Raw genomic sequence first — 114,637 nt, 5'->3', positions numbered from 1 at the left:
AAAATTTAACACGTACGAATAGTTCTTAGTTGCGTTTGTTATAAGTTTTCCTGAATTGATACCTAAATAGCGGTTTAGAATATCCAACAAACTATATCTCGTATTAACGTTTCTATAACCGCAAAAACTTCCCGCTTTGAACACTAAAAACTTTATTAGACAATTAGCCCGCGGGTGCCGAATTAAAACTTGATATTACTTTAAATTGAAGTGAAATATATTTAACGTGGTGTCGCGCGCAGGTTTGAAGTTTTAATGCGAAGTCCGGTAGTTGTAATTAGAAGAGGTGTACCGTACGTCGCATGGTGCGGCGGCGCGACGGTCGATAGCTGGAGCGGCAGGCGGTGCCGTTAGTGGCCCGGGTCACAGTTGGGATCGATACCGGCGGCGGCGCGGCGGCATCGCGCGGCAACGGCACGAGTGGAGTATCCAGTCCGCCGCGACTTTGGCGGCGAACGCGCGACACGCACCCGCGCTCCTCCATGCTACCACGGCTCGCGCCATGAGCGCCCGCCCCCGCAGCGCGCCGCTTCTGCTCGCGCTGGCGGCTGCATTTTTACCGCAAGCCAACCATGTCGCGTGAGTACCACTACCACTATCCCACGTTTTTAATGCGACATAAAAGTTTACAGTTCTCCGATAAGATCGTAAATCTCGGAGAGCCAGTAAAATGGAATGTATTAGATTTACGATGTATGACAACATTAGTTTTTCCCCAAATAATATATTATGCGGAATACGTAATTTTATTTTCGGGCGGTAACGTAAAACTATGACAGCGCGTTGTGACGAAGACGAAATAATACGGACAAAACCGTGACCTTAGAATACTTGATGCCGCTGAAAACTCAAATGTAAAATAGCTTGTACTACAATAATTTCAACTAAGTACATAATAAGGATTTTTTTAAGTATTTATACAGAAAAAACATAAGCAGTATTTCAATGTATTGTTTTTTGTTCTTCTGAACTTCAGTGTAAAAAAAGAACTTTTTATAACTTTATACTAATTCATTTTCGTAATTATTTACAGGTGTTTTATTTTAAAATTTCATTTATAAACTCTATTATGACGTAATTACAATTTATAAAAAAAATATTATTACAAATTTTACAATTAAGGACTATCAATAGGTAGTTACTTCAAATAATAACATTATCAGTGAGAAAATAGAACAAAATTGGAGATGATAGCCTGTAAAGTGACAATAGATAGGTTTAGGAGATGATCTGAATGTTAGTCCTGTTTTTATCGATTCAACAAAGATTCGGCGGCGAAAGCTTTCATTTCATTGGAAGAGATTCGTTTATTATTTGCACAGACTTACAGCGTTTGCCAAGTCGTACCTATTTCAGCTACAAATACAGTTACTTATATAGCAAGCTGGTAACTTAGAGATTAAAATCTGTTTAAACATTCTTTGGAGATTCTTTTCAGCTAGATCAATTAAAAAGGACTTATAATTTACTTATTTCGCTTCATTAAGGGAATTAAATTTACAATTTAATTATTTTTTAACTTTAAATAAATAACATAACACTATCGAGTTACGATTGGTGTACTTCAAAATATTATGAATACATAACAATATTCAGACCAATACAAACATACTCATGTCTTTAACTACTACAAGATCTAAAAAGGTCTTTGATTCTTGGAAAGAAAAACATTTCTCTCTACAACATTCAAGTATTTATTTGCAAATAAACAAATACACGGTGAATCTCAATAAAATATTCTTACTTATTTAATCTTGACCTCCTGATCCTGACCTGATTCTGTTAATTAATATATATAGGTATATTTGAGGATCTATTAGAGGGTCACTCTGCACTGCGTTTACCTAATTAGATTCGTCCCTCGAGAATCGTCTCACCAATTATCTGCACTTTTAGTGATATACGATTATATAGTACGAACGAATAGCGAGAAATATAAAACAATACGTTTTCTTTGACAAAGAACCTTCACCTTTAACATTTAAATACTCGTAAGATAAACTGCGACATCATGTTTTCAATTTCACTTATAAGTGATCTCTTTTTTGCTTCCTTCTTCAAGGAAAAAAAAATAAAGGGTTGAAACTTATTTCACAATAAATCCACTATAAGAGCTTCCCATCAAGTACCTCTTCAGTTCATTATTCTACGATTATTATTTTAGGATTCCAACCCCAAAGGCTTCAAAATATGACTTTAAGTGGCTCCGCTTTATCCACCCGTACGGGTAAAAGTGATGCTCTGTTGTTCTATGGTAAACCTTCATTATTGGTTCAACTTCAACGCAGTCAATTTTCTTTACGAAATCTCACCCTTATGTTTTTCCAATTTATTACCTTTTAAAGTTATTATAATAATTTATTGTAGAAACATTGCGGATCACTTTAAAAATCTAATTAATACCCATAATAATAATAACTCCGAATATTAACAGTCTTAAACTAATCATTATAATTTTTACCCGTTATAACAGTTTAGATTTCCAATAATGAATTATAATAAAACTAATGGCCCGCTTCAGCTTCGCACCTGTTCAATTATCTATTTATACAAAATTTTAATCAGAATGTATATATAATATGGGCAAATTTTTCTGCAAAGAAACTATATGACCATCAACTCCTTGTCAATATTCAATGCGTAACTTAAGAGGAGTAAGGAAGAAACAAACAGACTTTAGAGACTTTGTTTTAATCAATTTGAAGTTGATATATTAAAGACTTGAGCATCAAATTGGAAAAATGATCAAGTACGAATCGCGTTGTTAATAGAATAGCAAGTAATACATAATCCTTCTCATTTTAACTCGTAACGTTGAAGCTTCATGGTTATTACGTAGTTGTCTGTGGGTTTCTTATAAGTAGAACGCACACTTATTTCTGGTTTTGTTTGTATTAATATTTCATTGATTGCAAAGTAGATTTGCTTACCCATATGGGTTTCTCCCATATTAATAAAGGACCAGCAGCTATGAATACCAAATATTGTATCTTTTTGCTTCAATTGGAAAATATTTTTTATGTATATATTATATTTACTTAATATATATCAGACATTAACTATCCACTGCTGAATATAAGCCTCCCCTCACTGGAGAGTTTTGTCAATAGTTGCCATACTTGGCAAGTGGATTGGCAATCGCAGTTTTCCTTTAGTGGTGTTTAAAGAGGGACGCTGTTGTCCTCAACTATTAATTCCCTGAGTCGCTTCTTATGTCATCCACGAAAAAGGAAGGGTGGTTCATTCTATGCCGGAACTACACGGCTCTTAACAATATATAAATCTGAGAATATACCCATGCTATTATCATCTAATAAAATATAATATTTACTTATATATGGTGAACTATTTTAGAATTTTTAATACTTTTAATCCTTATAGAATAAATATGCGATGATAAATATATGGAAATCAAAATTTCATTCCAAAATATATTTTGTGCACGCCGTAAATTTTTGCACCTACTTAAGGCTACAAAATACAATCTTCTACAACTTATAATACAGGAGAAAATAAAAAATTTCCAACAACATGAAAAAGACTTTAGACATCATAATTAAAAAATATAACTTAATGAGTGCTTTCTTTTGAGTTCAGGATACTTTTTAGTATATCGATAAGCAAAATGTCAACAGTAGTCGGCGTCCGATTAAAGATGATACTCAGAGAGGAAAATGGTGAACTATTTTAGAATTTTTAATACTTTTAATCCTTATAGAATAAATATGCGATGATAAATATATGGAAATCAAAATTTCATTCCAAAATATATTTTGTGCACGCCGTAAATTTTTGTACCTACTTAAGGCTACAAAATACAATCTTCTACAACTTATAATACAGGAGAAAATAAAAAATTTCCAACAACATGAAAAAGACTTTAGACATCATAATTAAAAAATATAACTTAATGAGTGCTTTCTTTTGAGTTCAGGATACTTTTTAGTATATCGATAAGCAAAATGTCAACAGTAGTCGGCGTCCGATTAAAGATGATACTCAGAGAGGAAAAAGAATCATATTGCAATTTATGACATAAAAATTATTCGAGTACTCGTAGTAAAATTGCGGCAAACCGATAAAAGCTACGACTTACAAATTAAGTGACAAATATCGACTAATTCTTTTAAACTCTATTGCATTGTAATAAAACAAAAAAATTGTAGAATATATTAAATTATTTCTGCTATATGAACCTCCTATGAAATTGCCTAACAGATAAAATTATCTTGTTCTATCATACTAAAGCTCATATATTTCATACATAAGAAATGACTTCTAAGTTGGATTATTTCTTTTTTCATTATTTAATTTATCATAAGTTTTTCATTACACTCTCCATTTTAATTGTCAATAAGTAAATTAGATAGCTTATCGTTTACCTATTAAGTTTTATATATAAATTATTCTGTTTCAGTTTAGTAAAATATTAGTTTGTTTTGTTTCATTATCAATTCGTCTCTATTATTATTCAAAGTAATTAAGAACTAACAGAAAATATTTTACAAACTATTTTTAGTTTACGTGGGACGTTAAATACTTATTGGCTGTAATATGATTAATCAAATTAGAATACTTACTTTAAAATAATATTTATGCATTTAATACACTTACACTCACGAAAGTAAAATAAATATTTTTTTCTCACACGCATGGAAATTTCTTCGTTTTTAAAAAATAATATGTCAATCAAAGCTTTTCGGTACGCAATGAAATAACATGACCGTAATCCTTAAAACAACATTAATTGAAATTGCTAGACAGCTTTTATAAATTCTTGAAATTATAGAAAAATAAATAAGCACTAATACGTATTAGTGTATATGTACTTTATTACTATTATTTACCAAAACTATCGAATTGTTATCAGTATTGTAAAATAAACCTTTGATCATTTACACTTTTATGTTTATCGAATTAATTAATTATTTTCTCGTAAATTAAAAGAACAGGAAAATACAAGTCTCGACTAAAATATCAATTAACGTCTTCATTTAATTTAAAAGGTTTCAGAAGGCGTCTCACTCATTTTTCAATCACTTCGGAAGTATTCTACTTTGTTACATCCTTTTTTTATTACTCGATCACCAACTAGTTTACTCATATTCCTTACCTCGATAAATTTATTGGTTAAATATAATATTATGTATAGCTTTCGTTACCAAATATCTACCGTAATCGTTACTATTATCATCAATGTCATTATTTTTGTTTACTATATAATATTTTAAGATTTTTACACAGATCTTGCTCCTCAAAGTTTTGCCACTTAGCTAAAAAATGTATTTGGCAGGGGAGCACCAATTTTAACTAAGGTAATGCGATGGTATGCCGAATTATAGCATGGACGAGTTTCTTTGAAAGGCAGTGTTAGTGAAGGTCGTCCTTTAACAGTGACTAACTAAGAAAACGTTGCTGTAAAGACGTTGCTTAAACACAACCGCATTCAAAATCAGTTTATGACATTGCCATGATCATGAAAGACCTCGTGTTTTAAAAAAATATCCCTTCAAGTGAAAAAAGTATTCAAAATTAATGATAAGGTTATAAACAAGAGTAAAACATAATAAATATAAGGTTATAATTTTTACTTGTTATATTAACACATGGCCGACTACGGAGGGCTTTGCTTCGGTTCCATACGTTATCATTGGCAACACGCACTGATTAAATACCTTCGTCTTCAAACTCTGGGGTATTTTATTTGATATTGTATTATGATGAGAAGACGTGGCGTAATTTTCCGAACGCTATCTAGTCGAGTTATTTACAAGTTGTCCAAGGTTTACATACATATTGACTTAATTTAGCACTAAGTATCTATTGATAAATTGAACATACATACGTAAATAATCATCTATATCTACACTAATATTTAAAAAGAGGTAAATTTGTGAGTTTGGATGATATTATTGATCCGATTTTGAAAATCTTACTACTTTTTAAAAAGTCCAAGAATTTAACTGTACTTATTTTTTTTTAAAGAATATCAATACTTATAAAAGGGGGGAAAGGGATTGTTAGTAATGGAGTTTGACAGCCTCATTGTTAGCAAAATGCCTTATTAGGTCGACCTCCACGTGGTTCCCCTTGGAAACCATCGTGAACAATTCTTGTTGAATTTGTCACGATGGGCTAACTGACCTACTTCATCCTCACCTATCATCCTTCACTGGTGCCCCGCCGGTGTATACCGATAGCGCGGGTGGGGTTACCATTCCATTATCATCCATTAAAAAAAATACTTATAAAATTGTTTGTCCTGACTGTCTATCAACACAATAAAAACAATAATAACAGCTAAAACTACGAAAGTTAAAAATCTTAAATAAATTCTGGTAACGAAGGGTTTTGATAATTTCAACTTACAAAGAAAATACGATATCACGCGTGCAAAGTTACGTGTAACAGCTAGTTACTTTACATGTTCGTGACTGAAGTCACAAACGGTTTACAGTCAAAAACAATTTACAGTTGACTTACACCTTCAAGTATAATAAAGGTATTAGTCGATTGTAAATTGTTGTCATTTTGGTAAACATTACTCAACTTTGTCGTATTTCAACAATTCAAAGTAGCATAGGGCGAGCTTAAAGCTCATTCTTGGATTAATTTGTTTATGTCAAAAGTTTACCAATATTTTAATTATTGATCGTTGTTGAGTTACATAAAAAACCACAAGTTGAATTTAATTAAAACAACAAAATGCAAACATGTGGAAAAAATTTATGGCATTCCCATTCCAACATGTGGGTTAGCATCGGTTTTTCCCAGTTTTAATTAAATAATAAACCATGTATCGATGGAATTTAATTAAAAGATATGCAGAAATAAGAAAATTAATTATACACTAATACTTCCTGGTGCCTAAGAAACATTACAAATTTTTATCATATTCTTTGTTAACAAGAAAAAATATAGGTAGGTAAAAGACATCGAATTCAAATTAAAATTTTGGGTATCCATGTATTTAACATGTGAGTAAAGCTGATATAAATAATTACAAAAACACAGCAGTTACTGATTATTTAATTAATTAGTAGCAAGCGAATATACAATAAGTTAATTATTATTATTCTTCGCCAATGTTTTCGAACCAAATCAATTTTAATAAACATTTCTATTTAAAATTTTGCAATATGATCCAAATCAATCTTTAACTATTACAAAGAAACTATAAATTATTTGTATTTCAGTATTATTAAACCTTTAAGATTGATGGTTGGTTAGTAATTCAAAATAAACTATAGTTGTACAAATTCAATAATTTGCATTTTGCTCTTATATGTTGGAATTGAATAAAAATATTGTTTTAAAAATCTATTCGCAATTTGGTTTTGCAATATTTTATATTATTTAATATATCATAGTGACCAAGCCGACCTCAGTAATATGATCGCAATGTTAACGCTCTTTAGCAAACTACAGGAATATCATAGCTTATTGATTCGTTCACGGGTTTGGCAAGCCGACGTAATAGGGGAAAATTTCACAAACCATTACTCCCTTTGTTGTCTGATCATTTCGTGAAATTGTTATTGAACAACCTTTTGTACGCTGCTCATTTCGTTCACGCCCGTTTGTTATTTATTATCTATATATTCATATAAACGAACAGCTGATTCAGTAATATAGTAGCCCAATCAATATATTAGTATTATATTTGAGAGCATTGCTTTCTTTTATAGTATAGAATGCCTTCAACAAAACTTGTAGTATTTTTCTATACTACGAAGATGGCAAACAAGCATACAGTACAATGGTAAACGGTTACTTTAGCCTATAAATGCCTGTGACACTAGGAGACACTTTTTGAAGAACCCCATACGAAAATTATAAAATTAGGTAATTAAATACAATGACGTATTAAAATATATTTATTATGTACTAGCTGCCCGCTCTGGTTATGCACGAGTGTACTAATAAGGAAAATGAGAGGGATAATTTTAAACCAAATTTTTCGTTTTTCTGTACAATTTAACCTGTGGGAGTCGTAAAAGGCGACGAAAGGAACTTAATGATAGAGGAATGAGCAGCAGCATCTGTCTTAAAGCATTTTTAAAATCCGTACTGCAGTTGCCTACCCGCCTGCCAAGCGTGACAACTACTGGAAAAACTCCCCTTATAGGGAAGGCTTATGTTCAACAGTGGACAGTTAACGATTTAGATAATTTATAAGTATATTAGTGCATATATTTTTGTTCCTAATTTAGATACAGAAAATAAATCTTTGCTTGATTATCATAATAAGCGATCGATGTCATAGTATACAATATTTTCGCCTGTTTGCTGTTTAATTTGTAATGTATTTAGTAGTTAAATCATTATATACTGTGTTTTTAATTCTTTTTATTTTAAATAAAAGAATTCATATTATCTACAAGAGGAATAATTATCAATAATGCAACATTGAAAACTTTATAATCCACGTCAAAGTTTGCCTCTGCATTTTATCTGCATTGAAATGAAACATAAAAGAAGATAATTCTGAATCACATTATAACTTTTGCTGAGAAGAGAATCCTGTATTTCAATTAGAAATGTTTGTTGTAATGTTTAAAATCCAGCAATGGAGTTGTCAAACCAAGTCAAATGAATCATGTCTAATGAATCTATATATTATATATAAATAAAGAACATACTGACGTATATGTATATTATATGATGTATTTATACATCTGTTCATGTCAGCTGTCGGTGAAGCCAGTTTGAATAATTTTCATGGCTAGTGTAAGTAAAAACACGTCTTTTGGAGTTGCCGGTTTATTGTAAGAGAAAGTTGCCATTTGCAAAATTTAACATCATAGGTAGGTAGATAGATAGATACTCTTTATTGTTTCCTTCAAAAGATTACAACAGTAAACTTATTTTAGATATAAACAAGTATATGACAGTGATACCGTTTTGATATATAAAGAAAAATATTTTAACCTTTCTGTCTTGAATAGTTATTTTTGTTGTTGTCTTTTATACAATAATTATGAATAATATTAAATAATAAATAACTTATAAATAAATAACCTATGTTACGCTTTACATACAAACCCAACAAATATTTATTTTTTAAGGATTGCTTAGAAGAAATCTCTTCAAATGTTGTAAAACCGCCTGTGTACTTTGTATTTTTTTTATAATATGTTATTTGCTTCTTACTATTTGTGAAAACTTGTATTTGGCCTTCGATAACGCAAATGTATTCCTCAAACTAGCTGTAACTGCTTTCCTGTTATTGTAAAATAAAATATAATTTGAATGTACAATACGTCTTATATAAACAAATAAATGCTATAGTCATTTAAATTATCAAAAGCAGTGGAGAATAGAAAAAATACCAAATTAGCAAGTTGCAGTTGTTTAACTTAGGGTTTCATTTGTCGATATTAAAACTTAGAAAAAAAAAGCTTTATAAGATAATAAAAATGAGTATTTAACACGTTTAATCAAGCTATAAATCCGAGTTTTTCCGTATGGACCTTGTTGGACAATGTAGTCGGGCACTAGCGTGTTCCAGTGGGGTTGTGTCGGACAATGCTGTCCAATGGGTAGACCAATATTCAAATATTCAAAGCTCTCGTGTGCGCCACCGGTCATTAGTTTAAGGCAGTTTTGCGTGTAACATGGTCCGTGCGGCACTATAGAATCGAGTTATCGTCTTGATACTTGAAAAATATATTTTGTTTCTAAGATAATTATGTCTTATTTAATGACTTTATGATTCCAAAAATATTAGGTTTTCGACAATTTTATTAATATTTCAGAAGTTTAAAGTATTTAACTTTTCATATGTATTTAAAAAAATAATTAATAGTAAATTTATGAACATGTTTGAGTTTTTACATGGCGTATGGAGAAAGATAATGTTTTTAACATGACGTTTAAGGTGGTAAAAAAGTAAAGGTACAATTATTTATTTTTAGAAAAGCATATAAATTCGCATTTGAGATCTTAACGTCCAATATATCATATCAACGAAAGTGGCTATTACGATGGTAAGTAAAAATCATGCCAAAAGTTTCTATGCTGTTTTTATCTACTTCTTCGTATTTACTAAAAGATCATTTATTTCCAAGAGCACACAAGCAAGTGAAATAGTGTAAAATATGTTAAATTAAACAAAAAAATTACATATCACTCATCATCTATGTCTTGACTTCTTAATGGAAGCGCTATAAATTAATAGTACTTGAGGATACTTTATCATAATCATTTTAATGGATTTATAAATGAATAAATAAAATTTAAATAAAAAAATATCTCTTATGATGTTTCTATTTGTTGTGTGTTACTATACAAATTACGAGTACATAGCTACGATTTATTTAATAATTTCGTTAGTGGTAGTAGATAACTATTATATTCATTAATTATATATTTAAATACTTAAGATTTACTTAAAAACTTTATTTTGTTAACCATTAACGGGTTTATTTATTTTGAAAAAAAAATGCAACGGAGTAGGAGAAGAGAAAAGGATATTAAAAGAGACATAAGTATACATTAAATTCCACTACAATGATAATGTATGTGGACAAAAACATAAAAAGGAGTCGAATAGTTGAATAACTACATATTAGTACTGTTATGCCCGCTAAGTATTAGGTCCAATACTCGTGGTCTGTTATTACGACCTATCTGGTGACTTATAAAACAAGCACTTAAAGAAATTTTCCTTTAAGATTGTTCAATAATGTTTCAGTTACCATTTATAACAGTTTTATGCTATGATTTAGTTTAATTAATTGTTAAATGCTCGATACTTTTTCAAAAATAATGATTTTAGTCACCTGTCTTTCACTAACATTGGAAGATTTGAAGTTTTTATTTCATGCATTTAGGAAAAGGATAATGCCCTCGATTTTATAGTATTTTGTGTCTGTATTTTACGCAATGTCATCGTCAATTCTAAACTAATTTGAATATTTAATTTAGTAATCCATAGTTGGTTTGGTATTAATCGTTAGTATTAAAGTCACCGTCGTATTTGTTTTAAATTTGGTACATAAATGAACCATGTCTAAGATAATATAAAATAAAATAATAACTATTATTATTAATAATAATAGTACTATTACTCGACTTACTCACGAGGTGACCGAAATGCGGGGGATGACATCCACCGAAATCATTCCAATCGTTTTGTCGGTGAACGGTCTTATCCCAACTAGTCTGAAACAACATCTCAGACGGTTGGGATTCCGAGGCGGCTCACTCCCGGGAAGGATGCAGAAAGCGGTGCTCTTAAATACTGCCCGCATTGTACGCCGGTTTCTCTCCCTGGGGCCCTGAGCCCCGGTCGACTGTGCTTCTGCCGAGAGTTAGTTGCCATCTCCTCTCCTTAAGAGGGGAGATGTGAATTTTGTAGAAATCTAAATAAAAGTACTAATACATATAAAATTCTTATCCTAATTTACGAGGTCAGTACCACGGTACAGAGCTATTAATCAATAAAGCAAAATTTATGCGTGTTTTATTATGTGTCTATACCACTAATAGTTATTTTAGCTTATTCTATTTTTTTAATAATGAATAATTCTATCAGATAAGTCCATTAAGTAGATAACATTATTATAATACTTAAATATTGTGGTGACAACTACTAAAAAATATAAAATAATTTCTTGATAAAATATAGCGTCGAAACTAGTTGTTTAAACTGTGGTAATCTTGAACTAAAAAAAACTATAAATAAAAGTAACATCTGAAAATGTTTTTTTTTTAATTATTCCATGAGGGTTCTTTTGTACCTTTTTTGGTATAGAATCCTAATAATAATTTAACATTTTGTTTTAGAAAAAAACTACTTCAAACATGAGAAAATTAACATGAAATAACAAAAGACCTTATCAAATCAATCATCATGAATGATCGGAAATGATCATCAGTCAAAAATATACAGAATCGACGAAGAAAATAACATATTGTTACTTATAAACGTCGAGTTGAAAACTCCTTTTTTAAATTAACATAAATTTTGTTATATTTTGCAGTATTATTTTTTGTAATTGATTCTATAATATATGAAATAAATATTTGAAATAAATAAATAAATCTTGTAAGACGGCTTTAACAAGAGTGACATACAGTACTATAATTATATTATTACGAGTACAAGACTATTTGATGTCATTAAAATTACTCATAAATGTCATATTTCTTATAAGTCCCAACAGTTGACGTTTAAATGGTAGTGCTGAAGAATAAGTCATAAAGAATTTCATATATAAGTACGAATAAAACTTGTATATCATATTTACTATTCACTTAATAATAACATACGTATGTCACCATGGTTTCTTCCACTATAACCATAAGACACTTTTCCTTTGAGTTTATAATTGCCATATAAACGTATCTTAGTACCCACTCACCTAAATATGTTCACTTTTTTACCATGCTTACTTTAAAGTCTATAGAAATGCGCAGAAAGTACGTATTTCCATACGCGACCTAGGTGACGTGCGCACGCGAGACCATGCTATCACGCGATTTGGTGCTTAACTGTCAGCTTCGAACCTAAGGTATTAAACCAATTTTTCAAGCAAAAAGCTCCATGATATGGCATATTAGAACCAAGCAAAACCTTATTACACGATGTTGTATCGAATTGGTTTAAGTGACTTTTACAGGACTGGAGAATGCGAAATAGTGTTTAATAAATAAAGTAGTTTACGCATATCCATACTGACGTTATATTGAGCGATCTTCGCCATCGGTTGTCGGTTTAATGCAGCTGTAAAGTATTTCGGTGATATGACCTCACCCGGTCTAACGCCTTTTTGCACTGGGATAGGTTTCGTAGACATCCTAGCCTTATTGTACATGCACTTCAATACTTCGATATACCTATAGTTAATATGGCACCGCTGGAGGGACTGTAGTCCCTCTTCGGTCTTCTGTATAATCTACCCTAGCGTATGTATATGGTCGTGCTAAAGCCATTTCGGAAGCCAGCTTGTTCGCGTGGCTGGAAGTCGTCGAGTTTATGCGTAAGATGATTGGTCTCTCAGAAACAGTACGGAGATGCGATTCAGAAGGGATATCGATCTATAGATTTTCAATACGGTATTGTCACCCTTCTTGAAGAACAGGATTACTGCGCTTCTGCTTCACGCTTCGGACGTAACACCGTTATGAATAAAAAAGCTATTTAGCTTCTGAAGGACTACAAGTACCAGTTTTCCACTTCCGAATAATACAATACTATAATGGAATATTGCGAGTAGATAGATTGGTTTATAAATTCCAATATTATATATACACATAATAATGCATGTTTCGAATAAAATTGGTAAAATCGATAATGTCATACTTGGTAATATATTACGAGTATTTTATTTAGAACAATATGACATTTGGCACACAATTTTTATAAATGAACCGCTCACTATGTTAAAAAAATTATTTCGTACATTATAGAATCGATATTTTTTAATGGGTGGTAATAAAATGGTGATCTCGCCTGCACTGTCGGTATAATAGTGGCAGGGTATCAGCGAGGGATAACAGTTGAGTATGAAGCTAGTCAGTTGACGTATCGTGACAAATTGAACAATAATTAACCATGACCAGCGTGACCCGCGTGGATGCTGATAGGCCATATTGTTAGCAATGTGTCAATTAGACCCCATTATTAACAAACCTTTTCCTCCCCAATCCAAATGGCTATGCAAGGTACGGGTTCAAAGAATTTCTTTCCGCTCTAAATAGTTACCAATTTCGCTCCGATTTTGAGAATTCTTGCAATTAACAGGGTTTACTCCCATGCTGATTCCATTTAAATTGCATCAGTAACTGTGTTATATGTTGTTTGTTAATATTATCATTTAAAACCTCTTTGATTAAATTTTTAGTCACTCTTTGATAAAACATGTTTATGATTGGAATTATATTTTTGTAGAATAAAATATCTTAAATCGTTTTTAACTAATAAGTACTCGTATACCTCTTGATTATTAATCAATCCTCAAAACTAATTATCATATTAATTATTATATAGTGTAGATACGTTACAAATTTAATAATAAATCTATATTTTATTCGGAAATTATCATATCTTCTCCTTAATTTCATAAATACTATAAATTAGTTGCAAAATTTACAAATAAAAATTATGAATATTTTAGGCATAATTTTAGGTCTCTTTTCTTCAGCGTTTAATTTTGTCGATTTAACTTCGCTTTAGTTAGTATTCCAGTCACTTTCTCGGTTTACGCTTAAGAATATTTATGATTAAGGTTTACTGTAGCATGGACTCGGTGATGCGAAAAGTTTCAAATGAGTGCTAATGAATATTTATCTGCAAATTATTAATAAACTAGCCTTTCCCGTGACATCATCCACATAACCGTGTTATATTTATTAAACGGGATAGTGGCCTTTGTCCTACTCTATCACAAATACCACGTGTAAATCAAATTTGATGAGTATTATGTATGTTATTAAAACACCAATGGATTAGAAATAAATTAATTAACATATTTAAAATATTAAGCTATAGCTTCAGCTGCTCTCTTATAAATTGTTTATGGAATCCTGAATCTTTGTAAAAAAAAAAACCATAACTTACCCCTGCACTCATGTCATGTTGAAAAGTTAGAGTGAGTTTAGTATTGCATGGTCGATTTTTGGAGTGATCGTAGTACAAAGGAAGCTCTTTCCAAGACACAATTGTGTTCCTAACTTTACATACATAGTAGGAATTCGAACATTCAACATTTTGTAACTGAATATTGACATTCACTCTCTGTATATCCGAGCAGAAATTTATTATTTTCCTTTACCTTGCCTTGCGAACGTTAACATTAATTTTCCACCGCTGGGCACCAATTTGTCTCCATAACTGTCTACTATTACTACTGTGACTCTGAGGTGAATTAGTGTAGAATTTTATTTAGAGGTTTCCTTCAATTACATTAGTGTATTGTTCTTTGTATTCTTAGTCGCCTCTTACGATATCATACGGATAAAAAAAAATAGTCATACGTATACATACTTACTCCGTCGTCACACGGAAATTATTTTACCTTAACCTGCAATTATTATAATGGGTTAATAGGGCAACTAGTCAGCTATTCAGCAAGCAAGCCTAGAAGGACTAACAAGAAACTCAACTTTTTTTATATGTATTTTTTTATTTAAATGACTATAATAATAATGATGATAAGTAAATCACGAACACATTACGATACGGTAACCGCTTACCATCAGATGGGCCGTATGCTTGTTTGCCACCTCAGTAATATAAAAAAAGTACTTTCATCATATGTATACGTACACTTAGTAAACGTAATGTAACATTTTTTCATTTAAATAAATTCATTTATTAAAAAAAATCATCAAATGCATATCAAAAAACTAGTAAAGTGTAATATGAACAATCTTTTGCCACATTTTTACAAATCGTTACAACATTAAATGAATAAACAAATCAAAACGTTTTTTTTTTGTAGAAGAAAATTTTGACACCGTTACATATTAGCAAGTTTTTTATTGAACCTTTTTGTAATATACCTATAAATTACACAATCATATCTAGAATGGTATGTATCTTAAATATTTTTCAGTGTTTAAATTTAATTTCTCATGTATCTATTATTAATAAATATTTTTTTTTCTGTGATAACAGAATTTTATATCATGAAATACACCTTTACATGTTGGCTATAAATTCTAACATGTAGTGAACATCTCGATTGACATTTTGATTTGTGTCGGTGTCGCGAGTTAAAACCTTCTATTAATATCAGTAGACAAATCCAGTTATGGAATAGCTACAATCTACAAATATAGATATTTATTTATGAAATTGGTGTTATGTGTAATGTAGATTTATATTTTGGTATTCTTATTATTATAAAGATGTTATAATTATTATCTATTATTATTACTAATATAATATATTATGTATGGTATTGCTAATGTCTGTAACCGACTGTTTATACTTTCCATAAGGTAGGCCGTCAGCTTGTATGACATTCTAGGTTGCAAAAAAAAATTTAGTACTGAGTTTATACATTAGTAACTTATTGACGTCATAATATCTCAATTATTCGTTTTTTACATAATATATAATAAAATATAATATTATAGTATTACACTTAGTCTTTAATTTTTTTACAAAGACATTAGGTCTTAAAATAAAAATAAAAAGATATATTACTGAAATTGTAGGCTTATATTGCATGCATTACAAGCATTATGTTGACAATTTTATTACTTGTAATGCCCGTTTCGATTTTGAACACAGGCCCTTATCCTTTGGGCCCAACATCAATCGGGTGCATGCATAAAACTCATGTCAATATTTGTCACTGCTTTCACGAATGAAACCTTTAAGAAGTCCAAATTGCTGTGATGTGTAGCATACACTTTTTTCTTCAAATATTGCCACATTTTATAGTCCAGTGAGTAAAGATCTGGGCTTGATGAGATCCAATCCTCATGTTGAATAGAATCAATTTTACATGAAATGAAATTCGTGCTCACCCAAATTTTTGTACTTTTGGCTTTATGCTCAGACGCTTAATGTTATTGAACATTTATTTATAACATTATTTCACTAAGAGATCTTTACATAACGGTTTTCCGTAAATGCATATTTTTATAAAATTTTGTATAGGTTATGACTCCTTTTCCATAAAAAAAAAAACAATAAAAAGCAATTAATCCGACAAATATGATAATCTCAACTTGGTTAGTGTGAATGTAAACTTTGTCATTTTGACGATTGTACATTTTCTCAATATTTAAAAATTTCTCATCTGAAAACAAGATCTCATTTTTGCTGATTTTTGCTTGTTTTTAGTGTACCGCTTTAACAAAATGTTTTAAAATTTATCAACACGCACTATAAACATATCTAAAAATATTGGGGTGCTTAGTGTCGACATCTCTGGTTCCCTGGACAGTTCCCTGGTCGCCTCGAAAATAAGGTGAAGCTGGCATTCAAAAAACTCGGTGTGCTTAATAGAGCGAAGCAATACTTCACGAGAGATCAACGATTAATGCTCTATAAATCGCAAATCTAGCCCCACATGGAGTATCGCTGTCAGCCCTGTCATGGGCGAGAGCTAGGTGCTCTATGCGTATCTAGGTGATACCAGCTTAAACACTTCGACTCAATGCAATAGTTCACCTCATGCCCTAAATATGCTTAAATATAAAATGCTTAAATAGTCGCGTGCAATGCGATTTCAGAGATGTTTTTTCCCACGAATGTTCAGGTTATATAGAATAAACTACTTGTCGAGTCTTTTCCAAAGACTACAGCATGAGGTTTTTCAAAAGGGGGTAAAGAGGTTTCTTCAGGGTCTGCAATGTGCACGTAATACACGGGTATTGCAGATGCTCATACTGTATGCTACGGTAACCGCTTATCATTAGGTGCGCCGTATGCTTCTTTGCCACCTCTATAGAGTTCCATTAAACAAGCATTTAGAAAATGTCCCCTTTTTCGGACAGCATATAGCCAAAGATCTTCATTTAGCATCTTCTTTACCATATTTCTATTTAATTCCATTTGCAATGCCATCTACTTCTGTTCTTCCCGTTAAATCTCTATGAAGATATAAGATTTATGCAATAAACAAATATATACATTACATTTATTATAATAATAATTTTTTTTAGAAGTAAGAAAAAATAATAGTAAAATGAGCACCACGGGGTTTGTAACAATAGTCATACGATTATTAGTATGAGTTTTGTTTGTTTGTTGTCGAGTACATTGCATCGTGAACGCCGCAAAAAATAATAGAATATCGATGTTTTCATAAACGACAAACAGTTAATTCTAATGAAAAAAAAAATCTAAATTAATTGACCGTAATTCATAATTTTATCTGTGTAACAGTACCTTTTAAATCAACTAAGTATGTTATGAGAAAGTGAGTTTATTTTTTAACTTTAACAACTTAAAAAATTATTATGAAATTTAGCACATCAAATATTTATAAAGACAGAGTTAGCATGTGCATTCTACGCCAATCAATCAATATATAATTATGACATAAACAACTATCAGGTACAATTTTTCTGCAATAGTAGACGAGAGTAACTATGTAGCTATTGTTCCCTGTCCTACATATATAACAAGTCGACTATAAGCGTTTCCTTTTATAGGATTTACGATGCATCATTATTCATTCTTGAAATAGAGTAAGTACATTCATATCATTTACAAAGACATTATCACTATCAATTTGGTATACGAATTAAAATATCGGTATCATTTTGTCTCTATTTTATCATGACACCAAGATTTGTTATGGTTTAGATAGTTTGTTTATAAGCTTAACATAAAAAACAAGAAATGAAAAGCTATTTAAGGATTTTTACGACTTTTATACACCTTCCTTAATGTGCACTCCGTAGATTTTAAACACCAAATTTCTTGGATATAACTATGGTATTTTTTCAATGGTTTAGTAAATATTTTATTGCCGTGCCATTATCAGATACTCGTAGGTTCTTATGTTACCTAAGAATGACAAAAAAGACGAAAATATTCTAAGATTTTTTTAATTAAAAAATTTTTAAATAATATTGACATTGCATTATTGACGTCAGGCAGGCGGCCAGTCGTAAAACTATAAGCCAAATCTTTTTGTAATATGGATAAAAAACATATTACGCCGACTCCATATAATAATTGGGATAAGGGTAGGAAAATGATGATTAACATTGCTCTGGATAATTATTATAAGGCGGTAAATTAAAGTTTATTAAATTTTATTATTAGATATTAGTATTTAGAGTGCTTTAGTTAGTTATTATTATTATTATTTTATTAAAATTTCAAATAAATATAGATCGTGCATCCCTAATTGACTAAGCTATTGTATGTCTTGATTTATACGAGCAAAGCCTCAAAGCATAGCTAATTATAAAATACAAAATATGGTGAATGAATCTAAATACGCAACTTTCGTCAAACATTAGAAATATTGCATTCAATGAGATAGCTGTCAGACAAAGAATATTATACATGTTATAACGAATCATAGTTGTAGGTGAAGATTTATTCTTACAGTTAATATAACCTTTTGATTTATCAGCACATTTTTCTTTGCTAACGATTGTTCAGACTCCCCTGTCATCACTTTTCTTTCTCTTAGGGTCCGAATCCCTATTGTTCCTTAATTAGTGTTTGGCAATAGAATTGATTAATTCTCATCTCAACAAAAAAAGTTATCTTTGTAATTACTATTATTTCTACGGACAGAAATAGGAGAATTTCGAGACTTTTTCTTGAACAATAATACCAACATATTGTCTTTAAAGTAGTATTGAAAGTAAAATTAATAGTTGTTTACACACTCGCAAATCTTGAGAGTACCTGGCAATTTTTTAAATGTTTACGTTTGAAAGAAGAAACTTTAATCTAAAAACAAAAGAAATAATATTCAAGTCAGGACTCACTCGATAGCAACATATGAAGAAGGCAATAGGTGTTTCTGCAAAATAATTTGTCTGTGTGTAGTTCCCAAAAATTAAAAGTTCATATCGATAGCAACAATTACGACTTTCTTAGTTGAGCCTATGCTACTTCAACTTATATAAATATAACATTATACTAACAAGTAACTAACGTACCTTAAACGTATGTTAAAAATCGGCAACGTACAAGCCGCGTAGGTGTAGGTCCCAGCAGGCTACTCCTTCTTTTCGAAAGTCTGGTCAAAAGATGGGCAGCAGCGTTCCTTTTAAAATATCACCAAAAGCCAAATAGCTTTTGTCAACCCACCTACCAAGTATGACAACTACTGGCAAAACCTCTTTATGGGGATGGCAATATTCAGAATTGAACAGTTAATGGCTGATACAAAAAAAAATACACAAGAAACTCCTCTCGTATTACAGGTGTTCATGGGCGACGGTAGCCACTTTCCATTAGGTGGACCGTCTACTCGTTTGCTTCCTTAACAATAAAAAAAATCCGAAAATAAAGATATTTGAATTAAATTTAGTATGCAGGTATATCATGGATTAATATCTATAAATTTAAAATAACTTTTCGTTAATTTACATAACAAAAAATGCAGTGTAAAGCTTATAATTTATATTTATTTATCTATCTATCTATCCTATTTAAGAGCTGCGCTCTTGTCGGTGGAACTGTTGCCACTCACAATGATTTTCAGCGAGTCTCTTCACCTCTTGATACGGCATGACACCAACTTCTTCCTTGATCTGTCTGATGTAACTATGTCTCGGTCTTTCTCTTCCCCTCCTATTTATTTATATTAATACAAAATTAATATATAAAGCAAATATAATAATTATAATTATATATTTTACGAGAATAAAATTTTATACTCAGTAATGATTAAATATTGATACTAAATATATAAAAGATAATAGTAATAATGTATACATAAAAGATAATAATACTTAACCCGTACCTATAAAGTGTCACTTAATCGTGCAGAATACCTAATGGAGCGATTTATAGACTAGCTGGCATGGATGAAAGTGTTATCGATGGGGATGATAAAAGCAAAGCCAGCGATACGTACAAATGGAATGAACAAAGGAAGATTGAAATAGATAAACAAAGAGAACAAGAAATAACGCTATGTATAACTGATTTGTATTCTGTTTTTGTGCTGATGGTCACTAGATGTTTTGTATTTCTAGCTCGCGGCCTCTTTTACATGCATGTATTGCTGTTGTGATTGCTTACATAAATCCACTTTGTGATAAGTGAAAAAGTTTCTAGCATAGACGGAGTATATTTTCTTATAAGGTTTCCTTTCTTTTAAGATTCATACAAATAGATTGCTAAGAATTAATTCGTGTTAATATGTTTTCTATGTAATGAAATAGAGTAACAATTCTTTCTTTTCTTTTATTCACTATTCCGACGTAAAGTTTCGTAAAATTTTATTTGAATTATGTAATATTTCTTAGCAGGTTATTACTTCCTACTGCTCTACTTGAGCATTACAAGCTAATAAGGGGAGACTGATACGGAGACGTGAGTGACACAAACTCGATTTTCAATCATATCATATAGGAAATCTAAAGACATGATTGTAATATAAATGAATAACAAAACCGAAAATGTTTCGGTATGTTACTTTTCAGAAATTTGTTCACCCGTGAAGTAGTAATGGTTCATTCTCATATGAATTGCTATGTACAGATTGATTCTGTTTTAATTCATAACGGAATATCACATATATGTGATTGAAATAACTTCATGTAGGTTTTGCTATTTAATTCTATCTCTGTGTAGTAGTAAATAACATAATTATTCTATTTATATCTTTATTACTTTAAAGTTCTTGAATTAAAGTGATAAAACCACTGAGTTTAACACTGATTAATAGAAACTACTATCGAATGTATTTATAGATTTAAGCAGATAACAGAGAGAACCTTAGTCTATGTACACAATGAACTGTGCCTTATTTTTTTTTTTTACTACGATCATACGAAAACTATCTAATTGGTATCAAGCTTAGTTTAATGTTAAGCCAATTGCTAAATACATAAAACTCTTTGACATTTTTTATAAAAAACAAATACCGTCAAAATAGGCGCCAATATAAGCATTTATTTTGTTATATTTGAGGAATACAGTTAATTACTAAATACATAAATACCTATATACGACAATAGCAAACCAATTAAAAGCACATGTAGAGTCTAGATAATTAATGAGTGGGCAAACACATTTTAAGAATATTTTACAAGCCAGACATATATAGATTTATTTATAGACTTCTAATATATGTAATATTCTATAATCTAATCAAATACTGTATTGTTAAAGTAACAAAATTTCCTTTTAAAATATTTCTCCGAAAATCTCCCTAGGGTATAAATTGTTCTGAGATTTATTGGAAAAAAGAAATACGTAGAAGTAAAAATCTATTTTTGTATATAATAATCCATAGACGAATTTATTCGTAATCTAAAACTTATTCGCAATAGATAATATATCGTTATTTGCTATATTTACGAAAAAATCTGAATACTCACTTACTTAATAACTTGATTGAAAGTAAAGGTAATTCGCTTTCTTATGTAATTTATATTTATTACATTTCAGAAAGACGTGTTTGCCATCTCTTTGGAACATTTAAAATAAGCCCGATTGTTTTCCAGGATTATAGATTCTACGTCAAAATCATCAGCATAATACCTATTAATTCTATTTATGTGTTATCTGAAATATAAATTTTATTTTAAATAAAAATAAAATTATAATAAATTAATGCTAGAATTAAATGAACACTTGAATTAACAACTATAATGTAGACATCTATCTTACACAAACTGGTGAGGTATACTAAATATTGAAACGCCAGAGAAAATCGTTGGGATATGGTTTAAACAAAATGAAACGTTGTTTCTAAGTAACTAAGAGCAGAAATTGAAAGACAACGCAACGTCAGAAAGTGCCCTGCGCGTTAGGTATCGACGCCCTCTGTGACTCCGGGACTTCGTCTATTTTTAAACAGCTGAAAAAGGCGTCCATGGCGTTTAAAATTGCTTTTCAAAAAATACTTTGTAATTGAAAACTATTAATTATTTTAAAAGAAAAAGTAGTTTAATAAATAAAATGTCCATTACTCAATAGATTTTCTTACATTGCCGATAATATTTTAGTGTAAGATTTAGGGGGGAGTACAAACTCGCGGTGGCTGTTATTTGTAGTATTTATTATTATACAGTATTCTTAACGGCAGATATTGGATACTTTGGTTATTCAGAAAGTATTAACTAAGGTTATAATTTCAATCATAATCAGCAAAAGTCATTAGTTTTACATTATACTTACTTGAGGTTCGTAAATTGATCGATCCCTAATATTCCGATTTACAACGATGCTGTTAAGAAAATACTTAGGGACATTAAAATTAATGTGTTGATAATGATTTTTTAAGGTGCAACCATAATAAATACTATATAACAATACACATACAACAACCATAATAAATATAATGTTTCTTATTATTAGGTTAAATTTCGTACAAAAAGCTCTTCAGTTTTGACAAGAAGATATACTCGTAGATTACAATTTAATACGAGACTTGTAATTTAAAGTTAGCTCATAACTGCATCTATAAAATAAAATCTATGTAATAAAAAATAAATAGTATTAGTAAACTTAAAAATAGTTAGCTTTTTTATATTTCTATTATCTTTACAGATATTACACTGACTCCCTTATTTATAAAAACTTCAACGTCTGATAAACCTACTATTTTAGCTATTGGACTATTTAGTCTCTTTCTTTTACATAAAATTACCAATTTGAAAGAAAGTGACAATACAGTTTAATCGTTAAAGTAGATTTGTAGAAGGTTTTTCTCATTATGATTAAGGGATAAGAATATAGTAATTAGATTACAGTTTTTGGGGAAAGAAAAATAACTTGAAACCTGGACAAAATAACGTCTGCTAATTTATTTATTTAATGAATAAATTTTTATCAACACATTATTTGTAGGAACAGAAATTCTGAGCAAAAGTATTTACTATAAAGTATGTATTTAGATTCAGTGATAAATACAAACTACATATATTTTAGTGGCGTTAGTTAACCCCAAATCGGCCAATTATTATTTAAAAATTACAAAATGACTCTCAATTTCTCAAAACCATTAACAGGCCATGATAAAAGAGACAAAAGTTAATTGAGAATTGTTGAGTACCACTTGTCTTTGAGTGTTTTATCGAAAACAAGTGAAGCATCATTGGCTTTAAAAACTCTTGTGGAATTATGACAGTGTTTAATCACGTACTTCCGAACGATTGGGTGTAATCTGAAGGGCTTATCGACTACACAAGCACATGATCGCTTTTTAATTGATCTATAGTTTTGACCTTAAGTCTTTTACCACAGAAAGGCAGGAAACGGGTGTAATTATTGATTTTCGTTTATTTCCATAGTAACGATAAGTAGTATAGTTTACTGTGAAATTAGAGGTATATTGATAGTAAATTAATCATACAGTCGATAGGATCAACAGCCGATAAATAATTTTTATATAGCGTAAAAGTATAGGAATAATAATTGTATAGTTTTGATTTATGATGTTACAATAAATTCTTACGATAATGATTATAATGTAAAAGTGAGTTAGTTTTCTATTTTTTCGTTCTTAACGAGTCTGCGGCTTGCTTAATCATTTGGCATACTTGTATCTAGTATTTGGGATGAAGAATATAGATATTTTTTTATACCTGTCCTGGCAAAGTCATAGACTTTTCCATACTAACAGGCTTATCCACTAGTGTTAAGAAAAAAAAGTTTATAAAATGAGGGCCACTAAGAAATGATTTATTTAGTTATCAGTATAGATGATCAGACCAAGTGAAGTTACGGAAAATAATAGCTCAAGAATATTCTTGTGAGGTGCCAAGGTGAAACTAAGTTATTAAAAATGTATATAAAAACTAGCTTTTACCTGCAACTTCGTCCACGTGATCGGGGTATGTTCATAGACACGGATAATAGGGTAATCTATGTCCATCTCCAACCCATATCGTACATGTATACCAAATTTCACAGTGATTGGTTATGCCACTAAGGCGCCAAAAAATAAACTCACTTTCATATTTACAATATTATAAGGATAATCGAGCTGTGCTGTAATAGAGGTAAATCTATGTATGTAAAAATGACAAAATGGATATAGATATAGCAAGTCATAAATATTATGTCATCAACATCATCATATCAGCCCTTAATGGTCCAATACTGAACATAAGCCTCTCCCTTGGGGGTTTTTCCTGTAATTGCCTCGCTTGACAGGCGGATTGGTAACCGCAGTTAAGCTTTAGAGATGTTTTAACAGAGACGCTACTGTTCATGCCTCGCCCTGCCTTAGTGACCTCTTACGACACCCACGGGAAAGGAAGGGGTGGCCTATACTATGCCGGGACCACACGTACAGTATCTGGATGTATATGGATGAAATCCCGTTCTAGATTACATAGGTGGACAGAGAAATAAATAAGGGTAAAAGATAAAGAAAGTAAAAAATAAGCTTCAGCTAGAATAACGATAGAAGCAATTGATTGATTTTCTTTGTACCTTAACAGACGAGAATTGTACGTTGATAGTTATATTCAAATGGGTAATTAAAACAATCCACTATACAATAGCTTATCGCATCTACAATAATGAAGTAGTTGGTATGTGACTTGTCGGTCTGAAACTTTTTTTCTGCTATATGACGACACAATACGGCCCGATAAGAAACTTTTGCTATAACTGCATATATCGATGCCGGGTACGTCAAACTTTGCCAGCAAAGTGGAGATAAATATAAAAATACTGCAGACACATTGCGGAGTTTTATTATAAAGGGATGTCTGAATTTGCGACAGTTCAATATTAATATTAACAAGTAAAAGCCACGGCAAGACACGTCAGAGGCCTTCGCGTATAACGAAGGTTACCTAGAACTCTTAGTACTAGAATGCGATTCCTTGTATGAGTAATAATAATAGCAAATGACAATATAACAGAGAAAATATTTCTTACTATAATCTTTGATTATTTCTATTATTGCTCTTGAAATATCGATAATTGTTAGGATTATTAGAAAAATTTAAACGTATTATTTAAGAAATTATATATCTACTATACTTAATTCCTTACTTGTCTACAAAAGTATTGAGATACTCGCTGCTGACATCTTCAGCACTGTACGGTTCCGAGGTCATCTATAAGATAGGAGCGGTATCTGAAAAATTTTCTCCCGCGAATATTCAGGCTGTGAAATTAGCTCCCTGTCGCGGTTTCCCTGGAGACTACAGTATGGGGTTCTTCAAAAAGGGTATATTAAAGTTTCTTCAGGGTCGGTAAAGCGCATGTAACACTCTTGATATTTTAGGCGTCCATAGGCTACAGTGAGCGTTTACCATCAGACGGGCTGTTGTTCGTTATCTGTAGCTTGTTTTTCACCATTATGGTATAAAAAAACTTAAGTTCTTATGTTATCTTGTTAATAATTTTATAATAGTTCAAACATTTTTCCATCTTAATTTAGTGGTAATTTCACCATAGTCAAGGAATACAAAATTTTAATACTTGATTTTTGTATTAAGCATATAATAAAACATACAAAATTCATCATTTATAAAATTTATAAGCAGTAGTTGTTTTTTAAAATGCGTATCTTCACAAGAAAATTTGTTTAAAAACTTATGTTAATAAGTTTCGAATATCTTCCTCCAAATTGATATAATTATCTTCACATTTACCTAATTACTTATTGTTTATTACGTTTTAATATATAACCACACACAACAAAAAAATCGTCCTTCACTCTGTCTTTTTCGCCTCGTATAACTTATATACTACATTAATGTATATATTCTACAAAATTGCATACTGTTTTATTACATTATCTTTAAACCCATTTTATATTTCCCCAAAAATTTGACCAACATTCCGCCAACGTAAAATATTTCATTCAAATTTGCGAAAAAAAATACGAAATCTGATAACGATGTAGTAACCAGATTTAAATATGCGAGTTCACCTATTGCTTTGTAGCAACGTAGCACCATGCTACGAACTTTATGTTCTTCACGTAGTAACCGCCTTGGTTTATCAAAAGAAAACTAAGTATTCTTCGAAGAGGAGGGGGGAGGGTAGGAAAGTAACGAGACAATATATTATATACCCTATCATCTCGACCTCCACGCGATCCTCCCTAAAAACCATCCTGGTTCTAATGGCAAATTCTTTACGATAAGCTAACTGATCTGACTTTTTCTTCATCCTTAATTGCGCTGATACTGCGCAAGCAAATATAGATAGTGTGTATGAGCATACCATACCATTATCTTCTTGTAAATAAAGTAATTTCCGAAGCAAAAATATTATGACTAACAATATTTCTTTTAATAAAACAATATAAATTCTGATTATGTCGCTATTGTTCTACGATTTAGTTCTACTAGTAGAACTAAATTAATTTAAACATCTATTCTTTTCTATTAATAGAGTAAAACGTAAAGTAGAAAGTAGAGTAGAGTAGAGTAAAAAGTTGGTCCGTTAGCTAAATTAGCAAAAGCTAGTTCTTTTAGTAAGAAAGAACGGAGAGGGAAATTATATTAATTAGCATCCGCATTGTTCAACGGTTTAGTTCCACTATTGTTTTATATCAAGGCAAGATACCTCTTTAATATTCTAAAATTATTATAAAGAGCCATCGTCAAGAATTCTATCCGCTAAATTGTCACTTACTAAACAGCTATTATTGAAGTTTTCCTCTTATATATTACAACGCGCGCAGGTAGATATTTACTTCAAATTATACATTCTTTATGTCCGGCTGTTGTATATTATTTTCTTAGATGATTATAGGGTAAAGCGATACGTCGAACGATTTGTTGATTTCTGTCTCAGGTCATATTATGTAAACATATTATTTTAACATAAACTAAATAATTTCATCGCGATACAGAAGACGTAATATTTTATATAGTAATCGTTAGAAGTGAATTACATTTGGTATCTTTTTATTATTGGAAAGTAAGATTTTTTTTATTGGAGACTATAAGATTGAAAAAATTAATAACATGTACATTATATAGAAAAAAAAAATATAAAATTTTAGAATTAATTTATTACTACATTTATTTAAAAAAAATGGTAGTACCATTTTTTCAGTAATAGTACTTTATCGTATACTTGGTACTTAGGTAGTTATGAATAACTTTATATTACTTTCCAATATATTTTTTCCTGTAATATATATACATAGTTTGATGCAGTTTCTACATATAAAAAACGTGAAAAATATCACACACAAAAAAATTGGAGGACGTTAGTAACAGTATATAAAACAAACAGTATATCAGTTATTATATACTAATCAAGCTCAGTTCGAATAGGTTTGTATAAAAATACAGTGTACCGATGAATGTGTACAGTGTACACAGTTGTACGTTTTCTGTTTGCAAGTTGTTTGACAGAAAAGTAACTATTATCGTGTGCCTTTTTCAAATGTAATGGATCCATATCACTTAGTTTCAACTCACACCATGATGTTATCGTTGTCAACATTGACATAATTCATTCCATCGATTACATGTAATTTACTTGTCTATGTCATCTCTATAATTATTTGCATTGTAGCGCAATGGACAGGATTAATAACGATGTAACGCGCATAGCTAGGTAATTAGAATACCACTATCATTGATCTATCTTTATTTATATTTATCGCTTTATGAACCTATAATTTGCAAATGTATAAATCAATGCCATAAAGTTAAAAGAAAGAAAAATATTTTTTAACTTCACATTTAACATTAACAAGAAATATTTTAACAATAAAAATTAACAAAAGTGAAAAGATAAGTAATAAAATGCGTTAATTACCTATACTTCATATTATTTTAGAAATGCTAGGTTTCAATAAAATCATAATAATAATATTAAATTAGCTGACTCCTCCTTTTTTTTTATTAATGTTCTATATACTTACGGACACAATTTATCTTGACGTATCTATTTTATTTATTTAATAAATATAATGAGTTTTTGCGCAGTAAAGAGGTGCTAAATTTATAAGATAAAATAAATATAGAAGTTATTAAAGGAATCACTTATAACTATTTATGACTGAAAATGTATTAAAAAGTTGACTCTCTTTTCTTGAAGCATTTGTATGGGGACACTCTATGTATGTAATGTAAGCTAATAGGTTTTGCGCATGTGATAAGTGATACAGTTGATCAAAATATAAATATTTATATATAAAAAATTATAAAGATGTATTGTAAAGATGAAGATCTTTAGACTTCTCTTCTTTCTACTTATTCCTTAATGGAAATATTGTGACCTATCAATTATAAATTTTGGACAAATTTCGTGTGGATGGATATCTCTTCGTTACTCATCTTTCAACTACCGCCAAGCAGCTTTGCTTGTATGATTGTATAAATTTCTTAAGCAGTAAAATTATAGGATAAAGGTAGGGTAAAGCGGAAAAATTGTCCTTCGTCCTAAGTAACAACTCATGAATTATACCATATCTACATCTATGGCAATGGCGTTGTTCATGTTTTTAGGCGAAGGTTATAATTTTTCACGAAATGAATTGTCAGCTCGTTTGTCATTCAAGAGTTTCAAGTTGGAAAAATAGGACTGTATTATATTATAGAATTATTATTAATATTATTAATTTTAATATCTATATTTGTATTTCTCCTTTTTCTTACAGGGGTGCCGGTGGGGGTGGCATGTTCGGCGACGTCAATATATCTGCCATTTTGGATTCATTTAGTATAAGTTACGACAAAAGAGTAAGGCCCAATTATGGAGGTTAGTAAATCAATTTTGAACTATTTAGTACAAGCACATATATTTAGATTAAAAACAATACAGGTATTATTCTCTTCTCTTCAAGAATTAATATTTTAATTATAACATTATTGCAGTTGGAATATATAAAAATTATATCTACTACATAATTATTATATTGCTCAGTTTAATGTTACCTACAAAATTATTACGAACTTCATTAAAGAATAATCGTTGTTGTTCGTGCTCAAATGAAAATAAAATGAGCAGTGAATATTTTATGTTGGGCAAAAATGAAATAACAGACCGCCCTGCTGTTATATATATATATATATATATTTACTGACAGCATCCGGGAATTGCTGAGGTGCTATTTACTGGCATCCTTAGGTACCTATTAATAGATAGCAAAGCAGTTTTAATTTCGAAATTTTAAAAACTTCTTCAAATTATATAACGTTATTTCAACTAAAAAAAAATAGTCCGTTTGTCACATTAGAGTAACATTATTTACAGCGCTGAAAAAAATATTTACATCCTGCATATCTACTTAATTAAATACGATATATTCGTAAAAATCTTGTTTGTGTATTAAAATATGTATCCGTAGGCAAAGTACTTCCCCTGAAATAATTATTCAAAGCATTTAAAAATTTAGACAAAAGCAAATTAATCTGATATGTTCAAAGAGATTCATGGTTACTACTCTTAAATATGAATATAAAATTTGGGCCAAAATTTTATTAAAAATTTGCTAACGAAAAATATTATATATACAATAAGCAAAGAACTTATTTGTGGAAATCTAAGTTATTTTGTTTATAATTATTTTAATTTAAATCTGATTAAAGGCGAAATATTAGGAATTGTGTTTCTCGTGCATTAAAAATAAAATTAGTTGTGTTAGTTAAAGAATCTGGGGAATGGCTATAATAACATAATTACTTAGAATTATAAAAGGACCGACGTATGGTATTTATACATATAATATTCGTATTCTTAATTATTTTCTTTATGTATCTTTAAAATATATAAAAAAAACTTATGCAGTCATAAAGCTGGATCCTCTCTTTCTTATAAGTTTGTTCATTATTGTCGAATTTAATAGTCAGAAAATTAGTTACGCCATATAGAACTTTACCAACAAAACAATTATATTATGGAGAGTTCATTGACAAAGACAAAAGAATACTATAGAAATAGAAAATTTTATTCCTGTCATGTGTTTATTGCGTCGTTTTCAGGACCACCCGTGGAAGTGGGGGTTACCATGTACGTGCTCTCCATCAGCTCTCTGTCTGAAGTGAAAATGGTATCTTACTTTCAAAACAATATTAAAGACACAGCGCATACATAGCAAGATATTGTCCTTTAGTATGATCACCAGCATTAAACCGTTCATTGTAGCACCCGTGTCCACGGTTCGATTGCATTCGTGTACGAGTATAGTAGGCGCGAAGAGATGTAACTCACGGCGCGGTGCGCGTGCGTTTACATCGCACAAGCGTGGACCGCGTGGACAGAGCGGGCGTGCGCTGCCAGCTCGCTCGCCGCATGCTCCACAGCGTCCCCTCGTACATCAACTGCCCGTCACCCGCACGCACCCCGCGCCTATCGCGTCCCCTCCGCTCAACTCGCTCGTCGGCGATGGGACACGTCACCGTCCTCTGGTTTGGTTTTCACGGCGCGAGGCGCGCGCTAGACTCACGATTGGGCTTGATTGCAGGTCCGCCAGTGGAGGTGGGCGTCACCATGTATGTGCTCTCTATCAGCTCCGTCTCCGAAGTGCTCATGGTACTCGCCACTGTCAGCTCACGCTTGTCTCGGTCGCTCCGGCCGCGCGCTGCGCCGCTGCGACCGAGCAGCCCCAGATACGAGGCTGCGAGCATGTCCGCGATTGGTGGAGCAGATCGCCCTTTTGTCCGCCCACTTGCTTTCTTATTATGTGTTCTACGAGTTGAATGTATTAAAGAATAATTAACACCAACATCATAATAAGAAAAGCAAAAACCTTGAAAGTTATCCAATTGTGTGTTCAGCAGTACTCGTAACTCCAAAGTTGCTGCTACATGGATATTAAGTGATGACGTCTGTTCGTTTCATTAATAACAATAATAATTTGTTATTGTTAAAAATAACATAAATATTTTAAATGCAATTTCTAAGTTGGTAGTACTTTATGTACAATATTAAACATCATCGAGTTATTAATATATTTTTATTACATTTCTATCACAACTTTATTTGTATGGTCGTACTATATATAAATCAATACTTCAATTTATTATAGTATTGTTGTATAATATTGTTCTGCAGTAAATATGATAAAAAAATACATTATAATAACTAACAGATTATCATCACTCATATTTTTTACCATTTCAAGTGGTATTTGTATGATATAATTAATAATCAATTATAAATTATTACTGGCCTGGATAGAAAAATTTTAACGTAGTCAAAGATTAAAAGTAATTTTAATATTCAGTTAATATATTTTATGCTCTATGGACTTGCGACGACTGTACAAACTCTTATCGTGACTCATTCTGTAGTTTGTTGTGTATGTACGTATATGTGTATCTACTAAAATACTGCCAATATAACCGTTAACTCTATTCTCTCCAGTGACTTGGAATACCGATATAATTGGCCTTCGGTTGATCTCATTGCAAATTTAATTATCGAACCAATGTCGTAACTTTCACGCGTGAAGGATAAAATAAATATAAAATATTAACAATAAAAAATAAATAAAAGAAATGTCGAGGTCAACATTCGGTTTTCCAATGGGTCAAACTAAGTGAGCTTGCTAGGCGTATGTTTGGGTTAAGGACCCCAGAGTGGAAACCAAATCAAGGTTGGGAAGGTCACAGTGAGACGTGACGACGACCCATGGCCCAGGGGGGAGATTACCTTATTCACTAACCCGCGAATCGAGCTCATTAATGAACGTTAATTTGTTCCACAACCCTGGTCCAAGTTTATTTGTGGCAACTTGTTAAACGTGCCGGCTTGTTAGCTTCAATTAAGAGAGGACTGCCTTTATCGAGCCGTGGGTGCCTGCCGAGCCTGCGCTGCCACCCTTGCTCTCTCCTACCACTTAGCACCTACCTACTTGTTCATTCTTAGACCTCACCGTGTTCTGTAGGCTTCATGTTATCACAATTACACTCTGCACATTTTGTTTGTTTCCTTTAATAATTGTTTCAGCTTACCGCTCATATTGTCTATTTGATGTAGTACAGTGTCTATATCATATCCTAAAGTGTCATTCCTATCTGAAGTTACGAGAACCAAGCTTCGGACCGTAAGATGTAAGATTGTTTTATCTAGTATCTTGAACACATCTGTCGCAGTGCATACTGACACGTTGTGGGAGAATTATTAAGAAATAGCATGCAGATGTTAGATGTTTATATAATATGTATGTAATAGTACCCATATTTAACCAAATGATTGTTATTGATTTAATGTAACATAGTTCCCACAAAATAAAATTATCTAAAGAAATATTAATAAAATATTATAGTCATTAAAGACTGAATAATTGAAGTAGGAACTATGTTTTATAAAAATACAAATCAATCTGAAAAATTGAAAGCATATACAAATATTAAACTTGATGTTTTAGTGACAAGAAGCATTCCTAATCTAAATATTACATATGACTTTTTACTTCCCAGGATTTCACGCTGGATTTTTACTTCAGACAGTTTTGGACAGACCCCAGATTAGCGTATAAAAAAAGAACAGGAGTGGAGACATTGTCGGTAGGATCTGAGTTCATAAAGAACATATGGGTGCCCGATACATTCTTTGTAAATGAGAAACAATCGTATTTCCACATAGCAACTACTAGCAACGAATTTATACGTATACATTACTCCGGCTCAATCACTAGGAGTATCAGGTAAATAATGAAGAAACCAGCCTTATAATGGACGTTGTATATATTATATTATTGTAAAAACAATAATTATGTAAGTTATTAATTTCCCATTATATTCATCGTTGTTTTACAGATTAACAATCACAGCATCATGTCCAATGAATCTTCAATATTTCCCAATGGATCGGCAATTATGTCATATTGAAATCGAGAGTTGTAAGTATCCTTACTGTGATTTATTATTTTAAAGATATAATATATAATATTAACACAATTGTGTTTATGATTTTTAAGCAATAACACCAATATACATATATATGAATATATATATATATATATATATAAATACCTGTATAAAACAACAACATTATACTTATGTAGAATTGTTTATGTTAACAATTCTTGTTACATAATGATATTCAAAAATGAAAGTAACGCACGCTTTGTATGTATTATTAAAATATTAAGTATATATTTGTAAAATAATAAATTTGTGATAAGTAATTGTATGCAATTCCAATCTCGCTATATAAAACGTGATAATATAATAATATAAATTAATATTATGCGAGGCATTGAAGAATTATCAAACCGATGATAGAAAAATAATATCATTATAGTATTTTAAAATTATACGTGTGTATTGTGCTCACCTAAAGCAACCATTGATTTGACTCTTTACCACAATGCAAATTTATCACTAGGCTTACAGATATTGTGTTGTGACCACTTTCTTGTATCACAGATGCTACTCAGGGATACCCTGTGAGCACAAGCGTACAACTTACTCGTCGACACGTGCTGTGATTCCCCTCGTGTTTTCATAAGTTGGAACGTCTCCTTCTCGCATACAGCACCCGCAGAAGGCAGACTCGTAAAATAGTAAGCCTTTGTTCTCACGAGCATTAAAGCGAAAGAAATGATACTGAGACATCGACGCTGCGATAGCTGAGCGGGCCGAAGGAGGCGGGGGACGGTGGCGCCAGCGGGGTCTGCACAACCACTGAGGGCCGTGCCGCAGACAGGGCGCACTGCACGTGCCCACGGCGCCCTCACACCACACCCTCGCACCGACGCTCTGCTTCCGCTCATCACAGTACACACCGACCGAACGCACTTGCATGATCATTTACATTCGCTAATTTCTTAACTTCACGAGAGATATTTAGCCTCTTTTTATATTTTCTTTACACATTTATATGTCGCACTATTTATATTAACACTGAACCATTAATAATTTATTTTCGCTTCTTATCACCTTAGTGGGTAGATTTGGTAGATTATATTTTTCTATCATCCATGTCGAGCCGATCCGAGAGTTTTCACTCATACAATCACTCGGCTCTGCTCAGTTACTGTTATGTCTCGCCATTTTGTGCCCGCGAGTCCCACCCTGGACACCGCCGTGCCACATGAGGGATACGCGATTCTTCGCAGCGTAAGTGATAGCGTTTTGTGTGTTTGGCATGTCTCCGGAGTCGGGTACACTATGAGAGATATTCGATACCACTGGAAAGACGGATTATCAAGCGTCGGCATGAGCAATGAAGTGCAGCTGCCGCAGTTCAGGGTTCTCGGCCATCGGCAGCGGGCTACCGTTGTTACGCTTACGACAGGTAATCTATCGCAATAGCCGCTGTCCTAGCACTATCCGTCCATCGCTTCGCCACCGACCCCGTCTCCTTCAGCTCGTGTGCAGACGATCGATACCGCGACACTAGCACACACGCTAAACACGACACGACAATCGCACGACGAGACGCGCGAATTTGATCTCGCGGCTCCCCCCGCTCTTACCCCGAACGAATAATGACTTCGATAAAAACCCATTGCGATGGGCCTGGGGTTATTTTATTTATGTGTCCGCTGCGCACAGTCGGCTACACCATGCGAGACATCCGGTACAAATGGAATGAGGGGCCAAACTCTGTGGGTGTGTCAAGCGAGGTGTCCCTGCCGCAGTTCAAAGTTCTCGGACATCGCCAACGAGCTATGGAGATCTCTCTTACAACAGGTACCTACTTGGGTTCGCGGGGGACTTTCTACTGAAAATAATATACACCACAACGTGGAACACTGGACAGAAACAGCCACGATTCTTCTCACTTCCTGCTTTTGTATTATTGCACTAAACACAATGAGTGGTGTGATAAATAACCGTAATATTAATAAAATTAATTTTTATCAATATAGTAATTATCATTAATTATAATTACAATTTCAATTCTTAGTTATTTGTTTTGAATTGCAAAATTTAAAAATTAACTTCGTTATTAATAATTAAATAATAATATTAATCCAGGTTTCCAAAGACCTGCATATAATAGTAACCATATAATCAATAACTTTAATTTTGTATTGAATCTATTTACAGGTAATTACTCAAGGCTGGCATGTGAAATTCAATTTGTCCGTTCTATGGGATATTACCTTATCCAAATATACATTCCTTCCGGTCTAATTGTGATTATATCATGGGTGTCATTTTGGTTAAATCGAAACGCAACACCTGCTCGTGTGGCTTTGGGAGTCACTACTGTATTGACGATGACAACTCTCATGTCGTCTACCAATGCTGCTTTACCCAAGATTTCGTACGTCAAATCTATTGACGTATATTTGGGAACCTGTTTCGTCATGGTCTTCGCCAGTTTATTAGGTAATATATATTTATTTACATATACGTCAGCTCAGCGATTTTGACTTATGCTTTAGCGAAATATTTACCTGTGTGTTTATTATTTGAACCATGCTTATAAGACAAAGCTAGGCGATGGCAATTTATATGATTTTGTAACTGTAAATTAATAACACACAGATTAAAGGTGTTTGTTATGGACAATATTTTTCTTTCTTTACAGAATATGCTACGGTGGGTTATATGGCCAAAAGGATACAAATGAGGAAACAAAGATTTGTGGCTATACAAAAAATAGCGTCCGAAAAGAAACTGCCAGTAGATTGCCCTCCTGTAGGAGACCCACACACACTCTCTAAAATGAGTACTTTGGGACGATGTCCTCCAGGAAGGTCTTCGGTAAGCTGTTCGGTAAATGCTTTTGCTATCTATATACTGCAATGAAATATTTTTATCCCATTTATAAGACTTGAGTTTCCAAACCGATACTTACAGGAGGTCCGCTTCAAAGTTCACGACCCGAAAGCACATTCAAAAGGAGGAACTCTGGAAAATACAATAAATGGTGGACGAGGTGGAGCAGAAGAAGAAAATCCTGGTCCTCCTCCTCATATTCTTCACCCTGGAAAGGTAATTTTAAACACACTGATTGTATATTTGATATTAAAATTAAGTACCTAGCGAATAAATTGCTTGCGATTTATCCTATGCTGAGCGAATAAGAACTGTAGTGAACATAATGTTTATGTAACAGCTCCTGGCGATGTTTCTATTTCTATATGTAAAAATTAAAATTGTTGAATGCTATCAATAAAATTAAACAATGTATTCATTAAACTTTCAGGACATAAGCAAACTTCTGGGTATGACGCCTTCGGACATCGACAAGTATTCGCGCGTCGTGTTCCCCGTTTGCTTCATCTGCTTCAATCTCATGTACTGGATCATCTACCTGCACGTATCCGACGTAGTGGCTGACGATCTGGTTCTTCTGGAAGAAGATAAATAGAGGGCGCTTTATAGAATCCACTTATTTTCTCACCAAAAATATTTAAATAATAATTTGAAACAGATTATGGAATCACTTAAAATATACTCAACAACATGTTGAAATCTATTTAGTCAGCAGTAGCATTACTTTTACTGTGTAGGTGACGTAGTGATACCTACATTATATTTCGGAATGAATTTGTAGATATTAACCGTAATGCCTAGATGTTAACTTTATAAATATGAAATGTAACATAATAGAAATGTAAATATTATAGATTTGAAAGATACGAGTATATTACGGGTGTCTTAATTTAAATTGAGACTAAATATTTTCTTGGAGTCTGAAGTAGAAAACAAAACGACTGATGTTTTTTATCATTTTTAAAATGGAGATAAATATTTGTTTTTATTAAATGGCGAATATAATTAGGTGGTAGTTTCTTCACTTAACTCCCAGTTCTTGATGATCTAACCACTTGTAAATATTAGCTTTCAATATGATAGCTGATAGATAGGTAGCTGTTTCGTAAAATGAAATCGAACTTGAAGTGTCCAATTGCCATTATATTGTTTTGAGTAGGTATGTCTTTACTTAGACTTACGTAAGTTATGTGTTTTGTATTTTAAATTTGATTAAAAATTGCAAGAGAACAAAATAAGTTTCAAATTATTATTTGTGTAGAAAAATGAGTGGATTTATTCTTAATAGATAATCTGATGCTCAACTTACTCTGCTTGAAGTAATAGAATTACTTTTGTAGAATTTTTGTATTTGTTAATAAAATGTGATTTGTTTATTCTTTGCTAATTCTATTGTTGTGATTAAAAGTCTTAGGTATTTTATTTTAACAGTAGTTGCTAACCATTGCAATTAACCCTGGACAATTTTTATTTATATACAGTAGCTTTATGTTTTGTAACTTGTAAAAATAATTGATGAATGTCTTTATGACTAATTTGCTTTTCATCAACAAACGCATGCTGAGTTCTGGACATTGGATTATACTTTATTTCGTACGTTTACAATATTTCAATCAAACAATTATTATTTAAAACAAAATTACGATGTCAGAAATCAACATTTCGTATGCTAATTAAGTTTCCTCGACACAATGTGATTCAGGTAAATATTCACGAATTGCTACAAATCTGTTTTGTAATATTATTTTTATTATAGCATCAAATCCACTAGTGGCATGCATGCGCGAAGTTGAAGTGTCAAAATTCTAAACCTCCAGCATGTATGTTCCTAACTTTATTATAAATATCCAATGTTTACATCAGAAAAAGCTTACAATTCATTCTTCTCATCTCTATTATGCCTTAATTATTAATAATAGAAACACCATGGCAGTAGATAGATTAAGCCTATATTAAGCCTAGTCCACTAAATTAGTAAGGTTACATTCATAATCACTACATTTTCTCTTTCAGTTTACTAACACGAAACAAAGAAATATTTACGTACGTAATATGCTTAAAATAAATTAGTCAAGGTGAAATTTTCTGAAAATTTGTCTAAATATAAACAAATAAACTACTAAAAAAAATCACTATAGTAACAGTAAGTAGCTGTAATGTGGATTTGCGTGTTTATTTGTAATGGTTAAAAAATTTCAAATGCTCAAAAAATAACATAAAAGAAATAAATACGAATGCCAGCAATTTTTGTAATAATGATTTGAGTAATTTGAGTATCTTGGGAAGTTAATTAGCTTGAATATCTAAATAAAATATTTATTTGTTTAAAATTATTCTTATGTAAAAATACACCGATATAGATAGTTAAAAAAAAACTTGATGACTTTGGCTAACTATTATAATAACTCTCGTTATCATTGTGATAATCACGTTTGTTTTAATGGTATAGATCAACCACGATAATTTATTACTGCAAACTGTTTTTATATAAAAATAATACAATATGTTCCTTTATTCTTTTATTATTGGCATTTGGATTTAAATAGATATATTAGTTCATCTAAATAAGCAATAACAAATTATAGAAAACAAAACATTGCCATAAAATGAGACACGTGATAATATAATATTTTTCTAAATGAAAACTTAACACATTTAGTTAATATAATATTGAACATATAGCTCTCTACAGAAATCATTCTAAACTCTGTATATTTGAAATAAAATTTATTCGTTTTTACAACCTTACAGTCGTGTTTGGTGGAATGCGACATAAAATTAACATAATAATGAAATAATTTATTGGATATTCGACATATTATTTTAAATTAGGTATATTAGTTACCTACATTTAGCATATTCCTACATGCAGTCATATGCATTAATTTAAGATAATGTTTTGCGAGTTTAGTTAGACGTCTGCACGTTTATAATATTTAATGTGATTGGGAAAAAACAAAATGCCTATAATCTACTAATTCACTTTCTTTCTTCTTCTCCGCATTAATGATCTGTTATTTGTGGTTGTGCACGTTTTGCTGTTATATTATAGCAGCAATTTAAACAGAAATAATGAATTGGATAATATTATTATTATTATCTACAAGATTACTTATTTTTTAAATTAAAACAAATTACTTTCTTGATAAAAAGTAGTAAGCAAACTACTTCAACATTATCAATGACATGGCATGTCGTTATCTCATAATACATAAAACACTAATCTGTATATATAGTTGACAAATAGAGGAATACTAGTATTTATTATTCAACACTTATGCCGTACGTTCTCAATTTAAGACCTATATGGTTTTAATGACAGTAAAAAAAGAACAGATCAATGGCCTTGCATTTAAAATTATTGTAGATAAATTTATAGAATTCATTGACCATTTCTACATTTGCTATCTTACATAGACTAGCCGCACCGTAGACCATGCAATGCGCTTTCCTAAATTAGTTCGATTTAGAAAAAATAGCTTTTTTAGCTAGCTCGTATTCTCTAAAGAAAGTCTTGTAGTTGAGATGCATAATATTGAGCATTAGAACGATGTTGTTAGAGTGGGAAAGTAATTCTAAAGCTCGCATTAATTGTGATTCGCTCACAAGATTTGTGAGTAAAGGATTAATTTTCCTTCTTTAACAACAAACACTTGCCCTCAGTTATCTGACAAGCAGGATTCCCTGTCTTCAGCTACGACCAACAAAATGTAGTTCGCGAATGGCGGGTTTCTTAAGGTTGGGAAAAAAAATAATAATTAACTTACAATTAACATCGTCAGTGACTCTTGGGTGCAATGAATGCTATACATATATTATATATATATAGCACTGCCGTGAAATCAAACAAAAAAGAATTAATTATACCATTGATATAAATTTAAGAAAACAATTACTATATAATATACGACGACGTTTTAATTTAAAATTCCGAAGAAAAAAAATAGCGTTTAGTGATAGATTTTATAAAAATGTTACAATTTACAAGTACAGCCTTATGGAACCTTTGTTATATAGGTAATTATTTGACTTTAGAATTATCCTTTATTCAAATGTAGCAACTAGAACATAAGTGATTTTGTATGAAGTATAAAAAAAAAACAATAATAAAAAGAACATTAAAATTACCAATGACTTTTATCAATGCTCATTTGTGAATACTTAATAATCATTCAATTATTAATTATTTAATTGAATTAACCGTATCTATGAATGAAGGATTTTCCTTGTTGTCATGTCTTAAATATTTATTTGTTGATTTTGCAAATGTAATTTTATTAGAATGTTACAAATCTCTTGATTCTGTCTTTCGGTATTATCAACTTAAGCTGATTCACGCCTAAAGCTACTATTTATTACAATTAATGTACATTGGAACCGTAATTAATATATTAGAGATAAACGAAATTAGATGTGTAAATTTTAGATGTCTTAAATTATTATAACGAATATTGTAACATATATTAATACTTTAAATTTATGTAATTATAGTAAATTGCACTCAGATATAAAGGCACTCCGTAATCTGTGTATTCACTTTTTATTTAATTGCAATTTATTATTATATTCTAATCTATTAGATAATATCGATAGATTAAGATTTAGGTTTTGCTGGTAGAGCGTTTGAATGTAGTTGTTATACTACGACGCAGCCTCGGCTTCGTCTCTCCGAAACGAAATTCTAAAATATTTGTCTAGTGATTAGTGACTAAGTACGAGACAAATAGCTCTAAGAAATATATCTTAGACAATTAATGGCATTCTAAGTATGCACATCCACTAAAATGTCACCGTTAAGATAGAGGGATAGGGTTGTAATGTATGAATCCGACGTTTACTTTCTAATATTGAATAATATGCTCACCAAATTAAGGCGTCAATAAATACAAAAATATGGCTACGATTTTAAGTCCAATTGTATCCATATGAGTAAATGTTATATAAGTAACTTACTTTGTATCTTTGTGTGATTTGATTTTATACATATATGTATTGTCACAAAGTTTACATTCATTACTTCTTAACAAGACAAGCGTTTTGTATTATGTAATTGTATGCATTTATTGACTATAATTAAAGTCGAAATAATAGAATAATTTATAAGTAGTAAATACATACATACTCATAAACAAATTAAAAGTGCACGACTATAATGATGCCTTAGACAACTTATGACAACAAAACCATCGCACACGTTATATTAATAGTAGTGCATCGTCGTCTGAAACTTAGCTTTAAAAGCCAACAGATTGACAGTATAAAAATAACTGCCGGATATCACCAATATTGCATCAGACTAATTACTAAAAGTTATTATCTCAGACTAATAAAAGTAAAAAATAATAGTTCAGAATAATAACTATAGGTACGAGATTAGTTTGGTAAAAGTAAATAGAGTCAGAAAATAATTTTATTTCTGTACAGTAATGTAACAAAATACTTATCTTCTAAATAAACGCTAGAAACCAGTTTTAACATTGTGAAAAGAATGAATGAAATATATACATTTTAAAACAGCACTTTTCTTAGATGTAACATTATATAAATAAATAACTTCTAGTACCCAAAGATCCTTTAATATAAATGTATAAAATTCTTATATACTATATATATTATACAACTACTGTGTCTAATTTTATCACTGAAATTTTATTTTCTTGCTCAATATTAAATAAAACATATTTTTAAATTTATGTACATCAATAAAAATTCTAATTGTACCTTGTCAAAAATTATTCAATATTATTAAATATATAAGTATTGAAATCGTCAATTTTAATGAGTTCGTCGTAAAATCTAATACGGATCATTACATCAAATTTATTTAAATGTGCTTAAATAAATTTAAAAAATATATATAAAATCATCTATTAATTTAAGATTATAATCCTAATAAATCATACACAGCTTAATTACATAAATTAACATTTATATAAGTTTAACTTATTCGGGTGATTATATTTTAAGCCAAATATGACTACCCTCACGCAATATTCTATACATCTAAAATTTTATGAATGTATTACTAGAAGATATAGAAATGACTGTTAAACATTAAGTTACATCAAATGGAAGAGTGTCTGCGATTTGATTGTTATTCTAAAGATATTTCAAATATAATATTATTACGAGTATTAATTACAATTATTGTCCAAAGTATGATGTCGTCTCCTTTCTAAAATTACCCTTTAATTATGAAAGTTATTAAAACCTATGTATTTATTATTTCGTCCCTGTGTTTCAATCATGGTAGTATGAACGTTGTAATGAAATTAGAATTTATTATGTTTCTATTTATCACTTAATAAACTATCTCACGGCAATATGACGGCATCAATATTTTATATGTAATTAGATTTAGTGTTTCTCTCCCATTTATTCTAACACCAACACACATATATCACTAAAACCTCCTTAAAAAATAAATGTCATGACTTCAAGCGTATTCGTATTCACTCATAAATTCGCAACGGAACATTACCAAGTAATAATTATTAGTAATCATATTGCTCACTTTAAACATTTAGAACAAAAATGGAGTGTCGTCTGAGTAATGATCACAAATTGTTCAATAAATTAGCACGACAACCTTATACTTAGTTTTGTAAGTAATAAAATAATATAATACTTGAAAGAAATGGCTCAAAAATAATATTTGGATTCGTTGTCATTAATAATAAAATTATAAACAATTTCGTAACTTCGTGCGCTTACAACCAATTTGTTACCTCAAAAATAATCACCAATTAAATCCAAATAATAGGATTATTGTAGCGTTATAGATAATTTACACAAATAGAATAATATGGTCGGTGTATTAGTAGATCCGATGTAGAGTAATAACAACTAATCTGATGAAGAAAAAACTTTTATTGAGACCTTAAAAATACTAGAAATTTAACAGTCATGACGTGCTGTGTTAAGAAAAACATACTAATGGATGTTGAAGTAGGTACACTATAAAATATGATAATAAAGTGAATTCTAAATATAAAAAAATTGAAGCAATACAATAGACCATAGCAGGAGACCCGAAGGAGATAGCCTGTGAACATATTATACGCTTTATAATTATGTAGATAAGCATAACCGAGTCAATATGATTTCATTTTTAAGGGAATATGTTATCGATTATATTTAAAAAATAGTGTTGTAAACTTATCGAAAATATATTTCGTGAAATCAGTTTTATATTATATTATTATTAGCTACACTGTAGTTATTTGTGTACTTATGAATGATTACTATTAATAATGTAAAAATGAAAAAGAAAAAATAAAATCATTTTTCAAGTAAACAATATCATTTTTGTATCATTTTTATTCATTAATTTAGGTCACCTAATCCTAATAATTACCCGTAATAACTCCATTGTGTTTATTAAATCTATCAATTTATTGAAGATCTCAAAATTCTATATTGAAATATGATGACCTATATAATAATTAGTCACAATAATTCCTATGCTCGTATTTCAGCTTAGAATGTATAAAGAGTAAAAGTATAAATGATTGTGTATAAGATTTTAATAACAGGATGCACAATTGTAAATTTAATTGTCAATAAAATGATATTTTATTATATTATTACACTATAACATACATTCCACATTCATTTATCGTTTAATTCTAGCAATTTCTCATGGACAGCTTTTGGACGGAGAGCTGTTGATATAATGGATTCGTCAAAGTCTTCAGGAATCTGCAACAAAAATATTATATAAACTGACTACTCTCTATAAAATAAAACAACATATTTTGGCGTTTTATCTACTTTAACTGAAATAATATTTATATGTAACAACAATTAATTTAAAATGATGATAAACGAAAATGTAATAATTAACCCATTTTGATTAAATTTAATATATAACAATAAAACAAAAAAAGTGAGCTTTCTATTTTTTGGCCCTTGGAACGCCCTAAATAATAAAAAGTAATTTTGTTTTATCATAATTGTATTCAATATTTCTATATCCACTTTCTACGATGGCGATAGTATTGTTATACAGATAAAGACATAGAAATAGAAAATATTGTCGCTGTAATTAGAAGAACTATTATTTTTTATTAATTCCGTATATGGCATACAAGCTGACGGTCCACTTGATAGAAAGTGGTAACCGTCGCCTATAAACATGTACATAGCATACTGTTTCGCCCATGATACCCCCTCCCATGAGAGGACTCAAATGTTATTCCTCTGTAACCTGTAAATTGACAGCTATATGCTACCATATGGCACCTTTCAAATAAAAACACAGCCACGCAAACACAACCGTTTCACGGTAGAAACACAAATGGGACAGTGGGGCCCAAGCAAACTACTTTTGTACAAAGTTTCTCTTTGGTAAATAGGAAGATACTTTTACAAATATCGACATAATGGAACATTTCTACAGAATTCTATAACAGTTTGATTCAGAAATTTCACATTGAAATTATCCTACAAATCATCCTTAAATAAAACACATACTCACAATTATTCATTTAGTTCCGACCTCAAGAAACTTTTATATGGTCAGGTTTTTCTCCATTTTTGTATCGACACCACATTTTTTCGTACAATATTTCCAAATTTCGAACGTAATGTTCACAATCAAACAGCGTACTTTCCAAGCGAGCTTTTGAAATTTTGGCCCTAATATATCTTCGACTGTTGATAAAAATATTAAACTGTGAATCTATTAATAATCAGTAGGATCACTTGAAACGGCATTACCATATACCATAATAGCCATTAACTACCCACTACTGAACATAGGCTACCTTATTGAAGGGACGTACCATTAGATGCCACGCTTGGCAGGCAAATTGGAAGCCACAGTTAGGCTTTGGTGGCATTTTAATAGGGATCATACTGTCCATCTCTCGGCCGTTAAATTTCCTTAGTCTCCTCTTACGACACCCACGAGAAAGGAAGGGGTGGTCCAGTCTATGCCGGGAACACACGGCAATTTGTCTTAGTATCCTATAATACAGCTATATCTCATGTTTTAAATTGAAACACAGGGGCAGAGGTTTGGTAACAAAAATTAGTAAAATAAGTTATGTACAAAACTAGCTTTGATTTTTTTTTCCATAATCATCTAGCATGCTTTTGTTTTATTTTTCATTGTTTTTATCAAAGCATGTCTTTGATAAAAACAGTGAAAAATTACAAAAAAAAAAAGAAAAAGGGCACAATGCAGCACTTACTATTCTTATACTACTATTAAATGCAAAACTTACTATTCTGTATTCGTTCCAAGCTTAATAGCTATATTTTCGTAGTCTTGTCTATTTCCTGCTATAAGTTCCGAGCAACCCAGTGTTTTTAATTGAGATGCTGCAACTCTGTAATTAATGAGGACAGTTAAAAAAATGACAAGAGGGATATCCGAAATACCTATTAAAAAAAACTAACCATTGTTAATAAAAGGATAACCTTTATTTTTTTACTTTGGCAACCTATTAATCATTCCATTGTTAGACTTGGGCCTCTTTCCATTAGAGAATGATTTTAGGCTATTATTACTATGCTGAACATACGCAAAACAACATTTCCGCACAATTTTCATGAATATGTCTACTTATATTTGTCTTGGTAGTTTCTTCAATATTACTTACTAGCTTTTACCTGCGACTTCGTCCGTGTTACTGGATGCATACTTACTGGCCAAATAAAAAATAGCATATATCCTTTTATAACCCATATAGTAGCTGTATACTAAATTTCATAATGATTAGTTAAGCCGTTGAGATGCTATAAGATAACAAACAAACAAATTCACTTTCACATTTATAATATTCATTCATACCAGCCGTTAATTATCCAATGAATATAGGTCTTCCCCATAAAAGGAATTATACCAGTAGTTGCCACGCTTGTCAGGCAGGTTGGGAAGCACAATTATGCTTTTGGTGACGTTTTAAGAGAAATACTGCCGCTTACCCTCTATCATTAAATACTTTTAGTTACCTCTTACGACAGCTACGGAAAAGGACGGACTCTTTCCATGCGGGATTACACAGCAAGCAAGAAAGGATTTATACATACATACATACATACATATCTGTCACGCTTGTCTTCTATTAGGGTAGGCAGAGACAATGGAACGCCAAATGCTTCGATTCAAACAAACAAGAAAGGATTAATTACACGAAAAATACTTTCATAGCCCTAAATGGTAGATTTAAACAAATTTATTTCCACTTTTATGATATTTCAAAATGTTCAAATGATTTTACCTAGACGCTAATGTTTCACCAGGTAGAGTAACAACGGGAGTACCAGCCCATAAAACATCCATAGCAGTTGTATGGCCATTACAAAGAGGGGTATCTAAACAGATATCAGCTAATTGGCCCCTACGTACGTGTTCTTCTTTACATGCAATTTTGGAAAACACAATCCTATCTGGCGATAATCCTGTAACGTGAATAGTTAGAAACATCATCAATAATTTTAATTACAAAAAACATAACTTATATAAGGTATAACGATATATACAGTATAGAAACTAAATATTTTTTTCTGAAAAAAAAATTAAGGTTGAAAACAGTCACGTAGCATAACACCATTGATAATGATGATGATAACAGCCATTAACTGTTCATTGCTGAATATAGATGTCCCCCTTTATGGGTTTTACCAGTAGTTACTACGTTTGGTAGGCGGATTGGCGGTCGCAGTTAAGCTTTGGTAATATTTTAAGAGGGATGCTGCTGCCCATTCCTCGACTATTACATGCCCTTAGTCACCTTTTATGAAATTTACAGTAAAGGAAGAGATGACCTACTCTATACCGGGACCATACAGCTAATGATATTATTATTTATTTAATGTTCATTTCTCGTTATGTAGGATTTTTTTTTTGTAAATTTTTACTAAATTTACTAATTTTACACTTATATTTTTTACCTAAGTTCTGAGCATAATTGCGTATATTTGGCTCTCCGGCAGCTGGAAAACTCAACAACCATAAAACACTATTTGGTACTTGATTCAAAATACGGATCCATGTCTCCATTACAAATGGATCTATTTTATATAATTGATTAAAATTACAATAGACAATAGCATCATTTGGAAGACCGTATTGTTTTCTTGAAGTGAAAATAATATCATTGAATGCTTCTTCGCCTGATGCTACCTTTTTGTTTGTATAATTTATTGATATACCATTATTTATAGGTATTCCACTCACTAAGACCTGAAACAAAAAAAAAACAAAAGTATATTATATATATTACAAAAAGTATAGTTAAACAACATATCGCTACAATAACTTCAGATGTAATTTAAGTGGCACGCATAATGATAGTAGAATTAAACAAAATAGTTCTAATCTAACTAACCATTAACATGTATCTTAATGGTTATTTATTTATTTTTTATTAACAGTTACGCTATTTTGTTTAATTCTGCTACCATTAGTATGCCTTCGACTGCCAAAATTCGATGAATGACTATTACTATTGTTAATAGAAGTTCTACAACCTTCCATATTAGTCATCAACCTCCGATTGCTATTCAGTCCATGCACGTAAAGTAACACGTAGTTCAGTAATATATATATATATATATATATATATATTGCTTATTGATGATTTGTATATCAGTAATATCAATTAACAGTGTAATATGTAGATGATACCAATCTTATCTTACTATTATATAAGTATATTACGTTATCTCACTAATATAATTAAATTGTAAATTACTAAACGATATCTGAATATTGGAGATATTTGAAATATATATATATATATTAAAGGGCCTTAAGAAGACAGTAAAATCGAAAATAATAACTTTTAGAATTTTTATCTGTCTGACAAATAAAAATTATATTCTGGCATTACATTTATCACCGGACCAAATTAGAGGTGATTTTACAATTGTCTGGAGGTTAAATTTAAAATCTAGTACATGTTTTAAATTGTATAAAAGTGATCTATTTAATTTATTTGTCTACTTTGAAAACCTAGGCATATTAAGTTGCGGGCGAAAATTTATTGAAAATAAAATTAGTAATACCTGAACTCTCCTGGAATTTGTCGTTATTTCTGTAACGTAGTTCGGAATGTCTATAATTCTTTTTGTTATTTCTATTTTTTCACAGTTTTCAAATTTAATAGTTTCTATATATTTATCTACTTTAAAAGTATTTTCAATATCAACATTTTCCGATGAGTTAATAATAGCATCATTAACCTCATTTTTAGTTTCAATATTAGTTTTAACTTTGTACTGATTCTTCAAATGTGGAAACATTTGTCTATGATCACCAATAAAATAGGTGTGAGGCATAAATGCAAGTTTTTCACTAAAGTCGCACGTTGAAGATAAAGGAGAAGATATTTCATCAGTTATGATATAATCCATATAATCTGCACCACTAGTACCTGGATATCCAAGCCACATGACCTGCACAGGCGCTGGCTTCAAAGCAAAAATTTCATTTCTCGCACCTTTCGTATACCCATTCATATTAACTAAAATATGTATTCCATCATAATATATTTTTCTAGCCGCTTCAATATTACAAGTAATCTTAGATAAATCAATAAAATGTTCAGCTTCTTTTATTATTTTACTACGGAATGTGGTTCCATCGTTTGGATTTAAAGCATAACAATATACTTCTATTTTGGAGTGATCATGCAATCCTGGAATAGATTGCATCAAATGCGATGTAGGGTGATTACCAAAATCACTACTAACGTAACCAATGCGTATTCGATCAATCGATTTGCAGTTGTGATTGAAAACAACTTTTGTCAACATTCTAACCTTCTCAGAATACAAATTAGCATGTCGTATTGCAATTTCCTTTCTCACTTTGTTCGGTAAAGGGTAGAGTATAGAATGATGTGGGTGTACTGAAGTTAATTTTTCACTTTTCAGTTGGTCTGTTACTATCATAACAATGTTACACATTCTTTCATGATAATCATCCCAATCACATATAATTTGTAAACAATGAACTAAATTACAGTATGCGTCAGGAAAGTCTGGTTTATATCGCAATGCATTTTTGTAAAATTCTATAGCTTCAGTAATATTTCCCATATCCTTATAGATACTGGCCAGATTGCAATGGGCATCGGCAAATGATGGGTTTATTTCAATAGCCTTTTTAAAACAAACAAGAGCTCCAGTGATGTCTTGTAATTCTCTAAAAGTGTTTCCCATATTACTGTAAGCGTCTGCGAACTTTGGCTGAATATTTATAGCTTGTCTGTAATGCATCAACGCTTCGTGGAGTTTCCCTGTAATTGTAATGTTATAAAGATTGTAAAACTGAAATTAGCTTATAAATTTTCAAATAGGTTACTCATTGCCCGCAATGTTTGTTTACATTAAACATTTTAGCTACTCGTTAAATAGGAATAAGTAGTACCTGTAATTAGCAATTTCTAGTCGCTAATTGTTATAATTACAAACCAATGTTTATTAGTAGAATTGTAATTGTATGCTAATAATCTTACTTATGAAAAATGTACTTAATGTTTAAAAATAAGGATATACCTAAATTTAAAAACCAACCCTATTATAATTTAAAAACAAAATCAATAACAAATCAAAGATATTTAAATATTTGTCATCTGAAATTGTAATACGTGTAAACAGAATCTGAAATATATTTTACAAACCTTGATGTTGCAAAAGCGATGCTAAATTACTGTGAGTTGCTGCGAAATTGGGGAACACTTCTAAAGCTTTCATATATAATGTTGTAGCCTCTTCGATTTTTCCTTGTTCCCTTTTTACGTTACCGAGATTATTGAGAGTATCAACATGGGACGGACATAAGCGTAGTGCTTTATTATAGCACTCCTCGGCTTCGGATACAAGGCCTTTCTCTTTGAGTGCATTAGCTAGATTGCAGTAGGCATCTGGGAAATTAGGCTGTAGTTCTATAGCATGTTTGTATGTATCTATAGCTAAATCTAATAAGCCTTGTTTGTAGTATAGGCAAGCTAGGTTTCCATGTATAATGCCATTGTTAGATGTAACTTTTAATGATTGAAGGTATACTGCTACCGCACTGTAAAAATAGTTACACGTATTATTACATTGCATATTATAAACAACATAATTATAATATATATATATATATATATATATATATATATATTAAGTTTTTAATATTATGCACGTAGTAATTTGTAGGTGTAAAATATATTGTTATTATACTTTCTTTGTATGTTAATAATATAAAATATACTCTTAATAATAAAAGTTACAAGAAAAAAAAGTGGCAACGAACTGGACATCCAAATTCAAATCGAATAATCATATTTAAATAATGCAAACTTACAAGATATATATAATAGTATCACGTGCAAAATCATTTAGTTCTATTAATAAAGGCCGTAATATCAACTTAGACAAGTGTTAATACACTCAAAACTAATGGGGAAAAGTTCCTAACAGCCAATCAAAAAGAGTGTAATGACCCTAACTAAACAACTTTAAATATACCAGTAGAAGACGATAGATTCAGATGTAATGTTAATAACATTTATTCTGAATAAACTAATTTTTTTACACATTGATAAACATAAATAAATATTTTATCCAAATAGTAATTGCTTATAATTTAATATACTCATATATATGAAAGTTTGTGAACATTGATGAGTTAGTGTGTAATTAATAATGTTAATAAATTGCAGAAATTGATAGTTCTGTTTTACATAACAATCTACAATAGCACAAGTAGATATAGATACATTATTTCTCTATTATTGACATAATAGAGCACTTAGATCACTCTCAACATAATAAGCCAATATTGTAACATAATGGTGTCTTTCACAGAGAATCAAAATCATCACGGTTGAATCTGAGCCAAAGTGATCAATATTTATATGGATATATCCACTGTGAAAGATATCATAGTAAGCACATAATCTAGTTTAACTATAATTTTCTAAATAGATTTAATTAAAATGGCATCGTACCGATAATTTTCCACACAGCTTGCTTTTACATTAATTACATTACGTAAACGAAACATTCAGCAAGCTCTCTAATTAATTATATATTTGTTATAATTAATTATTTATAGCTATGATTTCCGAACATTCACATTAATATTAATATTTCTATTTTTTTCTTATTTGTCCATAATATTATTTAATCACTCGTAGTATAACATTTTTTAATACTATATTTAGATAATATACCAACAAATACAGGTCATCAGGTAGGCCGTATGCTTGTTTGCCACCTCAGTGGTATAAAAAGAATCTTTTAATAGAGTAATTTGTTTATTGTTTTTTTTTTTTTTGTTACTACTTATAAACTAAGAACTTATAAACGTATGTAGAGAAATACAATCGCAATTCTCAATTAATTTTTTGTAATTTTATATTATTACTATATTACTTAAGTATGATATTATTTTATTACTATTCACATAGTGTTCTATTTTATTTCTTGTGCTGATTTACATAACTACTTATCTGAAGAAGTATATTTATACAATTCAGATTATATTGTTTGGAATAATTGCAGCCGCGTTTTTCTAAGTCCTAAATTTTATATTTTTATACTATTTTTTTTTTGTAGCATTTAATGTGAAATAATCAAAATAAATACCTGCAAAAATTGAATTTTTTTACTTAAATTTTGGATTTGTTAGTAATATATAATAAGAGACCTAGATTTTTGCAAAAAATCAAAGTTATTTTGTTAAAGTAAAATCTTTAACATAAATATAGGCTATACATATTCTGAACGCATTCTATTAAATATAGGGGTTATTTTTATTAGGATACGTTTGATGGGAACAGCCAACAAGATGATGGCCTACCTCATAATAAATGATAACCGTGACCTAGGGATATAATCAAAAAAATATCATTGTTTCAATTAAAATATATTTAATAATGTAATAATAATATTTATATAAAAAAAATATACGAATAAATATATAATTAATTAGAATACTCATAAATTCTTTAATAAAATTAATAAATTATGAAGTACTAACCGCTTAATTTTATTTTTGAACCAAGTGATGCATCCATTCGAAAATTCTGTCGCTGTGAGCTTCGGCGGGGCGATGTTGATGACCGTATACACGACGATGCATTGGTAATCCATAATAAGGGCATGTCCTCAGAGAGAGCAAGGTTGTACTACCGGTGCGGACAACAGACGCGTTGTGAGCATCACGGATGACGCGCCCACGCCGCTTGCCAACTTCCCCGCTGCGACGCTGCGTCGACGCAAACTGCGGCCTTCGTGTACCCGCACGCTTATACGATCAGATCGTGGGCATATTTCACACAATCTATTAGCGACGCGAATACCATACGTACACGCCATCTAGCCGCCTTGATGTTATATTTACAGTATCACCAGCATGGTCTCGATCTGGAGGTTCACTCGATTAGACACTAAAATTTAAATGGTGCTACTCTGAAATTGACCGAATACGTATGTAAGTTATTGAGAACAATCAGCTGTTCATACGAATCAGCTGATACTTTCGGTTATCGGTTCTATTGTTTACACCGTCGGCGAACTGTCACGCGGCAGATCTTAAGCATGGACTCTGAGAAATTAAAATGAATTAATTGAATAATGTGATATATTTTAAACGGCCATTTAATATTTATATGTGGCTATAAAAATATGTACATGCGGCGGTACGATAATATCGATTTATGTAGGAGGGCGGCAAGAGACGGCGGCGGCGTGGCGACGCTACGGATGCCCAACGCGACTGCCGCTGCTCTGGGCATACCCACTGGATAACGACATGCCATCTTAGTCATTCCATGCTAAACTGTTACTAAAACAAACTTTGCGCAACGTTACTTTTTTACACATACTTCGTTAAGGGATTATTAGGGAATACGACTTGTTACATCCCTGTTAAGATCCGAGGTGCTCCCAGCCTCTGCAATGTCCTACTGACCTATTTTTGGACAATATTACACAGTTTAATTAGTTACGTACATATATTAGTATGCTACGTGATGAAAATTCTAATAAATGTCGTCCGGGTCCTCTTAACTTATTATATGTTAAATGTTGATAATATATTTAACTTGAACTGTATTTATTTAGTTATAAAGCTGTTAAAATATAGTTAAATATACAAGACAATTGTCGGTACCTAAATGGTACCTTTCTGCGAGTGGGAAAAACAAGACGATCAGATCAATGTTCATTGGATACAATTAAGTGCCTAATACCAGTGAGAGTCTTTGAACAAAAGACGCCTACAAACACTGGTAAATTTGTCCCTTTAGTATTATTATCGTGAAGCAACTGGGCTGGCATGGTTTTGTTTGTGACTGAAGTCGAATTAAGGCAGTAAAGGCAGTGTTACTTTTACAGAGATTTATGTATATTATTTTACTTAACATTTATTTAAAAGATCATAGACGTATCTTTAGACGATAGTTATCACTTTTTATTTATCTATTTGTACTTACAAGTTGCATAGAAAACAAAAAAGTATACAGTACTAATTTATCAATGCAATATACCATAGAAATAGGTCGTAAATGTCTTGCGGCAACACTAATGGCCTATAAATTATAATACTCCCAAATTGTAGCTTTAACTGGGCTAATTCAGAAATACCCAAACATGTGACATCTACATTTTCAATGTTAAAAGCTAATTTTGTCTCTACTCTTGTCGCTCACTTGCCAACTTTCATACGATTTTGACAGATACGTAAGTAGTTATAATTAAATTCAAGAAGCACTGCCAAGGACTCGCGATTCAATATGCGTGCAATGGTACTATCTTCCGTGTTGCACATATACAAGCAGATTCGGTTGGGCAACAACATCGAGCTACTGCCGTATATTTATAAATTTTATCTGCATTTCATCTTAATTTATCCAAACTCTACAAGTGTGGCCCCATTTGAAGTAGATACATTACTTTATTTATAAAAAAAAATATGGTCAATATTGTAATTTGGCATTCTGCCTAAACTAATCTAAAACATCAGCACATTTAAATTAAGTATCGATTGATAATTCTGATCGTTATATAGCAATCGAATTGCTCTGATGGCCTGCTTATTTTTCTCTTGCGTATAATTTACATAATATATTAAAATGCTGGAATCGATCCAGAAATTGTTTATTTAATGTTATAAGACTATCGATTTCTTCTTCTTACTAACAAATTTTCGATTGAGATCTATAAATTGCTATGAATTTAATTTAATTCATATATTACTCCACAACTTTCTTAAAATTTCATACTGTTGGTTTTTCATTAATAAAGTGTTAGTATTTTTAGGGTAATAAAATATATATTATATTCTTTTGGTAAAATCAAAACAAAATTTGCTACATCAATAGACCATGCCCTAAATTAACACAGAATGCTTTCTTAACCCTTTTAACACGAGTAAAGCCAAAGAATTAAATTATTAAATTTTATCTACTTTACCTTTTGAATGAAATTCAAAATGGCTTTTTATAAACACATTTGAGTATAAGCCAACGCCATTTATAATTCTCGTACAGTGAGAAATATAAATTTTAAAATGTTTTATAGGTCATGATCAGTTCCATGATGTACCGTCGAGGATTGCTGAAACGTCTTAAAATATATATATTATTTTGACAACACACAGTTGCTATTTTAATGTTATTTTGACAGCCCAATTCAATAATGACCCAACTCTAACTTTTGTGTGTATATTTATGTCTATGTATTACATAATATTTTTGTTAATTATGAACCTACAAAGTAATATCCGTGATTTTGTCCGCGTGACCGGAATATGTTTACTGACTGGGATAAAAACTATATATCCTATATCCTTCACCAACCCATATAGAATACGTATATCAAATTGCATATTGATTGATTGATCGTTAAGGTGCTATAAGTAACAAATAAACTCAAATCCAGATATATATTAGTACGGATCTTAATGAATTTGTTTAGAGTCTATTTAATTTATTTCTTATTGAACACAATTTAATTTTGTTACGATTGTAATAGATTTTATATTAGATGGATTTTTTTTTAAATATTAATATAATAAATAATAATCAATAACAAAAGAAGAAGTGGTACCAAACATCGTCAAGTCAACCGATCAATGCAGAACTAGTTTGTACGGATAGAAGGATCAGTGACTTGTCCTTACCTTATTGGACAAACTTCAGTGTTTTTTATGAAAGTCGAAATTACAATAAAACCGTCTGTCTGGATATTGAAAGGTGGTGGCCATCGCCTATAAGGGGGAGATATTTATAATGAAATTAATCAGCTTCATTACTAATAATACACCTTTATCTTCTCGCAGTTCTTCCTAATAACCCAACATGGCTCTCCCTAGAAATCCATCATGATATATAAATAATCTTTGTTGAATTCATCAACACGGGCTACTTGACTTGCTTTTATCTTGACCTATCATCTCTCACTCATACCTCACGAACCTATACCCATGATGTAGGCCAACTTACTATTCCATTATCAATCATTAAAAAATATCCATTGTATATTTTTATTTAATGATGCTCTTCCACAGAGAGAGCTTTAGGGAAGAGCAACATTTTCTTTACGAGTTTATATATTAATAATCTTTTACTAATAATCTACATACCAACAATATAATAATGTTGGTAATCTTTTAAAGTATTAAGGGTGTTGTTATACATAGGGAATATATGGTTAGTAAAATAATACACATTGCTTGCTATAATTATGTATTTTTTTTTCTCTTTTTTACTTTATTTCTTAGAGATTTTTATCTTCCAAACATTTACAGTTTGAAACGATCGGATTGTTAAATCTCATATTTTGTAATTAAACTACCAATATACACATAGAACACAGAGAAGAAAGAGAGTTATCCAAGTCAATGATTTACGAGGTGAGAAAAACTACAGAAAAATTGAAGTATGCTAGATAGCCTGAACTCTAAAAATATATCTCTTTCTCGTCTGATAATTCAACAGCGTTAAATTTTAGAGTCGTAATTTATTTATTCGACTATACAGAATTAATATTGAAGAAATCATATTAAATACATAACAACATCCATAGATTATATAGATAAGAATTATGAGTAATATTAATTTCATGCCGATTAATCAGGTTATGATAGGTATTTACTTAGTCATTTCAGGCTTAGGTGAAACGCCTCTTTCCGAATTCGGGGAACTGTTACCCGAAGTACTCTGCGGGCTCCTTTCGTTTACCTTAAACATTAAAAAGAATATTTATATAACAGGAAATTGCTTTTATAAAAACAACGGTATTAAAGAATGAAACGAAAATGTGAAAACAAATGAAATGGTTACGCCTAAAATGTTTTTTCGCTACAGGAAAATAAGGGTAACCTTCCACTTAGTGGGACGTGGTAATCATAGCTTACATGATATGCATGGTAAGCCTCAAATGTGTATATTTCTGAGATTACTCTATTATTACTATATATTTTCTGTTTTAAAAACACAAAAAAAATATATAGCTATTAATTCATGGTGCTGGTAGATTAAGTGGAGGTAAATATAAGTCAGGCAGCGAATTTGTATCAACTATCGTATCAGCACAGTTATAATAATATTACGAATATCATGGTTATACTTGATAATGTAAAAGTTTGCAAAAATGTGTTACTTATTAACACTTACCATTATGAATGTTAAGTATACAGGTAAAAAATTAAAGTATACAGGTTAAATATACAAGAAAAGTCACAAGAAACAGCTAGTATCAGTTATAAGTAAGACTATAATAGATGAATTCTTTCAAGCATGATACGTTCTGGTTAATTTTTAAGTAAACAATGTCTAACTTTGGCAGTTAATTATCAAAACTGATGCCATTTCAGTAAAAAATTTACTAATATAGAGTAAATAATGTCAATGGAGGCAGGAAGGTGCAAATGTTAAAGTGTTTTCAATTAGTTATGAATACAGCATTTTATTTTGTAAATATATGTTCATTTTTTAAAGATGTCTTTATATATATGCATAACGGGAATTTTATGAACTTACGAACTCTGCGAGCTGCAGCCCGAAGTACTAACGAAACATTGTGACGTAAAACACCGTACTCCCCTAAAAAAGATTTTCGAATGAAATCAAAACGATTGTCAAAAACGACAAACATAGTAAGTTCATAAAATTCCCTTTATACATATATATAAAAAATACAGTATTTGGAAACATGCATTCAGTCGAATCGTCCAAAACTACCTCATAGTAATTTAAAACAAACATCGATCAAAAACTATTGTAATTATCGATAGGAAAATTTCATAAATTATTAAAGATAATAAACAAGTCTTTTATTGATAACTGTCTGACGGCAGTTATTAACGAAATTATATCCGAAAAAATCAATACCTATTTTTTATATTATGAATGTAGTTTTTCGAATTTTAGTTTCTAATAGATTTTACAGAATAATATAATGTTTTATCTCTACAATGACTTTGAACTCTATAAATATTGAATATATCGACATGACATTTATAAAGATTATGTAAAGTGGAAATGAGAATCATATCTCAAATGAAACCAAAAATAAATTTAAAGCGAATGATGTTTATGATGTTTCGATCATAACCATTCTTACGGCATAATACTACTAATAAATAACCTTAATATAAGACATATCATATAATGTTAATAGACCTTTTTACACTTTATAGCATGACATAAATTTTAAGAATATATTATCATAGTCAGCGTACAAAGAGTGCAAAACAAAATATAATAAATATTAGACAGTGTACGGATTCCTTTAAAGTACCTAAAATAATGCAAATAATTGTGATCCCAATGGTGCTCTATTTCTGCATCTACGCCGAATTTTATACGGGTTATTGAGGAAAATGTATAGAAATGACTATAGCTACCTATTTATTTTAAGAATATGTAACTCAATTCTCCAAGCCTCTTTGTTATAAGTATACTATACAGGTTCGTGCCGCAAGTGTAAATTATTAAATATTTTTATGACTAATTTATAGGAGTCTGTTTTAAACATACTTTAAATACATCAACGTGCCTTCTATTTTCAGAGCAGGTGTACTATGTCCGACTATGAAACTATATACTGTTGCTGTTTATTTTCTTATTCACGTCACTCTAAACTGATGACAGTTTCTCTAGCGGCTTACGATACGAACAAATCAATTACTTTTGAACGTACAAACGGAAATAATATGAAATTCCGCAATGCGGCTCCCGGACAAGCCTATCGAAAAGCTTTGGAGTTGTAACAAAGGCATTAAGAAGCGATTTTTCTCTATTGCGATATTGTTAGACAAAAGATAAATATTTTGTTTTGCGATGGCATTTTCCTCTTCCGTGACATGTTGGATTTAGTTGTACTTACATATTCTATTTACTACATGTTTATATAAGTATAAATGTATACATATAGTGATTTAGTCATAAAAACAATTTATGACTAAATCACTATATGTATACATTTTAATGCCTAATGTTCATGACATATATAAAGACGCTCAACGCACTAAAAGAACTATGAAGAGGAAGTTTTACTGCATGATAAAATCTAGAGCGTAAATATCTAGAGCAAAGAAAGTAAAGTGGCCGATATAGTCCAAAGAATTTATGAGATGAAATGGAATGCCGCAAATACCGCCGACAACCGATGTGGAAGAAAGTTTCTCGAGTGACTACCCCCCACGAGATGGAGGTCTCTCCATCTGAATCCTCAAAAAGTCATCATATCAAGCACTATCCATTGCTGAATAAAGACTTCTCCCTTATAAGGGGGGTTTTGCCAGTAGTTGCCATGTTTGGCAAGCGAATTGGCAACCGCAGTTAAGCTTTGGTAATGCCTTAAGAGGGACGCTGCTGCCGATCCCTCGTACATTAAGTTCTTCTTATGACAATCATAAGAACTGAAGGGATGCCCCATGTCGGGACCATACGATAGTACACGCATAGTATACTGTAGTGAAAGACAAATAGGTTGTAATATAGATGCAGGCGATTTATTTTAAAATATAATTTATATCATCCAACTATGTTAATTTGTTTATTTAAGATACGTTTTACATATTGTGATTGTAATTAATTATTATTGAGGTATAATTAATCGTTAGCTTTCAGCTACTAGTAAATAGTGACGAAGGGATTAATGACCTACATTTGTGTTTGTCAACAAACATCTTAAGTTCATTTTGTCTTCAACTAAATACAATTAGTAATGAAGAATTGCGGGCCAGACGCCAGCAAAAGCTCATTGAGCAAGAAATTGCTTCGAGGAGATTGTGGTGAATGGGAGACACTTCGTTGAGTTGAAGTAAATGCCGTGTCTATTGTGTGGCATTATGAATGACAGCTGGGAAAAGATTTGATTGTCTTGAGTACATCCACTTGATAATATAATAGCCTCACTAAATAGTTGATCTTTTAAGATTTTTATGCCAGTTTACGTTTGGCCACTCGTCCAAACATACTCGTATTTAGAGAGATTACATGAAAGAAGAATTACGAAAAAAATTTATCGAGTACAAATGAATGGGGTTGTTGGTAGGGATCGCCCTAGGTGGGCATATGTCAACTACATAGGCAATATGCTGAAGGCTAAATTAAAAGTACCCATAATAGACAAGCATAATATTAAATGTATGAATACTTTGATGAATGTGGTGGAAGCGAAAGAAGTCTTTTTAAATTAGAGCACTTAACGTTCCATTGTTTTTGTTTACTCCAATGTGGGATACATGCGGGATAGATATGTTATATGTATGTATAAAGATAACAGACATCCTGTAAAGAAACTAACGTAAAGATACGATATCACTAAAAATAACTATTACAAAACCAAATCGTTTACCGTTTCTGATCCATACCATACCAACCGTTCAATTTGTAAACAGTAGATAGAGATCAGTAAAAATAGTCAAAATATGAAAATACGTATAATCGGAAAAATAATAAGTAGGTAGGCTCTTTTATCTTTGATGTCGAAACTTTTCAGTAAATATTATATGAGCAAACATGAATAAACTCTTTGAAGAATTACTCTGCTTTAACATGCGTAATTATTATGTTTTCACAAAGCTCCGCAAACAAATTTAATAGTACAATGTACATAAATTTTGTATCCTAATTTTTTTAAATGTTATTAAAAATTTTTCTTTTTATTAAAGTACCTATTCTAAAATTCTACATCTTTCTGTAGAATATTATAAGGAATGTGTTGTTTGTGCCAAACAGGTAATACTAAATTATAAAGATTCTGTTTTATTATATATTATAACATTAATATTCCGCTAGATTTCTCTCTATAAGAAAAGGATATAAGCCTAGTACTATCATACAGGCCGAGCGGTTTGGTATAGAGTTATTTCGTGTTTTCATTTTCCTGTACTGCTTTATTTTACTGGAGTTCTTTAATCGAAATTTACTACGACCCAGAGATTAAAATGAGTATTAACACATCGTATTCTTACTCCGTCACCGACAATCTAGTTATTGGATGCTATAAATAGAGTTTTACTGTCAATATATTACCACACATTGTAAACAGATCACCTGTAATCCGGTATGCAGCATGTTGGCAATTGTTTCTACATCGAGCGTGGAATCTTGAGCAGAAATCTTCTTAATAGCAGACGATACGATACAAATATCTCCTCTCAGCTCGCGTACTAATGCTGTTATCTTCTGAGCGTTGCTCAGAACTTCTACGCTTTGAGTATAAGGGTTGTAACGAACACCAAACGGACGCTGTATACTCTCAGCGAATGCCCTGAAATAATAAATACATCTTTTATTCAAAATCTTTACCAGATGATATGTTAGATTCTTATAATATTAGTAATTTTAAAAGCTTAAAAGTGAATTTGTTATTTCTTGGCACTTAAACGGCTTGGCCAATTGTAATGGAATTTGATATATACATATTATAAAGGATGGAAAAGAACATAGACTACTTTTTAAGTAGCGTTCTTTCTTTTTTTTTTTGCATCACGTCCTATCCTGATGATTGCGGTGTAAATACTATTTACTTACAAAAATTATTCATCGCATTAAGTCCCGATAGTATATTTAAAAAACTTTGTAATAATAAAAAAAATCTAATTTGATCACACGAATGAAATCGTGGACAAAAACTATTTAGGCCATAAAAAATTGTACTTACCTCATTTTCTCTTTAGCTTCTTCAAAGGAATCAGTATAATAATAAGCGTTTTGATAAGAAGTGATAATGCATTCTTCATTAACGGTGATATCAGGATCGAAACGTTTAATCTTGTCAGGTGTGCAAAGAGCATGTTGAAGTTCAGCCACTGAAGAAAGCAAGCCAGCTCCATAAACTCTGAACGAACCGTCTACTTGACGACACAAACCAAATTCTACAGTGAAGAAGTACAGCTGTAAAGAATGTTTCTTTTTGTTATCATTTAACAGATATTTTATAACTGTTATTTCATTATTGAGTATTTCTTTCAATTTTACTTATGTTTAGTTAATATGTGTCAATTTTTTTCCAAATACTTTAAAAATAGAAATTCAACTTTACTTAAAACATAACATTAAAATAAGAAACAGATTAAAATACAGAATAAATAACATATAAAATAAATTTAATAAACTATATTTTATCAAGATTAATAATTTATAGTAGATAATCTTTTTTCTTTTTTCTGTAATGTACTCATTTGCTTTTATTTTAAAAACATACCGTAGCCAATTTATCGATATCTTCATCAGTAGCCCCCAATGAAGCTAAGCCGAGTTCTTGAGAAAATTGTGCAAAACTTGGATTAGCCAGCAACGGCATATGACCCAGCAGTTCGTGGCAGCAATCACTGACAAGAAGAAATGAATATATATTATTAAACATAACGTCCAATCAATTGAAAAAAGTAAATATGAGTGAAGAAATCTTTTATTGTAATTTATTATATATCTAAAAAGCACTCGGATACAGTAAAATAAATATAAAAGCACTTTGTGTAAAAATTGAAATATATTTAAATTATTTGTGAGATTTTTAGACATCATCTTTCAAATGGTTACTCACGGTTCAGGAGTGTAAAATGGATCAGAAGAATGTCGAATATATTGAGTACAGTGAAACACCCGGAAAGCCAGTCCTGAGAGAAAATCTCTTGGTGACAAATATCCAGCGACAGGACGAAGTTGAAAACCTGTTTTTCGTTTCAGAAATGCGCTTACATCTTCCAGCTACAATAACAAAATCTTTGTTAATAGGATAATTCCTATTTTAAGGATGAACTGAAAATTCGAAAAATCCCATTAGATAAATAATGTTGTAATTGTAATTCCACATCGTAAAAACCAAGCGTAGGTGTCAATACTGTTTTAATTATTTTTAAGAAACTTAATAAAATATAATATTTATGATTTATTATATTATTATTACACCTACCGAGGTTTTTCCAAGATACTACAGCATGGGGTTCTTCAAAAGGGGAGTAAGGAGGTTTCTTCAGGGTCGGCAACGCGCGCGTAATAGCCCTGGTATTGCAGGCGTTCATAGGCTACGGTAACCGCTTAGCATCAGGTGGGCCCTTTGTTTGTTTGCCACCTCAGTAGTATAAAAAAATATAATTCTGCTTTTAATTGAAAACGGTTTCCTTCAGATTTTTAATTTATTTTTTTAATTATCTGCATTTTAAATATTTTTTTTAATTACGATTAAATATCTTAATATTTTTTTTTTATTTCATGGAATACATTTCAGTTCAATTGCGTTTATCTCTTTTATATCAAGCATCCGTTTCCTTTGTAGAGCAATTTTCCATTAATCTTAGTCTTTGCTGTCTAAACATTCCTTATATAGTATCTCTTGGGCTTAACCTTCTAGAGTTTACTACAATTTATTTTTTATACTGTATTGTATTTATTTATTCTTGTATTTATTCTTCAATTACTTTCTTATATAACTTTTATCACAATCCTGGTTAAAATATTAATTGATAAACTGTTAATTGATATTAATGATATACAAATCTACTACTATATGTATACATATTGAGTTGGTTACGTAAGTATTATTATTACGAGTGATTACATGCACACTAAATTTCATGACGATTGGTTGAGTCAGTCAGGCGCCAAGAGTTAAGAAACAAACAAATGTACTTACTTTCATCACAATATTATTAATAAAAATAAAAAATAAAAGCGAAAGTTTCTAACGATAAATAAATTAATGGATGGATGTTTGTTGTTCTTTCGCGCAAAAACTACTGAACGGATTTGAATGAGCGAATAGATTACATCCTAACTTAGCACATATGATACTTTAAATAACGACTCAGACGGGTGAAGCCGCGTGATACACCTACTATTAAATATAATTATCCTATTACATATTCAATGGAATCTAAATGTAAGTAAATCTATAGGTTAAAGAGAATATTGAATTGAGTATTAATCAACTAATCACTTGTATTTTCCGGCTTGTACGCACTTGATTCCAATAAGCCTTTTACTAAGAGGACGGTACGGTATTTCACAAACCATACCCTTGGGTCTATTTTGACTTGCGGTCAGGTATGGAACAGACAAAAGATCAAATTCCCTTTTATACTATATAGAGTAAATACATTGTGTGAATTAATAGATGAAATAACATACCTATTGGTATTTCAACGACACGCATGTGGAAGAAATTAAAAGCAAATTAAATAGCTACTGTTTTAATAATTAAACAGAATGTCATAACATTAATGTTATATATAAATAAATATGTTAAAACTAATCACGGATATTGATTGACGTGAAATAAAACAAGAACTGGTAATCATGTCAGATTTTTAAATAATATTCTTATAAAAAGTATTATGACGCATGAGATATGAATGTAAATACAAATATAGCATAATATCATTCAAATTTCACATGCTACAGGCGTTATTTTAATAACTGTGATATTTAGATTCGCTAGAGAGAGAATTTGTCTAAAAGTCGTCAGCATGGATAGATATCTCTGTACCATTTATGCTTTTACCCTTAAGAAACTATTCCAGCAGTGTCAATAATAAAACGTCAATAAAATCACACGTTATGGAATTATAAATATTTACCTCTTTAGTCATGAAAACTAAACCCTTCTATAGATTAATTATTACACTATTTTATAGCTTTCTTTCAAATTGGAAATTTAGTTTTTTTTTTTTTTATACAACTTAGAATGGCAAACAAGCTGAGGGCCCACCTAATGTAAAATGGTAACCGTCGCCTATAGACATGAGCAGTATCATGGACATAATAGAGTATACTAAAGTATAAGAAAGAGAAATAACAGTTCAATAATTAAAATATTTTTATGAATAGGTACATTGGGGCGTTATTATGATGTCCATGCTATTATTATTATATATTAGGACCACTTTCCACTTTCCATCAGGTGGACCATCAGCTAGTTTACCATTCTAACTTATATAAAAAATATCACACTACAATCTATTTTGGCAATGGTAAGTACAGGATAAGATAAACATATATTGATCATCTTACATTTACAAAGTTCTGATGTTCCGAACAAGTACTAAACTAAACTGGAATTGTTTAGTGGAAAACGTATTAAAGTGACCCAGATAGTATACTATCTCAAGTGTAATTACCTGAGGCAAGTTGTCCTCTCTATAGCCACAATACTTGACAAGTTGCGGCCAGTTCTCCAAATACTCTTCACATGCGTGCTTCTGGTAAAGTTTATGAAGCTCGCGAAATACAATCCCCCTGTAGATGAAATTACAGATAGTTTGAAACTAATATTTATATTAGCCGTTAACTATTCATTGCCGAACACAGGCTTCCCCTGTTTTGCTAGTAATTGCCACGCTTGGCATATGGGTTGGTAACCATAGAGGCTTTGGTGATGTTTTAAGAGGGACGCTGCTGCCTATCCCTTCATCCACAGGAAAGGAAGGAGAAGCCCATTTTATGTCGGGACCGCACGCCAGTACTATTACATCTAGTATATACGTCCCGTCATTTATACGTCAAATACAGACAGTAACTTATTTTAAATTTTTGATTCAACAGACTTTAATGAAAATGTAAACAAACGAATAATCGATATGATTTTAAAATAGTCTGCTGATGTCCAAAAGCAGTACAATTAAAACATCAATTCATTTATTGAATGTGTTGATTTGTTAAGAAATTTATTTAACCATCTGTACTACCTATCATCCCGTGCTGCGTAGATTCCGTGTTGAAGATTTCTATACCACAACGGAGAGTCCGGCAGAAATTATTGCCTCTTGACGCCAGTAAGTCGAATAGCCCGGACAGCATACCGGTATTGGCATAACAGCTATGTACTCCTGAGTTGTGTCCAGTACTTACGGGTTTTTTTACACTATTATACTCCACATTACGATTTCCGTCCAACTGACGCCTACAGCCACCTCTTATCAACACACCGCTCGCCATTGACACAGAGTTCATCCTCATACACTTGAACCTAAATAGTCTAATACGGTGGGATTTCAGAGTTTTTTTCCCGCGAACGATGAGACTGTGGCTCCCTGCCGAGGCTTTTTTTAGAGACTACAGTATGTGGTTCTTCAAAAATAGTATATTAAAGTTTATTCAAGATGAGCAACACGCACGTGACATCCCTAGTGTTCAGGACGGACATCAGATGGGTTGTAGGTTTGTTTGCCACCTTTGTGGTATATAAAAAAAAAGTATTTCTAATTTAATTTCAATAAAACTTGGTTACTTTTTCATTAAGTTTATTTGAAATCGATTACGAGTATAAGTATATATTATAACTAGCGACTCTGGCTTCGTACAAGAAGATACATAAGAAGATATATTTTTATTTTATACTAGGCAAATTTATTATAATTTGAGTTGTTTTATTGCAATTTTCGTAGGATTATTTATTCTTAATTCTAATTTTGTCAAAAAGGGCAACGTAGTTTCGATTGTATGTTTATTGCTCATGTTATGCGTCATTGCCAATTCTGTATCGATTTAAAAGATACACTATATGACTGACAAGATTTACTCGAATATTAATCTCATACTAGTAGTGTGATTATTGAAAACGAGTTTTTGTAAATAAAATCTTGCTAATTGCATAATAAAATTGTAAGTTAACGATATCCGTGTAAAAAAAATATATAAATAGACTATTTCTAGACGGTATATATCAAAGAAGATAAATTTTATTGGTTTTCGACTTCCAAAAACCACGCTTACAAAGTAGCAGGTAAAACGATAGACCTAAATAATTTTATTATCAAGAAAATATATGAGTACATTATTTTATTTATAATTAAATAATTTAGACATAATTATGGTGGCTGTTGCCATACAATATAATTACAAGTAGGTATGTGTATTCTATGCTGTGTAGTCCCAGCATAGAACGGGCCACCCTGTCCTTTCCCATGAGTGTCGTAAGAGGCAACTAAGGGAATTTAGAAGTCAAGGAATGGGCACCAGCATTCCTTTTAAAACATCATCAAAGTCTAATTGCAGTTGCCAACCCGCTTGCCAAGCATGGCAACTACTGGCAAAACTCACCTTAAGGGGTAGGACCACGTTCAGCAATGTGCATATATATAATAATATGTATTCATTAAAAACGTCAATATGAATTCGCAATTGATGTAATTAGAGGCATGAAATACTTCTGTTTATACTATAATAATACATTAGCATATGTATACTAGCTGTGTCGTCCCGACATAGAACGGGTCATTTTTTTCTTTGCTGTGGGCGTCGTAGGAGGCGACTAAGAGAACTTAACTGTCGAGGGATTAGCAGCATCGTCCTTCTTTAAACATCATCAGGGGCCAACGTGCCTGCCAAGCGTATGAACTACCGGTAACACCTAACCATCATGAAATAATATAATTCGCATATGCGCATGTTTCTAAATTAAAATTCGTAAAAGCAACGTTACTACATAAATACCATGCAAAAACTAAATATTTATTAAAATAATATAAATACGTAGCATATTACAACTGCGCGCCAAATAAACTGAAAACTCTAAACACGTATATTACCTATTAGTAAACTTACCAAGTCTTAATTTCGGTGTCAGTATACTGAACCTTGGGAATTGGTTGCCCACTACATAACAAAAGATTGAATTTATACATACATATTTACAAAACACTGAAGTATTAGATGGATTTCGGAGAATTTTGTATAGTAATTTAAACAACTGGAAAATATTAATTTGTTTTTATAAATAAGAATTATTAATATTAGCAAATTACATGTAATTCAATTAAAAATCTTTTTTTATCCAAAAATAATAATTAATATATTTTATCTTTCGGGCTATAGATAAGTTGGTTATGTATATATTTGTAAAAAATAATGATTTTTTTCACAAATATGAATTAGATATTATTAATATCAGAGAATTACAGGTAAAAGGTATTGTTTCTGACAAAAAAAATAATGTCTCTTTATTTTTTGTTATTTCATAAATGTAAATAATAATAGCAAGCTTGTAAAAAAGGTCTACGATTGAAAAATACTAGGTAGATTTTACTGGGTTTCTTGTTTGATGACAATATTAGTTATTAATTTATTTCTGACTCTAAAAACATCAAACGACGTATAAAAAGATTAGATATATAAAAATAAAAATGGCAATAACTAGTGAAATACAAACTAATTAATTTATTGTAATATAATTTAATTAGTCTTATAACAGATAATTTATAATAATTACAATCGAGATGATTAGAAGTCAGATAAAGATCATGGTTACTTGTTCATTCCTTATTATTATTAATAATATTATAAGAGCAATGATAGTTTAGTCGGATGACAGTTTAAACTACCAAACCAAATTGTTTGAATAATTTAAAAAGATTATTGCACCATGATTCGAACGGCATGTACCTAATAAAACCCGCATTACCTTAGAAGCTTTCGTTTACAATGAAGGCGGTCTAGAAACTCTCGACACCTAAGGATCACCCTCAGATATATGTAATACACCACACCCTCATAGAAGTAATAGAATAATTATATATAATAATGAAAGAAAACTTAACGCTTTATGAATTATGCAATTTACTTACTATTTATAATTATTTGCAATAGCAGCAAACTGTTCACGCCGTTTTCGATAAACAGGATCTTTGAAGCCTGGATGGTCAGCGTCAAGCTCCGAACCATACATCAGAACATTCTGCGCTCTATCCAAGTCCGAGATTTTACGAGGAAACCACACCATTTCACCAAAATCTAAAAAAAAATATTGAATAATTTGAAAATAATTTTAATGAAGGAAGCCAGCCACTATGAAGATTTTAATAATTGCTATTAATTAAACAAAAGGAAAGTCTATAAATATGACTATGACTTATATCCTGAATGGGATATTCACAGGTACTTGTGAACTATTACCGTTGTGGTGAATATAATACTCGATATACCCACATGCTGTCATATTTTAAAATAATGTAGCAGAAATTGTCACTGGGGTTAATTTGATTTGCTAAAAATGATATTCATCAGTGAAGTGCTATAAATTTAAATTGGCACACATTAGTGTGGCTAGATTAGAACACACAATTATTTAATTTTGATGAAGCGGATATTATACCACTAGAAGAGTGCAATAGAATACAAAGCCGTCTAGAATGAGAATAGTATGCTGGTATTGTCCATATATGTACCCCAATATCATTCTTAGGTTGCTATAGCGGTTAATTTCCTCTTAATAATGCAGCCTGTCATAAATTATATTACTTAACGGAAATTAAAAAATATTTTTTCAACTAATCCATTATATGTAACATATTTAAGATGTATATATGTATACACAGATACATCAATATCTCTTTTGAAAAAAAATCAAAGTTTGATCTAACGTAAGTTAAACAAATTTGTACCAATTTATATTATCTGAATTTCCAATTTAGAATTATACTAAAAATAAATATTTACATAAGAAAAAGTTCTTATATTTTTCCATTAATAATTCATTTATACATTTCAAATATTCCAAGAAGTTCTTGGTATTCCAATTTGAAATTTAAATAACAAATAACTAGGCAATTTCGTGATTAATAATAGGTACCTACTGACCAAAATAGGCATTTATTTATATTTTATAATATTAATAAATGCCTATTTTCCTAGTTAGTTATTACCGACTTATTTAAGTTTTAGGATAAGGAATTATTTTATTTTATATGAATTGTGATTAGTAAATAATGTTATTAGAGACTCTCTTTGTGTTATTTTATATCAATTTCAGTTAGAACAAAATAGTTTACTTTCTTTTAAACGAAATTATAAATTAAAGGGGATTTGAGGACCATAGATTATAAACATGAATTTAGATATGGGACATTAATCAAATTAGAAATCATAGTATAAATATACGAATTTCTTATGTCTGTTTTCTGATTATAAACTCAATGGATTTTAATAAAAATTAATATGGTGATGAAATTTGGATACAGAGTATATACTGGTTTTCTCCTACGATAAATTATATGAATAAATTCGAATAAATGTTATGTATGTGTATTATAAAATTGGAAGCAACCGGTGTTAGATTAAATAATATATATCCCTGAAATAATCATCATCACCATTATCTGTCCCAAGCTGAACATAGGCCCCCCTCATAAAGTTCTTTTTATAAAAATTTAAAAATAGAATGCGCTATTAGTATACACGGGCATCAGTGAGGGATGATAAGTGAAGATGACGCAAGCCAGTTAACCCATCGTGACGAATTCAACAATGAATCAGTCGCGATGATTTCCAGAGAGAACTGCCAGGAGGTCAACCTGATAAGGTATATTGCCAGTAATAGGGTTGCTGATTCTCATTACAATCCCTCCCCCCCCCCTCTCTTCCTACATCGGCCGACTCCATGCAATGCATTTGAGGTCGTCATTCCAACTAGTGGGGGTTTGTCCTACACTGCGTTTACCCTTAGAGTTTCGCCACTCAAGAACCTTTCTTCCCCTTCGGTTGTAGATTCTTTGAGCTACATAGCTCGAAGAACATACATCACTAGTCATATGAGTAGTCCGTTACCATTGCAGCTTATAATATTAAAATAATATATAAGTTTAAAAAATAATAGTCGACATCGGAAGAACAACCAATATTATATTAACATTTTTCAAATCAACTTCATCTTATTTAATCATCTACTATAAATTATGTATGGCTACTTTTATTTTTGTGTTTATATAAAAATTGTAACCAAATAGAAGGAAGCATGCATTTTATTCCATAAAATGTTTAATATATTTGAACTCTTTTAACAGATTTTTAAGTACGATAATTATTTACTCATTATATAAAAAAAACATATAACACTGTAAACTCATAAAAATTGCATTTCATTTATTATCCAATATATTTTCTGAATTTTATTTTATATTTGTGATTAATATATATAACACACTATAATTGACTACATACATTTCACGTATTTTTTTTAAATATTTAAATGTTTCATATTTACCAAAGCTGGCTGCAGCAGAAAGTGGAGTTGGTGGAGGGAACTCCTCACCGGATTGAGGTGGTATCACCTCAAAATCCTGGACTTCACGTTTCAACATCCTTTGAAGCTGCTCCAAACGGCGAGGATCGCACTCGACATCCACCAAGATATCCGCCTGTCAATTGAGACGAAAGTATCCATGTACCGTAAATAAGTCTTAATAAAGCTTATCCCTATACCATATAAAATTAAAATCATTAGTATAAAGGTCGTGTTCTACTAGTGCATTGTATATTGTGCCCCATTCCTTAAAAGAAATTGGTCAGGTGCGAGTTGAAGACACACACCGAGGGTTCCGTACGGATAAAGTCACACCATAAGGGTAATTTTGTACCTTATTAAGACGGAACCCTAAAACCTAGTCGAAAAGTGACAAAAATATAAAAACGTACTACACAAATTAATAACCGAATGCGCCGATGTAGTATGAACTGTTCAAACTTTTGTTTCTTGCGGGGTAGAAATGAATTCTTACAGTTTTAGAAGAATGCTAATAATTTCAAAACCAACTTGTATTTAGACTAATTTAATATCTACAGTAAGTATGCCATATAATGATTATTTGGCAAAAAACAGAACCACAAATTTCAATTTTGAAAAGAGATTATATTTTAATGAATATTAATAAATCGATACTTTATTTATAAATGTAAATTAAGCATTTGTACTGAGTTGTAATAGGATAAAAATATAATAGAAAGATAAATGAAGACAAAATAAAATATTTAAAACAAAAAAGTTATTAATACCTATTCTGTGAACGGTTAAACAGCTTCCTATCAAATAATTAAAAAATATCCAGACCAAACCAGTTTTCATCTAAAGCTATGGCGCTTTAGACAAAGGTTTCATCTTAAACTTTTAACGTTCCTTTGTATAAGCGGTGAAAAAGAAAATTTATCATAACTCACAGCGGCATTGGTTGTCACAGATTTCCTAGATTCAATATGAAGAACGTTGATGCCCAAGTCTTGGAACACAGTCAGGGCTCTAACTAAGCCACCGACTTGGTTTTTCAAAGTGAATATCACTGAAATCCTCTCCCCTTCAGATGAAGATCGCTGCTGCGCTGCCATTTGTATTTCTGCTAATTTCGGATGATGAGGTGCCTCGTTCTTCACTTGCCAATCAGAACCATTTCTGTATAGCCACAAACCCAAAAGCCCTTTTCCAGAACCACTCATTATATAAAAATTATATGTTAAAAAAATATAATATATTATAAATTAAAAAAAAGGAACACTGTATCGAAAAAAGTCTTGGGTATTGAGGTCAAATTAAGGAGGATTTAAATTACTATAAATAGTAAATATTACTATTATAAAAGACAATTAAGCTTGAGTTGGATAAATTAAATAAATTTATCGTATTGGGGGATGCGCCGTTGCAATTGTTGGAGTATACTGTGCCGTCGTCGGGGCTCTGTACCGTTTATAAAGAGAAGAGGCGCGGGAGACTGGCCGGAGGGTGGGTTTATTTGATTGGCTGAATCAAGTGTTCGGTGTAACTTGGAAAACGTTCTCTTTTCACATCGTAAAGTCACGAACACACTTTACCGGTGTTAAGTTTTTTCAGTACTTTTTATAGATATAAAAAGGGTCGCTTTTAAAAGTTATAATGAAGGTAGATCTCAGATTAAGAGTTACTATAAAAAATAATTAGAATTTTTTATATAAACCTAAACTAGACAAATAAGCACTTTATTCTTTATGTTACTTAAAATGGTAAACAAGTGTCAATGACAATAATTAAAGGTTTTGTTTTTCACCAAAAAGGACTTCTTTATGTTGATCAAATTAGTAAAAGATCATCAAGATAGTTAGATAGAAGATAGTTTCAAAAATCATCAAAACTGTGAAATCACATGAGATAGACATGTAAAAAATGATCAAATTGACAATCACCTAAATTTAAAATACTTGCTTATATATTTATATACATATTCATAATCATCAAATGCAGTTTTTTATACAACTTAGAATGGCAAACAAGCTGACAACCCACCTGATGGAAAGTGGAAACCGTCGCCTATAAACATGAGCAGTACCATGGACATAACAGAGTAAACTGTTTCGCCCATGATACCTCCCATATGTTGCCATTCCTGAGGACTCAGATGTTATTCCTCTGTTACCTGTAAATTCACGCCAGATCCCACCCTTCAAACCGTAGTTTATATAATTAAGATTAATTATTAGAAGTTAAATAATAAAGAGCTCATATTTTAGATTATTGCACTCACATATATTGAGTAAAACAGTATTATATTACTTAGTATATTATGACAATAAAATAGTGTGCCAAATTTCATGAAAATTGGTAGAGTCGTCAAAGTCAAGATGCCAAGAAGAACAAACGAGTTCACTTTTGTAATTATAAATTTAATATATATTGTTAATTAAGAGCTCAATAGATGATGTCAGTAACATGAAAAGAAATATATATAAATGGATCATAATTATTATACTAGATACACTCAATATAAATATAACGGATATTTTTATCTCAATTCTCGTGAAAAACAAAAACTACAGTTATATACCCAATCTTTATTAAGTACCAAATACCAAAACTCCTTCAATAAGCTTACTCTTTACAAATATTATAATCGTAAAAGTGCGGTTATTTTCTTATTCCTTTGTTTACCTTCTGACGCCTTAACCAATTGACATGAAATTTTAAGAAAAATATAGGCTTCTAGTAAGTCCACTGCTAAAAATTAATTTTTAAACCTTCGTACTACATGGTTTATGATTTTTGAACGGGCGAAAACTAAGGCGATTATTTAGAGAAAAATTTAATCATTTATTTAGATTTACCGTGCCGTTTGGACTAATTTATACCGACCGTAGTCATGACCATGACAAGTGATTATAGTTTACCTAAATGAACGAGTAAATTTCCATCAAATCTTATAAATCATAGCTAGAAACTGTTAATAAAATCACATGTATGTGCATGGGACGTTACACTCACATATAGACAGTTCGCTATGTAAGCATAGACTAGCACATAGACAGAGAAACCTCGTGGCCGTTGGCTGACGACGCTAAGCGCTGTAGTCGCTGTATTTATTACCATTGTTTAGCGGAAAGAGCATTCCCTATCATTCATTATCTAGCAGGGTGCCCAGCCATTATTCAGTTGCCTTACTGCCGAATAAAATAGAAAGGTTTCAGAAATATTCAATGAGTTCTATTTTCTGCAGTAATATTTCACAGTGGTGTCAATATTGTAACTTACATCGATCTGATGAACGGTAAATCTTATTATTTTTCACTGAGTTTAGATAAGAGGATGCTGATTATTCGATGTTTTATTGTATGCAATACCGTCGCCAATTCTGATTTTGATGATTATTTTTAATCTAAAAGGTTTTTATCCGTTTTACTCTATTATATACTATTCTATACAGCTATTTTCAGAATTTATTCGATTTCTTATGAGATAATCTTTATAGTATAATTTTTCGACATCGTGGACGCGCTTAAATTGACGTTAACTTCGATGGAATATAAAAGTTTTCTCAAGTGTATAACGCTTGGTTTTTTTCATTGTATTTTTATTATCTTTAATATTATTTGGCGTTCCATTTTTTCTGCCTACCCTAATGGGAGACAGGCGTGACAGATATGTATGTATGTATTATAATATTGTAACTATGGTCTGTACATTAATTTAAAACAAAAATATATGTAAAGTATTAATAAGAGCAATAGAAGCCATAAGTCTTTTTTGTTTTGTTTTTCTGTTTATCTGTACAATTGTTTTGGTATAGCATAAAAGATTCTGTATGGAATTAGACGCGGTTTTCATAATTGTATTTCTGAAAATCTTAGAAACTGGGTGTATATTCTATCTCGATATAGAATCTAGAAGTCGTCTACTTGATTGAATTTTTCTGCATCTGAAATCCACGCGTACGTTGTAACATACTAAAATCTAGTTTATCATATAATAGAAGGTTAAATTATCCACGATATAATAGGCAAGTAAAATATAAGCAATACGAATAGAAATTCTCAAACTGAGATTGTATTTTTTTTTATTTTTGTATAATTTAATTTATAATAATTGTTTATATCAACGACACATTTCTATAGTAAACCGTGTAAATAATTCATTGTAAAAATTTAATGTTTATATCATTCATAAAGACCACTTATTGCACGTGTCTAATTATTTATACTTCTGATATTATATTATATAATTAATAGCAGTAATTAATCATTATAAATTATTACTAAATGTTGACGATAATAGTATGTGATAAGGTTTATTTACGTTTAAAACTACTTACATGAGTACACATACATACATTCATAAATCTAAAATGTTGTTCATTAAAATATTGTAAATGCATATCTAAAACTTGAGAACGATTTAATCAAATTAACTATATATATATATATATATATATATATATATATATATATATATATATATATATATATATATATATAATCGTCGCCTATAGACATGAACAGTGCTATCGACAACAGAGTATACTATTACGTCTATGATACCCTTCATGCAATGCCATTTCTGAGATCTAAGATGTTATGCTTCTGCAACCTGTAAATGCACTGCCATATTCTACCCTTCAAACCGAAACACAGTCATGTAAACACAACTGCTTCACGGTAGAAACACGAATGGGATAGAGGTGCCCAAGCAAACAACTTTTGTACGAAATCTATTTCTAGTAAATATTTTTATTACTTTATTTTATTATTATTATGAGAAATATGTGAGTTAACCTAGTTGTTAACCTACTCATTGTCCAATATTGAAATATAACAGTATGTTATGGGTCTCGCTCATATAAAAGCGTTGGACAAAATTTCACCATAAAGTACTATCTTGAGTCAAAAATATTTATCGACTTCCTGCGGCAAGCTATACAAATCATAATTTGCATAGCTCTGTACCAATTGACTAAAACAAATGCTAAAAGATTCTATTTTTACTTACGAATGTAAAAATATGAAGAAAAATATATACATATATGTTTCATACACATTCACACACATATTAAACATTTTATCTTTCATTTAAAATGGACATTAATTCAATGTTAAGATTTATTTGAGCCCTCGCATTCGACCTCGCAACATCTGTACATATATATAGAGGGCATTGATATAGCCCCTATGTAGTCAAGACTATCACAAAAGCTCATCCCATATAACGTCACATACTATCTTTGCTCATTCACGCCTCGTTACACCGTATATTAATTTAACAAGTATCCTAATGCTAATCAAATTATATTATAAGGAAGTCATTCAGGATTTTTCTTATTCCATAAATAGCTTAATTTTTAAAGACAATTTTTAATGAATAGTATTCTTTAGTTTTAAATGAATCAGAAAAGTAGGTTATGAATTCGTATGAATTTTTGTAACTATGTTACACGATTATATCACCAGTGTTGAACTATTTTAGGGTTCCGTAACAAAAGATTACAAAAATACTCTTATGCTCTAACTTTGTCACAGTGATAGCGTTATGCCTTAGCAACTACTAATGCTATCGATTTTAAATTTGTTATAATTTTACATATTGTTGACCCTGTGTGGGTCAACAATATGTAAAACTATATTGCAGTGAAAATAATTGGATAAATATTTTTTTTTGCACTAACAGACCAAGTGGGGCATCACTTGGTACCTATTTTGGGCGTTGCATTTAGATATTACATATGAAACTGATTTTTACTGCTTAGTTTTTCAGGCACAATCTCGCACGTGACCGTTTTTGTTATTTGTAAAATTTATTCAATTTTGAGATTGTTTTATGCATATCAAAATATACTTATATATAAAAGCACTTTAAATAAACAGTTTCAAAAGAAAATAAATGTATAGTTTATTAGCATTTACTGATTCCATTTTATAAGATAACTCTGTTTATACTTTCAAGGATTAAAGTTGTGACGTTAGTAAGTCGCATAAAAAGTATAAACAAAATAGCTATCAACACTTTCTTATCTATTTATATCTTTTAGGGTAACATGTTTTTGGTTAAAGCCATTATCATACAGACAATAGACAAAAATGCTGAAAATTATAGTCTTAGCTTGTTTTGCTTTTATTAAGATCCAACATATCGATTTACCTCATACTGAAAGACGTTTAGTTATTTATTAAATGTATATGTAGACATAAATCACACTCGTGATTTATATTTCTGAGTAACCAATAAATAAAGCGTGCTTAATGTTTTATATAAATATAGCACTGAATATGACAAACTTCGTCAGTGAGGAGAAGAGCGCTTTTAATTCAATTTCCTCGGGGACGCCCCGGCGTCTGATGTACTTACGGATCCGTTTATATTTGTCGTCAAAACTCCCTCCGTTTAATTTATTGTTAATATTCAATGGAGATATTCACTTTTTTATATTCAATGGAAAACATCCTTTCCTAATCATTTTATGGAATATAGATGAAAATATATTTAGAAATACACCAAAAATTAAACATAATATTAATTGAAAAAATAGCTGCACAGTAGGAAACGAATATATCTAAGAATAGAGGCCTTTATTACTTACATACGTTTCTTACTTTCCGCAAACCGATTCTCTTGACTCCTATCAAGTGTCACAGAAGTCTATCTAAAGGAGGATCTTCTAATAGAACACGGTCTATCTGAACATTCATTCAGAGGCATTGTTCAGTATGATGCCCACAGCCACTTTCTACCATCGTACGGCTCGCCATCGACAGGGAGTTTATCCTCATGTCCTACAGCCTCAATGGTCGCGTACTGCGCGGTTTCAGAGATGTTTCCTCCCACGAACACTCAGGTTGTGAAATGAGCTCCCTGCCGTGGTTTTCTAAAGAGACTACAGCATGGGGTTCTTCAAAAGGGGGGTAAAGAGGTTTCTTCAGGGTCGGCAACGCACGCGTAATACCTCTGGTATTGCAGGTGTTCATAGGCTACGATAACCACTTACCATCAGGTGGGCCATATGCTTGTTTGCCACCTCAGTGGTATAAAAAAACATAACAGGCTAGTCTAGGCCTTCATCGATATTCACAAACATCCAATTTTGCACTGTATATCAGTTTTATCATACTTCCATCGAATATGTTTTACTGAATTAGGTTATGTTTTGCTGAAGTGCGTGTTAGAACTAATGACTGCCAACATTTAAAGAATGAATACTTTTATTATAAGTAGAAGTGCTATGAGCTTCGATAGGTATTAGCCATTAAACTCTGACTATTATTCAGTTGACGCACATGTTATCACATATGTTTCAACTATAAACGAAGCACGTTTAGACATTTTTTTTTTTTTGCATATATAAAAACCGATCGATGTAATTACGCAAATGTGAAAACTATTCATGGCTCTACATAGATATAATTTGACTATGTATTCATTGAATAAAGCTGTATGGTTTCTTAAAAATAAATAAATAAATTGATAGATCGCTGATCCGAGCCTATTGTTAACCGTTTGGTGCGATATTCCGTAAGCCAACATAGCACGAGTATTATCTCATTTTTATGTCGATATTTTTTTTTAAACCAAGTCGCTTTCGCTGTATTGTATTCCTAATGTGATCTATCAACCTTACTTCATAAATTCTGCGCAATGCTCGCATTTCACCCACATTTTTACTATTCATAACTAAGCTCTTATATGGATTTACTACTACTACCTGTACTGCGATCCTTCGCAAACGTTTATAGAAGAAATAAAAACTAAAAATCGTAATATTTAAATTTGTTACGATTGTCAATATTTTTCTGTTCGTTTCTACAATAAACGCCATCCTTTTAACCTCTCCTTTACGCCTTTTATCCGAATATTCCTCCATCAAACAATAATAATGTAGGTATATATAACCTATAAAGTTAAAATATAAATTAACAAGAAGTCACCTACTTCCGAAGCTAATCTATTATTTGCTAATCATAAAATCTTCATATCTACCAGACGTCTCCAGTATCTGGACCAAAAGTTATTTGGGAAAACGCCAAAAACTTTATACAGTCTGAGCGAGGTGTTTTGTAAACTTTGTGATAAATGAATAATTGGAAAAGTTTACCTTAAGAGTATATAGTAATTTTATTTTGATCATTTGTACATTATACCTAATTTAATGTTTAATTGACTTTTAGTATCTACACATAGTTTTACATATTCCATTTACTTAATCATGAATCCCATATTGTAAGCAACCCATTTAAATATATCTCACGTACAAAAGCGTCTGACAAATTTGTTTTAAAAAAAGTCTACGAATTTAATATGAAAAAGCTGTGAAAGCAGTACATCATCATCTTAATTATCATCACTTTTACTCTTTATCGTTGCTTTATTGGTATTAAGTAACATTTGTTTATTTGTATTCATGTAATTACATTTTATATGATTATAATGTACAGTAGTTCTCCATTGTATGTGTCATATAATTTATAAGTCTATCAATATGAATACATCTGTAACTGTTTATCACAATAATTTTTAATTTTTCACCGCATAATTACATTTCTGTTTTTCCCAAAATGGGAAAGAATGCTATATAGAAAATGTTTGGTACAAAAAACAGACTTAATACTATAATATAAAGTTTGCTTTTTGTACCAAACATTTTTTTGTAATATGTTCAATAAAAAATAAATAAATAAAAAGTAAATCTTTGCTGAAATATATTCGAACTGAGATTATATACTCACTTATAATATATTTACTGTACCGTTACAATTTCTTTGATCTCTTTAATAAATACTTAGCCTATCGAATACGATATTTTTTTCTTATTTTTATACCCGATATATGAATAGAAATGATGTACGCTGAAAGATATACTTGTATCAAGGTTACCTGGAATAAATCAGGTGTGCCGTCAGCTTGTTAGCCATTTCCAGCATTATAAAAATAAACTTCACGATTATATTGAGTATTGGAAAAATTGGAAGACTACACACATATATAAACGTATTTCACTAATATAATAAAATTATAACAAGACGATATCTGTACTTGAGAGATATTTAAGAAAAGATTATACAAAAGGTCATAATAAAACCAATAGATGCCAAATTAATAATAAAAAAAATTGAAACCCGATTGTGTTGTTTTTCTAAAGGTCTAACTTAATTTCTGGTATAATTATGTCTTATCTTAATATACCATCTCAAAGTGACCTATTTTCTTAATATTTCTACTTTTGATATCGCCGCGAATGAAACAGCGCGTAAAAAGTTACTGGTAAATTTAATAATTAATTTAATACATTTTGTAGGCAATTTTAATGACGTCCCTATCTAAAAATTAATACTTAAATAATTTCCTAAAATAACTTTTTATTTTAAAAATAGATAATTCTAAAATTGACTAATACATCAGTCATTTTTGTATGGACTTGAAAAATCTCATTGGATTTAATAATTTAGAATAGTTATGATTGAAAATTTATAATGTTAAAGATAACTAAAACCAAATAGAATGAAAATCCTTGAAAACGCTCACAAAAAAAGGAAAGTTTTATTATTAATATCACATTAGTTTGCACTATTTCATCAGAGAGCAAAGTATGTTATTTTCTACCATGATGGCCCAGTTTTTGCAATGTTTGGGCAGCTTATCTTGTTTTCATAAACGTTTAATTATATTAATAACTATAATTATAATAGTTCATTTTTCTCACAGAAATTTATAACTAGGTTACATTAATTTTAGCGGGTTTGTGAGAGCAGGAGTTCGAACTAACCTGAAAGGTCTTAGACATACTAAAAAATTCTTAAACGGCAATGCTGAGAAATGGGATAAACTCATCTACAGCAGTGACCGATAACAGGCAAGACTCATAATGGATACCTTAACGAGATATGTGCTACTAAGGCATATACCATAGAAGATGATTTTGTCCTCGGACACCATATTGAAATCGATGTGCAACTGCGATTTGGGATATCGTTAAAGTAATACATAGGATCTATTTGTCTTAGATGGTATAAGCTAGGGTGAAGCACAATAGATCGCAATGAGTCGACGGGCAACGGCTTAGCTGACCCCATATGCGAATATAAGATAAGATGAAATAATTTATGTCTGTATCTCGGTACCAAATCTCACTCTTCGAAGTATGAACGGCAGATAATTATTTCTTCAACTAATAAATAAATTGTGTAAGAGAAGCAGTGGTAATTATTCCATATTAATAATATAATAACAATTATAAATGTGAAAGTGAGTTTGTTAGTTTGTTTCTTTATAACGCTTTAACGGCTTAACCTAACTCTATGAAATTTGGTTTACACGTACTATATAAAACAGAGAAGAATATAGGATATAATTTAAATCTTGGTCAGTAAATATATCCCGATCACGCGGAAAAAGTAGCCCGTAAAAGCTGATGTAATATTCTTTTTTATGCAACTTAGAATGGCAAACAAGCTGAGGGCCAACCTGATAAAAAGTAGTAACTGTCACCTATAGATATGAGCAGTACCATGCCCGTACCGAAACTGTACACAACAAAGTATATTGTTTCGCCCATGATACTCCTCATGCGTTACCATTCCTGAGGATTGAAGTATTATTCCTCCATACTCTAAATATTGCTAATAATTATGAGTATTAAATAAAATTAAAAAAAATCCACTGTTTTAATTAACTCTCCACTGCTGAACATTATTCTCCCCCTGGGGGGATTTACTAGCAGTTGCTATGCTTGGCAGGTTAATTGGCAACCGCAGTTAGGCTTTGGAGATTTTTTAAGAGGGACGCTGCTGCTCATCTCTCCTTCTCTCTTAGTCGTGTCTTTCGTGAAAAAAAAAAGGGGTAGCCTATTCTATGCCGGGACCACACGGATTATAGAAACATACTGATCGTGATTATTTATCGACTATACAAGTAATTATGGATATTGATAAAAAATTTTAGAGAAGATAGGCATGGATTATTTATACAACTTATAAAGGCGTAATATCTCATGGAAAGTGGTAACTGTCGCCTATAGACATGAATAGCACGAATACTGAATACATTATGAGGCGCATGGTACCATTGATGTGTTGCATTTCTGAAAGATTAGGGCGTTTCATGTGAATTCCATGTAATTTCAAAATTTGCATACACAAACAACTTCTCGTTAAAAATAGAAAAATATAAATAATATTCAAACGATTTGACCCTATGACTTCCTTTAATTATAATATACTTTTCTGAGATCTTACAGTTTATTGAAATGTGAAATAAATTTTATTTAAAATGAAAACGTTAATTGCTGCCTATAGACATGAAGAGCATCATAGACATTACAGAATACACTGTGACACCTGTAGTATCCCCCCCCCCCCCCATATATTACTATTCCTAAGCACTGAAGTCTTATATCTCTGTATCAACTAATTACATTACTACAACCCTTAAAGTGGAAACTAAACAAGAAACAAAGTCATGTTGTATTTACAAAGACCATTTTTTACAAAGTCTCCCGATTATTAAAATACAAAGGGCGGTTTAAATAAAAAAAAAATAGCAACATGTTTCTATGTCTTTAACAAATTATTCATCAGTAACTAAAATATACCAGTAGCGAAAGAAAACTCGTAAACCAAACTGTTGTATATAAATAAACTGTTGTGGATTATTTATGAGTGTATATTATTCGCCGTGTGGTTTCAACATAGAATAGACCACCTACTTTTCCCGTAGATGTCATAAGAGGCGACTAAGGGAGGTCGAGGGATGGGCAGCAGTCTAACTGCGATTGCCAACCCGCTTGCCAAGTGTGGCAACTACTGGCATAATCTCCCAAGGGGGAAACTGATGTTCAAGAGTGGATAATTAAAAATTAATATGATGATGTATATTATTGAAATTATTTAATCTATTTGTAAGCAAGTAAATAATCCCGTTTACTTAACTAACTAAATCTATTATTATCCGGAAAGACTTCTATTTCAGATATTAGATATTTGTCGACAGATGTTTGCGTGTAATCCGGGTAAATCCACGAGTAATCGGTACGGTCAGTTGACAATAATAGCAGCGAACGTATTTTGTTATATCACAGACCGGTACACGCAACTTATTATTATTCTGCTATAATATAATGAAAATAAATGGCATATGATCCATCCGGGAATTGAATCCCGATCATCTCATTTATGCAAAGCAACGTGCTCATCACTGCACCACGAAGTTCGTCAAATGTACACATGTTAATTTTTATATGTATTTATTTTTTTGTCATCTACATATAGATAATTTTGAAAAACATCTTTTTGATCGTTACACAGATTTTTTTTTCTTATCTATCCTTTACCTTATTACTTATGTTAGCCCATCAACATCTTCCTGCCCGTATCCCAATTATTTTAAGTCCGTATAATATGATTTCATTCATATTACATAAGATTTTAGCTTTTGGCTTTAAGACCAGCTGCCTGCCTGACTTCAACCCTCCTTGGGAGTTTATTATTATTATATTGGTCCATGTTTAGCTTAATGTACTGTGAAGATTTCGTCAAAATTAATCGAGTTGTTTTTAGATTAAATGCTGATACATAAATAAACAGACTTACCAGAGGGAGATTTTGTACAAAAGTTGTTTACTTGGGTACCCCTCCTCTCCCAATCGTATTTCAACCGTTAAGTAGTTGTGTTTGGATGGCTGTGTTTCGGTTTGAAGAGTGAGATATAGTAGTAAATTTACTGGGTACAGAGTCATAACACCTTTGTCCTGAGGAATAGCAACGCATGAGGAGTATCATGGACGAAACAAATACTCTGTTATGTCCATGACACTGCTCATCTCTATAGGTGACGGTTACCACTTTTCATCAGGTACGCCATCAACTTGTTCGCTATACTAAGTTGCATAAAAAAATGAAAAAAAAAGACAAACGAGAAATGGACACACACAGAAGATACTGAAATCATTTTTTTTTTTAATTATTTCATGATATTGATACTTTTTGGTAGCTGCATAGATTTATTATCCAGTTATATCAGTATAACGGCAGCGCCAACTCTTAACCTAATCATTACTCGCTCTGTGCTCCGAGCCGTGAATGTAATACCGCTCAGCCAACCATAAATTGTCCCAGTCCATCTTCAAACAGCTGCTTATTTACTCGCCTCTTATTTGTAAGTCTGCTGGCCACTCTCCACATTACTATAACTATGTATATGTATATATATATATATATATATATATATATATATATATATATATATATATATATATATATATATATATATATATATATATATATATATATATATATATATATATATATATATATATATATATATATATATATATATATATATATATATATATATATATATATATATATATATATATATATATATATATATATATATATATATATATATATATATATATATATAAAATAAACATATAATTAAAGTTTGTGAAAATTCATACAAATATTATTTATTTATATTTGAATATAACATATCTTTTTCTCCCTCGTACCTATGAATTTAATAGGAATACACGCCGCCTTACATTTGAACATAAATATAGATACATTAACTGTCCACTGCTATACATAAGCCTTCCCTTTGAGGTTGCCAGTAGTTGCCACGCTTGGCAGGTGAATTGGCAAGCAATCAGGCTTTAGAGGTGTTTTAAGAGAGGTGCTACTGCCTATCCCTCCCACCCTCCGTTAGTCGCCTCTTACGACTCCCACAGCAAAAGAAGAGGCCTATTCTATGCCGGGGCCACACGGCCAAATTTTCTTATTAATTTAAATAATGACAACGAAAAAAATCGTCTTAAGCTCTTTTAGTCTAATTGATATTTCTAGTAGTATATTTGCTAGAATTACAAACTGTTTCTAAAAATAAGTATCATAAAATAAACGGAACTTCTTTAACGATAGCTGTAAGTATTCATCCGCTGTGGTCCAGCTGAAGCACGTCTCGAGTGCACAGTCAATATACTTAAGACTCTTCAATATCGGTCACAATTGTCACGATGCTTTGGAAATAGACTCTCCTGATGAATTTTAAGGAAATGGGAATTAATCTTGGCACTGGCAAAGACTAAGTAATTTTTATGGTTAATTATATTTGTATGTGTTTAAAGACACATTTATTTATTAGAAATAAAACACACATCTAATATAATTAAGTGAAAACTGATTCATGATAATGATGTCCCATCAAAAACATAAAACGTAAAAAAATTGCCAAGTCTCGCAACGCAGTTCTTCCACTTCAAAATGTTGTGAGGTCTCATGTAAAATCAAGTCTGTTATTTTAGTTAGTGTCTATTCAATAATTTTGTTATAAATTGTCGTGTAATCAATAACCTATCAACATTTATATCAACCGTGGAACTTTAATTGTTATGATAGTTCATATATTTATGTTATTTAATGTTCCCAGTACGTATTATTAAATTGTAGGATATTTATTGAAATATATAGACATTGTGTATTGAAATTTCTTTAGGGAAGGTTACCAAACCCGGTAACATTCCTGGTATAACAAGCGTTCATAGGCTACACTGATCGTTTACCATCAAACAGGCTGTATATTTTTCGTCATCTTTATGATATAAAAAGGCTTATTAAGTATCTACCTAATAACTAAATAGAAATAATGTCTAAAACCTGTAATTTTATTAGGAAGTAAATTTGTTAACAAATCAATCTAGACACGCGGCAGAGTGTCCAGTCAAGTTGTAAAAAAAAGAGAACACGCAGCAGCCATGTGTAATATTATATGAATTTTAATTTAAAGTAAGCATTTAAATGAATTTAAATAGACGTTTCATAAAAAAAATGTTAATAATTAGTCATTATACACATATTTCATACACATGTATTAAATTATATCTATTATCTAAGTGGAAGCAAATTGTTTCTTTTATTAAAGTCATAGAAAGTATTTGTTTTTAAAAGTTCAGCTACAAGTTGCAAAACAACCATCATTTTAATGGGCTTCCCGGTGATGCATCAACTTGCCATTGTGGGGTGGCAAACGTACGCATGCGCATTAGATGCTTCATTGAGCGCGCACCCTGTCCGAACATGCGCTGTATGATACCAATTCATCAGGAGCTCAGGACGGCGGTCAATACAGTTGTAGGGACACCACTCGCGCATGCGGCGCTCCCTTTATCCAACAATCAGGTGTAAAAGCGACATGGCCGACAGCGAGTTTGAAGAATTTCGTCGTGTATTCGACAGATTACCTCAGCATATAAAGGCCCCAACGCCGTTCTATTCGTAAGTCACGTTTATCTTAAATTTTTTTGTTATTATGTCGCACCAATGAACTGTTATATGACCGGTAACTGACGTCACGTGAACACGAGGAAAATTTAATGAATGCAGCTGTTATTGACTTTTAGTCTGATAAATGTAATCTTATTATTATGCTACTACACAGGTTAGTGCCAAATGTGGGTTTGGATGATGAATCTCCATCATCAAAGAGCGAAGGTACTCCAGAAGAAGATAGAGGCTGCATTGCAGACAGCGATGTTGCAGCTCCTGTACAAGAGGAGGTCGTATCACCACTGCCTCAGCCTGATTTAACAGAACAACAACGCAGCCCGAGACACCAAACATTTACAAATGGAGAACGAAGGAGAAGAAAACTCCCTGAGATACCAAAAAATAAGAAATGTGAGTACAGTTTAAGTTAACTTAAAATATGTAAATATGAAATCGGTTTTTACGTTATTATTTATTTATAAAAATGTGTATGCTCAGCGAGATTCCAGTTTCTTTTATCTATTGTTATATCTAACACTATTGCGAATGTTTTCTTAAAACTGGCCTTTGTGATAATTTACGATGTGATATAAAATGAAAGAATTTTATAATCTGTGTATGTTAATCTCTAAAATGTTGCATTATTTTTCGCTATCTTAAATTAGTGTCTAGTCTATTGTTATATTAATTTGAATCTGCGTTTTATTAATACACATTAACAGAAAATTCTTTCATATTTTATAAATTTGTTACTTAGCTATTGCGTTATTTTAATATTTTCCTGTAATTTATGTTTTGTTTTTTTAGTAGAATTAAATACTGATATATTATATTTCTACTGATACTTATAAAAACAAATACATTATAGTAGTTTCTTGTATTTTATTCCACTATATAACTTCTATGATTTGATCAGTTTACTTCTTAATTTATATCTCAGGGAAAAAATGTTTCTGTGGCTTGGTATTTCTTAAATTTAAGTAATCTTAACTAAATTAATAACAATATAATAATAAATTTCTCAAATTAACTCCATTTTTTTAATATAAAGATAATCTATATATATGGAAAATAAATAAAATTAAAAGTCGAATGTATTTTAAATACTTATATACTAATTAATTTTCATGTAAAACAGCACAATAAATGAACATTTTATTACTATATTAAAACGTTGATAAAAATAATTTCTAAGAAAAAAATACTTCCTAAAAACATATTTTTTAATAACATAAAAAACAATCTTAACAAGTTTGTAAAGCTAAGATATTTTCAATTCTAACTTAATCTAAGTTTTCACGTCCCATCACTGACTGATGTCTTTTATTATTTTACTATTTTGGGCATTTTTGGCCATCAAATTTTTTTATTTTTATTATGCATTGTATGAATAGTTAATTTACATTTTATTTTGATCATCATTTCTGATTAATTGGGAATTGTAAAAACGATTTGATATTTTTCGGTTTAGACAAAAAAGATGACGTATATCAGTATTTTTTTAGTATAAATTTTGAACAACTTTTAATAACAAATATGGACAAGTTTTATTAAATTGTTGTCAAATTAATTTTTATCCTATTTCAATAAAAAGATTGGACCAACATTAGCAAACTATACTAAATTCGATTTAAGTGATAAAACTTGACTAAACTTGGCCTAAGTTGAACAATTTTAGTCAAACTAAGCTATTCTTGTCCCAAACTTTACTAAACTTGATTAAACTGTCCAAATTTAGTCCAACTAAATCAAACTTGGTCAATTTGACCAAAGTTGACCAAGTTGAATCAAACTTAACTATACTAACCTCGATTTTAGTTATCAGACTTAACCCAATATTTTTCCAAAGTTGATTGAATCGACTAAATTTAATACAGCCCGACAAAAACGCTGGGGATATCCATTATACGGATCGTACCAACGTCCCATCATCGATCGTTCTATCGTAGAGGACAATCGTAAACGGCTAGTGTCTGAAATCGAAAGAACATTAGCTAGGATCTCTAATTAGAGATGACAAAACTTAGTCTAGTACTATAGTATTATTATTATATATATAAATACTATAGTATTATTATTATTAGTATTAGTAGTAGTACTTTATTAAGACACAAGCTTGAGCGTTCACCGCTAAAGAAAGTCCCATTTGCTATGACTCCACAATTTCACAAGCGCACGCCCCTCAAGATGTTGATGCTTTTAGAAATGTCTAAAAGCATTGGCATCCTTGGTATCTACATCTCTAGCACAGTTCCTTGGCTACCTAAGATAAGGTGAAGCTGACATCCTATAAACTCAGTGTGCTTAATAGACCGAAGCAATACTTCACACCGAATCAATGATTAATGCTCTATAAGTCGCAAATTCGGCAACATATGGAGAATTGTTGTCTCTTATAAGCGGGAGCACCTAGATACCAGCTTGAACCCTTTGACACAGTGCCACGACGAACTATTAGAATTGTCGGTGATTCCAGGCTTACGAGTGGTATCGAATCCTTAAGATTGAGAAGAGATTTTGCGTCACTCTACGTGTTCGTTCGTTTCTCTACTTGCTTGTACAATGGATTGTAGAGGAATTATTTACTATGATGCCTACGCTTACTTTTTGCCATCGTACAGCTCGCCACCCCAATTCACTTATGGGTTCTTCAAAAAAGGGATAAAGAGGTTTCTTCAAAGTCAGCAACGCACGCGTAATGCCCTTGGTGTTGCAGGTGTTATTAGGCTACGGTAACCGTTTACCATCAGATGGATCGTATGAGGTTTGCCACCTCAGTAGTATAAAAAAAAAACTGTGCGTTTCTGTAGATATTTTTTTCCACGCACAACCAAAATCTGTAAAAGTTCTGTAAATCTTGGTCATGTTTGACCTAGTTTGGTATAATTCAGTTAAGTTTGGTCCACTTTAGTTTACTTTACTTACGTTTGGTCTAATTTGGTATATTATACCTTATTCCGATTAAGCTTGCTCAAGTTTTGAATTGTTAGGCTAATATTGGTGCAGTTTGATCAAAATCAAATTAAATATAGTTTAGCCAAGTTTGGTCAAATTAGCCAAATTTAATCATATTTGGGCAAGTGTGATTTAATTTGATTAATCTTTTTTTACCTTAGATGTTAATTTAATAACAAATAAATTATTTATTTATTTTTATAATCTACAGTCCCTAATAATTCATAAAGCGATATTGCTAGATGAAATTAAGTATTAAAAAAAAATTCAAATTTTCCTTGCAAAAATTATAAAATAGTCAACTTTTTAAATTCAAAACACAAAATTATTAAGAAACGATATTTTTATCGAAAATTTGACAACAAGAATAATCAAATTGTTTTCCTCGTTTTGAAGACGGTTAGAAATATATAGAACAACTCTTATGATAAAAGTAATATAATAAAATATTTCTATGGGCGCAAAACTACGATACGTGACGACTTCTGACGCTGTGGTAGTAGTAATTTGATGAAATTTTTCTCCTCGTTCTTTATTATAATCAAATATGTTGTCAGAAAAGTCTTTTAAATAATTATGCAAATATTGTAACTTAATATTCATATTAAATCACAGTCTTTCAGAAAACTTAAGCATCTTTATGGCTATTTGCAAATAATACTGAGATATGCGATTTCCTAAAAAAATTTTTTTTATTTATGCTTTCAGTTCAACCTAAGGTTTATGAACTCATTATGTTTTATAAAATTTCAACAAGTATATTTTAAATAATCACGTACTTAACTAAAATGTACACGAACTATTTTACTTACGTGTAGATTACAGTACTAGCAAAAAATAATTATTTCTCGACCTATATATGCAGTTCATACCCGTGTATAAACCGCGATGATGTTTTTTTCACTACTTTACCACAAATAAAAAAAAAATTTAATATATCCACTTTTTGACCTTATAAAAAAAATCTTTTTTAATTGCACTTTAACTTTTATATTAAACTAGCTTTTTCCCGCGACTACGTGTGCACGCACACGGTTTTGGAAATATATACACCTTACACATAAAACATATATCCCGTTAATTTTATATCTATAATATTTAGATATATAAACTAATGTATATATTATACACGGACAAAGAATGCACAGCGCAGTGCGAATAGTTCGCAAAAGAAAGGAAAGGAAAAGAGAAATCGAAAGTAATGAAAGAAGAAAAGCTAATAATTTATATTTTTAAGATAAATTATCTGATAGCGCATTTTAAACTACTTCAGTGTCATCTGGTTCCTTTAAGTGAACAGCATACACTACTAATTACATTATCATAGCCCTTAACCGTCTATTACTGTACATAAGCCTCTCTCCTGGGAGGTTTTGCTAGTAGTTGCCATGCTTGGCAGGTGGATTGGCAAACGCAACTAGACTTTAGAGATGTTTTAAGAGGAACGCTGTTAACCGTTCCTCGTTGTCCCTTAGTCACCTTTTACGACATCCATGGGAAAGGAAGGGTTGGCTTATGTTCAGCAGTGGGCAAGTAAAGGCTGATATGATAATAATGACAAATGATTGTCATCAGTCATTTAATACATCTATACAAACCATTACATTCGAAAAAATAATTATCGATATTTTTCCTATGAAAATGTATTTCCTCGCGGTAAAAAGTAGTTTGTATCTTTAATTAGCCTACGTTTTATGTGTAAGAAAAAAATAAAATAAAAAAGATCATTTAGAACTGCAGAAATATAACTGTGAAAACCGTATCTAATTTAGTGCATTAGTTTTTGAGTAATGCCGAATCAAACAGACAGACTAACAGATAGGCAAAGATTCTAAAAACCATTGTTTTAATTTCTATTATTCGTATTAAAACTTAACACATATTTTATTTAATGTCTTCTAATCACAGACATTGTCTAGTTACAATTTTATGATATTCTTTCTATCCTATTTAAGAGCTGCGCTCTTGTCGGTGAAGCTTTTGCCACTCACTACGATTTTCTGCGAGTCTCTTCACCTCTTGATAAGACATGACACCAACTTTTCCTTGATAGGCCTGGTATAACTGTGCCTTGGTCTCCCTCTTCCCCTCCTTCCTTCTATCGTATCTTCTATTATAACGTTCATAAGTTCGCCGTGTCATATCAAGTGTCCTAACATTTTTTTCCTAACTTCAATAGTTCTTATAATTTGTCTCTTTTCCCAAACCCTAAGCATTTATTATATTAGTACACCGTAATACAAATTATTCGTATAATAAAAGTAACATAAGAGTCACGCAGTTGTAGTAATCAGTAATCGAATAGTGGTGTTGGTTTTACAATAATTAAGATATTACAATTAAGATAAAACAATAAATATATTGTTTGTTATCTCAAACAAAAAAGAAAAATAATACGACGATTGACGAACTAAATAAATTAATAAATTGACATTTATAACGATTAAAAAACGTCTTACAAATGTTTTAAAATAAATTTTAAAACAAAATCAATATATTTTACTACGTTTAATATTACTATTAATTATGTAAAACATTGAATAAAATACATTGGTAACAGCGGGTAGAAGAGAAAATTTATAGTTTTGATAACTTGATTTAACATAAGAACTAGGGTTAATTTAAAAAAAATAATTGCACACTGAATACTTGATAATTATAATCTATTTGAAATGACTCTGTAAACCGATGCCGCAGAAATAAAATATTTTTTGTTTTCTGTGATTCTTATAGTTCATATTATACATATTATTATTTTATGTATTAAATTTTACTGTTCATTATCTTATTATAATTATATTAGTACTTTATATTAATAATTATACCTGTCTGTAGCTTTTGAATAAATACTTTATGTCTGTACATAACCTTAAGTTATATTCATACATATTCCAGCAACGATATTAGCAAACGGGCAACCAGCCTCACTGGCAGATGAATTAGGGGCACTGGCTGGACTTCTAATCAGGCCAGGATGTCAAGGGCGACCATTGCTAGTCCTAAAATGCGGTTACCTACTTGACGAAGACTCCAGTCCGGACTCGGAGCGGCTTCAGAGCCTCGGAGATGTCGACAGTGGTCACAGTACAGCCCACTCTCCAATTGACACGGGTCCAAAAAGTATATCTCCAACACCATTACAGCAAAACGGTAAGTACTTCTGGTGTATATAGAACAAATATATTTATCTCTATAAAAAAAACACATACTGATGAATGACGTGCTATTTGGTAGACAGGTGAGATAGTAAATATTTAAATTTAGAATTTGAAAATTGATAATTGATCTTAATTATCAATCAAATGCACTTGTGCATTTTACTTCGCAATAAGTTTTTTTTTTTTTTATTTCACAAAGAACAATGGCAGCTTCGATTATCACAAAAATATGATACGAGCACAAAAGGAAACCGTGCTGACAACAAAAAGAATTATTAAAATTGGTACAGAATTAATAACATATTCGCGTAACAGATTAGACAATTTAATGGTGCTTAAAAATATAAGTTAAAATTTCAACCAAACCATTAAAGTAGCTACGAAAAACTTGCACGTTACAACTTCATGTTTTTAATTATTTATATTAAATAGCTACAAGTTATAATATATCTGATAAAGAAAACAAAAATAGAAGATTGTTCTAGAACAACGCAGTGATAATAGGTCTACCATATATTCTCCTTTGGAGAAAGGACTTTAATATTAAATAAAATTACTATCTTAAAAATATTTTTTCGCGTGTTAAAATTATATGATCCATTACTTCAGTGTAACTCGTATACAAATACACTTTGTGTAAGTGTAATCGGAAATATAAAAGAATTCGTCTATTGGAATCTGTGCCAAAAATGCGCGAAAAAATAATTTTAACAGTAGGAGATAGTCTTCACAAAGAAAACTTAATTGTGAGATTTTACGTTTAGCAATGAAATAAATTCAAAATATCTATACCCGTGTAAATAGATTGTAGAAATAGTATAAAACCAACATGTTCAAGAAAATATGAACTTGGAATTTAGGACATTGTCACTTAAAAGAGTGCTAGTTATTTTGGTTCTATAATAATAGTTAATAGTAAATTTAAATATATCAGGCATTTGCTTTTTTATCTATCCAACTTTTCACACTAACAAACGATTTTTTTATTTCTATTGATAGTAAGCAAATGAAGTATGAATTATTATGTCATAATATTTTTTTTTCTTTTATTACTTGCACTATGTAATAAAAGCATACACAATTATATGAAAAGTATATTTTCGTAAATTGTTACAAATATTCGACTTCCAGTTTCGCCATCATCAAGTTGCAGCATCAGTGGCATTAACTTTGCTGGTAACATGACGACAGTTCCCCACAGTCAACTTGAAATGCTTGAAGCTACTCATAGAGGCCTACATAAGTTTAATCCTAGACATCATGACGAGATTGAAGTGGAAATAGGAGACCCCATTTATGTGCAAAAAGAGGCTGATGACTTATGGTGTGAAGGTCAGTGTTGCTTAATATAGGTATTAAAAGCAAAATTCTAATGATAATTGCATTAGTGATCTATTAATAGAATTAAATGGTCCCAAGATGGGTAGGTGTGTTCCTCTTAAAACATCACCAAAGCCTGACTGCGGTTGACAAACCGCCTGCCAAGCATGGCTACCACTGGCAAAAGCCCCCCAAGGGGATGAACTATGTTCAACAGTGGATAGTTAATGGCGGATATCACTAAATCCAATTCTAAAACTAAATTGTCGAAAATAATATATAGCCAACGTTACTTTCTGATAATATAGATTTCTAGAGGTGAAAGAATTTTTAAAATCGGTTGAGTAGTTTTTGAGTTTATCCATTACAAACAAACAAATTAACAAACAATAAAATCTTTTCTCTGTTATTAGTATAGATATTCAATTACATAGAATATATAAAGTGAATTGTGTGTAGTATATTTTTTTTTATATATATAAAACTCAGATATATAGGGCACTTGCTTTCATTGACTTTTTAAAGTCACAGTGGAGATTAAGCGATACTTTCGCCAAGCGATACAGTTCCGATATTCAGTCAAAACGAATTTAATGCGACCTTCTATGTGCAATATGGAGCTATTACGATCGTGTACCCTACACACCCATAGGCAACGTACCTAAACACGAAAGGCAAAGCCAGAGCAGAGGGCCTACCATGAAATGTTTTCCGAAATTTCGACACCGAACGAAACACAAATTTGATGTTAAAATTACATAATACTTACCATTTAACAACATTAAAAATACGAAAATATTATTCCTTTGGACTTTTATGGCAGGATTTATGACGAACGAAATGTTAAGCTCCATTTACTGGCCCGATTTAGGTATAAACGAAAACACGAAATTGAGTCCGAAATTTCAGAATTTCATTTCATGGTAGGCCCCCTGATTACAGCATCAACGAACTTACGTCCTTCCAATTTCCTTTATGTCAAGTAAAACCTTCACTTTGAATATTCTAGGTGGATTTTTACATTGTATAAGTTTATGGGTTGTTTTTATGTTTTATCGTAATAATTTAACTGAGCTATCTATTGTAGGTGTCAATTTGAGAACAGGTCAGCAGGGTATTTTCCCTTCAGCCTATGCAGTAGATATGGACTACAATGACTTTGATCCAGCAAATGCCAAAGTTAAAAGGGAGCGATATTTATTAGGGTATGTTATCGTTCATTACATTTAAAATTAACTATATTAACATAATTCTATAATATCTGCAAATCAAATTATATGGAACTAGAAAGGGCTAAAGAGTTTAAATGCTTCTATTCTTCGAGATTATTTACTTATTTCTTTTAAGTTCGAAAACTGATAACATTTTAAAATTAGATTACTTAATTACACACAAAACAATGTTACTTTTCCATTAAACTATTAATTATTATCTTTAGCCTGACCGATTTCGCTTTTAAAAGGCTTTATTGAATGTTCCATTTGTTTTTGGAATAAGAATATTGTTTTAAATTCATATAAACAATAAAATTTCATTAATTAATGTATTTATATACTCATAGAATAATATTATTTTAATAGATAAAAAAATAATTCTATGTATAGATATATGGGCTCAGTAGAAACGTTAGCTCATAAAGGAACGGGCGTGGTATGCCAGGCTGTGAAGAAAATTGTGAGCGAGTCGAATGGTGAACCAGGAGTTCAGCCTTGCATCCTAGAAGTATCAGATCAGGGTTTACGTATGGTGGACCGATCGAAGCCAGATGTAATTATTATTTATATATTTCTATTAATATTTCAATTGAACCAGTAGAGAGTTATATTGTTCTGATTGTTGTAAAAATATTTTGGGTATATATATTTGGTACGACTATAATTCCTTTTTCTTTTCTGGATGATAATGGATTGATAACTCCGCCTATACTATTGGTATGTGCTAACGGAGTAACAGTGAGAGATAACAGATGGACTGAATTCAAGTTAGTTGGTAAATCGTGGCAAAATAATTAGGAATTAATGATACTATCCAAGGATCTGTCCTTGGATAGATTGACAAGCTACCGTGACACGATATACTAGAAGGAAAGAGATTATTAGTAACGAGGAAGTTAGCTCTAAGCGTTAACAATATATTCTATTAGGACGATGTCCACGCGGTTCTCCTTGGAAACCATCATAGATAAATTTACTGAATTTTTCACGATGAGCCAACTTGCCTGACTTTATTCTCACCTGTCGTCAATTTTCATTAAAAGAAAATACAATTTTGCTATTAAATAAAACATTATAAGTGGCAGCCAATGGTTACTACTGCCTCTCAGATGGGCCCTCAGCTTGTTTGTCTAAAATTAAAAAATGTTACATACTCAAATTATGATTATGTTTATAATAAAGTAATATAAGCTAAAGACTTAAAAATATATATTTGCATTAAAGTACCTATACGATTCCAACTCAATTATTTTGTAGTCATAAATTTGTCTGTTCTGTACAGAGAACACGAAACGGTCCATGCATCGATTACTTCTACTCGTTGAAGAATGTCTCCTTCTGTGCATTCCATCCCCGTGATCACAGATACCTGGGTTTTATTACTAAACATCCCACGTTACAAAGGTTCGCATGCCACGTCTTCAGGGGACAAGAGTCGACAAGACCCGTAGCAGAGGCTGTTGGGTAAGATAAGAAATTCATCCTTCATTGTACTCATTTATTTAGTAGGTAAATGACAATCATAAATGTATCACAATATCATTGTTTTATTATTTTACTATTATTGATACTGATGGAAAGATCCTACTATATACGTACTGATAAATACTGATATAGACCAGTGATTCTCAACCACTGTGACGCGGCACTTTTGTGTGCCGCCAAATTTTAAAAGTGTGCCGCCAAATTTTGCAAATATTTAAAATTTTTGTCATAAACTATTTATGCAGTGTGTTGTAGTAAATAAATAATTTTTATCTTTTTCTTTGTGTGCAGCCAAATTTTGAAATCGTTAAATATGTACCGCAACAAAAAAAAAAGGTTGAGAATCACTGATATAGACTATAGAAGTTATAACATGGAATTAGTCCAAAACCAATCAGAATATTTGTTTTCCCGATAATAAATATATTAACCATTTAAATCAATATTACTTTTACCGCGACAGTAAAAAGTAGTATTTTTGACTTTTTTTACTTTTTGTCACAAATTACAGTCGTAAACATATTTATTTCTTACTCATATTTATTTATTTCTTAAAGATAAGGATAACTTATTTTACTGTACAATAAAGTGTTACAAACACACTTTCACATTTGTAATATTAGTAAGGACTTTTTTTCTTTTAGTTATGCTTTTTTTCCTTTTTAGGGTTCCGTACCTCCAAAAGAAAAAACGGAACCCTTATAGAATCACTTCGTTGTCCGTCTGTCCATCCATCCGTCCGTCCTTCCGTCCGTCTGTGAAGACCCTTTTTTAGGAACGCGTGGAAGTATCAAGTTGAAATTAATGTCATATACGAAGCAACAAAAACATACGGCCATTTATGTTCCATTTATATCGCATATTTTGACATTCGCAAAAGGAATAGAAACATGTAGGGTAATTCCCGTTGATCTAAAATCGTAAAATTTGACAAGAAGCAATGTCATGTAGCACAAATAAAGGAAAAAAAAAAAACAGAAACCCGTAAATATGCAGTTATTTAAAAAAAAATTATTATTTTGTAAGAGACCCTCGTTGTACAGGTCCGACTCTCACTTTATCGGTTTTATTTTATTCAAATTCTGATTTCATATTAAATAAAATATTTACACGTTTTTAATCATAATTTCTGAATTGTGAATAATTTGTTACAGGAGAGCGTTCCAGAGGTTCTATCAGAAATTTATAGAAACGGCATATCCTATTGAGGATATTTACATAGAATAAACACACAGCAATATATATTATACGTAAACATGATAACTTATTTGTTATCGTTATAAACACTATGCCTAAGAACTGAAGAATTATTGGAACGATACCTGAATGGTAGGTATTATTTTTTAGTATTCATATTATTTTTGTTAATATTAAATTATATATATATATATATATATATATATATATATATATATATATATATATATATATATTAACTTATTTAAATAAATAATTAAAATATATAATGAACATAATTTTTCTTCTTTTTCAATATTGAAGTTATAATTCCTGTTTTAATATTTGTCTAAAAATCTTATTTAAAAAAATAAAATATTGTTGCATAGGTAGATTAAAGAATAATTCTTTGTTTATGTTTTAAAGATTATTTTGGAACTCAAGAGTTCAGTTATATTAAAACAAATAATATGTAACACTGTGATAAGAGTTTCATCAAATACAGCTAAGAAGTATTTTATTAATTTTAATTAATTGAAAATAAAATATTATTCAAAATGATGGTTGACTCTTGGAACGCTTTTATTTCGCTTTCTTTGTTTGATGTAAAAACAATTGTAATTTCATTGTTTATTATTATAATAGCATTACCACACAAGTAAATTAATCCTTATATTACATGTAAATAAATTGCAATAATTCAATTAAAACTTTTCTATAGCAAATCAAATGTTCCTCTTTCGTAGTATTTAAGCATAGTGGGTATAATGTTATAAAAATACGATCATTAAACTCGTTGTCGGCTATAGAGTCGAGCCATACAATTAATTGCATAAACATAACAGCAGTGTAATTATTAATTATAATAATTAAAAATATATCAATATCATTAAAATCAAGCCTTGATTGTACTCTCAATAATTAAATATACGCTGAAATTATAGTATTAAATATCGTTATGTTATGTATATGTATATATATAAAGATTTCTTTTTTTCAAATAAATACGACTTCATTTTTAACAAAACTAGTATGAGATCTGAGAGTAAACATTTTTATTAACAAAACAAGATATTAAATAAGTTCAGAATTAAAAAGAATATCGCCTAAAATAGGTACAAAAAATAGAAAAAAAAAGTTTGATTTGAAGTCGGTTAATGAAAGGTTGCAAAGAGGCATAGATTTCCTAGCTTGCTTGGCGGTTATATTAAAAACGCTGTAAATAAAGCATTGAATTAATGATCACCAATAGACACGCTAAGTGGTCACTACATCTTTGTCTACGATAGGTAATAATTATGTTTTATTTCTATAAATCAATAATTTAACAGTTGGTTGTCACCAACGCATGTGATTATTAATAGTTAAAGACTATTCTTACACAATGTAAACGTATCAGTTTCACCTATTAAAAGGGTGAATGAGATATATCAAATTGATTCTCAAATACTGTGATAACGGAAACAGTTAATTTCTGGTGTAGGTGTAATTGTTATTTTTTTACTATTAATAATGAAGACAAAACATTATTATCTCTTTATTAGTATGTACTGATCTAGGGTATATGTATAAACAATTACTAGATAGTTTCTGGATTAAGAGATATCTGATTATTAAAACATTCATTGTAGCCCAAACAATATTAATAGTCTGCGCAGATATGGTACATTTTGTCCGTAGATAAAATTTCTTTTTATATTTGCCTAGTCTTCCCATGTTTTTTAGGTCCAAAAAGAGGCAATACTTGAAGTAATATGTAGTCATAAACAATAATAAAACCCCTGAATTGTATGTATATATGGCAAATAATGGCTTAAATAAAAGTAATTTTTTCACGGTAAAATGTCTATCAGTTGCGTAGACATTAATTGTTATTTCTTATAAGTTTCTTTCATTATTTATTTCTGAAAGAAAATCAGTTATGAGAATGTTATTGTATTCAATTTTGTAATAATAAATAGTAGCTAAGTATAATAAAATTATGCTATACTTTCTCACAGCACTACAAAAAATGTACTCAAGTAAAGACTAGTTATTATTGCTTAATTAAATGCAATATACTTATTTATTTAATACATACATACCTACACCGTATTTTAAATTTAAATACAATTAGTTAGTAATGAAAATCCTTTAAATGTGTAAATAGTTATTTTATTAATTTAACGATTACAGGCCACATTCATTTTGCGATGAGACAATGCAAGTTTGTTCTAGGTATTTTGTAAATACAATATTTACAAAAAAAAAAAATTATTGAGTTTAGTATTTTTTATGGACAGACAATTATGTGAAATTATTTTATTTTAAAAGTCCTATAAAGTAAAAAAATAAAAACATTCTAAACAACTAGAAACTATTATTAAATTGTTACTAATATTGGTTTGGAATACTTTTTAAATATTTTTTTTTAACTTCATTCAATAAAAATTGTTAAAAAAACTGTAAGTATTTTTCTAACTAAACTGTCTGACTACGAAACTTAATGTCCGTATATTTTGGTATTATATTTCAATAAATTGCTTTAAACAACACAATTTCGTGGTAAAAATTGTATAACCCGTGGTAATACCATAACACTAAATGGTATTGTAAATATAAAATATATACGTAACACGATGACAAAAGGAAAATTTCCAATTTTATATCTAAAAAAATACACTGTAATTGTAGCTTTTTTTGAAAAAAATTATATTTATTTCTCCCACTCAATGGATAAAATAAGAATGACAGACTTCTATAAATCCCGCCTAGATTGTACCAAATTAACTACACGGCTTATAATGTTCTTAAAAGTACTTAAAACTTTGTAAATATACGTAAAGAAATGTAAAAAGCCGCGAAAAAAGCTATTAAAAAATAATAAAAATCAAAAATGATATTTTTATGCTACTTTACTTTTTTTTTTGTAAACACCTACCTCAAGCTTGCCTCGATTATTGAGTGTGTTCACACAAACATCATGCAATTATAGAAATATTTTAAAAACGATCGAAACATTGTTTTTAAAGTAATTTTATAAATATTTCTTAGATGGCTAAAATAGCGTTAATTACAAAACATCTGTAAATTAATGTAATTATATTCTTAAATGTTACATCTGGATGGTTAACCACCACATACTTCCTGACTGACAATTATAAAATACATAGTTGTAGATATTTTTCCAAACTTACGTATCTCCTTTTCTATATTACATAGAAAAATAAATTTTGCTTTAATATATTGTAAATTGATATTTATATCAATTAATGTACTTTTTGGTTTTATCATACTTAAAAAAATTGTTAGTTAAGAGAGTTAAGGTAGCTAACCATCGATTTGCAAAACGAACTGTAAACTATATAAAGTAGAATATGGTACTGAGTATTTCGTGTAGATTTTATTATTTTTTTGTGTGAACATTCTCTAAACAATATATTTAATAATAAATTGTATTGTACACATTACGCATTGTAACATGAATGTGTCTTAAATTTGTAAATACTAATTGTAATTGGCAGCATCAACGGAGCAGAAACGTACTCAACAAAGCTGATTAGAGCTGTGAAACGAAAACTAAATATACTATTTATTTTTCCAGTAAAATGTTTAATTGTAATAGCATATTCAACATATAACTCATAAGCCATTATATAATATATTATGTGGGACTGAAAGTTTGGAGTTTTATTACAATTACAAAGATACTTAGAATAGATATTACTACTATTAAAGAAAACATACAGCTGTAACAAAAATCTGCAAGATCTCTAGTTGTAACAAGCATTTCTTTTATTTTAAAGTTCTTAATGAAGAAAAGTTAAAGTTAATACCCTTTTACTACTTACTGTAGTTACTTAAATATTCAATAATTGTATATACAGTAAGTGTTATAAGCCACTTTCGCCCAAATAGTCCTAATTAAGTGTTTTAGCCATGAAATAATATTTGTATACCTTTTGATTCATATTACAATAAGTACCTCGGGCGGCTCGAATTATTGATAATCAGCGCCTTGCTGTCCGGTCCGACTTGACCCACTGAAACTGCGCAGAGATGTTTCATCTCTGTGAATCTTCTACCGAATTTATCATGGAGAGTGTTCTGAGGAATGTTTCGGATTGATACCTGCTGCTGATTTTCACCATCGTAACCCGTCATAAGCTAAAGTTTCAAGAAAAGAGTATATGCCTTTTTAAAAGGCCGGCAGCACATCGGCAATACCGCTGGTGTTGTGGGTGATCATGGGCGGCGGTAGTCACTTACCATCAGGTAAGCCGCATACTCGTTTGCCCCCTGTGTTGTAAAAAAAATATTTTAGGTTTAATACTAATATTGACCTCAACATTGTGAGTCAACTATTTTACAAAACTATAAAATTTAAGAAACCAAAGACAGTCTTTACTCTTCACAATCTGAAGTATCACAAAGAAATAAAGCAATAAATATACATTATTAACAGTAAAAGTAAAAATATTTCTAGTATTATTAATTACTGAAAAATATAAAAAACGATAGTTTCAAATTATTATTTCTCATTCATAAAATTATTCATTTTATTCCTAATTTCCTATCTTATTACCTCATTCTGAACCTGACTCTTTGATCTATAACTCCTTTGTTTCCTTTTTATATTCTTGTAATAACGGCCAATGTAACCTGATCAAAACGTCGACATAACCTAAATAAATTGTCATAATTTATCTTAATGACAACGTTAATTCTCATTTCTTATAAAACATAAGCCTTCTAGATGATTAATACAAAATCATTTTAATCTTTTTAATTGTATACCGCCATCTACCATTGTCTATCGCAACAACTGAGTAAAGCAGAGACCCATACTTAAAAAATACACATTAAAAAGTACAAAATAAGCAAAAGTTATGTATTGTAAAAATTTTGCAAAAGGCCATAATATATATGGTAGTAATATACATTATAATGTGTTTCAGATTTAAATAATCATTAATTAAATGTAAAATGAAAAAAAGCACCATCTATCTTTAACTAACGATACTAATATAACGTCATTAAAATGTCAATAAGGGAAAACTTAAGCAATATAACAATATGCCTTGCATTGTAATCAGCATGCTAAAAAACAATTATTTAAATTACCGTTTTATAGAGGGCACCACCAAGTAAAAATAAGGGAGGGATCTTATGAAAACAAGAATTCGTATTAACTACTTACACTTTTTGTATTTAATAAAGTTGATTAAAATTTCTTCATTAAACAAGAAACTGTTTAAACGGTGCGTCGCCTCTTTGAAGTTATAAGTACGCCTAAAGCAAATAGATAGATCGTATAAAAGACTTTTGTGAGTAATTTCTACAGTTTACATAATATTAAAATTGAATAGGAAAAGATTGTTATTATCTTAACTACTTATATAGAATTATTGCAAAACTTTTTACTGATATTGAAATATCTATATGAAAAAGAAACTGGGTTTTATAATAATAAACGTGGTACTTAGTTAAGTAGGTGTTAACCGTAAAGACAACCTGAAGGAGTCTTGTACAATAGTCGGTACAAAGTACAAAAGCTTGGGTACCTCTGTACTATTCATGTTTCTAATGTTAAGCAGTTGTGTTTCATGGCTAGGTTTCAGTTTGAAGAGTAGGATATGGCAATGAATTTACAGGTTTCAAAGTTATAACACCTCAAAAAACCTCCAACATATCAGCCTTTAACTGTCCATTGCTGAATATAAGTCTCCCCCTTGGGGAGTTTTGCCAGTAGTTGCCACACTTGGCAGGCGGATTGACAACCGCAGTTAGGCTTTGGATGTTTTAAGAGGGACCCTGCTGTTCATGGCTCGCTCTCCCTTAGTCACATCTTACGGGAAAGAGAGTGATGGTCTATTCTATGCCGGGACCACACAGAAAAAAACTAAAAAAATTATAAAATGGGTTATGTTTAAATTTTTTTAAATATTTCCTACGCCTAGGCTAAGATGACTTCAAAAATTGAGAGTGGTCAATAGAATTAAACAGTATTTCACACCAGAACGTCGCTTGAAATTGTATAAAACTCAAGTCAGGCCACATATGGAATACTGTTCTCATATATGGGCAGGAGCGCCACAGTACCAGCTCCTTCGGGATTCATTGATAACAGCGCCTTACTGTATGACTTGACTCACTGAAACTGCATAGAGATGTTACATCTCATCTTGTACCGAATTAATCATGGAGAGTGCTCTGAGGAATTGTTCGGATTGATACCTGCTGCTTCCACGCACAAGCACTCTTCGGAATAAAATTCCAGCAGCAATACTTTCAAACCGATACGACATCATAACCTTCAAGAAAAGAGCATATTACTTTTTAAAAGGCCGGCAGCACACCTGCAATGCCTTTGGTGTTGTGGGTAATCATGAGTGGCGGTAGACGCTTACCATCAGGTAAACCGCATGCTCATTTGTCTCTTGTATTGTAAAAAACAAAAATGTATGTATGGATTATTAGTTAGTACAACTTAAATTGATACAAAAATTTATGAAGAAAGGTTCTCAAGAGGAAATGATTTTTTTTTAAACTATTTGCTCAATTATTGGAATTACATAGTGGAATTTAGTCCTGTGGTATTTTGATTTTATGACGATTGAATTTTTCTTTGCAAAGCAAAAAATTGCTTATCACTAAGCAAAATCTATACATATATGTTACATGTAATATTTACAATATATATATATATATATATATATATATATATATATATATATATATATATATATATATATATATATATATATATATATATATATATATATATATATATATATATAATTTTAAACTTTCGCGTTGTTTCCATATATTTTAAACTTTTTTTTTTATATACAAATTAGAATGGCAAACAAGCTGACGGCCCACCTGATGGAAAGTGGTAACCGTCGCCTATAGACATGAGCTGTACCATGGACATGACAGAGTATACTGTTTCGCCCATGATACCCCCCCATGCGTTGCCATTCCTGAGGACTTAGGTGTTATTCCTCTGTACCCAGTAAATTCACGCCATATCCCACCCTTTAAACTGAAACCATGCAAACAAACTGCTTCACGGTTGAAACATGAATGGGACAGATGTACCAAAGCAATCGACTTCAATCAGAACTTAAAGTGATGAAAAAGTCTTTGAAAGTAAGTAGTACCTATACTTGTACATATACTGGCTTCTTTATTGCCGACATTTCAACGCGGTTTGCACCACTTCGTGGTCACGACGTTGTTTTTCATAGTATTAAGTCACTATAAAGTATTTAAAATATATATTTATACGTTAATGTTTTATGAGGTGTTAAAGCCCAGATCGGCCTTCATCTATTAACCAATAAAATATTAAATAATATAAACAGTTTTAGCGTCTCATTCGCAAATACCCTTGAACTGTCGAATGATGTCCCCCATCTCTCGGCCCTTTATTAACTATGCATGTGAAAAATCTGGAATAAATCGAGGTTAGAAGCTTTCAACTAAAATGGTAATGTATTTCTATAATCAATATCTGTGGTAAGTTCAAATGTTTTCTACCTCTATACAAATTCATTAAAAGTACATTAAGGAGGTTTTAACTGATACCTGTATGTATAAGCAATTACAAGGTGTCCTAGAAATTTGTATAAAATATGAAAATATGATTGGCTTAAAATTCCTACAACCAAACCACAAATTTATTAAAAAAATCATACATATAAAGTCTATCGTGTAATAATAATATCGCTTTAAGTCGTAATTAAAGGTACTCGTATATAGTGATAATATTGGAGTGATTTCTTTAAAATAGAATAGAATAGAAATAATCTTTATATCAATCAAATTGTTTACAAGCTATTTTATTTCGTCAATGTTTTATGATTGTACTGTTGAGGTCGGGATATTGTTACCTGCTGAGAAAAACTCACAAGAAACTCAACAATTACATTATTTTACGTTTACATGGGTACTGTGACTATAATTAGAATTAAGTTCTATTTATATCTATATAATTTTCAATATTATTTCCAAAATCTGTGCAGAATTTCGTAAAAAAACTATAAAGCAGCTCTATTACAAATACATCCTCGGGATACCGTAATAGACACCAATGATTCAAAATTACGCATCAGAGAACGTAACAAAACCCGAAGTAAAATCCTATATCTACTTACATTATAACGATATATGTACATAAGCGATGTGGCCAGCGTAGTAATAATAGGCTAATATTCTCCTCTTATGGGAAAATCAACCGTTAATGGGCTATTATGGCTATAGGTATAGTACATGTATAAAGGGTGCCATTAGGGGGAGATTCTGTAGAAAAGTTATTTGCAAGGGCACCTCTATCTCATTTGTATTTCTGCCGGCAAATAGCTTTGTTCGCATGTCTGTATTTTGATTTCAAGGTTGGTGTATATCTGTGAGATTATTAGCTATGGAGATATAACACCTTAGCTTGGGCGGAAATGGATTGCTAGTAATGGGGCTCAACTGGCCTTTTGTTAGTAATAGCAATAGGTTACCAAGCTGACGTAGGCGCGGTTTCCCTGGAAATTATTATAGTTTTGAATTTGTTACGATGAACCAACATACTTCATTCTCACGTATCATCCCCCACTGGACTCTCGCCAGTATATCAATAGCGCAGGCGCGGTCGCTATTTTATTTTCACTCACTGAAAAATACACCTTAGCCCTCAGAAATAATGTTTGAATAGTAGATACTGTAGCCATTATAGTGTATTCCTTGAGATCTATGGCATATATATTTTAAAATCACGATAGGAATTTAACGCGATGCGATTACAGGTAAATAATACCTACATACCTGATCTGTATTGCCGACGTTTTAACATATATATTATTATATTGGTTTTATTTTATCCAACTTTAAACGGCAAACAGCTGACGGCCCACCTATATAGATAGGATAGAGAGTGGTAACCGACGCCTATAAACGTGAACAGTACCATGGGCATAACAGAGTACGTATACTGTTTCGCAAATGATGCCTCCCATGCGTTGCTGTTCCCGAGTACTAAGATAGAGATTAAGATATTAAACCTCTAAACTAACCCTGAATCCAGTAATTTCAGTGCTGTATCTCACCTTTCAAATCGAAACACAGCTATGCAAATATAACTGCTTCACGGTAGAAACACGAACGGAACAGAGGTGCCCAAGCAAACGAATTTTGTACAAAATCTCCCTCTAGTAAAGCAAGTTTGTTTTTGGGCTACTGACGGTTCCTCAGCCGCCAGTTTGTTTTCCGTCTCGAGCTGCATAATAAAAAAGGTAGTGTTGTATGTTTATAATGTAACAACAACACTAAATCCGTTGAGGGACTTAGAATATTGACATTTAGAAATGCGGTTGTAGCGTGGGTCGTAACGCTGTGCAAATTTATTTTTGTTGTTAAACAGATACAAGATGCATAAAGGTGACTGAATAAATACGTGTAGGGACCCCTGACCTTTGAAATGGTACTGCGGCAACGTAAGAATGAGAGTTGTTATTTACCTACTATCACAAACCGACGTATGGAGTGCCGGTTACGTGTATTTAGGGCTCAGTAGCCATTTTTTTTTAATAAAAATATTTATATAGGTGTGTCGATTATGCTTAATGGGACAGTCAGAAATATTTGTTGACTACTGCCGTTGTAGTGGCGGACTGATTTATTACAATACAATGCGATTAGCCTACTGCAGTCACTTGGATTTTGTTTTATTATATACTAGCGGCCCGTCCCGGCGTTGCACTGGCGAACATTTTTACATTTAAAAAAGTGGCCATTAAGGCTGCACACACGACGGAAGCTTAAAAATAGAGTAACTTCTCCCGTTTTCCCAACATTTCCCTTCACTGCTCTACTCCTATTGATCGTAGCGTGATGAAAAGTATACTATAACCTGCCTAGGAGTATGAAGAATAATTGTACCAAGTACTATATACAAAATCCGTCGAGTAGTTTTTGTTTCTATAACGAACATACAGACAGACAGACAAAAATTTTACAGATTGCATTTTTGGCTTTAGTATCGATCACTAATCACCCCCTGATTATTATTTTGGAAATATATTTCATAAGTATATATATAATAGTATTTAGAATATAATAGATATTATATTATATTCAATATAATATATTATATTAATAATTTAGTTCCCAGTTAAGTCATTTGTTTACGGAATCCTACAAAGAAAAAACTTTTACTCTCACGAATTATTCCGTACTGAAATATGGATAAACGAACTCCTGGAGGGAGTTACGTTAGAAGGCAAACAGCCATATAAACATGTATGGACTATATGCCGACATACCTGTCCGCACCGGAAACGTAATATAGGTAGTTAAAAGCGTGTTTCCAATATTTTTTTGCAACCATAGCTTTTTATCGTTCGCGATACAATGCAGCGAAAACTGAGTAAAAGTAGGTCAGCGGTGAGAATAAAATTCGATAAAGTCGCTAACAGAGACTAATGAATCGTGCGTTATTGATACTCTACTATAAATATCGCAATCGGTGAAGAATATTTTCTTTTTCATTCATTCCTTATTTAAGGGCATTCCTCTTATCGATGGACTTCTTGCCTAACCACAAATTTCGGCTAATCCCTTTACCTCTAGATACGACACGGCATCAACTTTCCCATTGATTTGCCTGATGTAACTAGGCCTCGGTCTCCCCTTTTCCTCTTTCCTTCAATTTTACCCCTCTATTATAACATTTGTAAGTTCATTATTTCGTATCTTTTTTCCTTTTTGGGATATTAAAATGGAATTTTATCTCTAATTTTGCAATTGGCGAGGTATTAGTGAAGGATGAATAACCACGAGTGAATCAATCACGGTGTTTTCCAAGTAAGACGACGTGAACTTTGCTGAAATGTTGTTAACATTAGGGTTTACTCATTGCTAACAACTTTTCATCTCAAAGGGGTTTTTACTCCCATATGAAAAAATCCTCTCACCCTCCTGAGGAATATTGCTGAGATGTTTTCTTTTGAGAATATTCATGCCGAAGTTTAGCAACAGCTAGTCAATTTTCAATCAAATTCAAAATAAGATTCATTACAAAAACAGAATATTTAATACGTGATTTAGTAATTACTAGCATACTCAGTGAGTAACTTAGTAAAACATAAAGTATAATAGATTCTAAGTCTCATAACTTAGCATGCTTTATGTATTATATGTATACTATTATGTACTCACGTTTCAAATTATATTTAGACCCGTTCAGCACTTTTTATATGAAAGAGTTACAAACATCCGTTCACCTTTACATGCTTTTCCATTAATCTCATTAATAGGATTTACCAAAAAAGTATATCATTATTAGTCGTTAAAAGTCAACTGTTAAATAATAAACCTTCCGCCTAAGGAAGCTTATGCCAATAGTTGTCATGCTTGGCAGGCGCATTGGAACCTCAATTAGGTTTTGTTGATATTTTAAGAGGGACACTTACTTCCACGATGCTACGGCAAAGGAAGAGGTGGCCCATTCTATGCCCAGACTACACGACAGTAATATTAGTTTATATATATATATATATATATATAAACTAATATGACAAAAACTGTGAAATATACCAAATTTTTTTAATGGATGATAATGAAATGGTAACTCTATCTGCGCTATCGGTATTCGCTGGCGAAGCACCAGTGAGGAATGGATAGGTGACGATAAAAGCAGGCCAGTTAGCACATTGTGACGAATGCTACTAGAATTAACCACGATGGTTTCCAGGGGAGAACCATGTGGAGGTCGACCTGATAGGATGTATTGTTCAGTTGAGTCAGTTAGACCCCATTATTAACAATCCCTTTCCCCCCAGATATACCTAATTAGTACATAAATGTTGAAAATTTTAATATAAATGTTTACACTTATACCTACACTTAATACGGAATACTTCGCTGGTAGTTGTCCAAGCACATGACATTATATTAGCAACAACTAGGTAAGCGCAACTTTGGCTTGACTAGTCAACTAGTATTCGATTGAATAACTTACAAATATAGAAATAATATAAACTACTAGATTTTATCTATGATTTTGTCCACGTGTCCGGGATATATTTACTAACAGGTAAAAAAGTAGCCTATATCCTTTACACACTTTTCCCGGGATGTGCCAGACTCTTACGCCGGTAAGTGTTAGTCGTAAAACCATTACGTGTTCCTCGGCTACGATTTACGATACCGTCGCTGCGGTTCCGGTTTATTACTACTACGCAAAAACGCCAACTCTGCAACAACTCAACCCCAATTTAAGGAGGAGGGCGTCCATCTCTGGGAGCCTAGCTCCCAGTCCATCTCTAAAGCAGACTTTCTGGAAGAAGAGCATGCCCTCTCGACTCAGGGGTCTTCTCACTGTAGAGCATCGGACATCCCCGTGTCCAGCGCTTAAGGCCCTTTTTGAGAAGACTGACTACAATAACGCTGTTGGCCTCAATTTATTTGAAGTGGATTTAATGTTAGCTACTCGGCCTCTTTTTACCACAAGATCTACTATGAAAAGGTTAACATCGCCTCCTAGGATTATTCATCGCTCACCATCCTTTTGACAACGATTAGTAGCGAGAGGTCTGCGCCGATAACTGCCATCAAAGTCAATTGTCCATCTTAGTTACTCTTCAAATGTGTATTACGCGGTATTCTCCTCCGCGCCATATTAATGATAAAAGGGCGTGGGTTCTCTCCGAGATACCTTCCACAGATACCTGCCAAAGCCAGGGTTCGCTGAGCTTTGAGCATGACTTCTATCTCTTTGTTACCTATTAACTCCTACCATATAGGAACTCCGTACATGGCCACTCATCACACTACCCCCATATAGTCTTCGTCCGCTTCTATTTGTCCCGCCGAGATTTAGAAGGAGGAAAAGCTGTTGAATTATTCTTCGAACTTCCACCTACTATCGAGAACTATTCCCATGTACTCGAAATTATGCTTCATTGGGATAATCATTCTGTTAACCATAATATAGGAACCGGTAGGTGGTGCTCTTCGAGGCGTAGCGAAGTATATAGCCTCTGAATTATGGACCACCACTTCCAGTCCTAACCGAAGAATTCTTAATTAAATATAATGATCATCATTATCATTTCAGCCATTAGCCGTCAACATAAGCCTCCCCCATTGACTGCCATAAGAAATAGTCCTGAGCCACCTGCATCCACTGATTCCCTGCAATGCATTTCAGGTTATCACTTCATCGTGGGGAGTCGTCCTACACTGAGTTTGCTCTTACGGGATCGCCACTCAAGAACCCTTCTTCGAGCTATGTGACCAGCCCATTGCTACATACTTCAGTGTATTTATTTTTCGGTCTATTTCGGTTAAATTGGTTCTTTTGCAGATAACCTAATTTCAAATTCTATCACACAAAGAAACTCCGAGCATAGCCCTCTCCATAGTCCTCTGAGTAATTTGAAGCTTTTGCATACGAAAAATCGTGAAGAACCACGTTTCGGTTCCATAAGTCATCACTGGCAAACACGTAGACGCGATTCAGAAGGGATATCGGTCTATAGTTTTTTAATAGGGTATTGTCAGCCCTTTTAAAGAACAGGACTATCGCACTTCTGTTCCACATCTCGGGCGTAACACTATTATATGTGATGAAATTAAATACCCTTTGAAGGACTACAGGTACCGGTTTTCCACCCGCTCTCAAAAGCTCTGCTGTAATTCTATCCTCTCCTGTGCCTTGCGGTTTTGAAGCTGCTTGAGAGTCATTTTAAATCTCCTGCAAACTAACGTCCGGGATATCATTGATATAGTGTCGGGTGACTTTGGTCGTTATTCGCATTGATATGTGGTGTTAACGATGTTGTTTACAGTTGTCCATAGAACTTCTTAATCTCACTCAAAATCTCAGATGTGGAAATTATATTACCAGTGTAATATAATTATATAATACCAGTTTTCGACTTTGTTAGTAGGCTTTGCCCAATAGCCAAATCTCTGGCAAATACTCTGGAGCCTTAATTCCGCTCTATTGCCTAAAATCTACAGTGCGATCAAAGAATCTTTGGGTTCTTTTTGAACGTTGGGGCTTGAAAAATTTTGGTTCCATTGTTTGAACAGTTTTTACTAGTTTATTGTTGATATTATCCGCTGTTTCCCATACAGGAAGTTTACGGACATACCTTTCATAGTGATTGGTTAAATCGTTAAAACACTATAAGGTAACAAACAAACTCATTTTTACATTTATAATATAGAATAAACTTAACAGCTGAAAAAATAAAGAGTTTTTATTTTTTCAGCTGTTAAGCTTCTATAAACTACACTCACTGCATCTGTTTTGGTTAATATTGAAAGACGGAGTAGTACTATTTTTAAGCAACTTCTAAAAGAAGGAACTCATTTCGTCCGATTTACTTTATAACTAGCTGTATCCCGAGGCTTTGCCTGCGTAAACCAATAAATATATAAAGTATTCTATGTGCAAAAATTAGGATATAGCCTATCTACTTATTAAATTTTGTTCAAAACCTTTAAGCAGTTTTATGTGAAAGACTAACAACCATCCATTCATTGTTACAAATTTTCGCATTTAATATATTAATAGATTTATTTTAATTTTATCGTTTATTCTATATTAACAATACTTTTTGCAGTATATAATATTGGTATATAATAATAATGTTTTTAAATCTACATGTTAACATGCGAAATCGCGTGTTAACATGTAGGTAAATACGCGATTTCGCGTTCGATAATCAATTATTTACGAAAATCCAGCCGATGGTGTATATGTTTGGAACCGTTTTTTTAATAAATTTACTTTTATTTTGTCCATAAAACGTCATCATTTGTGTGAAAGAATTCAATATATTCACGTATAAAAGCGGAGTTTCGTTACATAATCGAATTGAGAATTAAAATATGTATATATATGTATGTTTGATCAGCGATGCGGCCTGGCTTTGCGCAGATATAGTACTTTCGAAAATAATATATAGCCTATGTTACTCTCTGATAATGTATCTATGTATCAATCGATTGAGTAACCATTGAGTTTATCCATTACAAACAAGCAAGCATACATACAAATATTCCCTCTTTGTAATTTTAGTATAAATAAATAACCAATATTTGTTACATAATATTATATTAATAAGTCTTTAATTATATTATTTTTAAATGAAATTACTATTATTTATAAATTAGACCAAATTCGCGATCGTCCTGTTTGTCCTGCTTCGTCGTCCTGCTTGCTTCTGGATAATATGAAACTATAATATAATCCATCAGACTTTTTAAAGTAACCATTTTCATGAGTAGCCAGTCACTCACGTCAAAAGGCAAAAGGCGAAAACGACGCCAACTTTACCCTTTTTCATTCAAATCCGTTCAGGCGTTTACATACTTTCACATTCAGCTACTATTATAAATCTGAGAGTTTGTAAAGATGTTTAGATGTTCAATATTTGTTGCCCAATCACCTTTAAAGGGATGAATAAATTTGAATGAAATTTGGTACACATTTGGATTATGATATCTTTTTATCGTAACTCGCACGGATACCGCAGTGGGTTTCAATCGGTTTTATGAATATATCAATAGAAACTCATTTAAACCTATATCTGTATAAATAGAACAAAGTCAGGTTAGTTACACCATTTATAACTCCAGAATTTGATGGCTGGACAGATTTTGATTATCTATGATTTATTGGATTCATCACCGAATTCCAATATTTTAATAGCAGAATAACTATTAATAATATATTAAAGCAGAACAATTGCATTGCACTTGGCAATAAAGAATATATAAAATATCGAAAATACATACGTAACGTAAAGAATACAGAAAGAATTATGTTAGATTATTAGGCGGTACCAAGTTCACTATAGATATTCTATCTCTCTTTCATAATAGCCAACATCTTACTTTTCTTTTGTTACAATTTTGTTCTGAATTATGTATGTATACGTATTTTGAAGAGTGTATCTCTCACGACACAAGGGAATCTAATGTGGGAGCCCGGTTACAAATGCATTGTAATATTTTGTCAGAATAAAAACAATTTTCATTTTTATTATGCATGTAAAAGTTAAGATTAGAGCCCGTCAAAGTACAAATGCCAACAATAGATGATGGTTTTATTTTATTCTTAATTGTCACGCTCAGTGTGCCTAGAGTTGTTACTAGACTAATTAATGGAAAAGTTTATTAATATTTGACACTTGATAGAATTTTGTATATATATATATATATATATATATATATATATATATATATATATATATAAACATATTCCTCCATAAAAATTTCCACTGAAAATGCTTTAAACAATGAAACCGGTTGGGTATTTTTTATAACATATTTTTTTTTTGTAGAAAGGTACAGTTCAGGTGTTCCTAATAAGATCAATAATGAAAATTATGCTCGTAGGTCCAGGTACCATGACATTTGCTTACAAAAGAAATCTTTTCCCTCCCCAATCTATCTCTTTCTATCGTGACTCACAAGTGCGTTAACCCTCTGCCTGGGCATCCCGCGATTTCCGCGTGCAGTATCCACTAGTCTAATTTTACACATCCCACGATTTCGACGTGCTCGCATTTTTTATGTTTATTGAAGTTGTTATCCCGCGATTTTCATTTTGGCAGATTGATATTGTTTCTCAGAATCTCGCTAGATGGCTAAATATTCGTACTGCTATTTATTGTCAATGCGATGTGTTTCATTGTTGTGAAATAAAAAATACGCGGTCAAAGGGTTAATGATGAATCGTCCACTTGTACATGTTCACCTCTAGAGACTACGGACTGTATAAACTATCTTGGCGTTACAAATGACCACACTCTCACCTTTAAACCCCGTATTAATGTTCTGACTAACTAGATTGAGAAAAATTATATACATATTCAAGAAACTCTAACATATAGCTGATCGTACCTTTAAACAAATGGTGTACTAAGTACTTGGCCAATCGATTATTGAATATTGTATTATGTCATGGGGAGAAGCAGCTAAATTTCACTTCATCGAATTGGAGAGAGGACAACGAGCAATACTGAACGTTGGCTTTAGCCTTCCATATCGCTTCCCAACTACAAAGCTCTACAATAAATGGGACGTATTTATAGTAAGACAAATATTTATCCTAAACACAGTACAGTACAAAGGGGGGAAAGGGATTGTTAGCAATGGAGTTTGACAGCCCCATTGCTAGCAATATGCCCTATTAGGTCGACCTCCACGTGGTTCCCCCTGGAAACCATCGTGAACAATTCTTGTTGAATTCGTCACGATGGGCCAACTGACCTGCTTCATCCTCACATATCATGTTTCACTGGTGCCCCGCCAGCGTATCCCGATAGCGCAGGCGGGGTTACCATTCCATTATCAACCATTAAAAAAAATACAGTACAAAGAGAGAAAGGGATTGTTAGTAATG

The 114,637-nt window shown here is 31.2% G+C and overlaps 4 protein-coding genes across 16 annotated transcripts; 2 read left to right on the top strand and 2 right to left on the bottom strand.

Annotated features, from left to right (window-relative positions):
- Positions 1 to 295: 295 nt before the first annotated feature.
- On the top strand, positions 296 to 43,527 carry LOC113520793 (gamma-aminobutyric acid receptor subunit beta). 11 transcript variants are annotated; one of them, XM_031911420.2, is made up of 10 exons: positions 296 to 579; positions 29,202 to 29,302; positions 31,008 to 31,075; positions 32,968 to 33,194; positions 33,307 to 33,389; positions 34,652 to 34,789; positions 35,548 to 35,832; positions 36,035 to 36,210; positions 36,307 to 36,441; positions 36,656 to 43,527. In XM_031911420.2, exons 1-10 carry the CDS (start codon positions 503 to 505, stop codon positions 36,818 to 36,820), a joined length of 1,455 nt encoding a protein of 484 aa, XP_031767280.2. In that variant the 5' UTR covers positions 296 to 502; the 3' UTR covers positions 36,821 to 43,527. The 11 variants fall into 11 exon arrangements, with proteins under 11 accessions (XP_031767280.2, XP_052752492.1, XP_031767279.2 ...); XM_052896532.1 differs by having other exon boundaries at positions 36,035 to 36,222; XM_031911419.2 differs by lacking the exon at positions 31,008 to 31,075 and adding an exon at positions 30,526 to 30,593.
- A 206-nt stretch (positions 43,528 to 43,733) lies between these two features.
- LOC113520116 (UDP-N-acetylglucosamine--peptide N-acetylglucosaminyltransferase 110 kDa subunit-like) lies at positions 43,734 to 53,093 on the bottom strand. Of its 3 annotated transcripts, XM_026905384.3 has the most exons (9): positions 52,864 to 53,091; positions 52,211 to 52,777; positions 49,863 to 50,257; positions 48,244 to 49,478; positions 47,128 to 47,419; positions 46,455 to 46,635; positions 45,456 to 45,560; positions 44,705 to 44,880; positions 43,734 to 43,926 (listed from the first exon to the last, which is right to left on the bottom strand). In XM_026905384.3, exons 2-8 carry the CDS (start codon positions 52,321 to 52,323, stop codon positions 44,727 to 44,729), a joined length of 2,475 nt encoding a protein of 824 aa, XP_026761185.1. In that variant the 5' UTR covers positions 52,324 to 52,777; positions 52,864 to 53,091; the 3' UTR covers positions 43,734 to 43,926; positions 44,705 to 44,726. The 3 variants fall into 3 exon arrangements, with proteins under 3 accessions (XP_026761185.1, XP_031767343.1, XP_052752491.1); XM_031911483.2 differs by having other exon boundaries at positions 49,863 to 50,105; positions 52,211 to 53,093; XM_052896531.1 differs by lacking the exon at positions 44,705 to 44,880 and having other exon boundaries at positions 52,211 to 53,093.
- Positions 53,094 to 55,918: 2,825 nt separating this feature from the next.
- LOC113519292 (tryptophan 5-hydroxylase 1) lies at positions 55,919 to 72,162 on the bottom strand. The gene is made up of 10 exons (XM_026904356.3): positions 71,616 to 72,162; positions 70,666 to 70,819; positions 68,252 to 68,417; positions 67,233 to 67,283; positions 64,808 to 64,925; positions 62,236 to 62,399; positions 61,894 to 62,020; positions 61,351 to 61,583; positions 60,741 to 60,957; positions 55,919 to 56,414 (listed from the first exon to the last, which is right to left on the bottom strand). The coding sequence occupies exons 1-10, from the start codon at positions 71,886 to 71,888 to the stop codon at positions 56,325 to 56,327; spliced, it is 1,593 nt and encodes a 530-aa protein (XP_026760157.1). The 5' UTR covers positions 71,889 to 72,162; the 3' UTR covers positions 55,919 to 56,324.
- A 13,615-nt stretch (positions 72,163 to 85,777) lies between these two features.
- LOC113521350 (JNK-interacting protein 1) lies at positions 85,778 to 97,408 on the top strand. The gene is made up of 8 exons (XM_026906876.3): positions 85,778 to 85,943; positions 86,107 to 86,345; positions 91,785 to 92,039; positions 93,179 to 93,379; positions 94,455 to 94,572; positions 94,972 to 95,134; positions 95,864 to 96,045; positions 97,221 to 97,408. Exons 1-8 carry the CDS (start codon positions 85,819 to 85,821, stop codon positions 97,291 to 97,293), a joined length of 1,356 nt encoding a protein of 451 aa, XP_026762677.2. The 5' UTR covers positions 85,778 to 85,818; the 3' UTR covers positions 97,294 to 97,408.
- Positions 97,409 to 114,637: the final 17,229 nt, after the last annotated feature.

Source organism: Galleria mellonella, unplaced genomic scaffold (assembly GCF_026898425.1).
Source record: "Galleria mellonella isolate WM207_F2 unplaced genomic scaffold, CSIRO_AGI_GalMel_v1 utg33, whole genome shotgun sequence".
In the NCBI taxonomy this organism is placed as follows: Eukaryota; Metazoa; Arthropoda; class Insecta; order Lepidoptera; family Pyralidae; genus Galleria; species Galleria mellonella.
Note: the sequence above shows the minus strand (reverse complement) of the source record. Positions and strands in the feature narration are given on the sequence as shown.

Bases quoted from the DNA above. Each gene is read 5' to 3' on its own strand.
- LOC113519292 (XM_026904356.3), bottom strand. From the start codon at position 71,888: ATGAGTGGTTCTGGAAAAGGGCTTTTGGGTTTGTGGCTATACAGAAAT. The intron at 68,418-70,665 runs GTAAATATGAAA...ATTTTTTTTTAG, and splicing joins TTCTGCTGCAGCCAGCTTTG to ATTTTGGTGAAATGGTGTGG. The intron at 64,926-67,232 runs GTAAGTTTACTA...TTTCATCTACAG, and splicing joins GACACCGAAATTAAGACTTG to GGGGATTGTATTTCGCGAGC.
- LOC113521350 (XM_026906876.3), top strand. From the start codon at position 85,819: ATGCGGCGCTCCCTTTATCCAACAATCAGGTGTAAAAGCGACATGGCC. The intron at 94,573-94,971 runs GTATGTTATCGT...TTCTATGTATAG, and splicing joins AGGGAGCGATATTTATTAGG to ATATATGGGCTCAGTAGAAA. The intron at 96,046-97,220 runs GTAAGATAAGAA...AATTTGTTACAG, and splicing joins CCCGTAGCAGAGGCTGTTGG to GAGAGCGTTCCAGAGGTTCT.
- LOC113520116 (XM_026905384.3), bottom strand. From the start codon at position 52,323: ATGGATTACCAATGCATCGTCGTGTATACGGTCATCAACATCGCCCCG. The intron at 50,258-52,210 runs GTTAGTACTTCA...CTATTTTTACAG, and splicing joins TTCAAAAATAAAATTAAGCG to TGCGGTAGCAGTATACCTTC. The intron at 47,420-48,243 runs GTATTACTAATT...TTTTTGTTTCAG, and splicing joins CAAATTCCAGGAGAGTTCAG to GTCTTAGTGAGTGGAATACC.
- LOC113520793 (XM_052896532.1), top strand. From the start codon at position 503: ATGAGCGCCCGCCCCCGCAGCGCGCCGCTTCTGCTCGCGCTGGCGGCT. The intron at 580-29,201 runs GTGAGTACCACT...TTTTTCTTACAG, and splicing joins CCGCAAGCCAACCATGTCGC to GGGTGCCGGTGGGGGTGGCA. The intron at 31,076-32,967 runs GTACTCGCCACT...TTTACTTCCCAG, and splicing joins CCGTCTCCGAAGTGCTCATG to GATTTCACGCTGGATTTTTA.